We start from the raw sequence: 143,697 nt of genomic DNA on the forward strand, positions 1-143,697 counted from the left end.
AGATCCTGTCTCAAAAAACCAAAACAAGGGCTGGAGAGATGACTTAACGGTTAAGGTGTTTGCTACAAAGCCAAAGAACCAGGTTCAAGTCCTCAGGACCCATGTAAACCAGATGGACAAGAGGCACATGTGTCTCGAGTTTGTTTGCACTGGCTACAGGCCCTGGCATGCCCATTCTCTGTCTCTCTTCTCTATCTCTCTCTTTCTCTGCTTGCAAATAAATAAATTTTAAAAAACCTATCAAACAGAAGGATCAAGGCCTATGTTTATATTTATGTATTTATTATTTTAATAAAATTCAGAAGGAAACATAAAGCCATTTCATAGATATGACATCAAAAACCCAGGTATTAACAACAACAAAAAAAGAAGAAAATAGATTAGCTGGACTATGTCAAAGTTTAAAACTTGTGTGAGCTGGCAGAGAATGAAATCAGAGAACCACTCCCATTCACAATTACCTCAAAAAAACAAAAACTACCTTGTAATAAACCTAACCAAGGAAGTAAATGATCTCTACAATGAAAACTTTAAAAACACTCAAGTGAGAAGTTGTAGAAGACACTAGGAAATGGAAAGACATCCCTTGCTTTTGGGTTGGAAGAATCAATATTGTGGAAATGGCAATCTTACCAAAAGCAATTTACACATATAATGCAATTCCCATCAAAATTCCAATGGCATTCTTCACAGAAATAGAAAAAAAAAAACAATTCAAAAATTCATTTGGAAGCACAAAAAACCTCAAATATCTAAAACAATTTTAAGCAACAAAGATAAGGCTGGTAGTATCACCATACCTAATTTTAATCTATATTACAGAGCCATAGTAACCAAAACATCATGTTACTGGCACAAAAATAGACATGTTGATCAATGGAACAGAATAGAGGACCCAGATGTAAGTCCAGGTAGCTAAAGCCACCAGATCTTCAACAAAAATACCAAAAATACTCATTGGAAAAAAGACAGCCTCTTCAGCAAATGGTGCTGGGAAAACAGGATATGTATCTGTAGAAGGATGAAAATAGATCCTTATCTCTCTCCATGCACAAGAATTAAGTCCAAATGGATCAAAGACCTTAATATCAGATCTGAAACTCTGAAACTGCTAGAGGAAAAACTAGGGGAAACCCTTCAACATATTGGTCTTGGTAAAGACTTTCTGAATATAACCCCAATTGCTCAGACAATAAAGCCACAGATTAACCGCTGGGACCTCATGAAATTACAAAGCTTTTGTACAGCAAAGGACACTGTGAATAGAGCAAACAGGCAACCTACAGAATGGGAGAAAATCTGCCAGCTATACATCTGACAGAGGATTAATATCCAAAATATACAAAGAGCTCAAAAAAAACTAAATAATAAGAAATCAAGCAACGCAATAAAAAAATGGGCTATGGAACTAAATAGAAAGTTCTCAAAAGAAGAAATATGGATGGCATATAAACATCTAAAAAATGTTCTACATCTCTAGCCATCAGGGAAATGCATGTTAAAACTACATGGAGATTCCATTTCACTCCTGTCAGATTGGCTACCATCATGAAAACAAATGATCATAAATGCTGGCAGGGATGTGGAAAAAGAGGAACCCTTCTACACTGCTGGTGGAAATGCAGTCTGGTCCAGCCATTGTGGAAATCAGTGTAGAGGTTCCTGAGACAGCTAAAAATAGATCTACCATATGACCCAGCTATAGCACTCCTAGGCATATATCCCAAGGACTTGTCTCACTTCCTTAGAGATACTTGCTCAACCATGTTTATTGCCACTAAATTCACTATAGTTGGGAAATGGAATCAGCCTAGATGTCCCTCAACTGATGAGTGGATAATGAAGGTATGGAGTTCTACTCGGTGGTAAAGAAAAATGAAATTTTCAGGAAAATGGATAGATCTGGAAAGGATTATACTTAGTGAGGTAACCAAGGCCCGGAAAGCCAAATGTCACATGTTCTGTCTCATATGTGGATCCTAGCTACAAATGATTGGACTTCTATGTGAGTAGGAATAAAACTCAGTAGCAGAATCCAATAAGCTAGAAAAGAAGAGAAGGGAAGAGAAAGGAAGGGAGGGGTACTTAATAGGATGGTATTGTATATATGTAAGTAGAAGAACAGATTAATGGGGGTGAAAAGGCCTAAGTGAGGTCAGGGGAAGAGATAGAGTAAAGGAAAGGTGGAGGGAGGGCTAATCAAAATCTAAGAGGATATAAATAAGGCATATGGAAACCTACTGTTTTGAACAATGGAACACTCAGAAGCCATAGATTGTTAATAGAAAATTTTCAGTGCCAGTGATGGGATACCTTCCAGTGTGTTGCTGGTCAGGAAGGTCACTGATACCCCCAAAACATTACAGGCCATTGCTGAGGCCCTTGGTTTCCCACCAGGAATAGATGGTAAGACCCTATTGATGAAGACTCCACATACTTGGGCATCAAGGTCACTAAGAAATCCTGCTTTAACTGAGCTGAAAACCTCCTCCATGTAGACCAGCTGACAGAAAGCTAGAAAAAGCCACACTGCACAACAGTTCAATAGGAGAAAGAGAAATCACTAGTGACGATACTCAACAGTGGACATTGCAAGCCTTAAACTTGGTCAGCCAGGCCAAATGAGCCAACAGGTGCAATAGTGGCACATCTGTTATGGTGGAAACCAATGTCTCTATAATTGGAGGCCCACTCTACAGGAGGGAATATATCCCTGATACTGAAAACCTACAACAGGGGTAGTCATGAGCCCTAGGGGTGTAACATCTGCTGCTGTCTGGCTAAATGTATATACTATGCTCACCAAACTGCCCAGTAAGCACTTCTCTTAATGTTCATATCTATGTATTAGTGCTATTCTCACTTTTGGTTATAGAAGCTTCTCTTTTCAGATGGCAGTGACCTTGGGATGACTCAGAAGACACCATGGTGCTGAGAAGTGACAGAGGAGTACTCAGCACTGAAATATCTCTATCACACCTTCCAAGGCTCAGAGTCCATTGTTGAAGAGGTTGCGGAAAGAATGTAAGAGCCAAAGGAAGGGTAGGACTCCTCACAATGTGCTCCTCCAAATACAAAATGGCCTGGATATCCATGACCTCACAATGCCTGACACTACCTACACAAGACCATCATAAAAAGACAATGACATCAAAATAAAAGAGAGACTGATGGAGATGGGGAGAGGATATGATGGAGAGTGGAGTTTCAAAGGGGAATGTTGGGGGAAGAGGGGAATTACAATGGGTTATTGTCTACAATTGTGGAAGTTGTCAAAAGAAAAAAAAAAAAACTTCTGTGAACTGGGAGTGGTGGCATACACCTTTAACCCCAGCACTTGGGAGGCTTAGGTAGGAGGATGGCCATGAGTTCAAGGCCACCCTGAGAGTACATAGTGAATTCCAGGTCAGCTTGCACTAGAGTGAAATCCTACCTCTAAAAAAGAAAAATATAAACAATCAAAAAAAAATTTGTGAGTGAAGAGACACTATCAGCAGAACAAAATAAGATGATTCACAGCATATGAAGAAATATCTGTAAACCATAAAGCCAATAAGGAGTTAATCTCCAGGATATATAAGGAAGTCCTACAGCTCAACAACAGCAAAATCAACCCAACTGGAAAACTGACAAAAAAAAGCCTGGACAAATGGCTTAGTGCTTAAAGGGGCTTGGTTCCAATGCCTGGTGGCCTGGGTGCCATTCCCCAAGACCTATGTAAAGCCAGATGAACAAATATATATATAAATTTTTTTTTCTCCCCGAGGTAGGGTCTCACTCTAGCTCAGGCTGACCTGGAATTTACTATGTGGTCTCAGGGCATCCTTGAATTCACAGCAATCCTTCTACCTCTGCCTTCCCTGTGCTGGGATTAAAGGTGTGTGCCACCATGTCCGGCTCCTATTTTTTATTTTTTTGAGGCAGGGTCTCACTCTAGCTCAGGCTGACCTGGAATTCACTGTGTATTCTCAGGATGGCCTTGAACTCACGGTGATCCTCCTACCTCTGCCTCCTGAGTGCTGGGATTAAAGATATGCACAGGGCTGGAAAGATGGCTTAGTGGTTATGGCGCTTGCCTGCAAAGCCTAAGGACCCCAGTTCGATTAGCCAGGTCACGCGTAAGCCAAATGTACATGGTGGCAAATGTGCCTGGAGTTCATTTGCAGTGGCTAGAGGCCCTGACATATCCATTCTCACTCACTTTCTCTCTCTCTCCCTCTCTCTGTCTCTATTAAATAAAAATTTAAAAATATAAAACAATTAATTAAATAAATTAAAAAATACTATAAAGATATGTGCCACCATCCCTGCCAAACATAAGTTTTTAATTTAATTTAATTTACTTGAGAGAGAGAAAGAGAGAATGGGTCTATCAGGGCCTCTAGCCACTCACTGCAAATGAACTCTAGATGCATGTGCCACTTTGTGCATCTGACTTTACCTGGGTACTAGGGAATTGAACCTTAGACTTTGCAGACAGACTCCTTAACTGCTAAGCCATCTCTCCTGCCCATATATATATATATATTTTTTTTAATTTTTATTTATTTATTTACTTTTCGTTGATAATAAATTGGTTTTATTAGTAGTTTCCTTTTTTCCTTTTTAATTTTTTGATTTTTATTAACATTTTCCATGATTATAAAAAATATCCCATGGTAATTCCCTCCCTCCCCCCGCCAAATATATATTTTTTAAATTGTTTTTTGTTTTTAGAGGTAGAGTCTCACTCTAGTCCAGGCTGACCTGGAATTCACTATGTAGCCTCAGGGTGGCCTTGAACTCTCAGCGATTCTCCTTCCTCTGCCTCCCAAGTGCTGGGATTGAAGGTGTGTGCCACCATACCAAGCTTTCCCACATATATATTTTAAACACAAGGGAAACAAACAAAATAAATATTGACATGAATTCATAGAAGCTGTGAACCTTGTGCTCTGTTGACAGGGACATAAAATAGTGAAGTGACTATAGAAAACAGTGTGGCATTGCCTCTAAAAATTAAACATAGAAAAAATTACACAGAAAGAGAGAGAAATACACGGTGACTCAGCAATTCCACTTCTGAGTCTGTCCCCTAGAGACTAAAAGCAGAGCTCATGCGGATATTTGCACACCCATGTTTACAGCAGCATGATCTACAAGAGCCAAACTGTGGCTACAGCCCGTGTTCTTTGACAGATGACAGATAAGGGAAATGCAGTCTGTCCAAATGATAGAATATTATTCAATCTTGGGCTGGAGAGATTGCTCAGTGGTTAAGGCACTTACCTGAAAAGCCTCACAACCTGAGTTTGATTTCCCAGTACCCACATAAAACCAGATTCACAAAGTGGTGCATGAGTCCGGAGTTCCTTTGCAGTGGCTGGAGGCCCTGATCCCCCATTCATTTTCTCTCTTCAGGGTGTGGTGGTGTACACCTTTAATCCCAGCACTGAGGAGGATGAGGTAGGAGGATTGCCTTGAGTTTGAGGCCACCTTGAGACTTGAGACAGTGATTGCCAGGTCAACCTGGGCTAGAGAAAGACCCTATCTCAGAAAACTGGAAAAATAAAAGGTGTTTTTAAAGGCATGCACCACCATGCTCAGCCAAGAATATTATAGATTTAAAAATACATAGTATTTATTTATGAGAGAGAGGCAGATTTAGAGATAGAATGGGCATGCCAGGGCCTCTAGCCACTGCCAACAAACTCCAGACACATGTGCCACCTTGTGTATCTGGCTTACATGGGTGCTGGGGAATTGAATTTGAGTCCTTAGGCTTCTCAGGCAAGTACCTTAACCACTAAGCTATCTCTCTAACCCTCAAAAAAAATATTATTCAGTCTTAAAGAGGAAGGAAATTCTGTCATGTGATACAACATGGATGATGCTCTGGGATGTTATAATAATGAAATAAGCAAGTTACAAAAGAACAAATACAGGGTTCTACTTACAAGATATATGTGTGTGTGTGTGTGTATGTATATATATATGTATATCCATATATATATGGCACATGAAGTGGATTGGTGGATACCAGTTGCTTGGTGGGGCAGGGGGACTTCCTGTTTAATGAAGACCAAGTTGCAGTGTGGACAGTGATGACTTCACGATGATGCCACCCAGCTGCACAGTTCAAAATCGCTCAAATGTCATGTATTTTTTACCACTATCAAATTTTTAAAATTATTCATTTATTTATTTGATAGAGAAAGAAAGGAAGGAAGGAAGGATCCCAGTATGGTGGCGTATGCCTTAAATCTCAGGACTTAGGAGGCAGAGGAAGGAGGATCACTATGAGTTGGAGGCCAGCCTGGAACTATAGGGTGAATTCTAGATCAGCCTGGACTAGAGTGAGACCCTATCTCAAAAAAAAAAAAAAAAAAGAAAGAAAGAAAGAAAGAAAGAAAGAAAGAAAAAGAAAAAGAGAAAAGAAAGAAGAGACTCATCAGGACCTCTTGCCACCAAAATGCGAATTGAACACCAGATGCATGTGTCACTTTGTGTGGCTGGTCTCAAACTCACTGTAATCTTCCTACCTCTGTCTCCTGTGTACTGAGATTAAAGGTGTGCACCACCATGCTCAACCAGGTTGTTTCTGAGACAGGGTCTCACTCTGTAACCCAGGCAGGAATGTATAAAATCAAGAGATCTTAAAAAAAAAAAAAAAAAAGCCAGGCATGGTGGCACATGCACTTGGGAAGCAGAGGCAGGTGGATCTTCATGAGTTCGAGGCCACCATGACATAGTGAATTCCAGGTCAGCCTGGGTTAGAATGAGACCCTACCTCAAAAAAACAAACACAAAAAGATTATTAGGATATATATGAACATTTTCATGTTGAAAAGAAAGAACAGGGTAAGCTGGGCATGGTGGGGCATACCTTTAATCCCAACATTCGGGAGGCAGAAGTGGGAAGATCACTGCGAGCTCAAGGTCAGCCTGAGCTAGAGTGAGACTCTACCTGGAGAAACCAAAAAAGGAAAGAAAGAAAGGAAAGAAGAAAGAAAGAAAAAGGAAGGAAGGGCAGGGCTAGAGAGATTGCTCAGTGGTTAAGGCATTTGCCTGCATAGCCTAATGGCCAGGGTTTGATTCCCCAGTACCCACGTAAAGCCAGATGCACAAAGTGTAAAGAGGCGCTTGTGTCTGGAGTTCATTTGCAGTGGCTGGAGGCCGTGGCACGCCTGATCTCTCTATCTCTCTTCTAACTGCTGGCAAATAAATGAAATAAAAATACATAAAAGAGCAAAAAAAAAAAAAACACACCAAAAAAACAAAAAACAATGACAAATGTACAAAAGGCAGTTCTGACAGGAAATGCCTTACGTCTGATACACATGGAAGGACATCCACTGCCAATAATCAGAAGGACTGTGACTGGCAGGAGGAGACCATGGGGAAGTGTATAAAAGCCCTTTCAGAAAAGGTGTCATCTGAACCAACACGAAAGGGACACTTTGAGAACAGCCAGCAATTCTGTGTTCTGGAGGCAGCCAGCAGTGGAGGTTCACAAATGTAATTCCACCACCAGGAAGTTGAAACAGGATTGCCCAGAGATGGAGGCCAGCTTGGACTACATAGAAAGACTCTCTCAAAAAAAAAAAAAAAAGAAAAGAAAAAAAAGCGGGCATGGAGGCACACGCCTTTAATCCCAGTACCCAGCACTCAAGAGGCAGAGGTAGGAGGATCGTCGTGAGTTCGAGGCCACCCTGAGACTACACAGTGAATCCAGGTCAACCTGAGCTAGAGTGAGACCCTACCTCAAAAATATAAGAAAAATAAAAAATAAAAAAAGTGGATTTGAGGAGCCAGAAGTCGAAAACTGAATCGTGGAAGCGAAATGTCTGTGAAATCCCAGAGGTTAAATTTTAATGTGGGACTGGATAAGACAGAATGATTCTTTCCATAGGTCATCTTTGGCTATAGAAAGAATTATGCCTTATTTGGAATGGAAAGGAAGAGAATGTGGGAGGAAATTACATGGGTTTTTCTTTGTGTTTTTTGCCAAGGCACAAAACCTCTGTTCCCACCACTGAGGGTTTCTCTCTTTTCCTCTTCTGTTGGACAATGGAATGAAAAGCAGTTCTTCAATCCCTCCTTCCTCTGCCACCCACCCAAGCTCCGTCAGTCGATAGGTGTTATGGCTAGTTACTAGGGAACAACAAAAGTCTAACAAACCTAATGTCAAATATTAAAACATGACTCACTCAAATATGGAATGAACACACATCAAAAAATTATTCAACTTGCCGAAGAACAAACAGTAAGTTGGTGAGGCTGGTTCAAAGAGCAATTTGAGGAAGTAGGAAACGAATTAGAAATCAAACTGGCTCATCTCCTGCAGGGTAATAAAAGCCATCACCCCACTGGGTTCGGTTTTGTGTTGGAGGGAACTAGTTCAGAAATCCCCCAACCAGAATCTGACTGAGCCTTAACCCAGGCAGGGTGGTTTGTGATTATAGTCTCTGCCCTCAAGAGGAGGCAGAAGGATCACGGGTTTGAGGCCAACCTGGGCTACAGGTGAGACTCTGTCTTGAAAAAATGAGAGGAGGAAAGGAAAGAGAGAGAGAGAGAGAAAAAAAATGGATCTGAGCCTTTAAAAGTAAACAAGCACATTGCTTGGCCTCTAAATATGTGGACCAATAATCCAAATCTGTCCCACTTGCTGTGGTTTTTCATTTTTTAAATTGTTCTTTTATTTGTTTAATTTGCTTTTTATTTATTTTTATTTTTTTCTATTTTCTTTTCTTTTTTTATTTATTTATTTGAGAGAGAATGCACGAGAGAGAGAGAGAGAGGCAGAGAGAGAGGGAGAATGAGCATGCCAGGGCCTCCAGCCATTTATGTGGATCCTGGGGAATCGAACCAAGTTCCTTCGGCTTTACAGGGAAATGTCTTAACCACTAAGCCATCTCTCCAGCCCCTAGTGTTTGTTATTTTTATTATTATTTATTTATTTGAGAGAGAGGAAATGGGGGAGATAGAGAATGGGCACGCTAGGGCCTGTAGCCACTGCAAACAAACTCCAGATGCATGCACCACTTTCTGCATCTGGCTTACGTGAGTTAGGCTTCAAAGGCAAGTGCCTTAACTATTAAGCCATCTCTCCAGCCCCCCTTTTTGTGTGTGTGTGAGAAAGAGAGCAAGAGCAAGTGAGCAAGAGAGAATTGGCACACCAGGGCCTCCAGCCACTGTGACTGAACGCCAGATGCATGCTCCTCCTTGTGTATATGTGCAATTTTGGGCACGCATCACCTTGTCTGGCTTACGTGGGATCTGGGGAGTCGAGCCTGGGTCCTTAGGCTTCGCAGGCAAGTGCCTTCACTGCTAAGCCATCTCTCCAGTCCTCTTTTTGTTTGTTTATTTATTTATTATTATCATTTTTGATTTTTCGAGATAGGGTCTCACTGTAGCCCAGGCTGACCTGGAATTCACTATGTAGTCTCAGGGTGGCCTTGAACTCATGGAGCTCCTCCTACTTCTGCCTCCCAAGTGCTGGGATTAAAGATGTGCACCACCATGCCTGGCAAGGCATTTTATTTCTGAGTGAGGTTCCAAGTTAAAGCTCTGCTTCATACTAACAATACTCATGTGTTGTTTTCTTGGAAGTCTTCTTAGATTTTCTGAAGTTCTGGAGCTGCTCAGTAATCATTTGTTGAATAAACTGAGCTGATAAAAATTTTTTTTCCTTGTTCAGCCCATGTTTTGATAATAGAGGCTGCCACCTTCAGGGCAAAGGCAGAACTGCACTATTTATGCCTGGGGGGCCAGAAACTGTCAACTTCAAGATGAACTTTCTTTTCTTCCCTTTCCTTTTCTTCTCTTCTCTTTTCCTTTCCTTTCCTTTCTTTCCTTTTCCTTTCCTTGATTTTCTCCTTCCTTTCTCTCTCTCTCCTTTCCTTCCTTCTTTCTTTCTTTTTTCTTTTTTTGCTTTACATAGGCTTGATCAGCCCCATCTTGTCATTTATAGTCCAGGACCTCGGCATGCTTTCTGCAATGATGTTTTAAGCCCTTTGAGGGCTTGTTAAAGGCCTAGCACCGGGTCACCCTCTCATTTTGCAGTAGGTGCCACTATTATCCCATTTTATAGCACTCTTAGCACAGGGACCACATCCAAGGTCACCCAAACACTGTAGGTCTGGAATGTGTGTCTGAGCGGATTTCCCATGTGCCCCGAGCCATGCGTAGCCTCCCTGTTATAGAATGTTCTCTTTTTCCTGTAACACCGCTCCATGCCTGGTATGGAAAATGACTCGTAAAACACAGAACCTGGCACAAACAATGGTAAAGTAATTAAAAAAGGCCTAAACCCACAGGGAATGGGACAGCCTTAACTTGGGTACTCACTTAGAAATAAAATGCCCTTTTTGCCCAAATATGTTGTATAGAACATTATCACCATTCTTTTTTTGGGGGGGGTCCTACTTACCATTTGAAAATGGTTCACCTTGCCTGGCCTTTCTTGGCTTATTTTATTTTGGGGTTTTTTTTTTCAAAGTAGGGTCTCACTCTAGCTCAGGCTGACCTGGAACTCACTCTTTAGTCCCAGGCTGGCCTCGAATTTACAGCAATTCTCCTATCTCTGGGTCCCTAATTCTAGGATTAAACGTGTGAGCAACCACACCATATTTTTTTTTTTCTTTTTTTGTGTGTGGGGGTTGAGGTAGGGTTTTATTGTAGTCCAGGCTGACCTAGAATTCACTATGTAGTCTCAGGATGGCCTCGAACTCACAGTGATCCTCCTACCCCTGCCTCCCAAGTGCTGGGATTAAAGGTGTGCACCATGTCCGGCTCTTTTTTTTAAAATTTGTTTATTTATTTATTTATTTGAGAGAGAGAAAGGGGTATAGAGGGAGCAAATTGGCATGCCAGGGCCTCTAGCTACTGCAAACAAACTCCAAATGCATGCACTACCTTGTGCATCTGGTTTATGTAGGTACTGGGGAATCAAACCTGGGTCCTTAGGCTTCGCAGGCAAGTGCCCCAACCGCTAAGTCATCTCTCCAGCCTCAGCTTCTTTTTTTAATTATTAAAATATTTTATTTATTTGCAAGCAGGAAGGGACAAGGAGGGAAATGAAGAGAGAGAGAGATTGAGAGAGAGAGAATGAGAATGGGCACATCAGGGCCTCCTGCCACTGCAAGCAAATTCCAGACAATGTGCCACTTTTTGCATCTGGCTTCACATGGGTACTGGAGAAGCCACCCCAGGCTGTCAAGCTTTGCAAACAAGCACCTTTACGCCCCGAGCCATCTCTCCAGTCCTTGTTTGCTTTCCTTTGAGATGAGGGTCTCACTATGTAGCCTAGGTTGGCCTGAAACTCATGTGTCCTCAGTGCCTGAATTGCAGGAGTGCACCAGCTTGTCTGGCTTTCGTTGGCTTTTAATAAACTATCACTATGCAGTGGCATTTACATCACATTTTAATCTCACCATTCTTTCCAAGAAGTTTGAGTATATGAAAGGAACGTACTTTAAAACAAATTGCATCCGCAATGTCTCATTCTATGCCAGGGTGAGGTGACGCTGTCAGGAAGAAGAAAGAGGAACTACCCGCAGGTCCCAGCTACAAGGGTGAAAACATATTTACAACAAAGAAACCCAAACAGAAGTGGGTGAGAAAGAGCAACATGTCTCAGTGGGACCAAGAGGCCAGCTCACTTCATTTTCTGAGGCTCTTTGTTGTTGATCATTTTTTTTTTTTTCAGGGTAGAGTTTCTCTCTCTAGCCCAGGCTGGCCTTGAACTCACAGCAATCCTCCTACCTCTGCCTCCCAAGCGCTGGAATTAAAGGAGTAAGCTACCATGCCTGGCTTGATCATTAGTTTTTACTTTTTGTTTTGTTTATTTTCAGGTTTTTTTTTTTGAGGTAGGGTCTTACCCTAGCCCAGGATGGCCTGGAATTCACTATGTAGTTTCTGGGTAGCCTTGAACTCACAGCAATCCTCCTACCTCTGCTTCCTGTGTGCTGGAATTAAAGGTGTGCATCACCATGCATCTGGTTTTACATGAGTACTGGGGAACTGAACCCTGGTCATTAGGTTTTGCAGGCAAGTGCTTTAACTGCTGAGCCATCTCCCCAGCTCAACATTTTTTTTTTTTTTCCTGGATGTAGTGAGCTTTATTTTATGGTAGTGACATAAAAGGGCTCTTTAACCCTCCTCTTCTGACAGGGTTATCTGGGATGGAGATTGTGAAGCAGTGAGATGCTCAGTGTATTGAGGGTGGAGTTGGAGCAGGGTCTCCCCAGCAGCCAAGGTCTCTCCAGGGACCTCTCTCCCTCATGTTCTTGCTGGGGTGGGCCATCCAGTGATTCTTACTCCTTGGAGGCCACATGGACCATGAGTTCCACCACCATGTTGCTATAGTCAAATTTGTTGTTGTTAGGTTGGGACAGGCTCTCAAAATGGAGTCACCATGTGGTGAAAGAGACATAAGGAAGTAGGTTATCCACATTCCTCAAGAAACTGCCCAGCCATTATCCCTTCCTTGCCTAACAATCCCTACCCCCTGGGTCATGATTTTCTGTAAGTCACTTGGTCACTGTTCTGGTGTCACACCCTGGCTATCTTAAATCTCCCCTAAAGAAACCTTTTTTTTTTTTTCTCCTGCTTTCTTTTTAAACATTTCCCTTCCTCACCTTCCCCCAACTGAAGAGCCCTATAAAGCGCACTATCTGGAATCGCAGGTTGGCTCACTCTTGAGAGTCAGTCCTGGCAGCTCGTGCTTCTCCCGAATAGAAGTGTCTCAGAGTGGTTTCCGTGGTCTTGGTCACTCCCGAACCTTACAGTTGTCATACCAGGAGATGCACTTGACAGGGTGGTCACTGAGGGTGATGCCGGCCCAGCATCAAATGTGGAAGAGTAGGTGTCACTGTTAAAGCCTCAGGAGACAACCTGGTCCTCTGTGTCATCCAGGGTGCTCTTAAGGGGGCTATCTAATTCCTGTTTTACCACCTTTTAAAATTTATTTTTCTCAAATATATTTTATTTATTTATTTATTATATTTGAGAGAGAAAATGAGCATGCCAATGTCTCCAGTCACTGCAAATCAACTCCAGGCACATGTGCCACCTGGAGCATCTGGCTTATGTGGGTACTGGGGAACTGAACCTGGATCCTTAGGCTTTACAGGCCCCCCTATTTTTCTTTGAGGCAGTTCTTGCTCTACTGAAGGCTGACCTGAATTCACTATGTAGTCTGTCTAGCCTTGAACTCACAGTGAGCCTCCCAAGTGCTGGGATTAAAGGCATGCACCAACACACCCAGCCAGCCACCTTTTTTAAAAAAACTTTTTTTTGGATTTTTTTTTTTTTTCCGAGGTAGGGCTTCCTTGTTGTTTTTTTTTCCTTAACATTTTTATTTTTATTTATTTATTTGGCAGAGAAAGAGGGAGAGAGAGAGAAAAAATGGGCAGGCCAGGACCTCCAGTCACTGTAAACAAACTCCAGACACATGTGCCCCCTTGTGCATCTGGCTAATGTGGGTCCTGGGGAATCGAACCAAGGTCCTTTGGCTTTGCAGGCAAGTGCCTTAACCACTAAGCCACCCCTCTAGCCCAGGTTTCACTCTCTTAAAAATTTTTTTTGGAATTCTTTTTGAATATTTTTTAAAAACTTACTTATTTGCAAGAGAGAGAGACAGCGAGAGAGAAAGAGAATGGGCACACCAGGGCTTATAACCAGTGCAAACAAGCTTCAGATACACGCACCACTTTGTCCACCTAACTTTACATGGGTATTAGAGAGTCGAACTCAGGTTGTTAGGCTTTGCAGATAAGCGCCTTAATGGCTGAGCCATCGCTCCAGCTCTTCACCACTTTCTTAATGTCATCATATCCGGAAGCTTCCTCCAGACAGCAGGTCAGATCCACCAGAGACACATTGGAGATGGGCATGCGGAAGGCCATGCCAGTGAGCTTCCTCTTCAACTCTGGGATGACCTTGCCCACACCTTTGGCAGTGCCAGTAGATGCCAGGATGATGTTCATGGCAGTCACAAGGCCATCGTGCCACAGTTTCACAAAGGGGGCTTTGGGTGGCAGTGATGGCGTGGACTGTGATCATGAGTCCTTCCACATGGCGAAGTTGTCATGGATGACCTTAGCCAGAGGAGCTAAGCAGTTGTCAATGTAGGAGGCATTACTGACAATCTTGACTTGTCATACTTCTCCTGGTTCACGCCCATCACAACGCTGGGGACATCAGCAGAGGGAGCAGAGATGATGACTCGTTTGGCTCCACCCTTCAAGCGGGCCCCAGCCTTCTCCATGGTAGTGGAGACACCAGTAGACTCCACAACATACTTGGCACCAGCATCTCCCCATTTGATGTTGGCAGGGTCTTGCTCTGGAAAGATGGAGATGGCCTTCCCAATGATGACAAGCTTCCTGGTCTCAGCCTTGACTGTGCCATGGACTTGCCATGGGTGGAATCATACTGGAACATGGAGACCATGTAGTGGAGGTCAATGAAGGGGTCATTAGCGATGACAATATCCACCTTGCCAGAGTTGAGGGCAGCCCAGTCCTGCCAAATACATTCATTCCAAACTTCACCATCAGCCAGGCATGGTGGCACACGCTTTTAATCCCAGCACTCGGGAGGCAGAGGTAGGAGGATCGCCATGAGTTCAAGGCCACCCTGAGACTACATAGTGAATTCCAGGTCATCCTGAGCTAGAATGAGACACTACCTTGAAAAACAAAAACAAAACAAAACAAAAAAATTGTTTTGCATCCCAGTTGTGGTTGTATGAGTATGTTTGTTAACATTTATAAATTTATGTATAGTCAGATGCACAAAGTGGTGCATGTGTCTGCAGTTTGTTTGCAGTGGCAGGAAAGAACATGTCCATACTCTGTCTCGTTCTCTGAAATAAATAAGCATAAAAAAATCCAGACGTGGTGGTGCACACTTTTAATCTCAGAAATTGGGAGACTAAGGTAGGTGGATCACCATGAGTTCCTGGCCAGCCTGTGTTAGACCCCGCTTCTAGTGCATCTAGCTGTACGTGGATACTGGGGAATTGAACCTGGGCTGGCAGACTTTTCAAGAAAGCACCTTTAACAGCTGAGCCATCTCCCCAGCCTCCCAATTTTTTTTTAAATTGTGACTTCTATAGGTGTGGTGGTGCACACCTTTAATCCCAACACTCAGGAGGCAGAGGTAGGAGGACCACAGTGAGTTTCAGGCCAGCCTGGGACTACAGAGTGAGTTCCAGATCAGCCTGGGCTAGCTGTCAACAACAACAACAAAAAGTTATTTTTTTTTTGGTTTATTTTTATTTATTTATTTGAAAGCAACAGACAGAGAAAGAGGTAGAGAGAGAGAGAGAGAGAGAGAGAGAGAGAGAGAGAGAGAGAGAATGGGCACGCCAGGGCTTCCAGTCACTGCAGACAAATTCCAGATGCGTGCGCCCCCTTGTGCATCTGGCTAACGTGGATCCTGGAGAATCAAGCCTTGAACCGGGGTCCTTAGGCTTCACAGGCAAGCGCTTAACTGCTAAGCCATCTCTCCAGCCCCAAAAAGTTATTTTTAGGCTGTTGTTGTGGTACTTTGTAATCTCAGCACTTGAGAGGCTGAAGCGGGAGGATCATGGGTTCCAGGCTAGCCCAAGCTACTTAGTAAGACCCTGTCCCAAAAAAATGAAGAATGAGGCTGGAGAGATGGCTCAGCAGTTATGGTGCTTGCCTGCAAAACCTAACGACCCGGGGGATGATTCCCCAGTCCCCACGCAAAGCCAGATGCACAAGGTGATGCATGGATCTGTAGTCTGTTTGCAGTGGCTAAGCCCTTGTGTGCTCATTCTCTTTCCTCTCTCTCCTTGGAAATAAATAGATAAGATATTTTAAAAAATGAAGGAAAAAAGGCAAATGAATTCTGGTCAAATCGTCTTTGGCCCTAGTGTTTCAGAAAACACTTGAAAAACAAGAATGGTTCCTGGTGATTATTTAGGCATAAGTGGAGAAGAGGGAGAGGAATTTTTGAGGATTATTTTCACTGGAGTGTTGGTTTCATAGTCAATTCTTGTCCTGGTGTGTGCAGTAGAAATAGAGAAGCCAGTCGTTTGACTTTCACAACATCTTGATCTCCTTGTTGCTCTAAAGCAACCCCTCTGCAAAGCTTCTGAAATCTGTCTGCCTGTCTGTAGACCATTTGGGTCAGGTGAATCCAGAGTGGATAGACTCTGCCACTGGAAAAATAGGACACCTCATGTTCACCAGCTTAGAAGCCACAACTGTAGCAGTAATAACAGTAACAATAATTACCATGACACCTGCAACTGAACCAAGGAGTAGAACTGTGTGCTTGATGCTGCCTTGCAAAGTCAGCCTTGGCTACCTTGTCTCAATAGCCTCCAAACACAGGCACAAAATTGTGAGATGTGTATATGCATGTTTGTATACACACACACACACACACACACACACACACACACACGCAGAGAGACGGAGAGAGGTTGGTATTGAGTTTCTCCCTCCATCCTTTTTCTTTTCCTTTTTTTTTTTTTTTGTTTTTTCGAGGTAGGGTCTCATTTTGGCCCAATTTAAAAAAAGTCACAATTTTAAAAAAAATTGGGGGGCTGGGGAGATGGCTCAGCTGTTAAAGGTGCTTTCTTGAAAAGTCTGCCAGCCCAGGTTCAATTCCCCAGTATCCATGTAAAGCTAGATGCACTAGAAGCGGGGTCTAACCCAGGCTGGCCAGGAACTCATGGTGATCCACCTACCTCAGTCTCCCAATTTCTGAGATTAAAAGTGTGCACCACCACGTCTGGATTTTTTTTTTTGTTTTTGGTTTTTCAAGGTAGGGTCTCACTCTAGCTCACGCTGACCTGGAATTCACTATGGAGTCTCAGGGTGGCCTCGAACTCATGGTGATCCTCCTACCTCTGCCTCCCAAGTGCTGGGATTAAAGGCGTGTGCCACCATGCCCCACGTCTGGAATTTTTTATGCTTATTTATTTCAGAGAAAGAGACAGAGCATGGACATGTTCTTTCCTGCCACTGCAAACAAACTGCAGACACATGCACCACTTTGTGCATCTGACTATACACAAATTTATAAACGTTAACAAACATACTCATACAACAACTGGGATGCAGAACAATTTTTTTTTTTTTCAAGGTAGTGTCTCATTCTAGCTCAGGCTGAACGTGGAATTCACTATGTAATCTCAGGATGGCCTCAAACTCACAGCGATCTACCTACCTCTGTCTCATTCTAGCTCAGGCTGAACGTGGAATTCACTATGTAATCTCAGGATGGCCTCAAACTCACAGCGATCCACCTACCTCTGCCTCCCAAGTGCTGGGATTAAAGGCGTGCGTGACCACGCCTGGCTCCTTCATCCTTTTTTATCTTATTTATTGAGTCAGGATCCTCCCACTTGACCCCAGAGCTCACTGATGTGCCTAGTGTAGCTAGCAGCCTGCCCTTGGAAATCTTAGTCTCCACCTCCTGAATGCTGGGATTAAAACATGCCACCTTACCTACCCAACATTTATGTGGGTACTGGAGATTTGAACTCAGATCCTCATGTTTCTGTGACAAACAATTTATCCACTGAGTGAGCCTTCACGCCAGGCCACAGGTGGACATTTTAAATCATGAACATTTATACACAACACAAATGCTGAGGTTTTGGGCAAAACATGGAATTAAGCACCAGCTTTCCCTGGTATCTTTCCATCTTAGGGAGACCCATTGATACCACTGCAAAGGGAGAAAAGATGCTGTGGGTAGAAATGGGTTGCCTTTGAAATGGTAATTTCATCCCAGTGTCTTCAAGGCTTGCAAAATGTATGAGTTGATAAAATCTAAATTTTGACTTTGAAAGGAGTTCACTGTCCTAACAATTAGATTGGGGTCATCTACTGAGTGTCTGAAATTGGGCAAAAGTGGATAATGAGAGGATTGCCTAAACCTTGTCATATAATAAACTGGATGGAATGTTAGACTTGAGGGGGTCCTTAGAAATCACATTATCATAAGAGCAAAAATAGAGGTTGGATGTGGTGGCCCATACCTGTGATCCCAGCGCTTGGGAGGCTGAGACAAAAGAACTGCTACAAGTTGGGGGCCAGCCTGGGCTCCACAGTGGGTTTCAGGACAGTCTGGGGCTACAAAAAGTTCTATGTTCCTGTCCCCCCTCATCACAAGCACGGTGGGTAGAAGTTATCCGGTGTCTTCTTGAGATGCAGCTCAAATCAAACTGTGTCCACGGAGCCTGGGATAGAGAATTCAAGGATGGTGATGTGATTGAACTCCATGTATACAGTGAGGAGAGAGAGAGAGGAGGGGATGCTTCAAGGCTTCTTACAGCTGCAAACAAACTCCAGGTGCAGGCACCACATTGTGCATCTAGCTGTACATGAGTACTGGGGAATCAATCCCAGGTTAGTAGGGTTTGCAGGCAAGCACCTTAACCATAGAACCTTCTCTAGGTTGACACAGCTAATCTTGTTCCCCTCTACCCAATCATCCACTGGGTTAGGACATTCATTAGAAATACTGATTCTTGGGCTGGAGAGATGGCTTAGCAGTTAAGGTGTTTGCCTGCAAAGCCAAAGGATGCCATATGCACAAAGTGGTGCATGCACTTGGAGTTTGTTTGCTGTGGCTAGAGGCCATAGCACACCCATTCTCTCCATATATGTGCCTCTTTCTCTATCTCTCTCAAATAAATAAATGAAATAAAAAAAAATACATTCTGACTCTTGGGCTGGAGAGATGGTTTAGTGGTTCTAAGGACTCAGGTTCGATTCCCCAGTACCCAGGTAAGCCACATGCACAATGTAGCGCATGCGTCTGGAGTTCGTTTGCAGTGGCTGGAGGCCCTGGAACACCCATCCTGTCTCTATGTCTCTCTAATAAATAAAAATACTTTAAAAAAAAGAAATACTGATTCTTTCCGGGTGTGGTAGTGCACGCCTTTAATCTCAACACTTGGGGAGGCAGAGGTAGGAGGATGGCTGTGAGTTCGAGGCCACCCTGAGACTACCTAGTGAATTCCAGGTCAGCCTAGGCTAGAGCGAGACCCTACCTCGAAAAACCAAGAAAAAGAAAAGAAAGAAAGAAATACTGATTCCTGGACTCTGTCCTACACTGACTGTGAGGCTGTATCCGAGAATCCACGTTTTTTAAACAGCACCACAACCACACGGATACCACACAGGTTCTTTACTCGCCTGAGTCTAGCCGTGCTCCTGGAGCCCCGCCCCTAGCGGACCCGTCAGGCCCCGCCCCCGCCGTCCACGGCCAGGCCCCGCCCTCCACTCTGCCCCGCCCCCGACGCTCGTGCGCAGGCCCCGCCCTCTGTCCCAGGCTCTCTTGGCTTCGCGGACCGCTTCCCGACATGCCTCGCGCCGGGCTGTCGCGGTTGCCAGGCAACGCAGGCTCTCTGGTCCCCGGCGCGCGCGGCTCCGCTAGGCCATGGGGTCGCGGGTCCTGGCGCCGCTCCTGCTGGAGCTGCTGGGCTGCTGGGCCTCGGTGAGCGCGCAGGCCGGGGCCACCCCGGTCGTGACGGAGGGCCTCAACGCCACCGAGGCCGCCGCAGCGACTCACAAACCGTCCCCATCGCCTAGAACCCTGGGAGCCTCCAAGGCCCCGGAGCTCTCCTCTGGCCCCAGGCCCACCCCGGTGACTGACGGTGGGTACCAAATACTGACTTCTGGGTGTCCGTCCGGATCCATCATTGGACTGGGTAGGAGGACTAAGATCAATAATGAGAGTTAAGACTGGAGAGATGGCTTAGCGGCTCAGGTGCTTGCCTGAGAAGCCATAAGGACCCATGTTCGATTCCTCAGGTACCACGTAAGCCAGGTGCGCATGGTGGTGCATGCGTCGGGAGTTCCTTTGCAATGGCTAGAGGCCCTAGTGCGCCCATTCTCCCTCTATCTCACTCTTTCTCAAATAAATAAGTACATAACAAAAATATTTTAAAAAGTAATGAGAGCTAACTGTGTAGCATCACTTCATTCTGAAAGGTGGAGGTGGACTGGATCTCTATCACCCACGTGAGGAAAACACACAGGACTGTGTCACATCTGTGAAAGCTCTTGCTGGCACTGAACAAGGCTAATGCTAAAGGCAGTTATGCATGAATGAATCCTGGTAGCCCAAGGTGTACTTAAATAGAAGGCTTTGGACAGTGGAGGAAATGAATGTACTTAGGCTGTGTTTACTTTTCACTTAATGCATTTAAAATAGATGCCAGGGCTGGAGAGATGGCTTAGTGGTTAAGGCATTTGCCTGCAAAGCCAAGGGACGCAGGTTCAATTCCCTAGGACACACAAGCCAGATGCACATGGTGGCACATGCATCTGGAGTTCGTTTGCAGTGGTTGAAGGTCCTGGTGCGCCCATTCTCTCTCTCTCTGCCTTTCTCTCTGTCTCTCTCAAATAAAATAAAGTTGTTTTTTTTTTTTTTTTTAAAAAAAACCAGACACCAAAGGTATAGCTTTCTAAATGTGAATAGGTGAAGGCCCTTGTCTGTTGATTTGAATTAAAACCACAGGTTACCACCTGTGTTAGAATTGGAGGTGGGACGGTATAGGGTGAGGGAGGGGTTATGCCCACTTCTAAAGATACATGGCTAGGCAGTTAGTTTTTCTCAGTGATCTTTTAATTCCGCGATTACATTTTTAGTGAATATTTTATAATCTGATTTGACACTAGTCGTGACACTAGGAGATTGAGTGCAAAATTTTGTGACTGTGCATTTTTCTGGAGGTGAGGGTTCAGAGCAGTTGGCAGCTTGTCAATAAGATTTGTAACTTCAAAAAAGAATTTTAGGGCCGGGCATGGAGGCGCACACCTTTAATCCCAGCACTTGGGAGGCAGAGGTAGGAGGATTGCTGTGAGTTTGAGGCCAGCCTGAGACAACATAGTGAATTCCAGGTCAGCCTGGGCTACCTCGAAAAAAAATTTAAGAAAATCTTGTTTGCATTGAGAGTAACCCAGTGGCAGTGTGTGTCTGATCACTTTTTGAGAGAAAAATATATCTATGGCTGCATGTTAATGAAGAAAAGAGCCATTGTTGGTGGACACACTAAACTCTAGACTTTAGTTAATCTGGAATTTATGATAAAAAGTACAGGGGCTGCTGTGGGTGTAGTTCAATGGCACACCATTTACTTAGCATGCATGAGGACCTGGGTTCAAGCCTCAGCACCAAAGTCTAGGGATAGGGGAGGGAAGTACAGAGATATGGATTTGACACTTTTATAAACATAAGTCTGTTGACTTGATGAATAGTAGGGAAGTTATATTAGTAATAACTTATCATGCACTTTCTTCCCCAGATGAAGCTATGCCTGAACCATCATGATTAGGGCATGTGTTCCTGGTGGTTTTTCTGTAGAATGGTTGATAGATTTGTAGTTTACATTAAAAAATATTTATTTATTTGTTTATGAGAGAGAGAAATAGGAGAGAGACAGAGAGAGAGAGAGAGAGAAAGAGAGAGAGAGAAAGAAAATGGGCATGCCAGGGCCTCCAGCCATTGCATCCAGCTTTACTTTTTTTTTTCTGGTTTTTCACGGTAGGATCTCACTTTAGCTCATGATGACCTGGAATTCACTATGTAGTCTCAGGGTGGCCTAGAACTCACAGCAATTCTCCTACCTCTGCCTCCTGAGTGCTGGGATTAGAGGCATGCACCACCATGCCTGGCTAGATAAAATATTTAAAAAGTTTTTTTTTAAGATTTTATTTTTATTTATTTATTAGATAGAGAGAAAGAAAGAAAGGGCATGTTAGGGCCTCTAGCCACTACAAATGAACTCCAGATACATGTGCCACCATGTGTATCTGGCTTACGTGGGACCTGGAAAATCGAACCTGAATCCTTAGGCTTCACAGACGAGTTCCTTAACTGCTAAGCCATCCCTCCAGCCCTTAAATTTTTTTCTTTCAAAGAGAAAGAAAGAAAGGGGAATGAAGAGATGTCTCAGTAGTTAAAGGCACTTGCTTGAAGAGTCTAACAGCCCAGGTTCAATTCCCCAGTACCCATGTAAAGCCAAATGCACAAAGTGGCACATGTGCCACCATGCTCAGCTAAGTAACATATTTTATTATATTATCATTATTATTTTGTTTTTTCAAGGTAGGGTTTTACTCTAAAGCAGGCTGACCTAGATAGAATTCACTATGTAGTCTCAGGTTGGCCTTGAACTGATGGTGATCTTCCTACCACTGCCTCATGAGTGCTGGAATTAAAGGCATGCACTACCACACCTGGCTATTTTATTATTGTCTAAATATTTATTTTAATTCTATTTTTTGAGAGAGAGAGAAATAGGCATGCCAGTGCCTCTAGTGACTGCAATCCAACTGCAGACACATGCATCACTTTGTGCACATGTGTGACCTTGTATGCATGCATCCCCTGGTGCGTCTGGTTTATGTAGGTTCTAGGGAGTTGAACCTGGGTCCTTAAGCTTCACAGATAAGCACCTTAACTGTTAAGCCATCTCTCCAGCCCTAATATATTTTTTTCCTGAAAATGTCATCATTTCATTTTTCTTCACAGCTGAATAAAATTCTATTGTGTATATGTACCACATTTCCTTTATCCATTCATTTGTTGAACATCTAGGCTGGTTCCATTTTTTAAGCTATTGTTAACATTGCAGCAAAGAATATTAAAGTAAAATGCCAAGAGAACAAGTTTTTCAATTAGTAATTGGGCTCATGAATTGAATAGACAAATAAGAAACAGAATTGGCCAATAATTACTTTAAAACATGTTCAAAATCCTTGGCCATCAAGAAATGAAATTAAATTCACTTTGAAATTCCGTAATGCTCTTGCCATCCCTTTGACTATTAGACTATTGAAACAATGGTCCCCATGAGATTAGAGTTTCCCCAGTGTTAAACAGGGAGAAAGGAAAGGTTGAGGCTCTGGTGCCAGCCAGAGGGGGAATCTGTCTCCTGGAGAGATTTTACACTTAAAAACCACTTTATTTATTTAGAGAGGAGAGAGAAAGAGGCATATGTAGAGAGAATGGGTGTGCCAGGGCCTATAGCCACTGCAAAGGAACTCCCGATACATGTGCCACCTTGTGCATCTGAATTATGTGGCATTGGGAAAATGAACCTTTGTCCTTAGGTTTCACAGGCAAGTACCTTAACCCCTAAGCCATCTCTTCAGCTCTGCTTTTACAGTTTTGGTAACTTATAGACCACTTTATAGGAAACTGGAGCCCAGAAAATGGTCAGTGATGAGCAGAACCACACCTTGACTAGGACTGTCTAGTTATGCATGCCTCTTACCCTCTACTTCAACCTAAACCTCATGTCAGAACACTGACAATAGACTTGGGGGTCACTAGACCTCTTTATTTGTTCCTCATCCCAATGTGGCCACACTGAATAAATCTTTGTTCTGTTTTTCATGATTACTTGTGTCTTTCATTGGTCTGTGGAGGACTGGTGGCCAAGCCTCACTGGTCAGAGGTGCCATGGTGTAGGCTCTGATCCTAATAACTCCAGTAACAATTCTACCAGTCAGAAGGGCTTTCATGAAGAAAACATGACAAATGCTGGGAAGACTGCAGGGAAGGGCAAAACCTTATAAACTGTTGATGAGAATGTAAACAGGTACAACCAGTTATAAAAATCAGTATGGAGGTTGTTCACAAACTAAAAATAGGGGTCCAGCCCTAATATTTTATTTATTATTATTGTTAACTTGGTGTTTCGAGGTTGGGTCTCACTCTGGTCCAGGCTAACCTGGAATTAACCATGTAGTCTCAGGGTGGCCCTGAACTCATGGTGATCCTCTTACCTCTTCCTCTCCTGAGTTCTGGGATTAAAGGCATGCACCACCACGCCCAGCTTTATTTATTTATTTTTAGTTTTGGAAAGAGAGAGTGAGAACCGGTGCATCAAGGTCTCTTGTCAGTATAAATGACTTCCAGATGTATGTGTCACTTTGTGTACTTGGCTTTATGTAGGTACTGTAGAATCAAACCCAGGCCATCAAGTTTTGCAAGCAATCACCCTTAGCCATTGAGCTATCTCCCCAGCCCTAAATAACGTATTTTAAAAGAAGGAAAGGAAAGAGTGCTGGGGAGATGGTCAGCAGTTAAAGACCCTTGCTTCCAAAGTCTGCCAGTCCAGAGTCAACCCTTAGTACTCACTTAAAGCCAGATATGCAAAGAGGTGCATGTGCATGTGTCTGGAGTTCATCTCCAGTGCAAGAGCTCTGGCACACCTATTCTCTCTTTCATTTTCTTGTTTTGTTTTGTTTGTTTTTTCAAGGTAGGGTTTCACTCTAGTCCAGGCTGACCTGAAATTCACTGTGTGGTCTCAGGGGGCCTTGAACTCACAGTAATGCTCTTAAAATCTGCCTCCCAAGTGCTGGGATTAAAGGCGTGCGCCACCATGCCTGGCCCTATTCTTTCTTTCAAATAAATAAAACAGAATGATATTTAAAAAGAAAGAATGAAAGCATTTAACGGCGAACCTTCCCCTTTCCCATCACACTTCTCCAAAGTATGTTATACCATTTTTAGGGTGCTACACTTTCCTAAAACTAACTTTCTTCCCCAATTAGGTATTTTTTTTAGTTTATTTTAAAAAATATTTTTATTTATTTGCAAGGAGAGAGAACAAGACAGAGAGAGGAGAGAGAGATAGAAAATAAGTGAGAATGGGCCTACCAGAGTTTCTAGGTACTGCAAATGAACTCTGTGCATGTGCCTCTCTGTCTGTGCATGGCTGTACATGGGTTATGGGGAATTGAATTCTGGATGTCAGACCTTTAACCACTAAGCCATTTCTCCCAGCCCATAGTTTATTGTTGTTGTTGTTTTCCCCTCATGGTTTATTTTATCTTATTTAAAAATATTTTTATTTATTTGAGAGAGAGACAGTGAGAGAGAATGGGTGTACCAGGGCTTCCAGCCACTGCAAATGAACTCCAGATGCATGCACCACTTTGTACATCTGATTTACGTGGGTCCTGGGGAATGGAACCAAGGTCCTTTGGCTTTGCAGGCAAGTGCCTTAACCACTAAGCTATTTCTCTAGCCCCCATAGTTTATTTTACTTTTAATTTTTTGTTTATTTTTATTTATTTATTTGAGAGTGACAGACAAAGAGAGAAAGAGGCAGGGGAGGGGCATGCCAGGGCCTCCAACCACTGCAAATGAACTCCAGATGCATGCGCCACCTTGTGCATCTGCCTTATATGGGTCCTGGGGAATTAAGCCTTGAACTGGGGTCCTTAGGCTTCACAGTCAAGCAAGTAATCACTAAGCCATCTCTCCAGCCCCCATAGTTTATTTTTTAAAACAAGGTCTTAATCACTACCCATGCTGGCCTACTACTTGCAGTTCTTGTCTCTGCCTTCCAAGTACTGGGATTATAGGTGTGTGCCACCATGTCTGATGTCTTTAAAAACTCATTTTATTATGAAATAATTCATTCATGCAAATAGTGTTGAATGAAACTCCTATCAATATTTACCTTCAATACTTCTGTTGTTCTTTTTTTGTTTGTTTTTTTGGTGTTTTTTTTTCAAGGTATGGTTTCACTCTAGTCTAGGCTGGCCAGGAATTGACTGTGTAGTCTCAGGGTAGCCTCAAACTCACCGTGATCCTCCTAACTCTGCCTCCCGAATGCTGGGATTAAAGGTGTGCACCACCACACCTGGCTCGTTGTTCTTTTTTTTTTCCTTCCTTGAAATTATTATCCACAAAAGAAACAAAACATTATAGATAAAATCTTAGTCTTGGCCAGGCAGACATAATGATATACACCTATGATGCCAGCACTTGGCTGGTAGAGACAGGGGGATCTGAAGTTTGAGGCCAGGCTGGGCTATATGAAGCCTGTCTCAAAAAGGAGGGGAAAAAATATTGAAGCCTTGATTTTGTTCTTTCCTCCCTCTCCACAATAGTCTGTACCATAAATTCGGTGTTATTATTCTCATGCTCTGTTGGCCCTTTAAAAGTTCCCCATTTGACAGAGCATGAATTTGTAAGAAAGCTAATTTGGTGAGGAATTGAGATAGTTTAGCTGAGTATTCAGTGCCAAAAGTCTCTTGAGAATTTTGTTTTGTTTTGTTTTGTTTTCTGAGGTAGCGTTTCACTCTAGCCCAGGCTGACTTGGAATTCTGTAGTCTCAGGGTGGCCTCGAACTCACAGTGATTCTCCTACCTTTGCCTCCTGAGTGCTGGGATTAAAGGTGTGCGCCATGACGCCTGGCTTTTTGTTTGTTTTTTAAGTATTTTTAAAAATTAATTAATTTATTTATTTGAGAGAGTGAGAGGGAAAGAGGCAGACGAAGAGCGAGAGAGAGAACGGGCACGTCAGGGCCTCCAGCCACTTCAAACGAACTCCAAACACATGTGCCACCTTGTGCATCTGGCTTACGTGGATCCTGGGGAATTGAACTGGGGTCCTGTGGCTTTGTAGGCAAACTCCTTAATTGCTAAGCCATCTCTTCAGCCCTGTTTGTTTTTGTTTTTGAGGTGTGATCTTGCTCTAGCCCAGGCTGACCTGGAATTCTGTGTAGCCTCGGGACCTTGAACACACGATGGTCCACCATGCCCAGCCTTTTCTCCTGGGAAATGCTGACTCTGTGTCATCATCATCACCATCTGTCTTTGTCGGTGTCGGCGTCAGTGTCGTCATCGTCGTCTTCTTTTTAAGATAGAGCAAGAGAGGGAGGGAGGGAGAGAGAATTGGTGTCAGGGCCTTAGCCAGTGCAATTGAATGCCAGACGTTTGTGCCACCTAGTGGGCATTTTTGACTTTGTGCTTCCCTCACCTTTGTGCATCTGGCTTATGTGGGATCCAGAGAGACATTGAACATGGGTCCTTAGGCTGTGCAGGCAAGCGCCTTAACCACTAAGCAAGTTCTTCTTCTTCTTTTTTTTTTTTTTTAAGAAGAGTACCATTTATTTTATTTTATTTCTTTGAAAGCAGGGTGGGGGGAGGGAAGGAGAGAAAAAGAGAGAAAATGAGTGTGCCATGGCTTCCTGCCACTGCAAATAAACTCCAGATATGTGTACCACATTGTACATCTGGCTTTACGTGGGTACTGGGGAATTGAACCAGGGTCATCAGGCATTTCAGGCAAGCACTTTAATTGATGAGCCACCTCTCTAGTCCCTGAGGTTTTTTTTTTTTTTTTTTTTTTTTGATTTTTCATGGTAGGGTCTCACTCTAGCTCAGGCTGACCTGGAATTCACTATGTAGTCTCAGGGTGACCTCAAACTCATGGTGATCCTCCTCCCTCTGCCTCCCGAGTACTGGGATTAAAGACGTGCACCACCACAACCGGCTCTGAGTTGTCTTTTTTGCACACAAGAAGATACTGCATCTGCTAAAAATGGAGGTGATCATCATTGTTGATAATTGAAAGTTGTTATGGGGAGATCTCCACCTCCCTGCATCTTCTATTTTCATAAATTTATTGCAGTATATTGTAAATGCCACAGACGTGTTTAGGCATATAATTTTGGGGGTGTATATGTGTCTGGTGTATGCATGTATGCGGATGTGCCTGCCCCATTTGCATGTGTGGCCAGAGGAGAAAATCGGGTGTCATTCTCTATCACTCTCCTGCTTTACTTCCTTGAGACAGAGAGTCTCACTGAACCTGGAGCTGACCCCTCCCCCTTTCCACAGGACCCTAGTTCAGTTCCCCAGGATTCACATAAGCCAGATGCACAAGGTGGCACATGTGTTTGGAGTTCGTTTGAAGTGGCTGGAGGCCCTGACATGCCCATTCTCTCTCTCGCTCTCCATCTGCCTCTTTCCCTCACTCTCTCAAATAAATAAAGGAATTAATTTTTAATCTGGAATTTTGAATCTGGAATTCACTATGTAGTCTAGTCTCAGGGTGGCCTTGAACTCACAGTGATCCTTCTACCTGTACCCAGGATTATAGGTATGTGTCACCATGTCAGCTGACTTCTTTTTTTTTTATCTTTTTAATATTTTATTTTTTTATTAGAGAGTGAGGGTCCTTGCTATCCCTGGGGGTCGTTGGCCACCAACGCCCTGGGCGCAGGAGGAGCTGGGGGGAGCAGGGTGAGTGCGACGGGCAATGAGTCACCCAGGAGACTGTCTGATGGGTAGTGCTTTGTCTTAAGGTCTTCCTTGTTTCTCCTCTTGGAAAGCTCTTGTTGTATTACTTAATAGGCCATTCATATATTTAAGGTTTTTTTTTTTATCTTTGGTTATACATTTCTCTCTGATGTTTAAGACCATGCAGATAGCCAGAATTTCATTAGGGATTAATTTTGGAGGTCCCTAGTGGCTCTCCAAAGGAGACTTTAGGGACCCAGGAGTAGCCCTATAGCTTATTGGTGTTTTCTGTCTGTTAGGATGAGTCAGGGCCTTGATGGCCAAGTAGTTTTTACTTTTCTGGGAAGCCAGGAGGACTAGTTGCTCCTTGATTGTGACTCTCCTGTTTCAGACTGCACACCAATTTTGTTTGGGTCTCTGTACCCTTCCTGCTCAGGAAGACAGGTGACTTACCAGGGGCCCAGTGTAGAAGTGTACCATCATCTCCAGTGGCCTCATGACCTGGGAGCACAGGCCCAAATATTGGTGCCTTTTGTTCGATGAATGTATGCATTACTTTGGCTTCTACATAGGTGATTAACACACTTAGAAAGGAAGTTACACCAGCCTGGATATATGTACATATAGAGCACATTTGATTACTGAAGTAGATTTAGTTAAAGAATGGCTCAAAGAGCTTCTTAAAATCATTTTGTCCAACTTTTTAAATTTTTGTTGTCCTGTGGTGGCGTAAGCCATATCTGAGGCATACATGGTGCCAGCACTGCAGGTGGTGGCTGGGTGGGGCTGAGCCCTTCCTTGCACCTGGACTGTCACCTGGGGATCCGTAGGCATAGAGGGAATGGCCAAGATGACTGTCTCCTCAGTCCTCATAGGGACAGGGCCTCTAGCCACTGCAAATGAACTCTAGACACATGCACCACCTTGTGCATCTGGCTTTATGTGGGTTCTGGGGACTCAAACCTGGGTCCTTAGGCTTTGCAGGCAAGCGCCTTAACTGCTAAGCCATCTTACCAGCCCTTTATTTTATTTTTAATATTTTATTTATTTATTTGAAGGAGAGAAAGATGAAGAGTCAGATAGAGAGAAAGAGAATGGCCACACCAGAGCCTTTAGCCACTGCCAACGAACTCCAGATGCATGCACCCCTTGTACATCTGGCTTACATGGGTTCTGGGGAATCGAACTGGGGTCCTTAGGCTTCACAGGCAAACACCTTAACCACTGAGCCACTTCCCTAGTCCTTTATTTTTATTTTTATTTTATTTATTTATTTTGTTTTGTGTTTTGAGATAGGGTCTCACTCTAGCCCAGGCTGACCTGTAGTTCACAATTAGTCTCAGGGTGGCCTTGAACTATAGCAAACCCCTCCCATCACAGGGCTGGGATCAAAGGTATACACCACCATGCCTGATGACTTCTTTTGATTGTATTTCTATTAATTATTCATTTGCAAGTGGGGGCGGAGGGATGGAAGTACAAGGGCCTCTTACCACTGGAAAAGAACTTTAGATGTATGCATTACTTTGTGTATCTGGCTTTACATGGGTACTGGGTCAGCCCGGGCTAGAATAAGACCCTACCTCAGGAATTGAACCCTGGCTTGTAGGCTTTGTAAGCCAGTGTCTTCAACTGCCAAGCCAACTTCCTGGCCCTGGAGCTGACTTCCTTTTGGTTAGACTGGCTGACCTGTAGGCTCCAGTGGTTGCCATGTTTCTGTCCCCCACAGGGCTGGGTTGTCACATCTGGATTTTATTTTGATATGAGTACTAGAGATTGAGCTCAGATTTTGATGCTTGTGCAGCAAGGGCTCTTACCTTCGAAGCCATCTCCCCGGCCTCTGACAATATTTTAGGTAGCAGAGACAATCTATGTCTTGGCCAAGAGCCTGTGAATATGAGTTTAGCTTCAAAGCCACAGGTTATGTGTGAGGAGAGGGACAAGACTCAAAGCCCTGACTTGGAAGCATGTTCTCTAGAGGAAGGGCATAGGTGCTCATTTGTGCCTGGTCCCTAGCTATTGTAGGTGTGCTGCTGCTTAAGCCTGCCCACCTGCTGGCCTCTCAAAAGCAGCAGGGGTCTGGGTTTCACATGCAGTATCAGATCAGAAAGCTTGCCAAGCACGGCAGGTGACTAGCTGCTCCTTAGTGAGACCTCTGCTGAGGAGTACTCAAACTGACTACCACTTCCCAACGTTTTCCCAAAGTACTATTGGACTAGTTAAATGGACCTTTCAGACTATGTGCATTTATGGCACCCTGCCGCAGTAGGGGGCAGTCACCACCTGTTGATTGTGACACTCTGAATCCTGTCATTTCTCTAGTCGCTGCTCTGTGTGTCTGTGACCTGTCTGCAGCACAGTGTGACGTCAACTGCTGCTGTGATCCTGACTGTAGCTCTGTGGACTTCAGTGTTTTTTCTGCCTGCTCAGTTCCAGTTGTCATGTGAGTATATGTCATGGAGGCGTGGTGGCATCTAACCAGGATAATATAATTTAGAGACAGAAAGTGAAAAGTCCCCAGACTGAAAACACACAGGCAGTGTAACTATCCTTTCTTTGCATCTAGCCAGCTGTGTGGTCAAAGGAAGAGGCTGTGCAGCCTCCAAAGTGCTCTCTGGAGAGAGGACTGCACTGCACAGGTCATGTCATTGTCACAGGTGGGCATCTGTGACATATCATGAGTGCCCAGGTAAACAGTGCAGGTTAATTTCAACAGCTTTTGCTGCGGACATTAAACAGGTAGTCACAATGCTTCACGTATATCTTTCAGGTTGTAGATTGACCAGCTATTCTCACAGTTCCTAGTATATGGAATAACATTCCCATTATAAGGTAAAGAAATGGACTGTTGTGAGTGCTTTGCTCTCATATTTCAGAGCTGTTTGAAAAGCAAAGTGCCAGGCCTTTGAAAAGGTTCATGCATTTAGGATGGACCCAGTATGCTACTCCAGAGAGCTGATTTAAATTAGCCATATAGGCCGGGCATGGTGGTACATACTTTTAATCCTAACACTTGGGGATAGAGTTAGAAGTAGGAGGATTGCCATGAGTTTGAAGCCAGCCTGGGACTACAGAGTAAGATCCAGGTCAGCTTGGGCTAAAGTGAGGCCCTACATTGAAAAGAAAACAAAAATCAAATTAAATAATAATAATAATAATAATAATAAAAAATAAGCCAGATAGCACACTTCAGCAGCTGGTATTGGATAGGTTGAATCCTTTTTGGAAATACAATGAATTTTTCCCATGAGTAATGACTTTGTAGATCCAATGAAAAACTTAATCTATTTCCTTTTTTCTTTAAAATTCTTTTAAAAATTTTTATATTTAAGAAAAAAAATAAAATTTTAAAAAATATGTTTACTTATTTGAGAGAGAGAGAGAAAGGCAGATAGAGAAAATGGGCATGCCAAGGCCTTCAACCCCTGCAAATGAACTCCAGATGCATGTGCCACCTTGTGCACCTGGCTTACATGGGTCCTAGAAACGGAACCTGAGTCCTTTGGCTGTACAGGGAAGCGCCTTAACTGCCAAGCCATCTCTCCAGCCCATAAAATTCTTTCATTTATTATATATTTGCAAGCAGAGAGAGAATGAATGAATAAATGGATGTGCTAGAGCCTTCTGCCACTGCAGACAATCTCTAGACATATGTACCACTTTGTGCAGTTGGCTTTACATGGGTACTGGGGAAGAGAACCTGGGCCATTAGGCTTTGCAAACAAGTACTCTTACTGCTATGCCATCTTTTTAGTCGTCCTCCTTTTCATTCCTACCTTTTTTCTTTCTTACTTTTTTGTTTGTTTCACAGTGCTGGGATTAAAGGCGTGTGCCGTCACACCTGGCTTCCTTTTTTTTTTTTAGGTAGGGTCTCCCTTTAGCCCAGGCCATCTTGGAACTCACTCTGTAGCTCAGGCTGGCCTCAAACTCACAATAATCTTCCTACCCCAGCCTCCTTCTAGACCCTGCCTTGCAAAAAAATAAACAAAGTGTTGGTAGGGCCAGGTGTGGTGGTACACACCTTTAATCCCAGCACTCAGGAGGCAGAGGTAGGAGGTAGAGGCCAGCCTGGGGCTATAGGTTAGAGTCAGAAAAAGAAGGAGGGGGAATGTTTGGTTGCAGTGAATGGCAAGCCTGGCATGTGCACACAAATACTACACAGGAACACAGGTAAATAAATAAAAATATCAATGGGTTTCTGTTGGAGCCTCTCAATTTTACATTGATGAACAAAAGGTGCCAGTTATATGTAAATAAGCAGGTGTGACTGTGCTTTAATAAAACTTTATTGGGGGGGATAGCCAGTGGGTAAAGTGCCCAGCACTCACACAAAAGCTCAGAGTATTTGCTTGTAATCCCAGTGCTAGGGAAGTGAAGACAGGAAGTTAGTTCCCTGGGGCTTGCTGGCCAGCTTGTTTAGCAGAATTTGTAAGCTTCAGATTCAGTGAGAGACCCAGTTTCAAAAAATAATGTGGGGCTGGAGAGATGGCTTAGCAGTTAAGGCGCTTGCCTACAAAGAGCCTAAGGACCCTTGTTTGACTCCCCACATCATGCATAAGCTGGATGCACAAGGTGATGCGTGTGCAAGGTCGCACGTGTGCACAGAGTGGCACACATGTCTGGAGTTTGATTGCAGTGGCCAGAGGCCCTGGAGGGACAGGTATCTCTTGCTATGTTTCTCTCTCATAAATAAAAGGCCAGTCTGTTGGGCCTGCCCCCCCCCCCAAAAAAAAGGTGGAGGGCTGGAGAGATGGCTTAGCGGTTAAGGTGCTTGCCTGTGAAGCCTAAGAACCCAGGTTCAGTTACCCAATACCCACATAAGCCAGATGCACATGGCGGTACATGCACCTGGAGTTTGTTTGTAGTGGTTAGAGGCACTTGGCATGCCCATTCTCTATTTGCCTGTGTCTCAAATAAATAAAAATTTTAGAAATGTTATTTAAAAAGAAATAAGGTAGAAAGTGACTGAGGAAGATATCTGATGTTGACCTCTGACCTCCACATACATGTGGGGACATGCACACACACACATACACACACACACACACACACACACACATACATATGTATACACCACATACACACACACAAAGACTTTTCTGGTTTTTGAGGTAGGGTCTCACTTTAGCCTGGGCTGACCTGGAATTCACTATGTAGTCTCAGGGTAGTCTCAAATTTATAGTGATCCTCCTACCTCTGCCTCCCGAGTGCTGGGATTAAAGGCGAGTGCCACCATGCCCAGCAAAGACTTTTATTTATAAAAGCAAGCATGCAGCTGGGCTTGGTGGCACACGCCTTTAATCCCAGCACTCGGGAGGCAGAGGTAGGAAGATTGCTGTGAGTTCAATGCCAGCCTGAGACTAAAGAGTGAATTCGAGATCAGCATGGGTTAGATTGGGACCCTACCTAGAAAAACCAAAAAACAACCAACCCAGCATGGCTTGAAGGTCCCCAGTTTCAAAGTTAGGGTAAATCTGTACAGTGCTTGGGAAAGGACCTCAAAGAAATTGTGTGTGTAGTGTATAGTGTGTGTGGGGGGTGTCACCTGTGTGGGCAGGTGTTCTCACCCTGGGCAGCAGTGCGCAGAGACCACAGGAGGAGTGTCCTCCTCTATTGAGTGCTCTTCTGCTTTATCTCCCTGAGGCGAGTCTCTCACTGCCCCAGGAGCCCCTCCCATGCTGGGTTTCGGGTAGAGGCACTGAGGAGCAAGCCCACTGATCTTCCTATCTCTGTTCCCTTCAGTGATGGGTCCCGGGCATGTGTGGCCACGCCCGGCTTTTTACCCAGGTGTTGGGGATTGAACTCCGGTGCATGTGCTTGTGGAGCAAGTGCTCTTAACTAACTGAGCTGTCTCCCCAGCTCGCATTTATTTTATTTTTGTTGTTGTTGTTTTTTTCAAGGTAGGGTCTTGCTCTAGCCCAGGCTGACCTGGAATTCACTATATAATCTCAGGATGGCCTCGAAATCATGGCGATCCTCCTACCTCTGCCTCCTGAGTGCTGGGATTAAAGGTGTGCGTCACCACACCCAGTTTCTCAATTTTTTTTGTAATTTTTTTTTTTTTCCCCAGATATGAACCAACTCAAATCATTCCTTGGTATAGTCCCAGCTCCTTGGGAGGTTTAGGCAGGAGGATCACTTAAACCCTGGCATTGGTGATTGGCCAGAGTAATGTAGGAGCTTAGCTCTAAAAAAGAAAGACATGAGGAGAGGTGGCTTCGTGGTTAAGGCACTTGCCTGTGAAACCTAAGGACCTAGGTTCGATTCCCCAGTACTGATGTAAAGCCAGATCCCTTGTAAAGCCAGATGCTAGAGGCAGTAGTATACCCATTTTCTCTCTCTCTATTTGCCTCTTCTCTCTCCATCCCTCCCTTCCTCTCTCAGATAAATAAATAAAATATTAAAAGAAAGACAACAGATGATGAGCCATTATTCTAGTTAACTGAGTGTTTTCATTATATAGGTTGCAATCCATAAGGATTTGCTTCCATTTGCTAAGCTATCAACAACTAAGTCTCCTATTTAGTAACCCATCATTTAAAAGTAAGTGTACTGGATGAATGTCTATTTTCCCCACCAGATGGAAGCTTTAATGAGCAGAAGAGCATCTCATATGAGCCATCAGTGCTCAGCCAGCTCCTGCCACATGTGAGGGTCTCATTCAAATGGGTTCACTGGGGCTAGGGTTATAGGCCAGTGGTAGAGTCCCTAGGTGTGGTGGCCTCTAATACCATACCCACACAAATTAGTTAACCAAATGCATGGATTTCTAATCTGACTTCCTCAAACTCAGACGTTCCTGGCCCCTACCTCATCTTAGCCTTTTGTTTTTAGGTCCTGGGGATGGAAGTAGGGCCTGGAATATGCTAGGTAGGTGCTCCTCCAATGAGTCACACAATCCTGGCCTTACATGTCAGCAATAGACACATAAAGCTCAATTTAGCTCATGCTGCTTTCAAGAGCTTTCTGCTGAATGAGGGAGGAGGCAAGTGCTGGTAGCTTCTGCCTGGAGAACTCAGGAACGGCATCTAACTCAGACAGCTGGGCTTTCTGGAAAAGATGAGCTGTGTGGGGTTCTGAAGGACAAGGACAGGTTCTGGGGCAGGCATTCCAGGCTGTGGGAGTGGGTGAGTCTTGGAGGGACATTTCACCAGAGGCAGCTTAGCATGGATAATGAGGCTGGGCCTGAGACAGGTGGGAAGAGCATTGTGTGCTGAGGTTTGCTTTGTTCTGAAGTATCGTCTAGCTCTTTAGCAGTGGGCACAATGGGTCACAGAGTGGGAGCCAAATAAGATGCCACTACAGATAATGACCATTGGCAACCTTCTCCTTCCTACAGGCTGTCACAGTGGGACTAGCGAGTAAGCTCAGATCCCAAAGATGTGCCCAGGATAGAGGAGCTGTTAGACTCCATTCCTCCTGCACGGTAGCTCTTATGTCCATCCAGCCCCGGCCTTCCATCCTGTAAGCCCATGTCTCAACTTGTCACTCACTTGCTACACTTTCCAAAGTCCTCCTTACCCACCTGTTCTTTGAGTCTCCGTACATATTGTTTCCCTCTGCCTACCATCTCCAACCCACTTTGGTACTCTGTTTCCCCAGACCATCAGTTCATCTCCCTTCCTTGGCCAATGCTGTCACAGAACTTGGTTTAGCTTCTCTTTACCTGTGTGTCTGTCTTCATCATCATTTAAGGCCCAGGAAGTACCTGGTCTTGGCATGATCACAGGGAAACAGGCCCCTCGCTACAGTGTCGTTTCAGTGAGTTTGACTATTGTACCCTCTGGTGGGCAGTCTGCCCCTGTCCCAGAAGCCATCAGTGCACCTAATCTCTGACTCACAGTCCTACTTCAGGAATATATTCCAAGGAAATAACAAGAGAGTTATACAGATGTGTGGAGAGAGATGTCAGGATAGCTTTATATGTAATTGGGGAAAATTAGCAACAATCCAAGCCAACGGTGAAGTACAGCAAAAATGTACTGGTTGACATGGGAAACCTTAGGCCGGGTGCAGTGACGAGAAAGGCTTTAGAGCAGGAGGAGAATGTGGTGCTGTTTTGCTGTCACTCTCTCCTGCTTAACCTGGGTCTGCTCACATTGGCTGGGTTTGCCCATCTGGTTTGGTAGAGGGTCTGGCTGCACCATGGGTTTCTGATCTGTAAACCCTTCAGATAAACTCACATTTTCTCACTTTCACAGGCCTGTGAAGACAGCTTTATTTTAAAGACAAGGAATGTTGGATCTCTTCTGGGTACTTAAAAATAATCTGAGGTTCTAAAAAATTTCATAGAGTTGATGCATCAGAGTTTACAAGTTTATATTAAAACTACTCTGGTCTGTATTCCATATTTGACAGGATTTCCTAAGAGGTTATTATTCAGTTTGTCAGCTAGAAGAAAAATTCCAGTGTGAAACACTTTAACACCAAGTATATTGAAATAGATTCAGTCCTGACATTGTGCTTTCCTAAACATTCTCCTTGTAGCTGTTGACTTAGTGCAGAACAGCTCCAGCACCTTTAAAATAATCTGTCTAATGTCCTCTTGACATGAACCTACTTGGGCCATCATGACTCCACAGTAGTTACCAATATCCCCACAAGATCAGTGCTGCTCTGAACCCATAAACAGATTGACTTGGAGGACACAGGAGGACAAAAAGAATGAGACAACAAAACAGAGGAAGGACTACCTTGAAAGAGGAGGGTCTGAGCTGGGCATGGTGGGGCACGCCTTTAATCCTAGCACTAGAGAGGCTGAGGTAGGAGGACTGTAGCAGACAGCTTTCAGTTTGTGGAGATGAACTTCTAGACCAGGCATGGTGATGGAGGGAGGGATTTATTGAAGCTTACAGATCCAGGGGAAGTTCCGTAATGGCAGAAGAAGCTGGCCCCTCTCAAAGGACCAAGCAGGGAGAGAGAAGCCCCAAGCCAAAAACCCAGAAGCCACACGGCATAGAAGCACACTTAGGAATTCTTGGTGGAACTCAGGCACTGCATATTTTTAGATTGGAATTTCAAACCCACCACCACATCTTAGGGCTGGACCTAAGATCTTCCCAATGTCACCTCCTCTACCCAGATGGCTGCAGATCTAAATTACAAAGTGTAATAAAATCCTAAATATATTGGGGATCATTTATTTATACTGCCACAAGGACCATTGTGAGTTGCGGCCAGCTTGGGACTACAGAGTGAGTGAATACCAGGTCAGCCTGGGCTAGAGTGAGACCCTACCTCCAAAAAAACAACAAAAATGAAATGGCTAAGGCCATGTACTTATGCCTTAAGGTTTGACATTTTTTTCTTTAATTTTCAGGGGTGATAGCCAATTTTGTAGTCAGAAAGCAGCCATCTATTCCCTGAATTTGACAGCAGATCCGCCTCAAAGGGTATTTAAGCTTATTGACCAAATCAATCCATCCATTTTCTGCATTCACATTTCAAACTGTAAGTACTTATTTGGTATTTTTGGTGACACTCTGGAAAGTTTTTCTTTTAAACATATTTCATAGAAAATTATCTCATCCACTTCAAGTTAAGGCATCCAGTCTATGTTTTGTATATGTGAATAATCTCCTGAGACCATTTTACAGATAACTGAAAATAACTTCATAGACCTTTGGCATACACACTGTCTTTGGATGTATTTGAACTATGTCTTTTTTTTTTTTAATTTTTACACTTGATTTCAAAGGTGTTTATGTTGAATAGACATATATAAGAATCCAGGTTGCACATGTGAGCGTTACTTGATTTCCTCTTGTTGTAATGGTTGAAATCAGGCTCAAATTTAAACATTGCCCTTAGTTTCTATTTATTTTTTATTTTTTCTAGGAATATTTGCATGAAAACAGGATTTTTTTTTTTTCCATCTGAGCATTTAGTTCAGGCAAGTGTCTGGACTCAAAGTCCACATGAGCATGCAGTGTTCTCAAGATATGAAAGAGAAGGGACATGTTTTATGAGTTTATCAGCTCAACTTCATTGTCTTTTTCCAATGTCTTTACATATTTGGGGTTGTTCCCTTGTGATGAAAGACAAGTGAATACACTGTGATTTACCTGAAGCAAAAACTAATCAGTGACTACCAGCCATACTCTAAGCTGTATTAGCTCCAGAGGTGAATGTGGCAGCCTGCCTCCTCCTCCTTTTGCACACAGCACAGGACGTGGCTGGTGGCTGCATGAAAAGTAGCCAAGTCTAGCTGGCCGTGGTTATGCCCACCTTTAATCCCAGCACTTGGGAGGCTGAGGTAGGAGGGTTACTGTGAGTTCAAGGTCAGCCTGAGACTACATAGTGAATTCTAGATCAGCATGGGCTAGAGCGAGACCCTGGGGTGGGGGCGCCATGTCTAGGGATCTTGTTTATATATTGTTAATTTGTTTTTTTGAGGTAGGGTCTCACTTTAGCCCAGGCTGACCTGGAACTCACTCTGTAGTCCTAGGCTGGCCTTGAACTTTTAGCAATCCTCCTACCTCTGCCTCCCAAGTGCTGGGATTAAAGGCAGGCATGTGCTACCATGCTCTATTTATTTTTTTATTGTTGTTGTTGTTGAGACAAGGTCTTGCTGTGTAGCTCTGGCTAGTCTGGAACACACTACATAGACCAGTGTGGCCTTGAACACATGGTGATTAGAGATCCTGTTTATTTAACAAACCCCATGCAATTCTTAGAGAAATAAATAGGCAAAAAGCATATTTTTCCACATGTCAGCTTTGTGGTTATTGAAACTGATTTCCAAGCCAGCCATGGTGGCGCATGCCTTTAATCTCAGCACTTGGGAAGTAGAGGGAGGAGGATCATCATGAGTTCAAGGCCACTCTGAGACTACATAGTGAATTCTAAAATGTTATAGATGTCATTTACAGTGCACATATTTTGTTTTTGCTGATTTAAATTTCTTCTCCTGAAAATAGATAAGCCTGCATTATCCTTTACTAATCCAGAAGTGCCCAATGAAAGCAATTTTGATCAATTCATAAGAGCATCAGATGGTTTTACAGTGAACACGGACTCAGATGTTTCGTTCACAGCCACATTGGATGCTCCACATGCCGCTAGATATGAGGTGAGCCTAGATCTCAAAGGTATCTACTCATGTGTCCCAAATATCCTGTCCTAGTAAGCTATTTTCCATATTAACATACAAAGCCTGGCTTCCCTGGAGCATAGAACTGATATAGACTAGAAATGAGTGCAAGGCCTCTCAAAGATTCTGAGACTGAAAATGAGCATTTAAATTCTGAACCTCTGTGGTATGCTTGCATTTTGTTTCTGCAGAATTCTCTGTTCTCAGCCTGAGAGGGTGGAGCATAATGCTTAGGGCCCACTGCTGGGCAGAGGGACTGGAGTGCCTGCGTGCCTGGCCTCCTGTCAAGATTGTATTTAGTTGCAGACTTTAGGATGACGTGTGCTGTTTTACATCGTTCATTAGCAAACTTGTAGAATGTGACATATATATTTTTTTAAATTTTTATTTATTTATTTATTTGAGAGCGACAGACACAGAGAGAAAGACAGATAGTGGGAGAGAGAGAGAATGGGCGCACTAGGGCCTCCAGCCTCTGCAAACGAACTCCAGATGTGTGCGCCCCCTTGTGCATCTGGCTAACGTGGGACCTGGGGAACCAAGCCTCGAACCGGGGTCCTTAGGCTTCACAGGCAAGCGCTTAACCGCTAAGCCATCTCTCCAGCCCGAATGTGACATATATTGACACTGAAAAAACTTTAACTTCTTCAAAGCTGTGTGTGGTGTTATCTTGCACACATAGGTAGAAGCAGAAGAATAAGGAATTCAGGGTCATCCTTGGCTACATAGTGAGTTCAGGAACAGCCTGGGACCCTGACTCAAAACAGCAACAATTAAACCAAATTGAACCAAAACCTAACATTTTCAGAAGCATGCTTTGGAAAGGGAGGCATGAAAGCAACATGTAGCAGTGGTACGAGGAAAGGTGTAGAGGCCTCAGTGAACCGTGGAAGGCCCTTGTTGTCACTGAGCCTCCTGCGGGGCTGGAGAGGAGCGCAGCCCACTGTAGAGCTCATGCTTGGAGTGTTCCAGGCCATGCTTCATTCTTACCCCGCAAAAAGCAATTCACACTGCAAATCACTGTGAAAGATTATGTGTTCTTCCTGGTTTTAAATGCATCTCCATAGGGAACATGCACTATTAAAATAGAAGTGGGACTTACACTTATCCATATTGTGCCAGAAAACTCTTATTTATTTATTTGTTTGAGAGTGACAGAGAAAGAATGATAGAGAATGGGTGTGCCAGGGCCTCCAGCCACTGCAGATGAATTCCAGATGCATGTGCCACCTTGTGCATGTGGCTTATGTGGGTCCTGGGGAATATGAGCCTCAACTCGGGTCCTTAGACTTCACAGGCAAGCGCTTAACTGCCAAATCATCTCTCCAGCCCTGGAAAACTCTTTTTTCAATAACAAAGCTTATGTACCTTCCCATATCAATATAAAAATTACTTTTGGGGGCTGGAGAGGTGGCTCAGCAATTAAGGCACCTGCCTGCAAAGCCTAAGAACCTGGGTTTGATTCCTTAGTACCCACGTAAAGCCAGATGCACAAAATGGCTAGAGGTCCAGTGTACCCATTCCTTCTTTGTCTTCCTTCTTCCCTCTCCCTTACTCCGTCCAATAAATGAAATACTTTTTTTTTTTTTTAATTACCACTTCTTGGACATTTCCCTATGTAGAACTTCCCAGATGTTACTTCAGACAGCCTGGAATATATCATTGTCTCACTTACCTAAGCTTAGGACAGGAAAAGAACTTGTCCCATTACTGTGAGAGCATCTTTACAAAGTCTTCCTTTCTGTGCGTATATTTAAGCCGTTCACTCTTTCGTAGAGCGGGGGATGGAGCCCGTGCTAGGCAGGTGCTTTGCAACTTCATTGTATTCCCAGCCCGTCATTATACTCTTATTTAAAATCTTAGTTTTTCAAGACAGGGCCTTCCTTGCTCTGGAGCCCACATTGCATTTGAACAAATGACCCTCTTGCAACCACCTCCTAAGTGCTAAGATTGCAGATATGGGCCACCACACCCAGCCGTTATTGCACTTAAATTGTTTTTTCTTTTTTCAAGGTAGGGTTTCAGTCTAGATCAGGCTGGAATTCACTATGTAGTCTCAGGGTGGCCTCGAACTCATAGCGATCCTCCTACCCCTGTCTCCCAAGTGCTGGGATTAAAGGCATGTGCCACCACGCCCGGCAGAATTTTTTTATTATTATTATTTTGGTTTTATTGAGTGTGGTCTCACTCCAGCCTAGGCTGACCTAGAACTCACTCTGTAGCCCCAGGCTGGTCTTGAACATTTGTTTCCAGTTTTTGCTATTAGAAATAATCTTCAACACACACTCATATTTGTATCAAGTTAAATCCTTGGGATCTGTTTCTACAAATGAATCAGCTTGATGAAAATAAACACAAAGCTTCAGTATTGGTGAACAGATTGCTGTCCAGAAAGACTACAGTCATTTACACTCCAGTTGCAGGGAGCGAAAGCTCCTGTTTTTCTGTGCCCTTGACCGCACTAACGCATTTGGGTCAATTTAAATTCAAGACTATTATCTATATGTCTGTAAGTTGTGAATTTGGGTTTTTGACTAATAGGTAGGAATTCATGGGGAGGAAGAAGACACTTTCTTTTTTAATATTTTTTTTGTTTATTTTTATTTGAGAGCGACAGACAGAGAGAGAGAGAGAAAGAGAGAGAGAGAGAGAGAATGGGCATGCCAGGGCCTCCAGCCACTGCAAACAAACTCCAGATGTATGTACCACCTTATGCATCTGTTTTACGTGGGTCCTGGGGAATTGAGCCTCGAACCAGGGTCTGTAGGCTTCACAGGAAAGCGTTTAACTGCTAAGCCATCTCTCCAGCCCCAGAAGATACTTTCTTAAAACTCATTAATAAAGAATTGATTTAGAAAAGATTTTATAAGCCAGGTGTGTTGGCACATGCTTTTAATCCCAACACAGAGGCAGAGGTAGGAGTATCATTGTGAGTTTGAGGCCACCCTGAGATTACATAATGAATTCCAAGTTAGCTTGAGCTAGAGTGAGACCCTACCTCAAAAAAAAAAAAAAAAAAAAAAAGAAAGAAAGAAAAGATTTTGTATCACCTGAATGTACACTGTGACTATTTAAATAATGAGGGCTGTTGAGTAGTTTTGTTCATCCCTGTACCTAATCATCCAGTTCTTCTGCAGAGGCAAACACTATACTACCTTCTCTTATACTTTCCAGGGAATTCTATAATTAGACTGCAATACAGTGACATACACAGTCGTGCATGTCCTTCCATGAACCTGTAATCCCAGCATTGGAGTGGTAAGGCAGGAGAATCCCATGAGCTCAGGAATTCAAGACCAGCCTAGTAACATAGTGAGGCCCAATCTCAGAGAGGGAACTGGATGTGGTGGTACATGCCTTTAATCCCAGCCCTTGGAAGCAGAGATAGGAGGATTGCCATGAGTTCGAGGCCAGCCTGAGACTACTGAGTGAATTCCAGGTGAGCCTGGTGAGAGCAAGACTCTACCTCAAAAAAACAGAAAAACAAGGAGGGAGAGAGTGACAGCTAAATGTCAGCTTTATGTTGGTGGCAAGGACCACACTTAGATTTTATTCTCCACACCTGCAATGTTGTATGTCACCTAGTAGGTGCCCAGTGAATGTTGTACGAATGCATGCCTATGACACCATGACCTCTCTTGGTTTCTGTGCTTGCAGTATGGGGTCCCTCTACAGATTGCGAATGCATCTTCGGGTTTGTTTCTGAGATTCCCTTCACCCCTGACGTCATCTCTGTGCACAGACAGTAGCCCTGCGGGTAAGTAAGAGCGTGCCCACTGCTCTTGCTCTCTGTAAAGAAATGTTGCTATCGTTAACTTTTGTTCACAGTAGTTGTAGTGAAACAGGCTTTGAAACAGAAATGGAATCTTTGGGTTGAGAGGCTTCAAAGCTTATGTAGTCCCATTTGCCACTTGTGAGGCTCTTTCTGCCACAGTCAGTCTTGGCTTGAACACTTGCTGTGGTGAGCAACTCACTATCTGCAGACAGTCTGCACAGATGCTGAACACCTTTAGGGTGGGGCAGCACCACAGTGGGCCAGTGTTTGAGCATTGCATTATTTGCTGTCTTAGTGAGGAGAGTGCTTCTCCCAGTTAACCTTCACGGTGACCCTTTTCCATGTGTATGATGTGTGGTGTATGTGCATATATGTATGCATGTGTGTGTGCGCATATGCATGTGGAAGTGAGAGGACAGTCTCATCCTCATGTATACCGTCAACCTCTTTTATATGTATATATAAATTTTATTTATTTATTTGCAAGCGGAGGGGGGAGGGAGAGAATGGGCATGCCAGGACCTCCAGCCACTGCACACAAACTCCAGATGTTTGTGCTACCATGTGCATCTGGATTACGTAGGTCCTGGGGAATTGAACCTGGGTCTTTAGGCTTCACAGGCATGCGCCTTAACTGCTAAGCCATCTCTCCAGCCCCCTGTCTCTCATTGGCCTGGAGTTTACTGATTTGGCTAGACTAGCTAGCTAATGAGCCCTAGGGACCCTTCTGCTGCCACTCTCTGTGCTAAGATTATGGCAAACGCCGTGGTCACACTGGCATTTTCATGGGTCTGGGGAACCCCACCTCAGGTCCTCATACTTGTGCAGCAAGTGCTTAACTCACTGTGGTCAGATCAGTACGAAGTCTCAGGGTGGCCTTGAACTCGTGGTGATTCTCCTACCTCTGCCTCCTGAGTGCTGGGATTAAAGGTGTATGCCACCATACCCAGCTATTGTTTGTTTTTAAATGTTTTTGTTTATTTATTTGCAAATGGAAAGAGAGAGCGAGAGAGAATGAGAATGGACAAGCCAGGGCCTCTAGCCATTGCAAGTGAACTCTAGATGCATTTGTCACTTTGTGCATCTGGCTTACATGAGTTCTGGGGAATTGAACTGGGGTTCAATTAACTTATTGTGTAGTATCAGCGTAGCCTTGAACTCATGGCAATCCTTCTATCTCTGCCTCCCAAGTGCTGGGATTAAAGGCATATGTCACCATGCCTGGCTCCTTTCTAATTTTTTAGATGATGAAATGAAGAGGCATAGAGTTGTCCCCCCCCCCCTTCATTTGCTTTTTTGGACAACTTCTTGCTATATAACCCAAGCTGGCCTTGAACTTAGGATTCATGTGCCTTAGCCTCCCGAGTGCACCCCCATGCTCAGCTGCGTAAGGTTTCTTGCTTGGGCTGAGCCCACAGTGTCAGTTTGAGGACGGTTATCCTCTTCTGTGCTCCACTGTGCTCATTACCTGAGGTCAGGCCTGCTTCTCACTAGGCCCTGAGGCATTGGAAGGCAGCAGCCAGGTTCTCTGACCCTCAGCTAGCCTTGAGGTATGTCAATAATGGATGATAGGGGCGTGTGTTCTCAAGAAGATGCTTCATCCTGGAGTAGTGTGTGCTAAAGCCAAACTGAAGGCAGATGTGGCGGCATAAACTGATCCTAGCACCTGAGTGAGAGGCAGGGTGATTGCCACTGTGAGGCCAGCCTGGGCTGTATAGCCAGATGCTGTCTTAGAAAATAAACGTATGTAGCTGGGTGTGGTCATGCATGTCTTTAATCCCAGCACTGCCAGGCTAGGGTAGGAGGATCACCATGAGTTCAAGGCCAGCTTGGGCCACAGAGTGAGTTCCAGGTCAGCCTGGGTTAGAGTGAAACCCTGCCTCAGAAAAACAAAAACACTAGCCAAAATGAGAAATCATTTTCACCTAGCAGATTGACAGTGTTCAGAAAATGTGAAGCTGAGGAGAGACAAGACGCCTGCAAAGCTGGTGACTATTAATTGGTGCTGCTCCCTACCCCAGCAAAGGGCAGTGTGTGTCACAACCATAAGCAAATGTGCTCTAGATCCTGCAGAAACCATGGCCCCTAGCAAAATCCCATTGCAGCATTGTGACAGCCAAGGCAGAGACAACTGCAGTGAGTGTCCATTAGCAGGGACCCAGAGGTGCTAATTATGTCACATCCACAGAGAATGCTAATTATCCCTTCATTGCTGAGCCAGCCCATCCTCATTGTTTATGGAAAAATCAAGGGGTAGAATAGTGCATAGTACACCTCTTTCCAAAAGTGGAAAAATAATTCAAAATAAAACCTTTACATACGTGTTTCTTTTATTTGCATAGACTATTTCTGAAAGATACTTCCTGCTGGTACCTCTGGGGAAGGGACCTGGGCAGGGTGGAGAGAAGGACAGGGGTTGGAGGGAGACTTTTCTCAGTGTATTTTGAATCTAGAATTTTCTGTATGTGTTACCTAGTTAAAAATAGTTTTAGCCAGGTGTAGCGGTGCATACCTTTAATCTCAGAACTTGGGAGATGGAGGTAGGAGGATCATTGTGAGTTTGAGGCCACCCTAAGACTTAGTGAATTCCAGGTCAGCCTGGGCTAGAGTGAACCTACTTCTAATCAAAAGAGAAAAAAAAAGTTTTAAGTACTGAAGGGATGGCTGGCTTACTGGTTAAAGTGCTTGCCTGGAAAGTCAAAGGACCCAGGTTTTATTCCCCAGGACCCATGTAAATCAGAAGCACAATGTTGCACATACATCTAAAGTTTGTTTGCAGCAGCTGGATGCCCTGGTGCACCTGTTCTCTCTCTCTCTCAATCTCTCTCTTTGTGTGTGTGTGTGTGTGTGTGTCTGTCTGTCTCTTTCTCTGTCTCTCAAATCAATAAATAAAAATAGTTTTAAGCCCTAATTTAAACATATTGCATATTTTAACTTATTTTTGTAATTTTGCATATGTTACAGTTTTTCCAGTTCCCATTAGATAGTTTAAAATTTTCCTTTTGTCTTTATTTTTTTTTCTCTTGGGAATGCTATAACTTCCAGCATTCCTGGTGAGCCAGGCCGTTGAATGCAGCAGAAGGATAGACATAGAACACTGTGAGGAAATTGAAGCCCTTAGCATGGCTTATTACAGCAGCCCTGCAATTCTGAGGGTAAGAATTATTCTGATTCCTTAACTATGTTTCCTGTGCTGTGCACCCTTTCAAAATATGACACATGTCAGATCATTTAGCACACGACTGACACTGAAGTATAATTTTCTGTTTTCTAGTACTTTGGTATTAATGACTATTGAAATAATCCTTTAAATAATTTTTATTTTTATGCAGGTAGATCACATTTTGCTTTCAACTTACTTTTTATTCACCTTGATTGTGATAACGCTTGTCTCCTGGCAGTTTTTACTATATGAGAAATCACAAGGTATTTTAATGTCTATGACAAAAATAGTCATATTCGTGCAACAGAAAGCTTGCTTAGAAACAGACCAAGAAAGGAGAGCCCCTGTGTGTTGGAGGGGAAGAGGACAGTCAGGAAAGAACTGGCAGCGGGCTTTGGGGGCAGAGGGACAAGGTCCCATGCAGAGGACCCTTCTCCCTAGTGGTGGGAACTGAAGCTGAAACCCAGAAGGTGAGCAAGGCCCCAACTGGAGAGGGAGGACTGCGGAGGAGACAGTTTCAGTGGTGGAAAACCAGAGGGCTAAGCATGGTGGTGCATGCCCATATTCCCAGCACTAGGGAGGCAGCAAGTTGAAGGGCAGCCTGGTCTACATAGAAAGTTGGAGGCTAGCAGGGCTAATGTGATAGGGGCTGGAGAGATAGCTAAGTGGTAAAGCGCTTCCTGTGTAAGCATGAGGACCTGAGTCCAATCCTCAGCAGCCATGTACAATGTTGGGCATGGCTGTGTGTATCTGAAATCCCAGCCCTGGGCAGGTGTAAACAGGAGGCTCCCTAAAGCTTGCCAGCTAGGGTGGCTAGCTAAATTGATGAGCTCTGGATTCAGTGCTAGACCTGACTGAAAGGTGACAACAAAAGGGAGCCACCTGGTTATGTCCAAGGTCCTCACCTCATTGATTGATTGATTGATTTCTTTCTTTCTTTTTTTTTTTCTGGGGTAGGGGATGGTAGTACATGGTTAAAGCATTCCATGCCCTGTTATTCATCAGGAACTGCCATGTTCAGAGTTAAGTTTTTTTTTTGTTTGTTTGTTTTGTTTTGTTTTGTTTTTTGAGGTAGGGCCTCACTCTAGCCCAGGCTGACCTGGAATTCACTATGGTGTCTCAGGGTGGCCTCGAACTCACGGCGATCCTCCTACCTCTGCTTCCCAAGTGTTGGGATTAAAGGCCAGAGTTAAGTTTAACGTTGCCCTCTCTGTTCTTCTCTCAGTTGGGCCTCTAGACCTGTGAGTTCTTCCAGGGAGGCTGACTTTTTAAGTGGTCCTGAAGCCCCTGGGCATCCAGGTGCACTGCTGTACTAGCACAAGCCTCCCCGAACATGACACGCTGTTCTCTCCCCAAAATCCCCTGGCCTAACGTGTGATGGAGAAGCTCGAAGCCAAGCCCCTCAGGAGAGCCATGCTGTGTTGGCCCTGGAGCTGGGCTGACGAGGAGGCCTTTGGAGTCTCCTGGGCCAGGGATGGTGGTCTTCCACTGAGAATAGGTGCAGTGACAGTGGCCGGGAGGGCCATGAGGCAGCATGGAATACTGACCCAGAAGCATGGAGGCCTTTTGACATGGGCTAATTGATCTTATTGTACTGGTCTCTGGCATTGCTGATCAGAAGACAAGAATGTAGAAGGGAAGCATAGTGATTGTGACACATCAGCCACGTGCTGATGAGAAGCCCTGACTACATAACCTCTGCTGTCCTCCATGAATTCTTTATTTTATTTTTATTTTTAAAAATATTTTGTTTTTATTGACAACTTCCATAATTGTAGACAATAACCCATGGTAAATTCCCTCCTTCCCCCCCACTTTCCTCTTTGAAACTCCACTTTTCATCATATCCCCTCCCCTCTTAATCAGTCTCTCTTTTATTTTGATGTCATGATCTTTTCCTCCTATTATGATGGTCTTGTGTAGGTAGTGTCAGGCACTGTGAGGTCATGGATATCCAGGCCATGTTGTGTGGAGGAGCACGTTGTAAGAAGTCCTACTCTTGTTTTGGCTCTTACATTCTTTCTGCCACCTCTTCCACATGGACCCTGAGCCTTGGAAGGTGAGAAGAGATATTTCAGTGCTGAGCACTCCTCTGTCACTTCTTCTCAGCACCATGGTGATTTCTGAGTCATCCCAAGGTCACTGCCATCTGAACAGAAAAGCTTCTCTAACCAAAAGTGAGAGTAGCATTAATATACGGGTATGAACATTAAGAGAAGTGCTTACTGGGCAGTTTGGTGAGCATGTTATACACATTTAGCCAGACACCAGCAGATGTTACATCCCTAGGGCTCATGGCTACCCCTGTTGTAGGTTTTCAACATCAGGGATGTATTCCCTCCCATGGAGCAGGCCTCCAGTCCAATTAGAGAGTGGTTGGTTTCCCTCATAACAGACATGGCACTATTGCACCCACTGGCTCATTTGGCCTGGCTGGCCAAATTTAAGACTTGCAGTGTCCACTGTTGAGTATCTTCACTGGTGAGTTCTCTCTCTCCCATTGAGTGGCATGCAGTAAAGCTTCTTCCAGCTTTCTGTTAGCTGGTCTACAGGGAGGAGGTTTTCAGCTTAGCTTCAGTGGATTTCTCAGCCCAAGCATGGCTCATAATTTTTTTTTTTCTTTTTCTTTTTTTTTTTAATTTTTATTAACATTTTCCATGATTATAAAATATATCCCATGGTAATTCCCTCCCTCCCCACCCCCACACTTTCCCGTTTGAAATTCCATTCTCAATCATATTACCTCCCCATTACAATCATTGTAATTACATATATACAATATCAACCTATTAAGTATCCTCCTCCCTTCCTTTCTCCACCCTTTATGTCTCCTTTTCAACTTACTGGCCTCTGCTACTAAGTATTTTCATTCTCACACAGAAGCCCAGTCATCTGTAGCTAGGATCCCCATATGAGGGAGAACATGTGGCGCTTGGCTTTCTGGGCCTGGGTTACCTGACTTAGTATAATACTTTCCAGGTCCATCCATTTTTCTGCAAATTTCATAACTTCATTTTTCTTTACCGCTGAGTAGAACTCCATTGTATAAATGTACCACATCTTCATTATCCACTCATCTGTTGAGGGACATCTAGGCTGGTTCCATTTCCCAGCTATTATAAATTGAGCAGCAATAAACATGGTTGAGCATGTACTTCTAAGGAAATGAGATGAGTCCTTTGGATATATGCCTAGGAGTGCTATAGCTGGGTCATATGGTAGATCAATCTCTAGCTGCTTTAGGAACCTCCACACTGTTTTCCACAATGGCTGGACCAGATTGCATTCCCACCAGCAGTGCAGAAGGGTTCCTTTTTTTCCACATCCCCGCCAACATTTATGATCATTTGTTTTCATGATGGTGGCCAATCTGACAGGAGTGAGATGGAATCTCAATGTAGTTTTAATCTGCATTTCCCTGATGACTAGTGACGTAGAACATTTTTTTAGGTGCTTATATGCCATTCGTATTTCTTCCTTTGAGAACTCTCTATTTAGCTCCTTAGCCCATTTTTTGATTGGCCTGTTTGATTCCTTATTAGTTAACTTTTTGAGTTCTTTGTATATCCTAGATATTAATCCTCTATCAGATATATAGCTGGCGAAGATTTTTTCCCATTCTGTAGGTTGCCTCTTTGCTTTTTTCACTGTGTCCTTTGCGGTGCAAAATCTTTGTAATTTCATTAGGTCCCAGTGGTTAATCTGTGGTTTTATTGCCTGAGCAATTGGGGTTGTATTCAGAAAGTCTTTGCCAAGACCAATATGTTGAAGGGTTTCCCCTACTTTTTCCTCTAGCAGTTTCAAAGTTTCCGGTCTGATGTTAAGGTCTTTAATCCATTTGGACTTAATTCTTGTGCATGGCGAGAGAGAAGAATCTATTTTCATCCTTCTGCAGATATTTATCCAGTTTTCAAAACACCATTTGCTGAAGAGGCTGTCTCTTCTCCAATGAGTATTTTTGGCATTTTTATCGAATATCAGGTGGCTATAGCTACTTGGGCTTACATCTGGGTCCTCTATTCTGTTCCACTGATCTACATGTCTGTTTTTGTGCCAGTACCATGCTGTTTTTGTTACTATGGCTCTGTAGTATAGGTTAAAATCAGGTATGGTGATACCACCAGCCTCTTTTTTGTTGCTCAGTATTATTTTAGATATTCGAGGTTTTTTATGATTCCAAATGAATTTTTGGATTGTTTTTTCTATTTCCATGAAGAAAGCCTTTGGAATTTTGATAGGGATTGCATTAAATGTGTAGATTGCTTTAGGTAAGATTGCCATTTTCACGGTATTGATTCTTCCAAGCCAGGAACAAGGGATGTTTCTCCACTTTCTAGTGTCTTCTGCAATTTCTCGCTTGAGTGTCTTAAAGTTCTCATTGTATAGATTCTTTACTTCCTTAGTTAGGTTTATTCCAAGGTATTTTATTTTTTTTGATGCAATTGTGAATGGGAGTGATTCTCTGATTTCATCCTCTGTGTGTTTGTTGTTAGCATATACGAAGGCTACTGATTTCTGTGTATTTATTTTGTATCCTGCTACATTGCTGTAGGTTTTGATCAGCTCTAACAGCTTGCTAGTAGAGTCTTTAGGGTCCTTTATGTATAGAATCATGTCATCTGCAAATAATGATAACTTGATTTCTTCCTTTCCAATTTGTATCCCTTTTATGTGTGTCTCTTGCCTTATTGCTATGGCTAAGACTTCCAAAACTATATTAAATAGAAGTGGAGACAGTGGACACCCTTGTCTTGTTCCTGATTTTAGTGGAAAAGCTTCCAGTTTTTCCCCATTTAGTAATATGTTGGCTGTAGGCTTGTCATAAATAGCCTTTATTATATTGAGATATGTTCCTTCTATTCCCAGTCTCTGTAGGACTTTTATCATGAAGGGATGTTGGATTTTGTCAAATGCTTTCTCTGCATCTAATGAGATGATCATGTGATTTTTGTCCTTCAACCCATTTATGTAATGTATTACATTTATAGATTTGCGTATGTTGAACCATCCCTGCATCTCTGGGATAAAGCCTACTTGGTCAGGGTGAATGATCTTTTTGATATACTCTTGTATTCTGTTTGCCAATATTTTGTTGAGAATTCTTGCATCTATGTTCATGAGGGAGATTGGTCTGTAATTTTCTTTTTTTGTTCTATCTTTGCCTGGTTTTGGTATCAGGGTGATGCTGGCCTCATAGAAGGAGTTTGGTAGGATTCCTTCTTTTTCTATTTCCTGGAAAAGCTTAAGAAGCAATGCTGTTAGCTCTTCCTTAAAAGTCTGGTAAAATTCAGCAGTGAATCCATCCGGGCCTGGGCTTTTTTTAGTTGGGAGATTATTGATAACTGCTCGGATCTCCATGTTTGTTATAGGTCTATTTAAGTGATTAATCTCATTTTGATTTAATTTAGGTAGGTCATATAGATCAAGGAAATCATCCATTTCTTTCAGATTTTCATACTTTGTGGAGTATATGCTTTTATAGTATGTCCCTATAATTTTTTGAATTTCTCTGGAATCTGTTGTGATGTTACCTTGTTCATCTCTGATTTTATTAATTTGTGTCTCTTCTCTCTTTCTTTTGGTCAGATTTGCTAAGGGTTTATCAATCTTGTTTATCCTTTCAAAGAACCAACTCTTTGTTTCATTAATTCTTTGGATTGTTCTTTTTGTTTCTATTTCATTAATTTCTGCCCTAATCTTTATTATTTCTTCCCGTCTACTACTTTTTGGTTTGCCTTGTTCTTCTTTTTCCAAGGCTTTAAGGCGAAGCATTAGGTCGTTTACTTGCGACCTTTCTAATTTCTTAATATAGGCACTTAAGGCTATAAATTTACCTCTTAGAACTGCCTTCATTGTGTCCCAGAGATTTTGGTATGTTGTGTTCTCATTATCATTTGACTCTATAAATTTTTTGATTTCCTTTTTGATTTCTTCATTGACCCACTCATCATTTAGTAGTGTATTGTTTAGTTTCCATGATTTTGTGTATGCTCTATAGCCTTTCTTGCTACTGATTTGTAGTTTAATTCCATTGTGGTCAGATAGAATGCAAGGAATTATTTCAATTTTCCTGAATTTGTTAAGATTTGCTTTGTGTCCTAATATATGGTCTATTTTAGAGAATGTTCCATGTGCTGCTGAAAAGAATGTATATTCTGCAGCCTTTGGATGAAATGTCCTGTATATATCTGTTAGGTCCATTCCTTCTATGACCTCATTTAGTCCAGATGCCTCTCTGTTTATTCTTTCCCTGGATGACCTGTCAATTGATGAGAGTGGGGTGTTAAAGTCACCCACCACCACCGTGTTTGGTGTTATCTGTGACCTTAGTTCTAATAGTGTTTGTTTGACGAATTTGGGAGCCCCCATGTTAGGTGCATATATGTTTAGGATTGTAATGTCCTCCTGTTGGAGTGTGCCCTTAATCAATATAAAGTGACCTTCCTTATCTTTTTTGACTAACTTCGGACTAAAGTCCACCCTGTCTGATATTAGGATAGCAACCCCTGCTTGTTTTCTAGGCCCATTTGCTTGAAACACTGTCTTCCAACCTTTCACCCTAAGATAATGTCTATCCTTTGTAGAAAGGTGAGTTTCTTGAAGACAACAAATTGTAGGATCCTGCTTTTTAACCCAGTCTGCAAATCTATGTCTTTTCGTTGGGGCATTGAGACCGTTGATATTAAGAGATATTATTGAAAGGTGTGTATTTATGTTTGCCATTTGTGTGTGTGTGTGTGTTACTTGTTCTACCTGTGCTCTCTTCTGTTAACTGGTATTTGAGTATGGCTGGTTTTTTCTAGGTTCCTTATATGTGTGCTTTTCCTTTTGTTCAGCATGGAGGATTCTATCAAGTATTTTCTGTAGAGCTGGTTTTGTCTTCAGATATTCCTTTAACCTGCTTTTGTCATGGAATGTCTTTATTTCTCCATCTATTTGGATGGATAACTTTGCAGGATAAAGTAACCTTGGTTGACAGTTGTTATCTTTCAGAACTTGGAATATATCACTCCAGGCCCTTCTGGCTTTAAAAGTTTGTGTTGAATAATCTGCTGTAATCCTGATGGGCTTGCTTTTGTAGGTAACTTGATTTTTCTCTCTAACTGCTTTCAATATTTTTTCTTTGGTTTGTGTGTTTGGAAGTTTGAGTATAATGTGGCGAGGAGAGTTTCTTTCTGGGTTTTGTCTGGCTGGGGTTCTAAAGGCTTCCTGTATCTGTATTGGCACCTCTTTCCCAATTTTGGGAAAATTTTCCTCTATGATTTTGTTGAAGATGCCTACTATGCCTCTGGAGTGGAATTCTTCTCCTTCTACTATGCCCTGAATTCTTATATTGGATCTTTTCATAGTGTCCCGAATATCTTGAAATTCCCACTCATACTTTTCTATAAGTTTGTCTTTCTCTTTGTTGGACTGCATTAGGTCTGCCACCTGATCTTCTAGCTTAGATATTCTGTCCTCTCCCTCATCCATCCTACTGGTGAGATTTTCTACAGAGTTTTTTATTTCATTAACTGTGTTCTTCATTGCTAGTAATTCTGACTGGTTTTTCTTTATTATTTCTATTTCTCTATTTATGTCTTGTATTGCCTTCTTTATTTCATTAAATTGGTGTCCTGCCTCTTCTTTGATTCCTTTGATTTCCTCTTTGATTTCTTCTTTGATTGTTTTCATGTGTTCTTTGACCTCTTTGAACATATTTATAATTATTCTTTTGAACTCTTTCTCAGGCATTTCCTCTAACTCTTTCTCGCTGGAGGACATTTCTGATGCATTAATACTTTTAGGTGGATTTATATCGTCTTGCTTTTTAGTGTTTCTTGTGTTATAATGTATATATTTTTGCATCTTGGATTAAGTTAATGCTTGGATTTTCTAGCTAGCTGTGTATTCTTAGCTGTATCAATTGATTTGATGTAATATATTTTCAGGGTAGGACCTTAAGGTATTAGGTGTGGCTCTTAAGACTCTCAGAGTATCTACAAAGATGTTCTTAGGGGTTGAGTTTCCCTGCTATAGGAGTATTCAAGCAGGCTGAGTGGAATAATATACTGGTAGATTCTAAAATTTAACTAAACACTGTACCCATTCCATCAAAAACAGCCCCGAGTATGTATGCAAGAGTAGTTATTATAATGACCAGATCCTCTATCAACAAAGAGGTTTAGATTTCTGGTCTGTTGAGGTATCCAAGTCAGCTTGTGACCAAGTGAGACCCTTCCCTGGTGCAATCCCAGTTACCTTGGGTGATTGTGGTCTCAGTCAAGTTGCTGCCTGGGTCGTCGGGCTGCTGTTCTGATTTCTGGAGCTGGGCACTTGCTTTTCCTACGGGGCAAACTGAGTCGCTGCTGCCGCCTCTGCAGCTGTTGTAGCTGCCACCCCCGGAGCCCCCACCGCTGCTGAAGCTGCCGTTGCCGTGTCCACCGCTGCTGCTCACCCCGAAGCCACTGCTACGGGATCTGCCACCGCTGCCGCTCCTGGGTCCGCTGCTGCTGGGGCCGCTGGTACCGGTGCTGGAGCCGCTGAAGTTGCTGCCGAATTCTGCTCCTGCTTGGGTCCCGCCGTCAGCCCAAGTTGGCGTGGCCAGTCCCGGGCCGCTGCTGTGTTCGCTGGAGCTGGGTTCAGGCGGCGGGGGAGGGGAGGGAGCTGCGGCTGCTCTGGTTGTATCGCTTCTCCACGTGTGCTTTTACCTCGCGGTCTGCTCCTCCCTCCGTTGCTCGCTGCCGTTCTCCCCTCACGTTTCCCGAGTTGCGGAGAGCGCGGTGTGAGGGGAAAATCCCGCACCTGGCTTGTCCTGCGGCTCGAGCCGAGAGTCCGGCGGTTTTCTGCCGCTCCGCGGTTGCGGCGGGTAGCCGAGCCGCCCCGGAGCCGCTGTTCCTGCCTGTGCAGGCTCTGGATGCTCTAGAACTCTTCCACTTCTCCGCTGCCGCCTCAACTTCCTATACACCTCACTTTTTAGTAAAAGCATGTATTTTGCTGAGTTTTTTTTGGTCTTTCCCCCCCCAGGCTGCTTTGGCGTGGTACCTACGCCGCCATCTTAACCGGAAGTCCAGCTCATAATTTTTTTTTTTGTTCACTTTTATTTACTTATTATTTGAGAATGACAGAGAGAGAGAGAGAGAAAGAGAGAGAGAGAGAGAGAGAGAGAGAATGGGTGCGCCAGGGCCTCCAGCCACTGCAAATGAACTCCAGGCATGTGCACCCCCTTGTGCATCTGGCTCATGTGGGTCCTGGGGAATTGAGCCTCGAACCGGGGTCCTTAAGCTTCACAGGCAAGCGCTTAACTGTTAATCCATGTCTCCAGCCCATCATAAATTCTTTAATGGGGTAAATGTGGTCTCTAGCCAAAGTTCTGAAAAAGCTATAAAAATTCATGTTTGATATACATTGTATATAACATAATTTGTGTTTTTTTTTTAATTTTTATTAACATTTTCCATGATTATAAAATATATCCCATGGTAATTCCCTCCCTCCCCACCCCCACACTTTCCCATTTGAAATTCCATTCTCCATCATATTACCTCCCCATTACAATCATTGTAATTACATATATACAATATCAACCTATTAAGTATCATCCTCCCTTCCTTTCTCTACCCTTTATGTCTCCTTTTTAACTTACTGGCCTCTTAATTTGTGTTTTTTTAATCTAGGTGCCTAATTCGTCAACACAGGTAAGTGTTCTTTTAAATATATACTAAATATTTTTATTTTATTTGGGAGAGGGAGAGAAAGAGAGAAAAGAAAGAAAGAAAGGAAGGAAGAAAGAAAGAAAGAAAGAAAGAAAGAAAGAAAGAAAGAAAGAAGAGAATGGGTGCACCAGGGCCTCCAGCCACTGCAAACCAACTCAAGATGCATGAGCCATCATGTACATCTAGCTTACATGGGTCCTGGGGAATTGAACCTGGGTCCTTTGGCTTTGCAGGCAAGCGCCTTAAGTGCTAAGCCATCTCTGTAGCCCAATATATATTAAATACATATATTTTAAATTAAATTTAATTTTTTGTTTTCAAAGGTAGGATTTCACTCTAGCCCAGGCTGACCTGGAATTCACTCTGTGGTCTCAGGGTGGCCTCAAACTCATGGCGATCCTCCTACTTCTGCCTCCCAAGTGCTGGGATTAAAGGTATGCGCCACCACGCCCAGCTCCAACTCTTTTTTTTTTTTTTAAACTTCTTAAAAATTTATTTATTTGAGAGAGAGAGAGCGAGAGCGAAAGAGGCAGGTAGAGAAAGAAGACAGTAGATGCACCAGGGCTGCTCGCTACTGCAAATGAACTCTAGATACATGCACCACCTTGTGCATATGGCTTATGTGGTTCCTGGGGAATTGAACATGGGTCCTTTAGCTTTGCAGGCAAGCACCTTAACCACTAAGCAATCTCTTCAGCTGCTAAAAATACTTTTTATTTGCAAGCACAGAGAAAGAGGGTGGGGGAATGGGTATGCCAAGGCCTCCTGCAACCTCAAATGAACTCCAGACACATGTAGCTTTTGGTACATCTGGCTTTACATGGATACTAGGGGAATCAAACCCAGGCCATCAGACTTTGCAAACAAGTACCTTTAACCTCTGAGTCCGCAACGTGTTTCTTACTGGACAGTGAGACAGTCCATAACACACTGGCTTATGTTAGAGCGTATTGAGATGCTCACATGTATTGTGGCAAGACCATTCATGACCAGTTACAGAAACATTTCCCAGAGTGGGAAGAGTGAAATATGTTGGGGTCCACGGCTCAGATATTCAAAGTTCTTCATTTTTTTCTTAGTATTTTTGTTTGTTTTGTTTTGTTTTTATGGTTCTGGGAATTAAACTCATGCACATGCTAGGCAGGCAAGAAGTGTACACTGAATCATATCCCCAGCCCCTCCTCACTTTTTCCAGTTTAAGTGACAGAACTGGTTGACAGTGGGTACATTGGCCTCTGTCCACTCAGGGCATCCCTGCTCTCTTTTAGTGTCCTCAGGGAAGCGGCTCTGAGGAGGCTGTGCAGTGTAGAAACTTGACCACCTTGCTTGCTGTGTGCATGCCTGTGCGGGAGGCCAGAGCCTCAGTGTGCTGCTGCCACAGGGGTTGGTTTCAGGAGGAATTACAGTCAAAACTTGTCACACCTTGGTCTGGGCTGTCTGTCAGGCTATGGTCATGTCAGGGGAAGGCTGTGGATCCCCTTGCTGTCGTTCTAGAGTTTGTGTTCTTGCATTGTTCCTGCCTGTGAACAATCCTGAGGGAGACCTAAGACCATGGCCTTGTTACAGGGAACTGCCTAGGCTCAAAACTCTGTCTTGTCAGTTTTCCTGTGCCAAGAGAACAGCAAGTGTGACAGTTACTTTCTTATTGCTGGGATAAAACACCTGACCAAAAGCATCTGATGGGAGGAAAGGGTTTATTTTGGCTACAGTCTCCAGGGGTAGCTCCGTGATGGCAGGGAAAAGCATGGCATGAGCAGAGGCTGGACATCACCTCTGCCATAGCAGATGGACAACAGTACAAGAGTGAGCTGAGCTCTGGCAAGGGGAAAGCTGAGCTGTAACACCGGAAAGCCCGCCCCCAACAACACACCTCCAGCAAGGCTCCACTTCCCACATTGCCATCAGCTGGGGACCAAGCATTCCGAACACATGAGTTTGTGGGGAACAACTGATTCAAACTATCACAGCAGGTGTCTGCAGAGCCTGAGGCAGGCCAGTGGGAGAACACCTGAAGGCTGGCAGCCGCTTCACATAAGACGCCATCATGATAGGGACACTACTGAATTGGTTTCACAGTCTCCTGACATGAGGATGTGTCCAGAGAGATTTGAATGGCCTTCTGTAGACCACTGTGTTAGTGATCAGGCCTTAGCAAAGCCCAGCCTTGATACAGCATGGGTTCCATATCTGTGCCATGCCCCAAGGATCAGGGGTAGGTGTGGAAACCCCTCTTGACCCAAGCTGTCCACTGGTCCCTCTTAGGAACCCAGTATGCATGGCATGGAAAGGGTGGCCATATCCCTTGAGAGTGCTTTGATTCTTATTCTTTTTTTTTTTTTTTTTTTTTTGTTATTTGAGGGGTAGGACTCTGGCTCAGGCTGACCTGGAATTCACTATGTAGTCTCAGGCTGTCCTTGAACTCATGGTAATCCTCCTACCTCTGTCTCTTGCGTGCTGGAATTAAAGGTGTGCGCCACCATACCCGGCTAAAAGTGCTTTGATTCTTGTTCCATACTTGACTAACCTGGGGTTGGCGATCCTGTTCGCATGTCCTGGGTACATCTTTAGTTAGGGCTGCACCCAGTGTGAATGGCCCCACAATGGGTTTTGTAGTGGTTTATGCTGGGAAGGGCAGCCAGCAGGCTGGGAATGTCTGTTGTGAAAAGTAGTAAGGCTAGGGCTGGAGGGATGGCTTAGCTGTTAAGGCATTTGCCTGCAAAGCCAAAGGACTCAGGTTCGATTCCCCAGGACCCACGTTAGCCAGATGCATAAGGGGCCACATGTGTCTGGAGTTCATTTGCAGTGGCTTAGGCCCTAGCATGCCCATTCTCTCTCTCTCTCTTTCTCTGTCAAATAAATAAATAAATATAAATTATTTTTTAAAAAGTAGTAGGGCTACTGAGGCACAGAGTGGGCACCAGGCTTCGTTCTAGGTGCTGAGAATATCTGACTCCTCGGAGGCAGATCCTGAATGTCCCTGCTTGGCAGGTGAGGTGCCAAGAGAGGGATCAGCTCACCCATGGTCACTGCTGGGGCAGGAACCTAGACATCCTGACCCAGATCCTCGCACTGTATACCAATATTGGACTGCTGTAGTTTATCACAGGCCCTGTGTCACTGGCCTCGCACACACTCCCTCTTTGCACCTTGCAGCCTCAGAATGTGGCAGGCTGGGCCTTTCACCTCGGATCTGCGTCACTCCTGAGCTCCTGCTCTAAAGAACAAGCATTGAGATTTTTTTTTTTTTTTTTTTTTGCAGGGTAGGGTCTCACTGTAGCCCAGGCTGACCTGGAACTTACTATTTAGTCTCAAGAGTGGCCTTGAAGAGAATTTTTTTTTTAACCAAAAAGAAAAAGCATCATTTCCAGGGCCCCTTAGTGGGTCTAGAGTGCAGACATGGTATCCATTGTCCTGAGCCACCCATGAGCTGATGGACCTGCAAGTCAGGTGTGCTGTGACTTTACCAGTGTCTAGTCTAAGGATGGCATGTGACCCAACAGGACACTGAGGATATCCAGATAGCCCTATAATAATAATATAATAATGGAATCATTATCATGGCTGGCTGTCCCAGTGATATGCTGCAGCCAGAGCAGTCCTTGCCACCCACACTATAGCCCACTTTTTCCAAAGCTTGTTTTCCTTGCGTGGAGGCCTCTACCAAATCAGGTCTACATGTGTGCTCAGACCAGGCAACCCAGTTGTCTTGTGATGACTTCAGCAAGAGCTCCTTACGTCACACCCAGTACTCCCCACATGACTCTCCATCCCAGCAGGCAGCTAGGTGGGCATGGGCATGGTTTTGTTTCCTGACACCTTGTCCCTATTCTCTGTCCTGTGAGAGCTAGCTGGTGTTACTGAACTGTGTCATGGGATGAGTGGTTCTGTCCTGAAGAGTAGTTGCAAGTTTTCTTGTCATAGGAACAGACACATAAGGACTGCTGATTTCTCTTAAAAATGACACCTGAAGGTGGGCATGGTGGCACATATCTTTAACCCCATCACTCGGGAGGCAGAGGTAGGAGGATCACCATGAATTCCAGGTCAGCCTAGGCTAGAGAGAGACCCTACCTCGAAAACCAAAAAATCCAAAAAGCAAAAAACAAACAACAAAAACACCTTAGGTACTTACCAATGTAAACAATCAACATCTTGGCATGTAGAGGGCAAAGTTCAAGATGGTTTAAAAGAGTGAGGCATGGAAGTCAGACTCCTTTGCAGATTGGATTCAAAGCATTGAAATGTAGACTCCTGTTGACGCAGCCCAGCTGTCTCAGGGGTCTATGCAGTGCTTTGTCACTCTGCTGCTGCTGGTCACAAATGTCCTTTACTAGCATTGGGTTTATCAGGCTTCCCAGGTTTGCCTAAAAGGTTTATCTGTCTCTGTTTTGTCTTGCCATGATCTCTCCACCCACCTGCCTAGCCACTCTCTATGTGAGGTGTGTATGAAATTGGCTGTCACCTGTATGTTTAGGGAAGCTGAGGGCTTCTGACCATATACTCTGGGACTGGGGAGAGAAGTGTGGACTTCTCAATACTGTGTAGTAGAGATGAGTGTGTGCGTGTGTGTGAGCTGGGGCTATTTGAGTATGTTTGTTAAGTAATTCACATACCATAATATTAACCTTTTCTTGGTGCTGGGTTTTAAACCCAGGCCTCTCACATGCTGACCACTCACTCTGTCCAAATGTACAATTCAGTGATTTTGTCCAGTGTACAATTCAGTAGCGCATCACCAAATTGTGCAGTCATCACTGTGATCTAATACCAGAGCATTTGCATCACTCCAAAAGAAACCCTTATTTATTCTTCCTGCTCCGCCCCAGACACTGACAGTCACTTCAGTCTCTGTGGTCTTGCCTGTTGGGAAAGTTCATGTCATGGAATCCTATGACATGTGACCTTTCATGTCTGGCTTCTTTCACTTGTACCTTCTCAAGACTCAGACTCACTATGGAGGTGTCAGTCCTTCATTTATGTTTATGGGTGAGTACTATTTCTTGTGCAGGTAGACATTTGATTCATCTAGTCGTCAACTGGTGGACATTTGGGTTGTTTTCATTTCTGTCTATGATGAACAGGTAGCTGTGAGCATTGATGTACAAGTTTCTGAGTGAGCTTTTTTTTTTGCTTTTCAAGGTAGGCTCATTCTAGCCCAGGCTGATCTGGAATTCACTATATAGTCTCAGGGTGGCCTCAGACTCACAGTGATCCTCCTACCTCTGCCTCCAAAGTGCTAGGTGCCACCACACCCTGCTGTGTGCACATTTATTTATTTATTTATTGTTTTTCAAGGTAGGGTCTCACTCTAGCCCAAGCTGACCTAGAATTCATTAAGTTGTCTCAGGGTGGCCTCCAACTCAGGGTGACCCTCCTACCTCTGCCTCCCGAGTACTGGGATTAGAAGTGTGCACCACCACATCCGGCTAAGTGAGCATATTTTGACAGTTTGGGTTGTGGCATTCTCTTTGTGAATGTATGGTGTGTGTTTGGGTGGGAATGCCTGCATTTTTGCAAATGTGATCTCACAGCATGTACTGTGCTGGGCTACATGTGCCCTCACTTGGCAGTGTGTCACTAAAAGTTTATCTTAGGTTTTAGTTCATTTAAGTGGGTGACCTGTGCCACTGTGTGTGGTGTCCTTAATAATCCAGGCCATCTTTCCTGGCAGGTCCCCATCACCATCCAGTCCATTACCATTCGGTCTCTGAATAAAACACTGACCCAGCTGGAAGACCCTGACATTCTGTGGCCTGCCCTGATAGCTGCTGGGCAGGAGAGAATCTGCAACAATGTTGTTCTTGAGGTAGGAGCCCAGTATGGCTTCACTGCTCTGTGGCTGACTGTGGCTTTTTGGCTTGTGGGGGAGCTGCATGCTCTCCAGTGGGACTCTGGCCTGGCCTGTGCTGGCACTTTCCTTGGCCTGGCCTCCTGCTGCCTCTGTGCTGTGTCTGAGAACACTTCTTCCCTTGTGCCCACCAGCATAGCAACTTGCAAAAATGCATCTTCATTTTCTTGCCACTGTTGTGCTTGCCTAGACACATTTGCCCTGCAGAAATAAGCTAATCAAGCCAGGCATTGTAGTGCATGCCTTTGATTATAGCACTCAAGAGGCAGAGGTAGGGGATCACTGTGGATCTAGGCCAACCTGGGATTACATAGTGAATTCCAGCTCAGCCTGGGCTAAAGTGAGACCCTACCTAGAAAAAAAAATTAAGAACAAAAATAAATAAGCTAATCACAATGTGCTGACTTATATCCAGAAATTGGGCACATGGAGATTCAGGTATCGCCAGCTGCTGGGGTGGTGCTGAGGGCACAGCACAGGAGCCCAGGGTTGGAGACAGTAGGTGGCTGCTGCTTCCTCCTCTCCTCTCTTCTCCTTCCCTCCCTCCCCTTCGCTTTTATTTCAAGGCTCAACTCCCTATGTAGCTGGCGATGGTCTTAAACTTCTGCTCCTCCTGCCTCCACCTCTGGAGTGCTAGGATTACAGGTGGGTGCCACCACACCTGGTTTATGCAGTGCTGAGGATTAAACCCAGGACTTCCTGCAAGCTAGGCAAGCATTTACTTCCTGAAGTACATCCCCAGCCCTAAGGATGAGCATCTTGCTGGTTGTTTATCTGCTGTCAGCCCAGCCACTGAGTGGCAACAGGACAGGCATGTCTGTTGTAGGTGAGGTACGGCCTCACGTACACGGAGGCGGGTGAAATCTGGGAAGCGGGTCTGTCCCTCCTTCTGGGGGCAGTAAGCAGCACGGTGGCTCTCCTGCAGCAGAAGTTTGAGATTCACTTTATTCAGGTAAGTCTGATCAACTGTGTTCAAGTAGTTACCTGCCAAGTTAAAAACAATCCCCACTTCTACGGCAGTCAGCTTTGAAGCCTTACCACGTCTCACCCTGTGTTCTGAACCCGTGCTGGCAGGTGGGGTGATGAACCTGAATGCAGCCCCTGCATCTTTTGCAGTTAGAAGCAAGACCCCTCTGCGTTTGCTCACATTTTCACAGCATGCCCTACTCCCACACTCCAAGATCCATTTATAGTCTCGAATGGGGGAGTCTTGCACTGGGTGGTGATTCTAGGTTTGGTACTGAGCAGCTCTGCAGCCCTCCCTGCCCGTTCTCCATTAATGTGAGCACTGCTGGGGCCTGTCCACCTTGTCTTGCAGAACAACACCAAGCCTGTTCCTCTTAGTGGAAACCCTGGTTATGTGGTGGGGCTCCCCCTGGCTGCTGGGTTTCAGCCTCAGAAGGGATATCCTTTTTGGTTCTGTGGAGGCGCTTGTCTTCCCGGTGCACATGTGTGGGCCACGCTCCTCCTTGCCGCTGGAGCCTGAACTTCCTGTGAGCAGTGGCTCTGGGGGGGCTGGGGCCGAGTTGGCACTGGTACCTGGGGGAAGCCACATAGCCTTGGAAATACATCAGTGTCTTAAAACAGATACCTGAAGATAGAAAGGTTGAATGCACTCAATTTCTATTCATTCATTCATCCAGTCTGAATGAATTCATTCAGACAGTCTGTGGTGGTGGTATAGTGGTGAGCACAGCTGCCTTCCACTTTTGAGACAGTCTCAATCTCTATCCCTAGATAGTCTAACATTCACCATACAGCCCAGGCTGGTCTTGAACTCATGATCCTCCTGTCTCAGCTTCCTGAACACTAGGATTACAGACTTATGCCATTACTAGTCAGCTTCACATTTAGACAGAGACTCCTAAACAGATTTAGAGGTTTTGAAATTTTGGACTTTTTTTTGTCTTGTTTTTGTGATGCTGAAAGGGATAGAATGCAGAGCCTCATGCGTACTGCAAGCACTCTACCACTGAACTACACTCTAGCCTCTTCCCACTACTTCTTCTTCTTCTTCTTCTTCTTCTTTTTTTTTTTTTTTTTTTTTTTTGGTTTTCTGAGGTAGGATCTTGCTATAGCCCAGCCTGACCTGGAATTCACTATGTAGTCTCAGTGTGGCCTCAAACTCAGGGCAATCCTCCTACCTCTGCCTCCCAAGTGCTGGGATTAAATGTGTGCGCCACCATGCCCAGCTTACTTTTTCTTTTGAGACATTTTCCCACACTGGCCTGGAACTCACTCTATAGTCCAGGCAGACCTTGCCTCAGCCTATTGGGCAGCCGGAATTACAGGTGTGTGCCACCATGCCTGGCTGGACTTAATTTGGAAGGACCAGTTTTGGAGATGTTTTCTCCTGAGGGTGAACCATACAAGGAAAACACTTCTAACATGGTTTTGCTGTCCTGGGAAGGAACCCAGAGGGCAAGAGCAGGGAGGGGATTTGGGTCTTACTCACATCACAGTGGCGACACATCATCTTCTGGAGAGTCAGACTTCTGTTGCACTGGGCGGTTGTTCCTTAACAGACTGTGAATGTCTGGGATTATTCAGACAACAAACAGATATGGGCAGTTTACTATTCTTCAGAGCACAACGGAGCAGGACTGCTTAGCCAGCGAAGGGCCTCGAACCCCAATCTTGTTTGGCTACAATATGCAGTCTGGCTGTCGATTAAGGTGAGTATGGCTGGTGTCTACTGGAACTTGACCTGATCAACAGAGAATGCCTTCCTACCTGTCCTCTCCCTTTGCTGCTGCACTCATATGACAGCTGCCTGCACTTTATCATTAATGATAGAACAACAAAATGACAACCGGTTTTCCTACCAAATATGGCAGGAGTCTCTGTGTGTTTGGTGTGTAAAGTTGTATAGTGCTTGAATTCTGAACAGGAATTACTCCCTGAAAGGCCTTCCTATACTTCTGATTTTTGTTTGTTTTGTTTTCTGAGGTAGGGTTTCACTGTAGCCCAGGCTGACCTGGAATTCAATATGTCGTCTCAGGCTGGCCTTGAACTCACAGCAATTTTCCTACCTCTGCCTCCTGAGTGCTGGGATTAAAGATGTGTGCCACCATACCTGGCTGTTTCTGAATTTTTAATTTATACAGAGTAAGAAAACCAATGAAAGAAACCATGAATATGATGCCTTCTTTTTTTTTTTTTTTATATAGGGTCTCACTGTAGACCTGGAATTCAATGTGTAGTTTCAGGTGGCCTTGAATCTATGTGATCCTCCTACCTCAGCCTCCTGAGTGCTGGGATTAAAGGCATGCACCAACATGCTTGGCTATCTTCCATCTTTTTTTATATGGGGTCTAAATATTAAGCCCAGGTATTCAGGCTTTAGCAGCAAATACTTTACACACTGAGCCATCTCCTAGACTTCATTATGTAGTCCCAGGCTGGCTTAGAACTCATGATGATCCTCCTACCTCAGCATCTGAAGTTCTGGGATTAAAGGCATGCACCACCACATCCACCTGGCACAGAGATATTGAGAATGGGTACACCAAGGCCTCCTGCTGCAAATGAACTCCGGACACATGTGCCAACTTGTGACTTGTGCATCTGGCTTTATGTGGGTACTGGGAAGTTGAACTTGGGTTATTAGGCTTTACAGGCAAGCACCTTAACCTCTGAGCAATCCCTCCAGCCTTTTGTTTTTATTTTGAGACAAGGTCTCACAGTGTAGCCCAGACTGGCTTCAAAGTCCTAATCCTCTGCCTGTGCATCCTAAGTGTTTCTTGATGTTTGGTTTTTCACTTTCCTTTTTAAATGTGCTATTGCACTTCAGGAAGGCCTGGGGGATGTGGGGAGGCAGCATTGCTCCAGGTTCTGGCCACAGCACCCTGACTCAGGAGGAAGCTTTGGGGGAACACAGTTTGGGAAACAGTGCTTTGGATCATCTCCATAGCCACAGTTGGGGTCACTTTAGCTTGGGTCAGATGACCCCCCTTCTGAAGAGGGGGCAGGATGAAAGTCAAAGGCGTGCATGTTGTAGATCCTCTCTCAGCCTCTCTTTCTCCCCAAGGCTGACGGGTGCCATCCCATGCCAGCTCCTGGCACAGAAGGTACAGGGTTTGCTCAGGGGCCAGGGCTTCCCGGACTACGTAGCCTCGTTTGGAAACACTCGGGTCCAGGATGTGCAGGACTGGGTGCCTGTCCACTTCATCACCCACTTGTCCAACATGAAGGTAAAGGGGAAGAAGTGGAAGGCCACCTGCTGGTGTGCCAACCTCTATTAGGTGGGCTGTGGAAGGTGGGGACACGGGTGGGGGAGAGGACTGGCTCTGACAGAGCATGGGCTTTGTTAGCAGGTGGGCCTGGGCCTGAATACCAGCTTTGCTCCTCATTAGCAATGTCATCTTTGGCTAATGAATTTATGGACTTGAACATCTGCTTCTTTATCTATGAAATGGGAATGCAAATACTGACCTTCTGGGGTTTACCAAGAGGGCTAAATGAGGTCACATTTGTTTGGCCCGTGGCACTTAGTGGTCACTCCATACATTGGAAGTGCTGCTGATTACCACCCTTAGTCAGAGAATCTGAAGGCTGTCTGAGATGCTTCAAAATTTGTGGCCACCACCCAGCCTCACATGATGGTACATTCAAAACGCAGGTCCACGGAAAACTTTGTATAAAGTTACCTCCTGTTCCAGCTGTCAGAAACCTAAAACCCACACCCTTGTTGATAAATTTATTAGTGGCAACTCCGAGCAGGGTTCAGGAGTGGTGGTGGCCAAGGTACTGGGAGAGTTGTGCACACAGCCGCGGTTGGCAGGGGGTAAGGAGCAGGTAGGATGGGGACTCTGAAGTCTAGGTTGGGGAGAGAGGTGCAAGTGTAGGGAGCAAGGCAAAGGCAGATACAGGTCAGAGATGAAGAGCACTCATCTACTCACTTCACTTTAGGAAAGAGGAAGAACATGGCATCTGTGCCTTTGCTGTTGGAGAAAGGGACTGCTCTTCGTTTGTTCTCCCCCCCCACTTTTTTTTTGAGGTAGGGTCTTTCTCTAGCCCAGACTGACCTGAATTCACTGTGTAGTCCCAAGATGGCTTCAAATTCACTGAAATCCTCCTACCTCTGACTCCTGAGTGCTGGGATTAAAGTTGTGTGCCACCGTGCCCTGGCAGGACTGCCCTTCTAAAGAAGGACCTTGGGAATGGTCCTGAGGCAGTCTCAATTTCCATACTAAGTGGCAGCCAGGTGGTAGGGGAGAGAGAGGGTTAGGAAAGAACTCTGAGACTCTGAAATTGACTTGGCCAACTTCTCACTCATGTCCATACAAATATTCCAAAATCTGAAAAATCCAAAACATGGCCTTGAGAGATAGCTCAGTGGTTAAGGTGATTGCCTGCAAAGTCAAAGGACCAAGTTTGATTCCCCAGGACCCACGTGTGTTGCATATGTCTGGAGTTCATTTGCAGTAGCTGGAGGCCCTAGTGTGCCAATTCTCTCTCTGTCTCTCAAATAAATAAAAATAAAAAATAATGTTTTTAGCCAGGCATGGTGGTTCACGCCTTTAATCCCAGCACTTGGGAGGCAGAGGTAGGCGGATCACCATAAGTTCAGGCCACCCTGAGACTACATAGTGAATTCTAGGTCAGCCTGGGCTAGAGTGAGACCTTACCTTGAAAAACCATGATAAATAAAATGAAATAATAATTTTTAAAAATTCCTAAACACTTCTGGTGTTAAGCTTCTCGGATATGGGATGATCCTGACAAGGTAAGGTTAGTGCTAAGTCCCAGATGTCATGAGACGAGTGTGAGCACTGTCTCAAAGATGAGGCTTACTCCTGTCCTCAGCACAGCTTCCCATTCCATGCTGCCTGGTCTGTCACAGCAGCCCACTCGTGTTTTCAACTGCAAAGTTCCCCACAGAGTTTAATGGAAGTTGACATCCTACACATAGGTTCGGGTCACATGTGACTTTCCCACCCACCTCCAGCTTTGTCTTAGCAGTCAAGTGTGGGCTGTCCCAGCTTGTCCCTGGAGGTGTGCTCTCCATCTCCCCCTAATTGCCCCGCTTTCTCTCCAGCCTTTCATTATGCCTTTTGCATATTTATAGCACAGTACAATGGGGAGGGGAGCTCTCAAGCTCGAGTGCTTCTCCCTCCCCAGCAGCCCAGTCCCAGCACTCCCGCTTAGTCTTGGCTCAGCTCTGGGCTTATTGGTGCTGGGTGAAGACACCAGTCATTAGTGCCCATGGAAGCAGGCCCAGGAGCTGCCTAGCTAAGCTCGCACCTTCCGTCCATACCCGCTGCACCTACAGCTTGTCTTAGCCACAGGAGATTTGCTAGACAATTGAATGGCAAGGTTTCCAAAAGGCCCTCGCTACTGCAGAAATCCGGCTAATGCTTCTGGCAGATACCAATTTTGTTGGCCTTCTGGCTTTTCATGTCTTAAGACATGTATGTAGAAAAATGCTTTTTCTCTCTAATAATCATATGTTTACATTGATCATATCAGGCTTCGGGCCCTTTATGCCACCCCGCAACACAACCTTACAACTTTTTTTTTTTTTTTTTGAGATAGTGTCTCACTCTAGCCAAGGCTGACCTGGAACTTACTTTTTAGTCCCAGGCTGGCCTTAACTGCACAGCAATCCTCCTACCTGTGCTGGGATTAGAGGCGTGCACCATTACGCCCTGTTTGTATGCATATTTTGATCACAGTCCCCTCCCATTACCTTTTCTTTTTTTTTTTTTTTTTTTTTTTTTTGGTTTTTCGAGGTAGGGTCTCACTCTGGTCCAGGCTGACCTGGAATTAACTCTGTCATCTCAGGGTGGCCTTGAACTCATGGCGATCCTCCTACCTCTGCCTCTCGAGTGCTGGGATTAAAGGCATGCGCCACCACGCCCGGCCCATTACCTTTTCTTATCCCCATGTCCCTTCCATTGAACCTCTACTTTTTTCCAACTAGTCCTTTTACTTCTTTTGTTTTCTGAGGCAGGGTCTCACTCTGGCCCAGGCTGACCTGGAATTAGTCTCAGGGTGCCCTTAAACTCATGGCGACCTCCTCCCTCTGCCTCCTAAGTGCTGGAATTAAAGGTATGTACCACCATGCCCAGCTTCTTTTTTTTTTTTTTTTTAATTTGAGAGACAGAAAGAGACATATATATATATATATTGAGAGAGAATGGATGTGCCAGGGCCTGCAGACACATGCACCACCTTGTGCATCTGGCTTTACATGAGTATTGGGGAATTGAACTTGGGTCCTTAGGTTTTACAGGCAAGCACCTTAGCTGCTGATCTACCTCTCCAGCCCTGATGTCTTTGTTGTTTGAGGTAGGATTTCACTGTAGCCTAGCTTGACCTGGAATTCACTATGTAGTGTCAGGGTGGCCTTGAACTCCTGGTGATCCTCCTACTTCTGCCTCCTAAGTGCTGGGATTAAAGGTGTGCACCACCACGCCTGGCTCCCTTTTTTTCTTTAGCGTAGACCAAGCAAAGATTCTGGGACAGGCAGCATCCAGCCTGAGTTTGGGAAGTGTCATAGTGGCATCTGCTGTCAGTGAGATGAAGCATTATTATCTGACATTGTACAGATACTACCTCTGTCCCCAAATGGCCTATCTTAATTGGCAGTTGAGGAAATTAGGTAAGAGTGCTTAAACTTCCTCTCGGTACATTTTAACATAGATACAATCATACACAATTTCTGTATATCCTCTCCTCCTTCCTTTTTCCAGCCAGTCCCCAGAATCTTTGAGGTTAAATGGAGACTGGTAGAGCCCTGAAGGTCCCACAGATAGGTAAGGTAGTGGGACTGCCACAACTCCCCAATGACAGGGCTCTAAAATTGGTGGGGATGAATATTTCCCCTTGTGGTGCAGTATTTTTGGAGCACCAAGTGCTTTATGAAAACACACTTTGTCAAAGCCACTTGTACCTGAACTTCTAGTCTATTCACTCGAATGTTCAGAACATTTAGTAATAGGTGGAACATTTTATAATTAAAGCTCTCAGTGGCAGTTGAATTGGACTTGACACTGGGCAGTACTCGACTGCTTGCTGGCACTTTCTTCTGCAGGGTTCTTGCCAGCTCCCCGTGGCTCTGAGTATAGAAGTGAAGTGGACTAAGTATGGATCCCTGCTGAACCCCCAGGCCAGGATAGTGAACGTCACTGCGCAGCTCATCTCCTCCCAGGTTCCAGAGGTAGGCCTGGCCGGCTGTGGGGTCCCTGTGCAGGGTTGGGATGCAGCTCAGCCCTAAACCCACAGACAGGCAACAACACATGAAACAAGGACTAGGTTACGAGAAGTCCAGACAAAAGACAAGTGTGACAGGTAAAATTTATTACTGGGTGCAAATGATTATAAACAGTTTGGGTTAAACTTTCTTTTTTTTTCTTTTTCTTGAGACAAGGTCTTTTGAACTCATGACCTTTCTGCTTCACCTTCCCAAATGCTGGAATTATAGATGTGCTCCACGCCTGGTGGGCTTTCCCTGTCCTCTGCCTCACCTCCTGAGTGCGGTGACAGCAGGTGTGAGTCTGGCTGCAGTCTGGGTTCTTTCACGCATATTGGGACGGAGAAGCTCACGACAGCTTTATTCACAGTAGCACTTGTCTGAATTTCGTCCTTCCCATCCCCCTGAGCACTAAATTGTGGTTGGTGTTCCTGACTGGGTCAGTTAGGAAACCTGGGAAGACTTGTGCCTGGTCTCCACACCTGCTGGACTCACAGACCCACCTGAGCAAGCAAGGAAGAGGGCACAGAGGCCCCCACCGTGTCTTTCCATTACAGCCTCACCCAGGAGATGAGAGGACGATTGTCGTGTCCACCGCAGTTACCTTTGTGGACGTGTCTGCTCCTGCAGAGGCTGGCTTCAGAGCCCGGCCCTCCATCAACGCCAGGCTGCCCTTCAACTTCTTTTTCCCGTTTGTCTGATGTAAGTGGTCCCTGAAGGAATGTGACCCCACCCTGAAGTCTTCAGCTTGGGACAGTGGACATGTGGGTCCCAAGTCATTTGGGGACATTTCCCTCCTTACTCTTAACTTTTGTTGACATGTCCACACCAAGATTCTTTTCCTCCACTTCCTTCACAACTGGCTTTTTTCCTCTTGAAAATGTCACTGTTGTTTTTTGGTTTAGAAATTGGTCATTTCTAATCCCCTGAGCACAACACACAGGTCCTAGATAGAAACCAGACCCTGATGCAGTATCCTTGTGGTAGGGCTCCCTTTTAATGGGAGTAAATTTAAAAAGTGCTCATGGTCTCTAGTTCAGGTTTACTTTCAGTCTTGTTGAAGTAAGCACAAAAATAGCAAAATACCATCCTATAATCATGTGTGTAGAACACAAAGCCTCCCAAGGGATCTTCCCCCAAAGACTACACTAATTACAGGGTGACCGGGGCTCACTGCCATTTCTTTCTTTCTTTTTTTTTTTTTTTTTTTTTTTCACTGCCATTACTGCACAGGCCTTGCAGCTAGCTGGTTCTCCAACTGGTGGGCTAGTGTGGACCGGCTTGGAGGAAAGAATGCAGTAGGAGGGCCAAGCACAGCATGGTTATTTTGTACATTAATTGTTCAGGAATTGAGAGAAACGCTGGCAGGTGCAGAGGGAGGCGGAGCTGCTGGAAGCTGATGACACAGCTGAATGCCAGAGGAGAGCCCGGCAGCTTCCCGTGGGGGTACAAGAAAAGTTGTTGGGAACAGTTGGGAAATAGATTCTCTGGAATGGACTGGAAGCTAAGGTGGCTGCTTTTCCTCTTCTTTCAGAATGTGCTCCTGAAAAGATGTGCTGGTCTCAACAACTACATGCAAAGTTGGAACTGGTGTGATGAGATTCGCTTTTATCGACAGGAACAGTCTGGCTTCCCTGTTCATTGTCAAGCAAGATCCAAGTGTACAGCGTGATTCCGTTGCTTCAGATGGAAGGCATAGATGGATGGGCAGCTCTGGGTCACACCAGGGAAGCTGCTGGAAGGCTCTTAGCCTAGTTCCAGAGGTGTGGGGTGAAACAAAAAGCAGGGACTGGACCTCTCACCCTGGGCCCCAGGAAGGTCATGGCCTAGCCAGCTTCTCTGGGGTAGAATTCCTGGATGGCTAGTTGGTGTCCTCAAGAAGTCCATGCTGTCTCAATAGCTTGTTGAGCCTCTCAATTTCTTGTTCCTGTTACAAAAGCAGACAAATAGCAGAAGTGACCTTCAGTTACTCAGCGAGGCCTAGGGGCACAGACAGCTACTTTTCTTGCAAAATTCAGGTTTGGAGGAGGAGGCTGCTCCATCAGGCAGGGCCCTAAGCACAGTGGCTCTCAGGGACAAAGACAAAGGAGGCACCTTGCACAGCTCAGGAAGTGGGGGTACGGATGTGCACGGTATATGTGCTGAAGCTGAAAGGACCCAGAAGACAGCTACGGGAAGGGGTCCAGGCTGTGGCCCAGCAGAACTGAGCTGCACCATCCCCTGCATCTCACCTTCTCAGAGCAGCTGAATTCCAGGTGCTGGATCTTGGCAGCCAGCTGGATGTTCATCTGTTTTAACCTTAAGAGCTTCCGTTCTGAACGTGTTTTGACTGAGATTATTATCCCTGTAAGAGAAGCAGGGTCCTGATGACACAGGCTTCTAATTGAACCACAGGAAAAACAGATCTGTGTCTTTACCCATGGTTATAGTTGGGGCCAGAAAAATGAGACAGTTGTCACCAGGCAGGCTCAGCTAGAAGGGCAGGGTTTCCATGTCTGAGCCATGGGGTTAGGCAGTTTCCCTAGGATGACCCTTATGGGCTGAGACTACCTTAAAAAGAGTCAGTCTGAGGGTCAGCTCTGTAGCAGAGTCTTCAGGCCAGCAGCCCAGGGAGCGAGCACCAGGCTGACTGCTCCTGTCCCCTACACAGAGGCCTCCTCAGCAATGACTGAAGCACCCCTTACCTGGTCAGAGCCCAAAGTGTGGAGACAAAGGGGCCAGAAATAAAAGCAAGAACTATGGCTTAACAATAGACCCTGACTGCTTGGAGCCTCACCCAGTGACTTGTGACTCCTTGCACAAATGTTTAATGCCTACTAATGACCCATGGTGCCTGAACCCAAATGGCCAGTAAAGAGAAGCAACTGGTACTGTAAAATTTTACTACTTAACAAGATGGAGGTCAGCCTGTCCCCTCAGATATGGACCCTACACAAATGGCCCATGAGCTGGAATCAAACATGCCCCCCATCTGCTCTGAGGGGGCTTGCCGTGGCTGGCTGTACTGAAGTGTATTTAATAAACTTTTTACTTTTTGGCACATGCATTACTGACCTGTCACTGTGGTCCATGCATGACATAAAGGAATGTCTTCTTGGGTTTTCCCTCCCTCCCCAGAGCTAAGTCTGCTCATAAGCATCCCTGTGGCCATTAGGAGCCCACATCCCAAGCAGCCAGCTTTACCTCAGGTCCTATGGAGCTCAGTAGGCTATGGAGCATGAGGTCAGAAAGGACTCACGAGGTTACACCCCGATCACACTGTGCCTTCCTCATCCTTGGGTAGGCACCACCCTCATCTATCATTGCCAAGTCTGGCTAGCCCCCAGCCTGGTCTCAGCACATACCCTCTGCAGCTGACTATGCATAGGGAAAATGTCAAGGTGCCTGCTGCAGCAGGACCCGGCCAGGCCTATGAGCATCTCTGACTGGGTGAGTGACTACATGCCAACCTAACCATAGGCCATGGTCACTCAGTCCATGTGAATCTCTGTAGAACAAGGGTCTTCTGAAGGGCACCCCCCTTTCACCAGAGATAAAGCACAGCAGGACTTCCTGGGTGCCTCTCCAAAGCCCAAGTCTGGGGTGGCTTACCAGGTGTAATTTTCCCCAAAGCATCATGACAACCAATATAGGAAGATGTGGGAGGTCCCTGAGGCTGCCTTGTGCTCATGTGTGCCTGCCGTGCCTTCCTGCATCCCTTTTGGAGGGTGCCCTCTTGAGCTGGCCTGCTTCCTTGGGACTAGCTGAGGAGACCCCACACTGAAAACATGTTGTGGGGAAGAGCCCAGCTGGATGCCTTGAGGTGAGTTTCATCCTTTCCATCTTCCCATAAATGTCTCTTGTTTTGGCTTTTGAGGTAGGGTCTTGCTCAAGCCCAGGATGACCTGGAATTCACTATATAGTCTCAGGCTGATCTTGAATTCACAGCAATCATCCTCCCTTTCCCTCCTGAGTGCTGGGGTTAAAGGCATGCACCACCACACCTGGCATCCCATAAATATCTTTTGAAAAATTTATTTACGGGGGTGGGGGGATGAATGGGTGTGCTAGGGCCTCCTGCTGCTGCAAACAGTCCAGGTGCATGTGCCATTTTGTGCACCTGGATTTACATGGGTTACTGTGGGATCAAACCTGGGCCATCAGGCTTTGTGAGCAAGCACCATTAACCACTAAGCAATCTCTGTAGCCCCATGACCTTTCTCCTAGAGGCAGCTGTAACGGCCCTGTGTGTGTGTGTGTGTGCGCGTGCGCGCGTGCGCACACACGTGCACATGCACCCAGGCAGTACAACCCAGAATCCTGGGAGACAGACATACCATTGATGATCCGGGCCACCCGCCACAGCCGCAGCAGGATCAGCAAGCCAAGAGCCTCAAACTCATGCTTCTGGAACAGGAGGACAATGTCTAGGACAAACGAGATGACCACCACGATGGCATCCAGGATTTCAAACTTGTGGTGGAAGAATTCCAGGCGGAAGACAAATATTTTGAAGCAGATCTCCATCATGAAGAAGAACAGGATGGCAATGCTCATGTAGTGAAACACCTGCAGGGGACAGCAGTTGTCAGAGACTGGGCCTCTGGCCACACCTGCCTGCACCCAGAGGGACTTCACTGCCGTGCCAAGTGCCGGAGTACCTGCACCAGGCACTGTTCTGAGCACTGGAAATACAACCCAAAACACCACAGACAAGGTTTCTGCCCTGTGAGGGTGAATATACACCAGAACTCAAACACCCCTAGGCTAGGCCAGGCCTGGTGGTACAGGGCTGTCATCCCAGCTACTTGGGAGGCTGAGGCAGGAAAAGGCAAGTTTAAGACCAACCTGGGCTACAAAGCGAGACTTGTCTCAAAAAGTAAAAACAAAGGCTTCAGGGATGGCTTAATTGTTAAGGTGCTTGCTTGCAAAGCCATAGGACCCAGGTTCAGTATCCCAGTATCCATTTATGCACAAGGTGCCTCATGCACAAGGTGTGGAGGCATCTGGAGTTCATCTGCAGTGGCTAGAGGCCCTGGCATGCCCATTCTCTCCCCCCCAATAATAAAATATATTTTTAAAGTAAAAACAGGGCTGGAGAGATGGCTTAGCAGTTAAGGTGCTTGCCTGCAAAGCCTAAGGACCCAGGTTTGACTCCCCAGATCCTACATACCTTGGAAAAACTACCTCAGAAAAACGAAAGCCCACAGTCTCCTTGGGCCCAGCAATTCCATTGCTGGTTGGCATGTGTACAGAGCCACACAGTCCCTGTAGCACTGTTATAGAACCAAAGACCATGTATTGATGGGTTAATGCTTGGGTCTATTAGAGGGCACCTTCAGATAGAGGATGGCACCTCCTCTGAGCAGTCCTCGATGGCTGAGGACTAGGGCAGAGCTACCAGCGCCCCCCCCCCCCCAGTGATCATCAAAGCAGGCGGCAAGAGAGGAGGGTCCCCAGTTCTGTTCCTTACTAAGGAAACCATTCCTGGTCTATGGCAGGAAGCAAAGTAGTGCTCAAATTTGTGCCATGTCAAAAGCCAGCTTATACAGGCTCACATTGACCAAATTTGACAATGTTAACACCAAAAGAGTGAGACTAGGGGCCAGAGGGATGGCTTAGCAGTTAAGGCATTAGCCTGCAAAACCAAAGGACCCAGGTTTGATCCCCCAGGACCCACGTAAACCAGATGTACAAGGTGGCACATGTGTCTGGAGTTCGTTTGCAGTTGCTAAAGGCCCTGGCGTGCCCATTCTATCTATCTATCTGTATGTCTGTCTCTGTCTCTCTCCCCCGCCCTGTCAAAAAAATTAAATAAAAAACTATTAACAAAAAAGTGAGATTAGCCAGGTGTGGCGGCGCACGCCTTTAATCCCAGCACTCAGGAGGCAGAGGTAGGAGGATCGCCATGAGTTCAAGGCCACCCTGAGATTACATAGTGAATTCCAGGTCAGCCTGGGCTAGAGCGAGACCCTACCTTGAAAAAACAAAACAAACAAACACAAAAGATAAGTTGTAACACTGAGCCCACAGTGAGGTGTGCAGATGTGCACATGGGGAGAGGAGGCGCTGTCTGGAAGAGCAACAGCTACTGGGCGAAGGAAAGAGAACTGGAAAGTCGCACGTCCACCTGTACTGCGTTCGGTACCTCAGGCAAGGGTCTTCAGCGATGTCCCTCCCTGCAGAAGTGACTGCAGGGCCACTTTCATACCTGTGTCACATGCGTGTGGGGTTGCGTGCGTACCTTGGCTGCATACTTGTTCTGGTCTGGCTGGATGATCTTCAGGTCCAGGATGAGCTCAGCGAGTACGAGGAGGGCATCCAGGACCACCAGGCAGATGATGATAACCTGCGGGCCCCAGGGAGAAGCAAGGGGACGTAAGGCCCAGACGGGACCTCGGCAGGGACAAGGGAGAGGGCACTAATGGTGGAATGGAGGTGGCAGCATTTGCAGAGACTGTGGTGGTGGTGGTGGAGATGGCAGCAGTGGGAGGGGTCCCGGCCCCAACTTCCCCAGGGCTGGGCCTTGCTCTCACGTAAGTGCATTCTGACCACTGGAGACGGGCCTACTAAACTGGCAATCGCAGGTTAATGTTAAACACACGAGGCTCACACAAGAAGAGACCTTTCCTTCAGCTTTGAGCTGTTTCACCCTGTAGTTCATTATCTCAGTAAGTGATGGTGTGGGTTGACAGCAAGGCAAATTGCTCTGTAATGAAGTTTCACACTTTTCCAAACTCTGTAGCTTAATAAAGATTCAAGCCGCTGGTGTTTCTTTTTTGTTTTTGTTTTTTTTTTTAATCCTTGGTGTTATTTTAGAACCAAAGAGATTGGAAAGGTCACATGATTGAAAATCAAGGCTGAAACATATTGAGAACAGACTCACTATGAAGCATGGATACATGCTACTAGCGTGGAAGGAGTCAGACCCAAAGGCCATGGACCGTGACCCCTCCCAGATACCCAGAACAGGCTAATGTGGATGGGATGACAACAGTGTTTGGGGGCTACATCATAGGGTTACACAATACTGTGAATGTCATAAATACCAAGCAATACTTCCCTTAAAAATGACTGATTTTAGCCGTGCATGGCGGCGCATGCCTTTAATCCCAGCACTTGAGGCAGAGATAGGAGTGCTGTGAGTTTGAGGTCATCCCGAGACTACATAGTGAATTCCAGGTAAGCCTGGGCTAGAGTAAAACCCTACCTCAAAAAAACAAGCAAACAAACAACAAAAAAAACACCTGATTTTATATTGTGAATCTCACCAGAAATTACAAATAACAAAAACAAAAATGAGAGAAGGACTCACACCAAGAAACTACAGTTCCCAGATCACAACCCTGCCTCTGTAAATTGATCCCCAAGGTCCCAAATCTGCCCTCCACCAGGAAGATGTGTCAGAGGCAAGCCGCATCTCAGAGAAATTCAAGGGCACTGGCTACACCAACCCAAGCCTTCCATGCAGTGCCAGCTCCCATCAGCCTGCACCGGTGGAGCCTCAGTGTGGACCCCAGTAAGTACCATGTGAGGCAAGGGGAGGTCCATGGAGTGTCAGGGCTGACCTGTCCTTCATGGCTTCCCTGGAGGCCAGCTCACCCATATTCCCTCTTTTTTTTTTTTTTTTTTTTTGGTTTTCCAAGGTAGGGTCTCACTCTAGCTCAGGCTTACCTGGAATTCACTATGTAGCCTCAGGGTAGCCTCAAATTCACAGTGATCCTCCTATCTCTGCCTTCTGAGTGCTGTGATTAAAGGCATGTGCCACCCTGCCCAGCCTTCATTTCTTATATTACCAAATGCAATTCTGTTGTGTGTGTGTGTATGTGTGTGTGTGTGTGTGTGTGTGTGTGTGTGTATGTATAGTGAAGTGTTGTTTTGTTTGGTTTTGTTTGGTTTTTTGAGGTAGGGTCTCACTCTAGCTCAGGCTGACCTGGAATTCAGTATGTAGTCTCAAGGTGGCCTTGAACTCATGGTGATTCTCCTACCTCTACCTCCCAAGTCCTAGGATTAAAGGTGTGCGCCACCATGCCCGGCTATATTCCCTATTTTGATTGTGCCAAGGCATATGAGAAGTGACTGCAGTAACTCACCATGGACACCTGAAACCATGCAAGACAGTGGGTCCAGGACTTCCTGCATTCCCCCAGCGGAGAGCAGACTCCTGAACCCCTGCCTTCTACTGCATTCTGATCTAGCTTCCATCCAAGCCCCTCTACCAATTGGATCATGTCACCCCCATACAGAACCTTTGCCAGCAGTCTCTGTCTGATACCCTTCATTGACCCGGCTGCTCACTGCACACAAGACAGATGTCCCCTTCCTACATTTCTCAGGACAGTCCACACTGCTCCTCTCCTACTGGGCCCTTGACCAACATGACCCCTGCCTGAAAAGTATTCCTTCTACTCACAGGGCTTACTTCTACCCAGCCTCAGGTGTTAAATGATGTCACCTTCTCTGACTCCCAGACTCTGTCAGGATCTCTGGGACCTTTTCCTTCCCCTGTTGGGGCTTCTAGCCGCATGTAATGAGCATTTGCTAAGTGACGAGTCCATAATTCCTGTCCCTCCACAGACCATCACATTGTCCTTAGGGAGGATGAGGACTGGTTTGCTGACCATAACAGGTGCTGAGAACAGGACTGTCACATATCTTTAGGATGGTTGCCTCTTTCCATAGTAGAGCTTTGAGGGGGTCCCTTCTTAGGGAACTGTGGTGATGTGAATCGGATTCTACCCATAAACTCTTGTGTTTTGAATGCTTGGTCCCTAGCTGATGGCAGTTTGGGAGGTGGAGCCCTGCTGGAGGATGTGTGTTGCTGGGTGTGGGCTTAGGGGTGTTATAGCCAGCACCCCCTTGCCAGCGCTTAGCTCACTCTCCATTTGCTTTCTTCCACCTGCTGTGTGTGGCGGAGGTGATGTCCGGTCTCTCTGCTCTACCATCTTTTCTCATCAAGACTGTAAGCCAAAATAAACTCCCCCCCCCCCATCAGCTGCTTTTGGTTGGGTGTTTGACCTCAGCAATACGAAGGTAAGTACGACTGGAACCATCCCCGAGCCAGCCTGAGGCCCGCAGGCAGAGTGGCCCATGCATCCTTTCAGTAGGTGGGGACATCCTGAGGCGGGTGGTCCTGGACGCCCCTTGCAGCTGGCTTCTTCCTTCTGCTACTGAAATTGATGGTTTGGGATTTCAACCCCAACAACATAATACCACGTTTCCTTTCCTGTCACAGCAAGTGGGGCCGCAAGGGCTGCTGGGTTGTCTGCTTGCTCTAAGATACACCAGAGTGGGGGGTGGGGAGACCGAGATCATTTGGTATTCTATTTTAGCAGAGAACTAAGTCAGTGATGAGAGAGAGAGGCCAGGACTGCCTCTCCCTGTGCAGGGAGGGACATGGGCTCCCACAAGACAAGACCGCCTACTGCAGCGTCCCCCAAGAGTCCCCTGTGGACCTGGACTGGCCAGGAGCTGTGAGCTCTCCTGCAGTCCCTGGGTCTCTTGCATTCTCCTAGGGTCTGACATATACACTTCCCGACCGCTGCTTTCCCGCCTGGGGTGGAGGTGGACTTCATGCATTTGTCCTTCAAAATCAGAAATGCCCTTCACAGTGTGAGGGAAGATACGGACCCCACAATGCCTGGTTCCCACTGCTCCTCCCTACAATGAAGCTTTCTTCCTCTTCTGCCTGAAAGGGAGGCCGTGACACTTGTCACTCCGCAAAGGAGAGGTCTGAGGTCTCATGCCAAGGAGCCCCATGAGGATGAGGCAGGAACCCTGGTGGCCTTGTTTAGTAGTGGGTGCCCCGTGGACCGAAAGGAATGAATGCTTTTCTCTGACTCCAATGATCACCCTGCAATATACTTTGTATGTATGTATGGGTAAACTTCACATGACATAAAAATTGCCATTGTAGCCAGGCATGATAGCACACGCTTTTAATCCTAGCACTTGGGAGGCAGAGGTAGGAGGATCGCCAAGAGTTCGAGGCCACCCTGAGACTACAGAATGGATTCCAGGTCAGCCTGGGCTAGTGTGAGACCCTACCTCAAAAAACCAACACCCCCCCCCCCAAAAAAAACTGCCATTGTAAAGTAACCTTTTCCACTGGCATAAAGGTCTGTGGCAGTGGGTACATTCACAAGGCTGGATGACCATCACCACAATCAAATTCCAGAGATTTCCATAACCCTGAAAGAAAGCTGGGTGTGGTGGCGCATGCCTTTAATTCCAGCCCTCGGGAGGCAGAGGTAGGAGGATCATTCTGAGTTCGAGACCACCCTAAGACTCCATAGTGAATTCCAGGTCAGCCTGGGCTAGAGTGAGACCCTACCTCAAAAAACAAAAAAAGAAAAAAAAAAAAAAGGAAATCCAGTATCCATGAAGCAGTCACTCCTCTCCCCCTCCTTCCCCTCCCCCCACAGCAGGGCAGTCAAGAGCCTGCCTGGCACAGATACTCTGGGGCCTTCCCCATGTGGCCAGCCTCTCAGATTGTGTTTTCAATGCCACAGCATGTGTCATTCCTTCTCAGGCCCAGGCCATACCCCTCTTGGAGGGACAGGCCATGTTTTGTCCTGCCGTTCATTTACTGGGGGACCTCAATTTTTTTTCAGATTAACCCCTGATGACACGGAGTTGCCATGGCACCCCCCCTCCCCGCAATGCTGCCCTGGGTGCCTGGCACGTGTTAGGTGCCAGCCAAGCATCTGTGGAATAAACCAGAAGTAGTGGTGAGGGAGGGGTCCCACCCTGACAGCCTTGTTACACACCCCCCAACTGGCTCCTCAGGCTCCTGCCCCTCCTACCTGAAACCTGTGGGAGCTGAAGAGCTTCCTCAATACGCTCCTGAAGTCCAGACGTGGCTTGGGTACAGGGACAGAGCCAGCCTCGGTGTCTGGAGCACTGCCCTCCTCACCCATGGCTGGCGTGGGGGGTGCCTCCTCTTCTTCCTCCTCATTCTCCCACTTCTTGTAGTTGATGTTCCACGTGTGATAATCGTCCCCTACCACAGTGAAGTGCTTCAGGAATCTGCTCATCCTCTCAGCCGTGGCCACCTTGGCCCTGCGGGTGACAGCCTGGAGGGGAAGGACAGAGCAAGCACTTGAGGGCCATGAGGCTCTGACAAGGAGCAGGCCCCAGGGCACTCAGATCAGCCAAGCACAGAGCCTGAGAGGTCATGGTGGTTTCTTGGGTGTTTATTTTTGGAACCTAGTCTCAGGTCAGTGAGGCAACAGGAAACCCCAGGCCCCACCAGACCTGTGCCTGCGGTCTGGCTGGCACGAACCAACGGAATCAGTGCTATGACCTGGTCACAAAGTACCCACCCGAGGCCCAACCGTGAAATGCCAGAAGCACTGCCGCTGCTCAGGGACCTCACTGCCCGAGAACTGGAATTGAGAGAGCTGGTCACGGGAGGAGACGGCCAAAAGTAAAAGTACTTGGAGTTTCACAGAGAAGTCACGAGATCCCAAACCCTTCATGCCTCAGACCAGTCCTGGCCAGGCATTGTTGTAACTGGAGTATTTTCCAAGTTTGGCCAGTTGTTTAAAGATAGCCACCTCGCCAGGCATAGTGGCATACACTTGCCATTATAGCATGTGGGAGGTAGAGATGGGAGGATCAGGTTTTCAAGGCCAGCCTTGGCTTCACAGCAAATTTGAGGCCAGCCTGGACTACATGAGACCCTGTCTCAAAAGAAAAAAGCCTAAATAAATAAGAAATAAGGACAGTTCCTTTCAAAGCAACAGTAAATATTCTGTCCCTGAACTTTGTCTACTTACCCACCAGCTAACAGGTCTTTATTAAGCAGTCAAACAGACAGGTGTGAGTTCAGGCACTATGACCAGAGGACCAAAAGCAGAAAAAGTCCAGAGAACGTGGGAATCTGGCAATGGGGTGGTGGCAGTCCCTATCAGTGGGAACAGGCTGGAGAAGTTGCACTATCTGATTTTCCTCTAGGCAAACCAGAAATAATCCATCCCCTACCCCACACCACACACAGAATAGATTTTAAATTTCTTCACATTAATATGTACGTATTGGGCTGGACAGATGGATTAGCGGCTACAGCACTTGCCTGCAAAGCCAAAGAACCCAGGTTCAATTCCCAAGTACCTATGTAAGCCAGATGCACAAGGTGGCACATGCATCTGGAGTTCGTTTCCAGCAGCTGGAGGCCCTGGCCGGCCTATTCTTCTCTCTTTCTCTCTGCATCTTTCTTTCTCTAGCAAATAAACTTAAAAAAAAAAAATAACGTATGCTGGACGCTGCCCTGGAATTCATAATGTAGTGTCAGGCTGGCCTCGAACTCACAGCAATCCTTCTACCTCTGCCTCCCAAGTACTGGGATTAAAGGCATGGGCCACCATGCCTAGCAATAAATAATTTTTTAAAAAGATGGCAGTAAATATTTAAAACTCACTACCATGGCTTCATTCTGGCTTGTCCTGAAATTCTTTTAATATATTTTATTTATTTATTTGAGTGAAAGAGACAGAGAGAGACAGATAGAGAGAATGGGTGTGCCGGGGCCTCTAGCCATTGCAAATAAACTCCAGACGCATGTGCCACCTTGTGCAGCTGGCTTGCGTGGGTCCTGGAGAATCGAACCTGCATCCTTAGGCTTTGCAGGCAAGTGCCTTAACCACTAAGCCATCTCTCTAGGCCTGCCCTGAAAGTCTTTTCTGCAGTGCAGTCATGAATCCAGCTTTACCTGCATGGAGGTTGATGGCGAGTGAGAGGGACCTCCGCAGGCTGCTGGTGGCCAGGCTGGGCTGCCTCTCCCGGCTGCCTGCCGCCACACCTACTGCTGCTGATGTGCTTCCTCCTCCACTGGACTCTAAGCTGTGTGACAAGGACTTTCTCTTGTCACATGTGGCTGCACACTCAGTACCTGAAATAGTGCCTTGCACTTGATACACTCAGAAACACTAAGGGGCTCGTTTGGCGAGTGAGTGAACACTGAATGTGATCAGAGCTTTAAACATGTCCAGTGAGCAGGGCGTGGTGGCGCACGCCTTGAATCCCAGCACTTGGGAGGCAGAGGTAGGATGATCACCTTGAGTTCAAGGCCAGCCTGAGACTCCATAGTGAATTCCGGGTCAGTTTATACCAGAGTGGGACCCTAACCTCAAAATAATAATAATAAATAAATAAACATTTCCAGGGAATGTGCAGGGTAGCAAGGGGTATGGCTCAGTAGGATGGCATTTTCCCAGTGTGTACAAGGCCTTGGATTCCATTCCCAACACTGCAGGGGAATAAACAAAAAGTTCAGTGTGGGACTAGAGGAATGGCTTAGCAGTTAAGCCATTTGCCTGCAAAGCCAAAGGACCCAGGTTCGATTCCCCAGGACCCATGTTGGCCAGATGCACAAGGGGGCGCATGCATATGGAGTTCATCTTCAGTGGCTGGAAGCCCTAGCATGCCCATTCTGTCTATCTCCCTCTGTCTCCCTCTCTCTCTCTCCCTCTTTCTCTGTCAAATAAATAAGTAAATAAATAATAAATAATATTTTTAAAATTCAGTGTGGGGCTGGAGAGTTGGCCTGGTAACTACATAAAGACAGGTATACAAAGTGGCACACGCATCTAGATTTCCTTTGTGGTGGCAAGAGGCCCTGATCACTCTTTCACTGTCTCTCAAATAAATACGTTATTTTAAAAAATCTCAAAATAAAAGATATATAAATATAGGATTAATGTGCTGGACATGGTGGGGCACACCTTTAATACCAGCACTCAGGATCGCCATGAGTTTGAGGCCAACCTGAGACTACATAGTGAATTCCAGGTCAGCCTATACCAGAGTGGGACCCTACCTTGAAAAAAACAAACAAAAAAACATATATAGGGCTGGAGAGATGGCTTGGTGGTTAAGCGCTTTCCTGTGAAGCCTAAGAACCCGGGTTCGAGGCTCGGTTCCCCAGGACCCACGTTAGCCAGATGCACAAGAGGGCGCACACATCTGGAGTTCGTTTGCAGTGGCTGGAGGCCCTGGCACGCCCATTCTCTCCCTCTCTCTCTCTCTCTCTCTCTCTCTCTCTCTCTCTCTCTCTCTCTCTGCCTCTTTCTCTCTGTCTGTCACTCTCAAATAAATAAAATTTTTAAAAAACATATAAACATATATATATAAAATGTTACACTACTTTTTTTTTTGTTATTGTTTTGGTCTTTTGAGGTAGGGTCTTGCTTTAGTCCAGGCTGACCTGGAATTCACAATGTAGTCTCAGGGTGGCCTCCAACTCAGGGTGACCCTTGTTACAGTCAGGTTCGCAATGCTGGTAGAAATCATCCATCCAAGAGCAGCTTGTGGGAAAAAAAAAGGTTTATTTTGGCTTACAGGCTCAAGGGGGAAGCTCCACAATGGCAGGGAAAATGAGGGCATGAGCAGAGGGTGGACATCACCCCCTGGCCAACATAGCAACAGGACAGTGTGCCAAATACTGGCATGGGGAAACTGGCTATAACATCCATAAGGCCACCCCAACAATACACTGCCTCCAGGAGGGTTTAATTTCCAATTGCCATCAGCTGGGGAACCTAGCATTCAGAATACCTAAGTTTATGGGGGACACTTGAATCAAACCACCACAACCCTCCTACCTCTGCCTCCTGAGCGCTGGGATTAAAGATGTGTACCACCATGTCTGGCTAACTACTTAAGTGAAAGAAATGGAAATATGGACTGCAGAGATGGCCAGAAGATAAAGGAGCTTTTTTGCCAGGTCTGAAGACCTGGGCTCAACTTCCCATAAAGCCAGATGCACAAAATGGCACACGCCTCTGGAGTTCATTTGCAATGGCAGGAAGCCCTGGTGTGCCCATACCCTCTCTTTGTCTCTCTCAAGTATATAAATAAATGAAAATTTTTGTTGTATTTCAAGGTAGTGTTTCGGTCTGGCCCAGGTTGACCTGGAATTCACTATGTAGTCTCAGACTGGCTTTGAACTCACAGTGATCCTCCTACCACTGCCTCCCAAGTGCTGGGATTAAAGGCGTGTGCCACCATGCCTGGCCAATAAAATATCTTTTTTTTTTAATGTTTTGGTTATTCAAGGTAGGATTTCACTCTAGTTCAGGCTGACCTAGAAATCACTATGTAGTCTCAGGATGGCCTTGGACTCATGGCGATCCTCCTACTTCTGCCTCCCGAGTGCTGGGATTAAAGACGTGTGCCACCATGCCTGGAAAGTATTTTTTGTTTTCTTTTGTTTTTTCAAGGTAGGATCTCATTCTAGCCCAGGCTGACCTGGAATTCATTCTGTAGTCTCAGGAGGGCCTCAAACTCTCTGGTGATTCTCCTACCTCTGCCTCCCGAGTGCTGGGATTAAAGGCGTGTGCCACCACGCCTGGCTCAACAAATTATCTTTTAAAAAACTAAAATACATGGAAAATATATCTTTTGGAATGTATAAAGGTATAATCATACATTTCTGAAAGAATGGGATTTCTACTTCTGGCCTTGATAAAGTAACCGCTGCCAGCAGCTGACCCCTCGTGCTGAGAACTGCTGCGGAGCGGAACACAACATGGCACTTACCGTGCCCGCTCTCAGAGAGGAGAGTGCACATGCTGAGCCCCACAGCCCCCTGGCCCTCTGCATGGACAAGCAAAGTAGCCCAGGCTCAGGGAATTAAGGCCTTCTCCCTCCTTTCTCCCTCAGAAATCAGGGATCTGGGAGAGAAGGAAGCTGTGCAGCACCACAAAAACGCACTGTGGGGTGGGCAGGAAAGATGGCTTAGTGTTTAAGGCACTTGCCTGTGAAGCTTAAGGACCCAGGTTCTGCTTCCCAGATCCCATGTAAGCAGACACACAGGTAACGCATGCACAGTGGGCGCATGTGCCTGGAATTTGATTACAGTGGATCTTACTCTCTCATAAAAAAGTCACTCTTGGGCTGGAGAGATGGCTTAGCGGTTAAGCGCTTGCCTGTGAAGCCTAAGGACCCCGGTTCGAGGCTCGGTTCCCCAGGTCCCACGTTAGCCAGATGCACAAGGGGGCGCATGCGTCTGGAGTTCGTTAGCAGAGGCTGGAAGCCCTGGCGTGCCCATTCTCTCTCTCTCCCTCTATCTGTCTTTCTCTCTGTGTCTGTCGCTCTCAAATTAAAAAAAAAAAGTCACTCTTACTCTCTCTCTCAAAAAAAAAAGGCCAGTCTGGGGCTGGAGGAATGGCTTAGTGGTTAAGGTGTGGGCCTGCAAAGTCAAAGGACACAGGTTCGATTCTCTAGGATCCACGTCAGCCAGATACACAAGGGGGCGCAAGTATCTGGAGTTCATTTGCAGTGGCTGCAAGCCCTGAAGTGCCCATTCTCTCTCTCTCCCTCTTTCTCTGTAAAATAAATAAAAATAAAATATATTTTAAAAATGTCAGGGACTTCCTGTTAATAAGATGGCAGCATAGGAACCATGCCAAAGCAGTCTAGGGGAGGAAAAGGCAAAAAAAAAAAAAAAAAAAAAGCCAGCAAAATACACTCTTCTACTAAAAAGTGAGGTGTATAAGAAATTACAATGGCAGCAGAGAAGTAGGAGAGATCCAGAGCATCCAGAGCCCACACAGGCAGGAAGAAGCAGCTCCAGCAGCAGCGGCGGCCCAGGTCTGCGGGACCACAGCTGCAAGGCTCGGCTTAAACTACAGAAAAAGCAAGGTGAGGAGATTTTCCATTCACACCGGAGCTACTCGCAAACTCAAGAAACGTGAAGAGAGGACCGCAGTGAACCATGGAGGAGTGGATCACGAGCTAGAGGATCATGTGGTCCAGTGGGAGAATTAGAGCCAACGACAGCCTCCCCTCCCCCACCACAAGTTCAAGTGCCAGCAAGCACCAGAGACCAGGGGAAGGGAGATCATAGCACCCAGCACCCGCGACCAGAGCAGCGACCCAGCCAGCCTACTTGAATCCACAGAGCACCAAAGAGGGACCCAAGCAGGTGTGCATCGTAACTGAGACCAAAATCATCCCAAAAGGTAACTGGGATTACACCAGGTCAGTACCCACCAAATAAGCCTGGTATATAGGCTTGACTTGTAAGTGCTAATTGCACCTTCCATATCAGGATAAATTACATGTTAAATCTGATGGATGGTTGGATTTGCTATTATTAAATAAGCTATATTTTGGGCTTGTTATTTGTTGTTTCCTGATTTATAGTGTCTTTCTTTCCTCTTCTGTTGTTCATTAGGGAAGGGTCTCACTTGGCCACAAGCTAACTTGGAACCCTCAACAAACCAGAAATCTTAGCCTCCTAGTTGACAGGAGTAAGGGTGTGGGACAACACACACCCTAAGGGATTGAGACTTTGTTAGAGGATCTGGTTGTCATAATACCTACTCTTACATAAATACTCTGTGCTGTTTTTTTTTTTCCGAGGTAGGGTCTCACTCTGGTCCAGGCTGACCTGGAGTTAACTCTGTCGTCTCAGGGTGGCCTTGAACTCACGGCGATCCTCCTACCTCTGCCTCCTGAGTGCTGGGATTAAAGACGTGCACCACCATGCCCGGCTTCTGTGCTGTTTTTCATTGAATGTGTACATTGTTTAGTTAAATTTTAGAACCTGCTTGTATTTTGTTCCACTCAGTCTACTTGAATACTCTCAAAGCAGGCAAACCCAACATCTAGGTTCACTTTTGTAGATACTCTGAGAGTATGACATGATTCTATACATAAAGGACCCTAAAGACTCTACCAGTAAACTGTTGGAGCTGATAAACATCTACAGCCATGTAGCAGGATACAAAATAAGTACATAGATATCAGTAGCCTTCCTATATGCTAACAACACACAGAGAATGAAATCAGAGAATCACTCCCATTCACAATCATATAAAAAAAAATTTACCTTAGAATAAACCTAACTAAGGAAGTGAAGGATCTCTACAATGAAAACTTTAAAACATTCAAGTGAGAAATTGCAGAAGACACTAGAAATGGAAAGACATCCCTTGTTCCTGGATTGGAAGAATTAATATTGTAAAAATGGCAATCTTACCAAAAGCAATCTACACATTTAATGCAATCCCCATCAAAACTCCAATGGCATTCTTCACAGAAATAGAAAAAACAATCCAAAAATTCATTTGGAATCACAAAAAATCTCAAATATCTAAAATAATTTTGAGAAACAAAAATAAGGCTGGTGGTATCACCATACCTGATTTTAACCTATACTACAGAGCCATGGTAACAAAAACAGCATGGTACTGGTACAAAAGCAGACATGTAGATCAATGGAACAGAATAGAGGACGTAGATGTAAGTCCAGTAGCTATAGCCCTGATATTTGACAAAAATGCCAAAAATACTCATTGAAGAAAAGATAGCCTCTCAGCAAATGGTGTTGGGAAAACTAGATATGTATCTGTAGAAGGATGAAAGTAAATCCTTCTTTCTTTATCCATGCACAATAAAACTGCTAGAGGAAAAAGTAGGGGAAACCCTTCAACATATTGGTCTTGGCAAAGACTTTCTGAACATAACTCCAATTGCTCAGGCAATAAAGCCACAGATTAACTGCTGGGACCTCATGAAATTACAAAGGTTTTGTATGGCAAAGGACACTGTGAATAAAGCAAAGAGGCAACCTACAGGATGGGAAAAAATCTTTGCCAGCAAGCTGGGTGTGGTGGTTCAGAGCCGGCGTAGTGGCGCACACCTTTAATCCCAGCACTTGGGAGGCAGAGGTAGGAGGATTGCTGTGAGTTTGAGGCCACCCTCAGACTCCATAGTGAATTCCAGGTCAGCCTGGGCTAGAGTGAGACCCTACCTCGAAAAAAAAATTCTTTGCCAGCTATACATCTGGTTGAGGATTAATATCTAGGATATACAAAGAACTCAAAAAATTAAATAAGAAATCAAACAACCCAATTAAAAATGGGCTATAGGGGCTGGAGAGATGGTTTAATGGTTAAGCGCTTGCCTGTGAGGCCTAAGGACCCTGGTTCAAGGCTCGATTCCCCAGGACCCACATTAGCCAGATGCACAAGGGGGCACATGCGTCTGGAGTTTGTTTGCAGTGGCTGGAGTCCCTGGCGTGCCCATTCTCTCTCTCTCTCTCTCTCTCTCTCTCTCTCTCTCTCTCTCTCTCTTTCTCTGCCTGTCACTTTCAAATAAATAAATAAACATAAAAAAAAAACCAAAAAAATGGGCTATGGAACTAAATAGAGAATTCTCAAAGGAAGAAATATAGATGGCATAAAAGCATCTAAAAAAAAAATGTTCTACATCCCTAGTCATCAGGGACACGCAGGTTAAAACTACGTTGAGATTCCATCTCACTCCTGTCAGTTTGGCTACCATCATGAAAACAAATGACCATAAATGCTGGTGAGGATGCAGAAAAAGAGGAACCCTTCTACACTCTTGGGAATGCAATCTGATCCAGCTATTGTGGAAATCAGTGTGGAGGTTCCTGAGACAGCTAAAAACATATCTACCATATGACCCAGCTATAGCACTCCTAGGCATATATCCTAAGGACTCATCTCATTGCCTTAGAGATACTTGCTCAACCATGTTTATTGCTACTCTATTCACAATAGCTAGGAAATGGAACCAGCCTAGATGTCCCTCAACTGATGAGTAGATAATGAAGATATGGCACATTTATACAATGGAGTTCTACTCAGTGGTAAAGAAAAATGGAATTATGAAATTTGCAGGAAAATGGATGGACCTGGAAAGGATTATACTAAGTGAGGTAACCCAGGCCCAGAAAGCCAAGTGTCCTATGTTCTCTCTCATATGTGGATCCTAGCTTCAGATGATTGGAATGCTGTGAGAGTAGGAAGAAAACTCAGTAGCAAAGGCCAGTAAGCTAGAAAAGAGATATAAAGTGAAGAGAAAGGAAGGGAGGAGGGTACTTAATAGGATGGTATTGTATATATGTAAGTGGAAGAATAGATTAATGGGGATGAAAAAGCTCCAGTGAGGTCAGGGGAAGAGATTGAGTAAAGGAAGGTGGAGGGAGGGCTAATCCGAATCTAAGAGGATATAAATAAATCATATGGAAACCTTTTTTTTTTTTTGGACAATAGAAGACTCAGGAGCTGTAGATTGTTGTTAGAAAATTTTCAGTGCCAGGGATGGGATACCTTCCAGTGAGATGTTGCCCAGGAAGGTTCCTGATGCCCCCAAAACATTACAGGCCATTGCCGAAGCCCTTGGTTTCCCACCAGGAATAGATGGTAAGACCCTATTGCTGAAGACTCCACATACTTGGGCTTCAAGGCCACTGAGAAATCCTGCTGGAACTGAGCTGATAACCTCCTCCATGTAGACCAGCTGACAGAAAGCTGGAAGAAGCCATTCTGCATGCAGTTCAATGGGAAAGAGAGAAATCACCAGTGAAGATACTCAGCAGTGGACACTGCAAGCCTTATATTTGGCCAGCCAGGCCAAATGAGCCAATGGGTGCAATGGTGGCACGTCTGTCACGGGGGAAACTAGCTGCCCTCTAATTTGACTGGAGGCCTGCTCCATGGGAGGGACTACATCCCTGATACTAAAATCCTAAAACAGGGGTAGTCATGAGTCCTGGGGGTGTAACGTCTGCTGCTTTCTGGCTAAATGTATATACTATGCTCATCAAATTGCCCAGTAAGCACTTCTCTTAATGTTCATTCCTATATATTAATGCTATTCTTACTTTTGGTAGAGAACCTTCTCTTTCCAGATGGCAGTGACCTTGGGATGACTCAGAAGGCATCATGGTGCTGGGAAGAAGTGGCAGGAATGCTCAGTACTACAACATCTCTATCACACTTTCCAAGGCTCAGGGTACATTGTGGAAGAAGTGGCAAAAAGAATGTAAGAGCCAAAGGAAGGGTAGGACTCCTTACAACGTGCTCCTACAGACACAAAATGGCCTGGATATCCATGACCTCACAGTGCCCGACACTACCTACACAAGACCATCATAAGAGGAGGAAAAGATCATGACATCAGAATAACAGAGAAACTGATAGAGAGGAGGAGGGGATATGATGGAGAATGGAGTTTCAAAGGGGTAAGTGGGGGGAGGGAGGGCATTACCATGGGATATTGTTTATAATCATGGAATTTGTTAATAAATTTTTTTTAAACAACTAACCGCCAGGCATGGTGGTGTGCATCTTTAATTTTTATTTATTTATTTGAGAGTGACAGACACAGAGAGAAAAACAGATAGAGGGAGAGAGAGAGAATGGGCGAGCTAGGGTTTCCAGCCTCTGCAAACGAACTCCAGACGTGTGCGCCCCCTTGTGCATCTGGCTAACGTGGGACTTTGGGAACCGAGCCTCGAACCGGGGTCCTTAGGCTTCACAGGCAAGCGCTTAACCGCTAAGCCATCTCTCCAGACCAATAATTTTTTTTTAAAGGCCAGTCTATTGGGCTTGCTTAAAAAAAAAAAAAAAAATAAATAAAAATAAAAATAAAAAAATAAAACAAGAGCCAGTGCACTCCTTTAATCCCAGCACTTGGGAGGCAAAGGTAGGAAGATTGCCATGAGTTCGAGGCCACCCTGAGACTACATAGTGACCTCCAGGTCAGCCTGGGGTACAGTGAAACCCTACCTCGAAAAGAAAAAGTACTTTGGCTTGGTCCTTAAGTTAGCTTAGTTAGGTCCCAACTTCAGTGTATGCACACTCTGTGAGGCTGGGCAAAGTAAATCAAAACACCTCCTTGGGAGTCATGAGTTGAACAAGGCCCGAGACATAAGGCTGGGTGGGCAGACTTGAGTTTCCAACAGCCAGAGTAAAGATCACCTCAAACACCCCAAGCGTTCAGGGGGAATTCCAGAAAAGCATGCTTCAGTAGAATTTCCTTAGATTCGCCTCAAACAATAAAATATAATAATTAATAAATAATTTAAAAAACAAAGCTGAGGGCTGGAGAGATGGCTTAGTGGTTAAGCGCTTACCTGTGAAGCCTAAGGACCCTGGTTCGAGGCTCAATTCCCCAGGACCCAAGTTAGCCAGATGCACAAGGGGGCACATGCATCTGGTGTTCATTTGCTGTGCTGGAGGCCCTGGCGCATCCACTCTCTCTCTCTCTCTTTTTCTCTCTGTCTGTTGCTCTCAAACAAATAAAAATAAACAAAAACAAAAATTTTTTTAAAGCTGATTCCAACGAAACACCCTAATAGAGAAGGCAACATATGAATAAACGTATAGGATCCATTTTGTCCCGCTTGCAACAAAACTTCCTAGACAGAAAAATGTGGCCCCCAACCAATGAGAACTCAGCTAGTTGAGATGCAGAGTGTATCTACATACTGGAATTGGCCAACAAAGACCTGAAGTACCGGTTACAATCACATTTGAAGGGGCTGGGGATATGGCCCAGTGGATAAAGCACTCGCTGCAAAACTCTGAGTGCCTGAGTTCAGATCCCCAGGCCCCACGTAAAGTCTGGAAGTTGTGGTGGGCTTCTGTAAGCACAGTCTACCTACAGTAAGAAGGGAGGTAGAGATGGGAATTTTCCAGAAGCTCATGAAGGAACAGAGTGGTAACAGCGGAACAGCCCCTGCCCCAAACAAGGTGGAAGGCAAGGTCCAAAACCCATGCACAGCTAGCTGAGATGCGCAGATGCCCACAGTCTCACACACACACACACACACACACAAATATTAAAAAAATTAAGAAAAAAAAACAGAGAGCTGGGGAAATGGCTTAGTGATGAAGGTGTTTGCCTGCAAAGCTTAAGGACCCTGGTTCGATTCCTCAGGACTCACGTAACCCAGATGCACAAGGGTGCACATGTGTCTGGAGTTCATTTGCAGTGGCTGGAGGCCCTAGCGCACCCATTCTGTCTTTTTCTCTGCCTCTTCCTCTCTCTCAAATAAATAAATAAATAAATAATTTAATTTAATTTAATTTAAAAAAGAAAAAGGACAGAACTGTCTCAGGTGGTGGGAGCACAGACCAGAGACACAGCTCTATTCACCCACCTTCAGTAGACTGAAGAGTTCTTTAACCCCCCCCCAAAAAAACCCAGCTTGGAGCTGGAGAGATGGCTCAGTGGTTAAAGGTGCTTGCTTGCAAAGCTTGATGGCCCAGATTCAAGTTCTCAGCATATAGTCATGTACAAAATGGTGTGTCCATCTGCAATAGTAAGAAGCCCTAATGTGCCCATATATTCTCTCTCATAAATAAATAAAAAATTTTAAAACTTCATTCAATGATTTCAAGAACAGGTCAGACCTAGTGGTACAGGCCTATAATCCCAGTACTTGGGAGACTAAGGCAGGAGGATTGCAAGTTTGAGGCCAACCTGGGGTATACAGAGTGAGTTCAAGGCCAGTTTAGGCAGCATAATAAAAGACTGACTCAAAATAAAAGGTGGCAGGGCTGGGAGTGGTGGCACATGCCTTTAATTCCAGCACTGGGGAGGCTACCTCGAAAAACCAATAAAAAAATAAGAAATAAAAATAAAAGGCGTGAAGGGAAGGGAAGGTCTTAAGGGGGCGATATTGTATATATGTAAGCAGAAGAACAGATTACAGGGAGGGGAAAGGCCTAAGCGAGGTCAGGGGAAGAGATTGTATAAAAGAAAGGTGGGCGGGGGGAAGGGTCAATCAAAATTCAAGATATTCTGAGTAAAGACATATGAAAATCTACTTTCTTGAGTAATGGCACATCCAGAAGCCATAGATTGTTACTAGAAAATTTTCAGTGCCAGGGATGGGACCTTCCAGTGAGTTGTTGGCCAGGGAGGTCCCTGTTGCCTCCAAAACATTACAGGCTGTTGTCAAGGCCTTTGGTTTCCCTTGAGAAACAGATGGTAAGACTTCATTGCTGAAGACTTCACATGCTTGAGTGGCAAAGTCACTGAGAAATCAACTTGGTGCTAAGCAGAAAACCTTCTCCCTATAGACCAGCCAATTGAAAGCTGGAAATAGCTGCACTGTATGCAGCCTTATGGGAGACAGAAGTCATTAGTGGTGAAAACAGTGGACACTGTAACCCTCAAATTTGGCCAGACAGGCCAAATGACTGAACGAGTACAATAGTGGCATGTCTGCTCTGGGGGAAACCAACAGCTCTCTAATTGGACTGAAGGCCCACTCTATGGGAGGGAATACATGCCTGGTACTGAAAACCTAATCAAAAGCCTATGGCAGGGGAGGTCAGGAGCCTTAGAGGTATAAAGCTTGCTCTTCTCTGGATAAATGCATGTATTACTCTCACCAAATTGTCCTGCAAGCACTACACTTAATGTTCATACTCATATATTAAAGCTACTCTCACTTCTGGTTAGAGAAGCTTCTCTTTTAGATGGTGATGACCACTGGGATGACCCAAAAGGCAACATAGTGCTGAGAAGAAGGGACAAAGGAGTGTCCAGCACTGAAGCATCTCACAGCCTCCAAGGCTCAGGGTCCATTGCAGAAGAGGTGGTGGAAAGATTTAAGAGCCAAAGGAAGGGTACCACTCCTTACATACAACTGTCTGGACAGAATTTGGCCTGGATATCCAAGACCTCGCAGTGCCTAGCAATACCCACACAAGACCCTCATGATGGGAGAAAAAGATGATGACATCAAATTAAAAGAGAGACTAATGGAGAGAGGGAGGGGATATGATGGAGAGCAGAGTTATGAAGGGAGAGGGGGGAGGGGAGGGAAATACCATGGTTTGTTGTCTCTAAGTGTAAAAGTTGTAAATTTTAAATTTCCAGTTTAAAAAAAGTTAAAAAATTAAAAAAACTAAAAGGTCGTGAGCTGGGCGTGGTGGTGCATGCCTTTAATCCCAGAATTTGGGAGGCAGAGGCAGGAGGACTGCTGAGAGTTCCAAGCCACCCTGAGAATACATAGTGAATTCCAGGTCAGCCTGAGCTAGAGTGAGACCCTACCTTAAAAAGAAAAAAAAAAAGAAAGAAAAAAAGAAAAACAAAAAAGTAAAAAGAGGGCTTGGTGTGTAGGTCAGTGGTAGAGCACTCAGGTAACACACGCAAGGCCCGGGGTTTCACCATGAGCACTGTTTATTCTAAACAGCTTTGAGGGTTGGGGAGATGGCTTAGCAGCTAAGGTACTTGCCTGTGAAACCTAAGGACCCAGGCTGTCAAGGTGCTTGCAAAGCCTGTCAGCCCAGGGCTCAGTTCCTAAGTATTCATGTAAAGCCAAATGCACAAAGTGAGAGAGAGAGGCCCTGGCATGTCCATTCTCAACCTCTTGCTTTCATAAATCAACAAAAATATTTTAAAAACTTTTTAAAGATTCATGGAAAATATGGATTTCATGCGTGAACAAAGTAACTCAACAGAGAAATGAATACTAAAAAAACTCAAATGGATACTGTAGAACCATGAATATGTGTGTGTGTGTGTGTGTGTGTGTGTGTGTGTGTGTGTGTATAAAATAAAAAATCACTGGACAGGAGTAACAGCTGATAAGATGCTACAGAAGAAAAGATCAATGAATTTAAAGACAGAAAATATCAACTGGAGGAAAAAAATAGCTGAAAGAAAAAACCAAACAGAGCTCCAGAGACAATAACATACAGGTGTTAGCAGTACCAAAATGACATGACAAGGAAATTAAGAAAAAAGAGAATATTCAAAGAAATCATGGCTGAAAAAAATGTCCAGATTTGATGGAAAAACACAGACATGAAGATCAAAAAAGTTCAGTGGACTCCAAGTGGAAAAACACAAGAGACGGGTTGAGGCCTGGGAAGCAGCTTGGAGGCAGAGGAGCGGCCTAGCACTTTCAAGACCCTGGGTTCCATCCACAGAATTGCCTCTGTCCTGTGGCACTTTTGAGTTTCTAAGCTCCAAATTTGGCCAAAGAGAACATTTTCTTTTTACATCTCCCCACCCCCTCCACACTCGGTTTTCTAGTTAAAGTGCCTGGGGAAGTAGAGGCAAGGCTGAGGGGGGCCCGTGGAGGCAGGACTCCACAGTGCTGTGTGCAGGAAGGCAAGCATCTAGATTCCAGGCTTCCTCTTTGCCCAGCCTGCCATATGGTCTGAGTTCCTTGGCACCTCAGATTTGAGAGCTCCCAAGATGCTGGGAGGTGTAAGGACAGCTTCAAACAGGGCATAAACTCCCAAGAGCCTCACCTGATAGTGTGGTCCCATTCTTCCTAGGTATGAGTCTCCCCTTACCTCACTTCCTCCTTATCCATAGCCCCACTGTGAGCCTTTGTTCTTTTTTTTTAAGTTATTTTTAAAATATTTTTTATTTACTTGCACAGAGAATATGGGTGCACCAGGGCCTTCTGCCACTGAAACAAACTCTAGATGCATGTGCCACTTTGTGCAACTGGAATCAAACTTGAGCTAGCAGTCTTTGCAAGTAAACATCTCTAATTGCTGAATCTCCCCAGCCCTTTGAGTTCTGCTTTTTTTTTTTTTTTCTCAAGGTAGGGTCTCACTCTAGTCCAGGCCGACCCGGAATTCACTATGTAGTCTCAGAGTAGCCTCAAACTCATGGTGATCCTTCTACCTCTGCCTCCCGAGTGCTGGGATTCAAGGTGTTAGCCACCATGCCTGGCTTGAGTTCTTATTTTTACTATTAGTTTTTTTTTTAATTTATTTATTTGAGAGCGACAGACATAGAGAGAAAGACAGATAGAGGGAGAGAGAGAGAATGGGCGCTCCAGGGCTTCCAGCCTCTGCCAACGAACTCCAGACGCGTGCGCCCCCTTGTGCATCTGGCTAACGTGGGACCTGGGGAACCGAGCCTCGAACCGGGGTCCTTAGGCTTCACAGGCAAGCGCTTAACCGCTAAGCCATCTCTCCAGCCCTACTATTATTATTTTTTAAAATTTATTTTATTTATTGAAAGAGATAGAAGTAGGTAGATAGAATGGGCATGCCAGGGCCTCCAGCCTCTGTAAATAAACTCCAGACACATGTGCCACCTTGTGCATCTGGTTTATGTGGGACCCGGAGAATTGAACCTAGGTCCTTTGGCTTTGCAGGCAAATGCCTTAACCACTAAGCCATCCCTCCAGGCCCATTATTTTTATTTATATATGTGTGTATGGTATATGTCATGTGTGTGGAGATCAGAGGAATTTTCTGTATGTACTTCATATAGTTTATATTCTTTTGTTTTTTTTTAAATAGTTTTTGGTTCATTTTTATTTATTTATTTGAGAGAGAGAAAGAGAGAGAGAGAGAGAGAGAGAGAGAGAGAGAGAGAGAGAGAGAGAAAGAGGCAGATAGATAGAGAATGGGCGCGCCAGGGCTTCCAGCCACTGCAAATGAACTCCAGACGTGTGAACCTCCTTGTGCATCTGGCTAACGTGGGTCCTGGGGAATCAAGCCTTGAACCGGGGTCCTTAGGCTTCACAGGCAAGTGCTTAACCATTAAGCCATCTCTCCAGCCCTCGTTTATGTTTGTTTTTAAGGTAGGCTCTTGTTCTAGCCCAGGCTGACCTGGAATTCACTATGTAGTCCCAGGCTGGCTTTGAACTCACAAGCCTCCTACCTCTGCCTCCCGCCAAGTGCTGTGATTAAGGGCGTGCTCCACCCCGCCTGGCTCCTGCTCCATCTTCTTCGAGACACAGTCTGCATCACCGAGTTTTGTTTTCAGTGGCGCAGGAGGACCACATGGTCTCCTACTGAACTCCCGGCTCCTTACAGCACACTCTCCACCCAGCGGCCTGAGCAGGCCTTGGCTCACCTTGAGTGTCCCCCCTGCACTGTGGCTCTTCGGTGCTCCTCTAACAAAAGTCCAGGATCGCTCATGTGATGGACACGGTCCCACGTGGCCTGGCCTGCTTCCCCACAGCCCTGTCCCCAGGCTCAGCCTCCCTCCACCCCTTCAGCGCTGCGCCCTCCCAGGGGGGCCGTTCTGCAGCCTGACTGCTCCTCACCCCCCCCCCGCCCCCGTTCTGAACTGCGCTCAGTCTGACCTCTGACTCCTGTTTGAAGTCTCGGCTGAAATGCTGCTTCATCAGAGCAGTCCTTGCCCCTGCCCCCGCGGGGCCCCACATCAGATCCCCTCCTGATTCTAAAGCCCCTCATCACGTTCTTTCCTGCTCCCTCCAGAGTCCTCATCACAGCTTCCAGCTGGTAAGCGGGACACCATGTCTGTTTACACGTCCGTCCTTGGTAGACTAAACTCTGCAGGCCTGTGCACTCCAAGTCCTGCATGACATCTGACCCTGCCCGCCCAGACCCCTGCTTCCCTCCCCCAACCAGGCCACGATTTCCCTCAGGGAAACACCTCACCTGGCAGGTAAAATGCCAAGTTTCAGGGTGCTTTGCAAAAGAAAGCACCCCCCCACCACCACCACAAAAAACACACTTACACTTTTGTTTTGGTGGGGGCGGGGGTTGTTGGTTTGTTTTCAAGGTAGGGTCTTACTCTAGTCTAGGCTAACCTGAAATTTCACTGTGTAGTCCCAGGCTGGCCTTGAACTCACAACGATCCTCCAACCTCTGCCTTCTGAGTGCTGGGATGATTAAAGGAGTATCCCACCATGCCCTGCTACACTTAGGTTTTACAGGAGAGGAGAAATTTCTTTCTGAAGCTTTGTGACCAGTCAAGGAGCAACTTTAGTAATTTGGGATGAAAATACTTGTGGGCACCCAGCAGAGCAGAAAGTTCTGTGGTTTTTTAAAAAATCCTTTTTATTATTTTTTATCAGTGAGAGAGAGAGGGAATTGGTGCGTCAGGGCCTCCGGCTACTGAATTCGAACTCCAGACGCGAGCGCCACCTGGCGTGTATGTGCGGTCTTGCACACTTGCGTTACCTTGTGCATCTGGCTTACATGGGACCTGGACAGTTGGACATGAATCTTTAGGTTTCACAGTCAAGTGCCTTAACCACTAAGCCATCTCGCCAGCCCAGAAAATAATCCTGGTTTTAAGTCAAGACTCTGTGTACCAGAAACAGGAAACTTCCAAAAAGGGGCCCCTATGTCTCTCATCTGTTCCTCCATCCTGTCCCCTGCAGTTCCATGATGGATGACAGAGTCTGGGCCTCTAGCTTTGTTTTAGTCACTTGTCACTGAAGGCTCCGTAGCAGGAAAGTGGCTGGCAGGGACACCCCACAGTTCCATCTCCCTGCATGAACCCCTGCTGTCTCCACTGTATCCAACCTTGCTCCTCGCTCTGAGGTCACCTTCTCATACCAAAGCCCAGCCCACCTGACTCTTGGTGCTGACCACGTTCTGCCTGGCGGCACCCCATGTCTCTCTTCTCCCACATCAGACATCTCTGACAACCCACCCTGACCTGTTAGGCTAAGAGCCTCTCATCCTTTGGTGGTCAGTGGCTCTGAATTCTCAGTGGTGTCCACTTTCCTAGCAAAGTGTGCTGCTTGATCTGAAAGACGCTGCTGGCTGAGGAGGTTGCTGTGACCCATGCCAACTCACTTCTCCCCAAATCCACTGTTTCTAGGGCATGGTGTCACATCTGTCCCGATAGCCAAGCCAAGATCAACCCTTGGCTGTCCATAATCCCGCTCCCTCCAGGCTCGTAGATGTCACTTTCTAGCACCCGGTTGGCTCTCTGGGCTCCCCTGGCCCTGGTCTCTCCCCGCCTCTGTGGCGCTCCAGCTAGACGGCAACTTGAGGCTCCAGGCCATGCCTTTCTCTCTCTCCCCTTCTCTGTATTCTGGGACCTGCTGCAGCCTCTCTCAGGTTGGAAAAGCCTTTGCCTGTCTCACCCTATATATCCTCCAGGTCTTGGACCTGGATGTTCCCTTCCACGAGGACCAGGGGCTGTCACCTGACCTGCCCCAGTGCCATACTGGATTGTATTGTCTATCTCCGACAGGCCGTAAATGCTGATGGGGACGGGGGTGCCGGGGGACTTGGTCACTCCACCAGTCTGAGATACCACAAAAAAAATTTTTTTTTGAAGCAGGGTCTCACTGTAGCCCAGGGCTGACCTGGAATTCACTATGTCATCTTAGGGTGGCCTAGAACTCACAGCATCCTACTAACTCTTCCCCTTGAGTGCTGGGATTAAAGGCATGTGCCACCACACTGGCCTTGATAAACTTTTAATGAGCGAATTAACTATACAGCAGAATCGGGAGCAGCCCCACCAAAGCAACATCATCACATGTGACAGATGTCACACCAGACAAATGACCTCCTGGCAAAGAAGGAAAGTGAAAGAACAGACTATACACGGCAGAGAAAGGGTTCTTAAGATTGCTCATTTGCACAAGGGCCACAGCCACCATCTGCAGGAGGGGAAGTCCCTCCCACAGCCTCCAACATCGCAGAAAAAGGTACTTTTGAAGAAATTCAAGGCTCGAGAGATGGCTCAGTGATTAAAGGTGCTTGCTTGCAAAGCCTGTAGGCCCAGGTTTGATTCCTCAGCACCCACGTAAAGCCAGATGCACCAAGTGGCACATGCATCTGGAGTTCATTTGCAGGGGCTGGAGGCCCTGGCATAATGATACTCTCTGTCTGCCTCTTTCTTTGTGTGTGTGTCTCCCTCTCTCAAATAAATAAACCATATATATATATATATATATATATATATATATATATATATATTTGGTTTTTTGAGGTAAGGTCTCACTCTAGCCCAGGCTGACCTGAGATTTTTTTTTTATTTTGTTCATTTTTAATTTATTTATTTGAGAGCGGCAGACATAGAGAGAAAGACAGATAGAGGGAGAGAGAGAGAATGGGCGCGCCAGGGCTTCCAGCCACTGCAAACGAACTCCAGACGCGTGCGCCCCCTTGTGCATCTGGCTAACGTGGGACCTGGGGAACCGAGCCTTGAACCGGGGTCCTTAGGCTTCACAGGCAAGCGCTTAACCGCTAAGCCATCTCTCCAGCCCATGACCTGGGATTTAATATGTAGTCTCAGGCTGGCCGGAAACTCATAGCGCTGCTCCTACCTTGGCCTCCTGAGTGCTGTGATTAAAGGTGTGTGCCACCACACCTAGGGGAGAAAGAGAGAGAGAGAAAGAGAAAGAGGCAGATATATAGAGAGAATGGGCACACCAGGGCCTCTAGCCACTGCAAACAAACTCCAGATGGATTCATCCCCTTGTGCATCTGGCTGACGTGGGTCCTGGGGAATCAAACTGAGGTCCTTAGGCTTCTCAGGGAAATGCCTTAACCATTAAGCCATTTTCCCAGCCCCCACCCCCAAAAAATGTTTTTTAAAACTCTGTATAGAGCCTGGCATGATGCTGCCCACCTGCCTTTCCAGCACTCAGAATGCTGAGGCAGGAGGATTGGCAGCGCAGAACTAACCTGGCTTATACAACAAGAGCCTATCTCAACAAAACCAAAACCCCTGTGGCTATGGCATCTCATGGGGTTCTCTGGTCACAAACACTCTTGTGTCCTGTCACAGCTCGCTGCTGGAGGAAACAGTGTCCCATATGACACTTGGGGAAGGAGACTGTCAGCGAGCACTGGCTTCCTGTGGAATCACCCGAGCCTGCCTTCGCCCTGCACCACGCCTCTCATGCCAGCACATGTGTATGCTGGCTCCTAGGTGCCCACCCGGTGAGGTTGTACCGGTGGTGGTCTTGGTGGCCCCTGCTATAGTCCTGTATTTGAATATAGGAATTCTTCCTTGGCTTCCCATTGAATTTCTGTCTCTTGTGCATGCACATGCGTTCTTTCTCTCTCACACACACATACACACCTGGAATTAGCTATGTAGATCAGGCTGGCCTTGAACTGGTGGTGAGCTTCCTGTTGTTGCCTCCGGAGTGCTGGGATTATAGGCATGTACCACCCATTATACATATAAAACACCAAACACCTGCCTGAAGCTCACATCTGTCCTCTGCCCATCTGTCTGGCCTCATCTTCCACTTCTCACTCCTCTACAGAGTGGCCACATTCAGCCTTGTTATCAGGCAGCTTCCTTCAGCCACAGGGCCTTTGCACATGCTGCCTCCTTTGCCTGGTCTATATAACCAGCCCCCTCTTGCTTTGTCTCTAGCCTCGTTTTCAGCTTTCAGGTGCCTCCTAATATCCCAGCCCAGGGATGCTGGCCAGGCCTCTCCACTGCATATTTATGTGACCCCTGCTCCTCTCCCGTGGGGCTGTGTCCACTTATACACATGACTGGGCCTGTCATCCCATCCCTGAGTATCTCAGGGTATGGGCAGTCTCCCCCAAGGCGAGGCAGGATGATACGCAGAGAGCTCACCACCCCCCACCCCGTGTTCTGAGGAATGCCTATTTTTAAAATCAGGGAAGTCTTAAAATAAGCGTAGCAGTCTTTCCTTTTCTAGGGTGGGGAGGAAGTTTGAGGTTCACAAAAACAACCTCTGTGTGGTTCACTGGCTCAGGTGTATTGGGGGAACGAGTGGCCCAGGTCCCCCCAAAGCTGTGCTCTGCCCTCACTCTGCTCATCCTTCCCTGTAGTATCAGGCACCGACTGGAAACTGAGGGAGAGATGATGCTCACGGGAGCGGCAAGATGGAGTCTGCCACAAGGGAGCACTTCAGAAAGTGCTCCCTTAGAGCTCTGTGCAAAGCCCTTTGTAAAAGATGTAAAAAATGGAAAAGATGGCTTAGTGGTTAAGGTGTCTGCCTACAAAGCCAAAGGACCCAGGTTTGATTCCCCAGGACCGACATAAGCCAGGTGCACAAGGTGGGACATGTTTCTGGAGTTCATTTACAGCAGCTGAAGGCCCTGGCATGCCCATTCTCTCTCTATCTACCTGCTTCTCTCTTTATCTCAATAAATACAATCTAAAAATTAAAAACAACAAACAAACAATGTGTGAAGCAAGCCCACCAGATGGGGGCCTGAATTGATTCCATTTGCTCATACAGACACCTGGAACAGAAAGGTCAAGTGATTTGCCCCATGTCACACAGTCAGGGAGAAGCAGAGCTGGGACTCCAATCTAGGCTGACCAGACAGCATACCTTCTTCCTACCTGACCCTAGCAATCACAGTCCAGCCCCTGGCAGGCTCACAGCTAAAGCTCATGTTGGGTACAGTACCGGGGACAGTCGACATTGTGCTTTTCAGACCCTGCCCTAGCAACCCTGACACATACACCAGTGGCCAATGCTAGCTCCTAGAGATGAATGAGTCTTTCTACTGCCCATCTTATTCCATTCCATTTCCTACAGAGCTGAACAACCATCAGGGCTCACCAATGGGTTGGATTGAAAGACATTGGTGTGGGGAGGGACCACGCCCTCGCCGCTTCCCTAGGGGAAGCAGAAGATGACATTCAGAGGGCTGGAAGTTGGGTCCAAAGAAGGTGACATCAGCCATGTCACCTGGGGGCACACGCTGTACTATTTACAAAAGCAGAGAAAGCCAGGCATGGTGGTGCACGCCTTTAATCCTACCACTAAGAAGACTGAGGTAGGAGGATCATCATGAGTTCAAAGCTACCCTGAGACTACATGGTGAATTCCAGGTCAGCCTGGACTACGGTAAGATCCTACCTCGGAAAATAAAAAAAAGCAGAGAAACAAGGGTAGCTCTGCAGTTGGTAGCTAGGAGCTGTCACTAGTGAAATGCAGTCCCCCAGCCTGTGTCTTGGTGACACGTGCTACAAGCTGACAGGACAGCGCTCAGGCTTCCCTCTTTTCTGCGTCCTGAGGCAGGATAGAAAGATAGGGAAAATAAGCCGGGCATGGTGGTGCACACCTTTAATCCCAGCACTTGGGAGGCAGAGGTAGGAGGATCACCGTGAGTTCGAGGCCACCCTGAGACTCCTTAGTGAAATCCAGGTCAGCCTGGGCTAGAGTGAGACCCTACCTCAAAAAAACAAAAACACACACACACACACACACACACAAAAAGAAAGATGGGGAAAATGAAGGAGGCATGAGAAGGGAAAGACACCCCTAGCCTGGGACCTAGCTTGCCTTTCCTGCTGGCGTAGAGTCACGGGACTTGAACACATCTAATGAAGTGGTGATTTTGCTTAATGTGTATTTTCCTAATGATGTTAGGAAAACAAATGAGCGCTGCTTATGTAGGGCCAGGTTTGTGACACTGAGTTCCACTGAGTGAGAGCGCACCCCTCTCTCATGCCTAAATCTGTATAAGCAGTGTATCTCATAAAGCCATCTTACAATTTTACTTACTCTTTAAGATAAGAAGTACACCAGCTCACAGATTCCTACTCGATGTTTAAACTTATATATTACATCCTTTAATGAATGGTACCTTTGAAGGCCACAGGGTCATGCTGACAGCTGCTGTAAAGACTCCTGACAGTGATTCAGTCAAGAAGCACAGGCCTGGGGCTGGAGAGATGGCTTAGCAGTTAAGTTGCTTGCCTACAAAGCCTAAGGGCCCAGGTTCGATTCTCCAGATCCCATGTAAGCCATATGTACAAGGTGGCGCATGCATCTGGAATTCATTTACAGGGGCTGAAGGCCTTGGAGAGCTCATTCTCTCTCTGTTTCTGCCTCTCTCTCTCTTTCTCAAATAAATAAATAAATAAACTATTTTTTAAAAAAAGAAGCTGGGCTGGAGAGATGGTTTAGCAGTTAAGCACTTGCCTGTGAAGCCTAAGGACCCCGGCTCGAGGCTTGGTTCCCCAGGTCCCACGTTAGCCAGATGCACAAGGGGGCGCACGCGTCTGGAGTTCGTTTGCAGAGGCTGGAAGCCCTGGCGCGCCCATTCTCTCTCTCTCCCTCTATCTGTCTTTCTCTCTGTGTCTGTCGCTCTCAAATAAATAAAAAATTTAAAAAAAATAAAATAAAAAAAGAAGCACATGCCCATGTCTTGGGGGATCCTGTACTGCCCTTTTCCTTTATGATGTGTCCAGAGACTTAATAAACTCACTATTTTTTAATTTCAGGATTATTTTTATTTCTTTATTTGAGAGAGTGAGAAAGAGGAAGAGAGACAGGGAGAGAGAGAGAGAGAGAGAGAGAGAGAGAGAGAGAGAGAGAGAATGGGCACACCAGGGCATCCAGCTGCTGCAAATGAACTCCAGACACATGCACCAGTTTGTGCATCTGGCTTTACGTGGGTCCTGGGGAATCAAACCTGGGTCCTTTGGCTTTGTAGGCAAGCACCTTAACCACTAAACCATCTCTCCAGCCCAAACTCACTAGTTTTGCTTGCCTCTGGCTCATTCTGACCACCTTTCCCTTGCACAGTCATGCATCCAGATTTCCCCAAGCGGCGGTCCTGCCGAGCACCTCTTCAGGCTGCTGGTGGCAACGCTGGGCTGCAGCAGTGCCATCCACAGTTCCACGCCCTGACTATCCCAGCTGCAGGTTGGAATCACCTGGAAACATTCCGCAGAGCCCAGGGCCTCGTACCTGCTTGGCAAGTGCTCTACCACTCAGCCATGGAGCGTGTCACAACCCAACCTCACCTGGCCCCTTTCAAGAGCCTTGATGAACCCCTATCACAGACTTCCAGCTCCCGACCCCTCCGTCTGGGTGTGGTGACTGTCAACCTGAGGCTGCAAACCAGCGCCAGACAGGAGACACAGCTGTGTCTGGAGCCTCTGGAGGAAGTGAGCAAAGGGTGAGGCTGGCTTAGCACACCTGGCTCCCAGACTCTGGGTGGCATGTGCACCTGTCTTCACTGTGGCATAAAGGCAGCAGCTGTCCTCTGGTGCCCTGCTCATGTTTGCAACATGCCATCAGGCATAATCCCTGCCACACCTCTGCAGGCTAGAGTTATTGTTCCCATTTTACAGAAGCAGAAACTGAGGCACAGGGATGAAGGGCCTGGTAAGGGGCCGGCGTCCCTTGGAGCCAAGCCCATCTTATTGGAACTGGCTACTTCGAATCAGATCTGCACTGCTTCCCCCACAATACCACTGTGGAGGCCAGACAGCTGACGGACTGGGAAAGCAAAGCTCTGTGAACAAGCATTTCCAAACCCAGTGCGCTGGGTAAGGGGCAGCCACGAGGGAGGGAGCGTGTTCTGTGACCAGGAAGTGGCTCATCTGCCCCAAGGTGTCCTGGCTCAGCTTCTCAACAATGCGGACAGCCTCCAGCCCAGGCCCCCAAGATGTGTCCTGGCTTGGTTGTTGCCTTTCAAGCTCCACTTCCCCTGTAGGCCCTGTGCTCTGGTATAGGTGGTGACAAGGCGTAATCGCACCCTGAAACTGTCTGGCTTCATTCTGACTCCAGCCTCGGCTGACCCCACGGAAGGCCTTGCTGCTGACTCTCATGAGCAGGCCTTCGACTACACCTAATGACTACAATGAAAATGTGAGTGTGAGAACAATGGTCCCAACACACCGACTTCCGTCACCCGCCACTCAATGCCTCCTTGTGTCTCCAGTCCACTTATGTCTATTACAGCCATAATCAAAGGCTGTAGACAATTCCCCATCTTACTTTGTCCCTAGTTACATGTGTCAGACCTCTGTGGGTTCGTGGCCAAGAAACTTCCCATGGAGTGATGGTGTTATTGCTCTGTTCCTCACTTTCATGTATCCCCGATTCTAACACCTCGTTCTCACACTGGAATGTCTCTGAATCTGTTTGGTTTTAGCTTTTTAAAAAATATTTATTTTATTTATAGGAGAGAGAGAGAGGCAGATAGAGAATGGGCATGCCAGTCCCTTTAGCCATTGCAAACAAACTCCAGATGCATGTGCCACCACCTTATGCATGTGTGGGTTATTGGGGAATCAAACCTGGGTTCTTAGGCTCGGCAGGCAAGTTCCTTAATTGCTAAACCATCTTTCCAGACTGGTTTTGACTTTTTGAGACAGGGTCGCATGTAGCTCGGGCTGGCCTCAAACTTGTTATATAGAAGAGATTGACCTTGAACTTCTAACCTTCCTGCCTCCTTCCTGCCTCCACCTCTCAAGTGCCAGGATAATTGGCATGTGCCACCAATGCCTGGCGATGACTTCTGAACTCTGGATGTGCCTTTCAATGACTCCATTTCAGCATGTGTTAATTACGTCCCTGAAAATGGTGGCAGCAAACATTGATGCATTTGTGATCAGCAGATAACGAGCCTAGAACGTTTGATGGCCAGGTTCCTCCACCCCCTCTGCAGTAGATGACCAGGCAGCAACCTGGACTAAATAGCCACTGTCCTGTTTGACTCTGAACAGCTGCAGGGGTTGAACCATCCTGGGACGGTCACCTGAGAGCTGGCTCACGGCAGTACCTGTACAACAAGCTTTAGGTTTGCTTGACTTGACCAGGTAACTGCGAGTGAAGGATGCGTGCGCCTTGTTTCCGCCCGCCTTTCTTCCAGGCCACGCTTGAAGCTCAGGAGCGCCTCACAAGGAACCAGGAGAGACCTCACTATCACCCTACTTTCCTGCTGACCCCTGTCCCCCTCACCTCACTGCTGCCCTCTGCATCCAGCACCGCCTTAGACAGCCCATCCTGGCCAGTTGTCAGCCTTGACAACTGATGGCCCCAAACACAACCCACCCACGCTGCAGATGTCTGAGACAGAATCTACAGGCCAATGACACAGGAGTCGAAGTGTCTGCTTTGAGTCAGGCTGGACCCACGTCCCATTTCTTTTTTCTTTTTTCTTTTTTTTTTTTCAAGGTACGGTCTCACTCTAGCCCAGGTCCTGGAATTCACTATGGAGTCTCAGGGTGGCCTCGAACTCACAGTGATCTCCTACCTCTACCTCCCGAGTGCTGGGATTAAGGTGTGCGCCACCACGCCCACATCCCATTTCTGCTGCTCCCTGCTGTGTGATCCTGAGCAAGTGGCTTTCAGGCTCTGTGCTCAGGTCTTTACTGCAAATGGCATTCAGGGACTGTTGTCTTGCTGGATCCCCCCAGTAGGCTAGGTGGTTAAAAAGGCTTTTCATCATTTCCTGTATGTGGAAATAGGCGGTGGCGGAGGGGGTGCGGTGGGGGTGAGTGTCAAATGACTTGTGGTTATTTCCCTACAAAGCTGGGATTTGAACAGTGGGCTCCAGCTTTCAGGCCCCTTAACATCCTTTAAATCTCAGGCCTTTCACACACTGAGCCACCAGAGAACTTTACCTTGTCTTCACGGGAGGCCATTTTCCTGCTCTCCTGGGATCTGGAAAACAAGAGGACAGTGGTCAGCTCAGTCACCCTACTTTCACTATCGACTGGGGGCTTTGCAATCTTTTCTTCACAAAATGGTACAAAGCTCAGTGTGCATGGAAGGACACGGATCCTGGTAGACACCCCAAAGATTTGAAAACACTCTAGAAAACAGTGTCACAATGGCCAGAATGTGGAAACAACCCAGTGTCCACCAAGGAGGAGGGGACAAAGAAATGTGGGTGGCAGAGCCACACAATTGAATATGATCCAGCCACGAAAAAGCCACTAAAGTTCTACAGTGTGTATAAACCTTGAAAACACTATGCTGAAGGAAGACAGATACCACACATCACACCCTGAGGCCAGTATGTTGGCACATGCTTATGATCCAGGTACACAAGAGGCTGAGGCAGGAAGATCACAAGTTCAAGGCCAGGGGCAGGGCACATAGCCCAGCAGTTAAAGGCTCTTGCTTACAAGTTCAGGGCCAGCTTGGGCTACACAGTGAGGCCCTGTCTCAAAACAAACTGTTGGGGAAGGGAAAGATGAGGAATGGTTGGTCCATAGGAATGGGGCTTCTCCTGGGATATGAGAATATTCTGGAACTAGACACAGATGATAGCATAATAGTTGCAAAGTGTACAAAAAAATGACTCCATTTATGCCACGTGCATGTCAAGGACCACGTCAAAGGACAGACAGACATTGCACCGTGGTGTTGGGGTGGCTCTGACGAGCAGGGAGTGTTATATATGTCGTCTGTGGGGTCTGCTGGGCCATGGGATGCTTGAGCGGACCAGCAGGATGACCCAGCCATGTGAAAAAGCACACTTTTAAAGAGTAAATATAAACTTTTAAAAAGTTTATTTGAGAGAGTAGGGCAGATACAGAAAGATTGCACCATGACCTCCAGCCACTGCAAATGAACTCCAGACGCATGCACCACCTTGTGCATCTGGATTGTATGGGTACCAGGGAATGGAACCTGAGTCCTTAGGCTTTGCAGGCAAGCACTTTTAAGTGCTAAGCCGTCTCTCCAGCCTAAAAGCATTTTTAAAGTCCATGGGACAGCCCAACTCTTCTCAGGGTTATCCTTGGGAGAAAAGGAGAGATTCGGGTATGTGGGTTGATTCTCTTTGCTTCCGGAAAGTCTGAACTTTTATAATGACTATGTGTGACTTGAAAACTTATTTTTAGCATAGATGAGAGAGGCATGTAGCAGAAAATTTAAATAATACAAAAAGATACATGACGACCAGCCAACCTCCTCTACCCCTGGCCTCCTTCCCAGAAGCAGCCACTGGGACCGGAGTCTAGGCAGCTTCCGGGCTAGTCTCCGCCTTCAGAGGCGCACACAAGGACATTTCCACCCCTTCACCCTTTTTTTTTTTTCATTTTAGGTTTTCAAGGTAGGGTCTTGCTCTTGCTCTAGCCCAGGCTGACCTGGAATTCACTGTGTAGTTTCAGGTTGGCCTTGAACTCATGGCAATCCTCCTGACTTGGTCTCTTGAGTTCTGGGACTAAAGTGTGCACCACCATACCTTGCTACTCACTTTTTCCTGTTTTATTTATTTATTTGTTAGGAGAGAAAATGGGTGTGCCAGGGCCTCCAGCCACAACAAACAAACTCTAGACACATGCACCACCTTGTGCATTTGGCTTTACATGGGTACTGGAGAATCGAACCTGGGTTGTTTGGCTTTGCATGAAAGCGTCTTATCCACTAAGCCATCTCTCCAGCCCTCACTTTTTTTCTTAATCAGACTGGAGCACCATGCCTCAGCCCAACACCACTCTGAACTTTATTTCCTTTACAATGTGGCAGACACAATCATGACGCCCAGAGGTGCAATGCTCTGGTCCCTAGAACCCAGGAGACTGTCACCTTGCGCCTACACGTGTGATAAGTTTATAATCATGCAAGACGGTGGACTGCAGGGGTGGACCTGCTGTACTCAGAAGGGCCTAAGTGGAGGCATGAGGGTGGAGGAGCCTGCAGAGGCCACACCGAGGGCTTTGGAGGCACAGGGGGGTCCGACGCCCATTGTGCAGTGCCCACAGAAGCTGGAGAGGGCAAGTAGACAAGCCCACCCTTGAGGAAGGCAGTCCCTCAGTTTGGGTCTTGGAGACCAACTGTAGGCTTGTGATTCGCAGAACTGCAAGAGACACAGGGGCTGTTTCAAAGCACCAAGTTGGTGGGAGTGCTCCAGATGAAGGGTCTCTCTGTAGTGCCCAGGACTCCCCGCAGGCAGAGGAGTAGTCACCCTGGGTATGTCCCAGTCTTTTCCTGCCCCAATCCTCTAAGGAGTAACTCTACACACCTTGTGTTAGTTTTATAAATAACAAAGTAGGGGCTGGAGTGATAGCTTAGCAGTTAAGGCACTTGCCTGGGAAGCCTAAGGACCCAGGTTCGAGTCCCCAGAACACACATAAGCCAGATACACAAGGTGGTGCATGTGTCTGGAGTTCGTTTGCAGTGACTGGAGGCCCTGGCTTGCTCTCTATCGCTCTCTCTTAAACAAATAAATAAAGCGCACGCCTTTAACCCCAACACTCGGGAGGCAGAGGTAGGAGGATCGCTGTGAGTTCGAGGCCAACCTGAGACTCCATAGTGAATTCCAGGTCAGCCTGGGCCAGAGTGAGACCCTACCTCGAAAATCCAAAGCAAAAAATAAATAAAATATATTCTTTTAATCTTTCCAAAGTAAGCAGGTTGACTGACAGCAGCTTTGGCAGCCAGCAGAGTTCTGTCCTGTGTCCCCACACAGCCCGAGAGGTTTCACCCTGTCCTCAAGCAGAACCAAAGTACTGGTAAAGGGAAGAATTAAAAAGGCATGGAGAGGCTGCAGAGATGACTTAGTGGTTGAGGCTCTTGCCTACAAAGCCAAAGGACCCAGGTTTGTTTCCCCAGGACCCTTGTAGGCCAGATGCACAAGGTGGTACCTGCATCTGGAGTTCATTTTCAGTGGCTGAAGGGGCCTGGCGTGCCCATTCTCTCTCGATTGACCTCTTTCTCTCTCTTTCTCCAATAAATAAAATAAAATTTTAAAAATAATTTTAAAAATAAAAGCCCTGGGGCTGGAGAGTTGGCTTAGTGGTTAAGGCATTTGCCTGCAAAGCCAAAGGATCCTGGTTCGACTCTCCAGGACCCATGTAAGCCAGATGTACAAGGGGGCACATGCATCTGGAGTTCGTTTGCAGTGGCTGGAGGCCCTGGAGTGCCCATTCTCTCTCTCTCTCCCCCCCTTCTCTCTCTCAAATAAATAAATAAAATATAAAAAATAATAAAATAAAAGCCATGGAGATGGCCTTCCTTCTCAAGCAGGAGAAAGGCCCAGCTTCACCCCTTCAAGGGACAGTTTCACACTCCCACAAGCAAAACCATAAAACACAGTGCCTGAGGGACTGCAGAAAGTTCATCCTGCTGGGGATAAATGTTCTAAAATGACTCATAGTGGGCTGGACAGATGGCTTAGTGGTTAGGGCCATCAAAGCCAAAGGATCCAGGTTCATTTCCCCACTACCCAGTAAAGCCAGATGAACAAGGTAGTGCATGCATCTGAAGTTTGTCTGTAGTGGCTAGACGCCCTAGCATGCCCATTGTCTCTCTCTGTCTATTTGAACCTTCTCTCCAATAAATAAATAAAATATTTAAAAAGACATCTAGTAATAAGTGCCTCAAAAAGAAACTGTAATTCAAAGCACTTATTTCAACTGATATATTTCAAAGAACTCATTAGGGGCTGGAGAGATGGCTCAGCAGTTAGAGACACTTGCTTGCAAAGCCTGACAGCCAGGGTTCCATTCCCCAGCACCCACACAAGAGGCACAAAGTGGTCCATACAGCTGAAGTTCATTTGCAGTGGAAGGAGGCCCTGGCGTGCCAACACACACACACACACACACACACACACACACACACACTTCCTCCCTCTCTCTCTTAAAAATTTGTTGTTGTTGTTTTGAGGTAGGGTTTTGTGTTAGCATGGGCTGAGCTGGAATTCACTATGTAGTCTCAGAGTGGCCTTGAACTTATGACAATCCTCCTACCTCTGCTTCCCTGGGATTAAAAAAGTACATGCCACCATGCCCAACTCTTTTTGTTTGTTTGTTTGTTTTTTGAGGTAGGGTCTCACTTTAGCTCAGCTGACCTAGAATTCACCCTGTAGTCTCAGGGTGGCTTCAAACTCATGGCGATCCTCCTATCTCTGCCTCCTGAATGCCTGGCCATATTTTACACTTTTTTTTTTGCTAATATTTAAAAACATAGAGCCGGGTATGTTGCCACATGCCTTTAATCCCAGCATTCGCGAGGCAGAGGTAGGAGGATCGCCGTGAGTTCTAGGCCACCCTGAGACTAGAGTGAATTCCAGGTTAGCCTGAACTAGAGTGAGACCCTACCTTGAGAAACAAAACAAGAAAAAAAAAAGTGTACAATCTGGGCAACAATGTTTCTAGCACAGCTGGACAATATGGCTAAACCACTCTGGAAAAGCCCCACTTTGTGGGGACAGCTGCAGAGGTCAGAGGAGGAAGGACATGCTGAGGTCTCTGCAGAGCTGTAGAAAGACTGCTTTTAAGCAACCAGAAGTGAGAATTGTGGAACCCTGAGGTTGTAGATGCCATTCCTATTTGCACCAAGTTATTGAACCCTTTTCTCTGTGCCAGACAGTGTGCTGGGCTCAAGAGAACTCAAGGACACACATGAGTGGGACACACACGCACCCAGCCTGGGCTGCACCAGAACAGCAATGCAGCAAGACCAAGAGACTCCTGCCCGTGGAGTGGCCAGACTTCTCAGGAAGTGACATTTACGAGCTTTCCTGCAAGTCACAAGAAGACTGTGGGGAAGAGCATCCTTGGGAAGAGGAAAAGCATGTGCTAATAAGGCCTCTCAAGAGCCTAGAACTTGAGGAAAGAGTAGGCGGGGCCAGGGGGATGTGGGCAGGATATGACAGCCAGGGGTCTGGGCTGGTGAGAAATGCTGAGAATGTAGGGTGGGGGTACGGGGGTCAAGACATGGAGGATGGTGGCCTGGATTTGAGCCTCAGAATAGGGTTGCAGTGACAGACTCCGATGTGCTCAGGGCGGAGCTGCTGCTGGCCTAGACAGCGTGGAGGTTTGGAACAGCAAACGAAGGTCTGGTCACAGGCTGGAGTAGACCTTAGTAAGGGAAGTTTCCTTGTTGCTAAACCTGAGTCAGGGAGGGCTGGGGGAATGCCAAGCAGTTCTGGAAGTGTGCAAGACTTAGTGCTAAGATGTGCAAAATCCAATGCATACCAGCCTTTATGCCAAAGGTGACCTAGGGCCGAGTGGGTTGCTGCCCCGAGCCTTCACCTTACTCACAAAGTCTAGAGTGGCTGGTAGGACTATCTGGAAATACTGAGGACCTGGGAGAGCTCCCACCAACCTGTTAAAGGGGTCCAAGACACAAGTGCTTCTGGAAGAGGCAGGGAGGGGCAGGGATGAGCCCGGAGGAGGCAGGGCTCCATAGTGACCCTGGGCAGAAGCCGAGTTAAGCCTTTCCCCTGGTCAACTCTCTTGCTTTCCCAAGCGGTCCTGTGAGGTACGCACCATGGAGCAGACAAAGAAACTGAGGTACGGAGAGGTAGGGTCCCATAGTTATGTCAGCAAGAGCCCAGCGCCAGGGTGTAGGCACCTGCTAGGTGGAAGGCTGGGGTTCCCAAGAGGGGCCCACAGGATGAATGCGCCTTCTCTGCTCTGGAGCTCCCTGGCCCCAGCCCACTGTTCATCTCAGCACCCTAGACCAACAGGTGGGATTTTAAAGTGCTTCCAGAACACTCTCTGCTGCCTTGGATGTCCTCCTGGTGGGATGGGGGGCAGGCACCTTCCCACCTCCTCTTGGGGGTACCAATGTCACCAGTGTTGTCCCCCTTCCCTCCCGCAGGGGGTGGGGAGTACGAGGGCTTGGGGCTTCACAGACCTGTCGCGAGTTCTGGCTGCTCCTCTGCTGCCCAGCGACTGTCTTCACCTGCAGGAGAGAGACAACGGTGTCACCTCCCACACCTGTGGCTGCTGCCCGGGTGATGAGTGGGCTGGCGCTAGGGCATCTGGTCCTGCTAAGCACCAGGGAGGGACAAAACCCGGGGGGCCGAGGGTCACAGGTCCCCGCAGGCAGGCTGGGGTTCCCCCGCCCTCCCCCGCGCCCCAAGCAGCGACAGGCCGAGGGCTGCAGCGCGGGTCCCGCGGTGGCCCAGGAGGGACCGTGCGCAGGAGGGCCTGGGGCTGCACTTACCCCGAGGCCACCCCAGGGACAAAGGTCCCGCCAGGGAGCCGATCGCGACTCACGAGGATCGCTGCGGGGCGGGGAGGGAGGAGCCGGGGAAGGCCTCGCTTCCTGCCTCCGCCCAGGGCGCAGCCCCTCCGGCCTCCAGGCCTCCCCGGCCCGGGGTCCCCCGAGATGGAACGAAGGTGGGGGCAACTTTGCAGGCCTCGGGGGTTCCCAGATGGAGCTGAGGCTGGAGAGAAGAAAGAGGGGGGGGGGCGCCCTGCTCAAGGGCTGTGCTTGACCTGGACTCTAAGCCCAGTCTCTCCCCTCGGTCCTTGACCCCTGGTCCCAGACTCCTCCCTCCAACCCATCTCTCCGCTCGGGTGTGCATTTGGGGCGGTCCCAAATCCTTCCACACTGGCCAGGACCCAGTGGCCTAAGGGACATAGATTGTTTCTCGCACAGCTTAGGGGTAGGGGGCCAGCACTCTAGAGTGGCTCTTTTGGGGCATGCTGGCAGGACAGAGCGGGTGCCCTCTGTAGGCTCTCTGCCTTGTCACTGCTCTGAGATTCCTGAGCCTCTGGGCTCCCCGCTGTACCCACCCCCGCTTGGCCCTCCGCCCTCCTCCTCCCTCTGTCCGCAAAGACCCCTGTGCTTACTGGAGAGAGGTCCCTTCCCACCCTGCTTAGTTCTTCCCTGAGACTGATCCCAGAGAGATTAACAAGAGAAGCGTTGGCTTGGTAACTCTAGTCGTGCGTGAGGATCTTCTCCAGAGTAATCTTGGGAGGAATATGTCCTAAACTGGTGAAGGAATACCAGGAAAACATGACTCTGGGGGCTGTGGAGTCAACTCCAGAGATGTCAGTCTCTTTCACTGTGGGATGATGTGAAGCCCCAGGGAAGGGACTTAATGACCAGTCTCCACGCTCCCGGCCATGCCCCCAGCCTGGCACCAGAAGGAGGCCCTTCTTGCTTGCTGACAAGGGGGACACAGCCAAGTGACCTTGCTGTTACAGTTCTTCTAGTGAAGTCAGCTTCAAATCATCAATATGCAAATCTTACCTACCTTTAATGCCTTCATTTCATCAAATCCACGCGCTGGGCACAAGCCTCCCTCACGGATTCTTCACTATATGCGAATGCTCCCCTCCTCCTTTTAAGACAACAGACCCACCACAGGTACCATCTCATGGAGTGGATGCCACGGGCTTCTTTCTACCTGCTCTGCTTCTGTGCTGCTGGGAGGGGATTGCTCTCCTCAAACCGTTTTGATCTAGTCGCCTGACTTCTCACTTTGTGTGTGTGTGTGTGTGTGTGTGTGTGTGGTTTTTCCAAGGTAAGGTTTTCTAGTCCAGGTTGACCTGGAGTTCACTATGTAGTCTCAGGGTGACCTTGAACTTGCGGCGATCCTCCAACCTGTGTCTTCTCACTCATTTTTTGCTATTCCAGCCCGTAAGGTGGTCTGATCCATTTTAAAACTCAGCCCCCAGACTGGAGAGATGGCTCAGTGGTTAAAGGCACTTGCTTGCAAAGCCCGGAAGCCCAGGTTCGATTCCCTAGCACCCACATAAAGCCAGATACACAAAGCAGTGCATGTGTCTAAAGTTCGTTTGCAGTGGCAGGAAGCCCTGGTGTGCCTATTCTCTATCTTTATCCCCTCCTCTCTCAAATCTCTAAATAAAAACGTTTTAAACAATCCAAAAGAGTCAGCCATGGTGGTGCACACCTGTAATTCTAGGACTCGGGAGGCAGAGGTAGGAGGAATGCTGTGAGTTCAAGGTCATCCTGAGACTACATAGTGAATTTCAGGTCAGCCTGGGTTAGAATGAGATCTTACCTTGGAAAGCCAAAAATAAATAAAGGAAAATAAAAAATTCAGCCCCCTTATGTTTTTTGAAAATATTTTTTATTTATTTGAGAGAGACAGAATGAGAGTATACCAGGGCCTCCAGCAAACAAACTCCAGACACATACACCACCTTGCACATCTGGCTTTACGTGGGCACTGGGGAATCAAATTTGGGTTGTTGGGCTTTGCAGGCAAGTGCCTTAACCACTGAGCCATCTCTCAGTGTGTGTGTGTGTGTGTGTGTGTATATATATATATATATATATATATGTACATATATATATATATATATGTATATGTATATGTATGTATAGTTTTTCAAGGTAGAGTCTTACTCTAGCCCAGGCCGACCTGGAATTCACTATGTAGTCTCAGGGTGGCCTGGAACTCACAGTGATCCTCCTACCTCTGCCTACTGAGTGCTGGGATTTGCCACCATGCCTGACCTCTCTCTCTCTCTCTCTCTCTCTCTCTCTCTCTATATATATATATATATATATATATATATATATGTATATATATACACACACACACACACACACACACACACACACACACACAATTTATTATTTATTTATTATTTTCAAGCAGAGAGAGATAGAAGATACACAGAGAGAATGGGCATGTCAGAGGCTCCAGCTACTGCACCTCAACTGCATAAGTTAGTAAAGGAGTATTGAGCCTAGTAAGAGAGGAGTGCCTATAATGGTTGCTACTATGCAACAAAGTAAGCAAAGAAGTGCACAGATTGGAAAGGAAGAAACTATCTCTTGAAAATGAAGTGATTATTTACCTGGGAAATCCAAGAGAACAGACAGACAACTGTCTGGCCCTTTCTGGATACTGAATGAAAGACAAGGGAACAACTTTTGTTCTCATAGAACTCCCACCCCAGTTAGAGAAGTGAGGCCAATGGTTCTTAAGGCAGAGTACTCTGGGGTCCTCAGAAAAAAATCCAAAAGGGCCATAGACTTGAAGGGGAAAAGAAATCCCATTTTTACTTTCATTAACTAGTATCTGAAAGTTAGTGTTTTCTTCACTTGTGAATGTAGATAACAAACCAAAGTTGCGTTTGTAATACCAGTATTTTATCATTGATGAGATTAAGAACATTGTGAAACCGCAATAGGCAGATATTTTAAAGTATGACTTGTACGTATCACTACTTCAAAACGGTAGTAGTTATGAATCAGATGTTAGTTCCCATAAGCAATGCTCACTAGGAACTTCATGTATTTATCACAATTTAAAAAATAATTCAGGGGGCTGAAGAGATGGCTCAGCAGTTAAGGCACTTACCTGCAAAGCCTAATGATCCAGGTTCAGTTCCCTAGTACCTACATAAAAAGCCAGATGCACAAAGTGGCACATGCATCTGGAGTTCATTTGCAGTGGCTAGAGGCCCTGGTGGGCCCATTCTCTCACTCTCTCTCTGCCTCTCTTCTCTCTGCTTGTAAACAAATAAATAAAAATGTTTTATTTTTTTTTAATTTTTTTGGTTTATTTTTATTTGTTTATTTGAGAGTGACAGACAGAGAAAGAGGCAGAGAGAGAGAGAGAGAGAGAGAGAGAGAGAGAGAATGGGCACACCAGGGCTTCCAGCCACTGCAGACGATTTCCAGATGCATGCGCCCCCTTGTGCATCTGGCTAGCATGGGTCCTGGGGAAATGAGCCTTGAACCGGGGTCCTTAGGCTTCACAGGCAAGCGCTTAACTGCTAAGCCATCTCTCCAGCCCTAAAAATGTTTTAAATATAATTCAGGCCAGGGGTATAGCCCAGTGGTAGAGCACTAGTCTGTAAAAGTGACTTAGCCCAGGGAGCTGTCTCAGTGGATAGTGCTTGCTACGAAACTCTGAGTACCTGAGTTTGGATGTCAGGTAAAAGCTAGAACCTGTGATGGGTTTTGGTAATCTCAATGTGCCTATACCTAGAAGGGGGACAGGGGCAGGAGCATTTTCTAGAAGCTTGTGAATGGAGTGGTGCATAGCAACCAGAGACCAGGCCTCAAACTGAGGTGGAGGGTGAGGTCAGACCCCAATGTCCTGGCCTCCACACACACACACTGTGGCACATGCATGCTCACACTCACACGCATACCATAGCAATTAATTTAAAAAGGCAAAAAGCTGGGCAGGCACTCTGAGACTACTGAGTGAATTCCAGGTCAGCCTGGGCTAGAGTGAGACCCTACCTCAAAAAAAAAAAAAAAAAAAAAGCTGGGCACGGTGGCTCATGGGGTCATGCTTTTAATTGCAGCACTTGGGAGGCAAAGGTAGAAGGATTGCTGTGAGTTCCTGACCAGCCTGAGACTACATTGTGAATTCCAGGTCAGCCTCAAAGCCCTCCCTTCCTCAAAAGAATCCCAAGACTACTGGAGATGTAGTTGGTAAAGTGCTTGCTTAGCATACACGAAGCCCTGGGTTTTGTTTCTAGCACCACATAAGCCAGGTTTGGTGGCTCGTACCTATAATTCTAGCCGTTGGAGGTAGAAGCAGGAGAATGAGAAGTTCAAGGTCATCCATCCTCTGCTACATAAGGAATTCAAAGGACCAGATTGAGCTACATGCAACCCTGTCCAAAACCTAACATCAAAACTGTATTTCGAGCTGGAAAGATGGCTTAGCAGTTAAGGTGGTTGCCTGGGAAGCCTAAGGACCCATGTTCAGCTCCCCAGATCCCATGTAAACCAGAAACACCAGGTGACGCATGCACAGCTTGTGCACGCACACAAGATAACACACGCATCTGGAGTTCAACTGCAGTGGCTGGCAGCCCTGGTGTGCCAATTCTCTCTCTTGTTCTCTGTGTCTCTCATAAAAAAAAAAAAAAAAAAAAACTGAGCTAGAGAGATTGCTTAGTGGTTAGGGCATTTGCTTGCAAAGCCAAAGGACCCAGGCTCAATTCTCTAGGACCCGTGTAAGCCAGATGCACAAGGTGGCATATGCATCTGGAGTTTGTTTGCAGTGGCTGGAGGTCCTGGCATGCCCATTCTCTCTATATATATCTGCCTCTCTCTCAAATAAATAAATATATTAAATTGTTTTTAAAAATGTTAAAAACCTGCATTTCAAGATGTTTGATTTGTGGCATTGCTCTGAGAAGAGGCCCTGAGACTTGCTGTCTTGTCAAAGGCCCCAGGTTACAAACATTAGGAACTGAGTTAGAGGAAAGGAGTTGTGATTTGTGCAATGCCAATTTGGTTCTCTTACACAAAGGACTCCCTGCCCCTTCACACCTCTTACCAGCAGAGTGCCCAGCTTGCCTGAGTGCCAGTCACCATCCCAGGAGCTCCTTGGCCTCCTCCAGCATGCATGGAGCTTCTCAAGGAGAGCTGAGCCTGGCCCTGGTGGGTGTGGGAGGGACTGTCCCTGCTGCAGAGTTCCCGCACGGCGGGAAAGGCTGACTCTGCAGCCTTTGGTTTCTCCATGACTGAGTTGTCAGCTCAGTTGCTCGGCCACTTCCCTTCCTAGGGCACAAGCCAAGTCCTGGCTCTGGAAGAATGTAAGTAGCTATAAAGAAAGAGAGAGAAAGCAGGCCGTGGTGGCACACGCCTTTAATCCCAGCACTTGGGAGGCAGAGGTAGGAGGATTGCCGAGAGTTCAAGGCCACCCTGAGACTGCATAGTGAATTCCGGGTCAGTTTGGGCCAGAGTGAGACCCTACCTCAAAAAAACAAAAAAAAAAAAGAAAGAAAAAGAGAAAGAAAGAGAGAAGCAGATGAGATTTTTAGCCTCAAGTTATATCTGCTGTCTGGCTCAGAGGGACCCTCCCCAGCAAATGTGATTATCTACAGTAGTGACAGCCACATGACCATATCTGTATGAGGCTTGGGGACTTATGTAAACATGCTGATGCAGAGTGGCTAGAGCTGGGGGAGTGGCTCAATGGTGGAGCACTTGCCACCACGCCCAGTCCCAGTTTCTTATTTTTAAATCTTTATTTATTATTTCCAAGGAGGGAAGGAAAGAAGGAGAGTGGGAGAGAAAGAGAGAGAATGGCATGCCAGGGCTTCCTGCCACCGCAAACCAACAACGTCATGTGCTTCTTTGTGCATCTGGCTTTATGTGGGTACTGGGGAATTGAACCTAGGCCAGAAGATTTGCAAGCAAGTGCCTTTAACTGCTGAGCTATCTCCCCAGCTCCATTTTTTTTCAAGGTTCTCACTCTAGCCCAGGCTGACCTGGAATTCGCTATGTACTCTTAGGCTGGCCTTGAACTCATAGGTATCCTCCTACCTCTGCCTCCTAAACGCTGGGATTAAAGGCATGTGTCACTATGCCTGGCTTCAGCTTTTTATTATTTTTATATTTTTTATTATTATTATTTTATTTTTGTTTTTTCAAGGTAGGGTCTCACTCTAGCCCAGGCTGACCTGGAATTCACTATGTAGTCTCAGGCTGACCTCAAACTCACGGTGATCCTCCTACCTCTGCCTCACGAGTGCTGGGATTAAAGGTGTACATCACTATGCCCAGCTTAACTTTTTATTATTTTATTTAATTTTTTATTTGCAAGCAGAGCGAGATATAGAGAAGAGAGAGAGAGAATGGGCATGCTAGAGCCTCCAGCCACTGCAAATGAACTCCAGACACATGTGCCCCTTGTGCATCTAGCTTATGTGGGTCCTGGGGAAGGGAATCGAACCTGGGTCCTTTGGCTTCACATGCAAAATGCCTTAACCATTAAGCCATCTCTCCACCCCCACTTTTTAATTTTTTTATTTATTCATTTTTCACTTTTTTATTTTTATTTTTTAAAATATATTTTATTTAGGGCTAGAGAGATGGCTTAGTGGTTAAGCACTTGCCTGCGAAGCCTAAGGACCCCGGTTCAAGGCTCGATTCCCCAGGACCCACATTAGCCAGATACACGTGTCTGGAGTTCGTTTGCAGGGGCTGGAGGCCCTGGTGTGCCCATTCTCTCTCTCTCTCTCTCTCTCTCTCTCTCTCTCTCTGCCTTTCTCTATCACTCTCAAATATATTTTATTTATTTATTTATTTGAGAGAGAGAAAGAGGTAGAGAGAGAGAGAGGATGGGCACACCAGGGCCTCCAGCCACTGCAAGCAAACTCCAGATGCATGCGCCCCCTTGTGCATCTGGCTTACGTGGGTCCTGGAGAACTGAACAGGGATCCTTTGGCTTTGTAGCCAAACGCCTTAACCGCTAAGCCATCTCTCCAGCCCCACTTTTTAATTTTTTAATGTGGTACAATACACAGGACATGAGCTGGGTGTGGTGGAAGGGGGCACCCCAGCTGTGTTTGTTCAAGTCTGAGCTGTCAGTGTGTGGTAGGTTGGTCTCTCTTTCTTTCTTCCTTCTTTCCTTCCTTCTTTCTTTCCTTAAAAAAAATTATTTATTTATTTATTTGCAAACAGAGAGAGATAGAAGAGTGAATGGGCACACCAGGGCCTCTAGCTGCTGCAAATGAACTCCAGATTCATGTGCCACCATGTGCATCTAGCTTTACATGGATACTGGGGAATCAAACTAGGGCCACTGGGCTTTGCAGGCCGGCGCCTTAATCACTGAGCCATCTCTCCAGCCCTTTTTCTTTCTTTTGAGACAGGCTCCCATGTAGCCCAGGCTGGCCTTGAACTCTAGAGCAGAGAATGACCTTGAACTACTCAATCGTCTAGCCTCCACCTCCCCCAGTGTTAGGATCACAGGCGCATGTCGCCCACCTTGGGCAGTAGGTTACAGTGTGGACCTGGACACAGGTGGTGTTGAAAACCTGGGCCAGGCTGAGATCCCTCGCTGAGGCTGAGTCTGGTGGGGCAAGTGTGGGAGACGCTGTGCTGGGGCCAGTGTGGAAGGAGCAAAGCCCATAGCAGGAGGGGAGCCCTTGGGCCTGATGTACATAGTGAATTCCTTGGGGGTCAGTCCCCACTGGTCTGGGCTCTTCCTGCTTGGAAACAGCAGGGCTTCACACAGGGCGGAGTTCACACAGGCAGCCTCGGGTTCGCACTCCCCTCCACGGAGCCGGTGGCAGCACCTTGTTCCACCTGCTGGTCACTAGTGGAAATGATTCTCAACTGCTGCTTTTGGCCTGGCCTACTGATGCTCCTCCCAGTTGGGTAGTGGAGGCCCTAGGGTGACTCCCACCTTCTTTCTACCCAGAAGAGACCCAAGCCTTCCTTGGATATGCCACCAACTGTTGTAGGACGGGGCAGGTGGCTCTCTGCTCTGAGGGAGGGCTAGCCTTCACTAACGAGGGTGATTGGCTCAGCAGAGGACAGCTGGAGCTGGACAGCGCCTGGGTCCTGGGAGAGGCTCAGTCACTTCTTTGTGGCTGGCAGAGGACGTCCAGCCCTGCTGCACTTGCACCTGGGTTGGCTTTGGATCCGCTCAACGTCCACTTCACTCTCTTGCGTGTGAAACTCACCCGTGCCAGGGGTCCTGTTTGGTGAAATACTCAAGGTGTCCCCCTCTACCACCTGAGGTGGACATGGGACAGAAGGGCCATAGACGATGGAGGGCTCTGCAGATGAGGAGGTCTAAGGCCTTGCCCCTCAGGGCTGTGGACTACCCCCTCCTGCCCATCTGGTTTTCTTCCTTCCTTCATTCCTTCCTTTCCTTTTTTCTTTCTTGCTTTTCTTTCTCTTTTTTTCTTGAAGTAGGGCCTCACTTAGTCCAGGCTGACCTGGAATTCACTCTATAGTCTCAGGATGGCCTCGAACTCATGGCGATCCTCCTACCTCTGCCTCCCAAGTGCTGGGATTAAAGGTGTACACCACTGCACCCAGCTTTTTCTTTTTAACTTAAAAAATTATTTATTTATTTCTTTGAGAGAGAGAGAATGGGTGCGTCAGGGCCTCCAGCCACTGCAAACTAACTCCAGATGCATGCGCCCTCTTGTGCATCTGGCTTCTGTGGATGCTGGGGAATAGAACCAGTGTCCTTAGGCTTTGCAGGCAAATGCCTTAACCGCTAAGCCATTTCCCCAGTCCCCCATCTGATTTTCTGTGAGCCTGGAGAGGGAGGAGCCTCACCTTCAAGGGTTTGGAAGAGAGCGATGCGATCCCCACAGTCCCTGAGAGAAGAAAGGTGTTAACAGGGTGTCCCCACCATTAGGAAATACAATGTCACATCTGCCCTTTAATCCCAGCACTCGGGAGGCAGAGGTAGGAGGATCATGGTGAGTTTGAGGCCACCTTGAGACTACCTGGTGAATTCCAGGTCAGTCTGGGGGGTGGGGTGGGGGGAGACGTCACATCTTCTCATCCACAGGAAAGAAGGAGAACCAGCTAGCTCAGTGTAGCACGTGGACCACAAGACCACGTCCCCCTTGCGTGACACACTCCACCAGCAAGGCTCCACAGCCTTCCCGAACAGCCCCATCAGCTGGGGATTTAAGCATCCAAACAGACAAGGCTGCGGGGTATTTTACATTCAAACCACCACACCATACTGATGTCCTAGACGTGGTGCTCAAGCTGGGCCTGTGATGATGCAATGCTGCCTGACCCACACCCCCACCATCTCCTGAAGGCAAGATCAACCCAAGGCTCCTTGGCCCGAAGATTGTACTTCACTTGGAGCATGCTCACCCTGGCTTAGTTCTGGAAAGTAACAAATACACTTCCTCCTTACATAGGTCGGTCTGACCGGTGTTTTCTGTTTCTGAGTTTACAACCCCAAATGAGCTTCTCCTTAGAATGGCCTGGACCTCCTGTTAAACCAGTGTGTCATTCAAGGACATGTGCCTCAAGGGCACCTCAGCCTTCCTTTGGAAAAGCCCCTGGGGACAGCCCCTTCTCCCTCCCCCCCCCCCCCAGCAGACAGTGTAGTTATGGGGAGCATTCTAAAGCACAGCCCCTCCCTCCTCCTCCAGCTGCCAGAATTAACTAGCAGAGGCGTTAAATTCTCACAAATCCCTCCTGAGCAACAGCAGTTAACAGCCTGCAGCTGGGATGAGAAGAGCTGACATCACTGGCCAGGGCCCAAGAAAAGACCTATATATATGATGGTCAGGCTCATGTCCTATTTGGTGCAAAATTCAGCAGGCCCCATAGCTGGCCTCCCAGCTCATCACCTCCATGTGCCTGGAACACCTGGCACCAGCTTAGCCCATCCTCCAGGACACAGAGGCAGTCTGGTCCCTGTTACACTGGAGGAGGGGTCTGTCCATTCTAAGGGCAAGAGGTGCATTCCTGAAACCCTGCTCGCCTGGCACATGGTAGGGAGTCAATTAGTGTCAAGCAAATGGACATCACATGCACGGCTTTCTCCACCTCATTATCTCTCTTGCTCTCTCTCTCAGATAAATAAATTAATAAAATATTTAAAAAAACACTAAAAAGCAGGGTGTGATGGCACGCGCCTTTAATCCCAGCACTCGGGAGGCAGAGGTAGGAGGATCACCATGAGTTCAAGGCCACCCTGAGACTACACAGTGAATTCCAGGTCAGCCTGGGCTAGAGTGAGACCCTACCTTGAACCCCCCCCAGAAAAAAATGTTTGTGAGGGAAGAACCTGGGGCCATGCTTTTTAAATTAGAAGACCCTTATTAGCGTGTCCTCAACACATCTCAACATGCACACAGAGATATACAAACATGGACGCAAATACATGAGAACACCGGGAATGGAAGACTCCAGAGTCTTAGTCTGGAAATGGCCAGCCTCCCACCGTCCCTGGCTGGACCTGCTCGATGTGGCCCGGAGTCCACCCTGCCTGAGCCCAGGTCTTCAACGAGCCATCAGAGGGCCGGTGAGCCCAGCCGATGGCTCCGTGGTTGAGCACTGGAAACGGGTGGTGCTCTCAGAAGGGCAAGCTGCTCCAAACTAACAAGATGAGATGCCGTGACCCTGTGACCAGCCAGCAGCTCGATGGGCCTGTCCCAAAGACACCAGGCCTGTTACAGGATAGGTTGTACCTGCAGGTTGCTCACCCTGGCCTTCTCGTGAGGTCACAGGCCAGAACCTGCCCCATGTCCACCAGCTGAAAATTAGAGAATAAACAATCACACCCTTGTCCCGATGACCAGAGGCTGGCAGAGGGCAGGACGGCCAACCCTGATATGGAGCAGCCTCCAAAATGAACCACGAAGCTTGGATGTGAGGCGGAGTGAGATGTCTGTATCCTGTTCTTCCCGTGGGGGGGCAGGTGGGGGGTCTCAGTGGTAGAGCTTTTGCCTACCTTACTTAAGGCCTTGTGTTCCAGCCCCAGCACTGTCCCTCGCTCTAGCTGGAGAAATTGCTTAGTGGTTAAGGCACTTGCCTACAAAGCCAAAGGACCCAGGTTTGAGTCCCCAGGACCCATGTAAGCCAAATAGATGCACAAAGGGGTACAGGCATCTGGAGTTCATTTACAGAGGCTGGAGGCCCTGGCACACCCATCCTTTCTCTCTCTCTCTCTCTCAATCTCAAATAAATAAATAAAGAAAAAAAATGGATCCAAAACAAACCAATTGCGGTAAGGAGTTGAAAAGTACTTATGTGGGCATATTTCTGAGGGAAAGCCCAAATATGTCCTCTTGCTGTATGGCCATCTATCATTTGCTCTTTGTTTAGTTTTGAGGCAGGGTCTCATGTAGCCCAGGCTAACCTTGAACTCCTGATCTCTCATTTCTGCCTCCTAAGTGCCAGGATGACAGGGGTGTACCACCAAGCCTGGCTTTGATCCCTGCCTCTTGACTTTAAAAATGAGGCTGAAGAGCTGGCTTAGCAGTTAAGGCACTTGCCTGTGAAGTCTAAGGACCCATGTTTGATTCCCCAGATCCCATGTAAGCCAGACACACAAGGTGATGCATGCGTAAAGTTGCACATACACACAAGATGTCACATGTATCTGGAGTTCGATTACAGTGGCTGGAGGCCCCAGCCCACCAATTCTCTCTCTCTCTTTCTCTCTCTCTCACATGTGCTCTTGCTCTTGTTTTTGCTCTCTCTCATTTAAAAAAAAAAAATGAATTGAGGCTGGATATGGTGGCTCATGCCTTTAATCCCAGCACTCGGGAGGCAGAGGTAGGAGGATTGCTGCGAGTTCAAGGCCACCCTGAGACTCCATAGTGAATTCCAGGTCAGCCTGGGCTAGAGTGAGACCCTACATTGAAAAACCAAAAAACAAAACAAAAAAAAATCACTCACACAGGCTGGGCTTGGTGGTTATGACTTTAATCCTAGCACTCAGGGGGGCAGGGTAGGAGGATTGCTATGAGTTCAAGGCCAACCTGGGGCTACAGAGTGAGATTCAGGTCAGCCTGGACTAGAGTGAGGCTCTACCTCGTAAAACAACAACAAAAATCACTCATAGCCCTGAGCTGTACTTGGTCGGCCACAGCCCTGCTCTAATGGACATCTCTGAGGTGTGGGTCACATGATAGGTTGCCTAGGCCACTTGCCAGTGACTTGAAGGCCAATTTTTGTCAGATCCACTGACTCTTCACTTGAGCTCATGCAGGTGTCTGACAAATAAACTTTGGACATCAGGAAGCCAAAACCCTCCCTCAGGTACGAACGTGGCCACTGTCTGAACATTTGTTTCCCAAAGAGCCGGGAAGATGGAAGATACCTGTGCTGACCACTGATCACCTCACCTCCACATGCCCTGCACCTTAGCTCATCCATCCACTCCTGAATTCACCCCGCTTCTTTTCTCCTCTGTCCTCCGGAAGGAGAGCTGTGGACTTGAGTCCTTGTCTCCTCACAGCTGGTAACCTGGCAATGAATCCCTCTGCAAAACCGCTCATGTTGGTGATTGGCATCCCACACGTGGGCAAAGCAGGCGTGGTTCTCACGTATATACAGGAGGACGGGTGCAGAGGGCAGGGTAGACGTCAGCTGGACTTCTCTAAGTATCCCCCGGTGTTTTGTCCACTGCTGACGTTAAAACCAGGTGAATGTTTTAAATGTGAGCATAAAATCAAAATTAAGGTAGTTTAAGAAGCAGGATGAAGCCAGTGAGCCTGGTTGCTTTGGCATAATCTTTCCACCAAAATATATATATATTATAACACAAGAAACACCAAAAATCAAGACAGTATAAATCCACCAAAAAGTATTAATGCATCAGAAATGACCTCCACTGAGAATGAGTTAGAGGAAATGCCTTAGAAAGATTTCAAAAGCATGATTATAAATATGTTCAAAGAACTAAAAGAAGAAATCAAAGGAAGCAAAGAAGACACAGGATGCCAATTTAATGAAATAAAGAGGTCAATACTAGACATAAATAAGGAAATAGAAATAATAAAGAAAAACCAGTTAGAATTACTAGCAATAAAGAACACAGTTAATGAAATTAAAAATAAAATAAAATAAAAAACTCTGTAGAAAATCTCACCAGTAGAATAGGTGAAGGAGAGGACAGAATATCTAAGCTAGAAGACCAGGTGGTAGATCTAATACAGTCCAACAAAGAGAAAGACAAACTTATAGAAAAGTATGAGTGGGAATTTCAAGATATTTGGGACACTATGAAAATATCAAGTATAAGAATTCAGGGCATAGTAGAAGGAGAAGAATATCACTCCAAAGGCATAGTTGGCATCCTCAACAAAATCATAGAAGAAAACTTCCCCAAATTGGGAAAGAGGTGCCAATGCAGATACAGGAATCCTTTAGAACACCAGCCAGACAAACCATGGAAAGAACCTCTCCTCGCCATATTATAATCAAGCTACCAAACATACAAACCAAAGAAAAAATATTGAAAGCAGTCAGAGAGAAAAATCAAGTTACATACAAAGGCAAGCCTATCAGGATTACAGCAGATTACTCAACACAAACTCTAAAAGCCAGAAGGGTGTGGAGTGATGTATTCCAAGTTCTGAAAGATAACAACTGTCAACCAAGGTTACTTTATCCTACACAACTATCCACTCAAATAGACGGAGAAATAAGGACATTCCATGACAAAAGCAGGCTAAAGGACTATTTGAAGACAAAACCAGCTCTACAGAAAATACTTAAAAGAATCCTCCATGCTGAGGAAAAAGAAAAGCACACATATAAGGAACCAGGAAAAAATAAACAATACTCAAATACTAGTTAACACAAGAGAGCAAAGGTAAAACCGGAAGAACTACAAAAAAATTAGCAAAAGTGAATACACATCTTTCAATAATATCTCTTAATATCAACGGCCTCAATGCCCCAACCAAAAGACATAGGTTTTCAGACTGGGTTAAAAAGCAGGATCCTGGCTGGAGTGATGGCTTAGCTGTTAAGCACTTGCCTGTGAAGCCTAAGGACCCTGGTTTGAGGCTCGATGCTCCAGGACCCACATTAGTCAGATGCACAACGGGGCGCATGAGTCTGGAATTCATTTGCAGTGGCTGGACGTCCTGGCATACCCATTCTCTCTCTCTCTCTCTCTATCTGCCTCTTTCTCTCTCTCTCAAATAAATAAATAAAAATGAACAACAACAACAAAAAAGTAGGATCCTTCTATTTGTTGCCTCCAAGAAACCCACCTTTCTACAAAGGATGGACACTATCTTAGGGTGAAAGGTTGGAAAACAGTGTTCCAAGCAAATGGACCTAGAAAACAAGCAAGAGTTGCTATCCTAATATTTGACAAGGTAGACTTCAGTCCAACATTAGTTAAGAAAGATAAGAAAGGCCACTTTATATTGATTAAAGGCACACTACAACAGGAGGACATTACAATCCTAATCATATATGCACCTAACATGGGGGACCCCAAGTTTATCAAACAAACACTATTAGAACTAAGGTCACAGATAACACCAAACACAGTGGTAGTGGGTGACTTCAACACCCCACTCTTATCAATTGACAGGTCATCCCGGGAAAAAAATAAACAAGAGGCATCTGGATTAAATGAGGTCATAGAAGGAATGGACCTAACAGATATATACAGGACATTTCATCCAAATGCTGCAAAATATACATTATTTTCAGCAGCACATGGAACATTCTCTAAAATAGATCATATATTGGGACACAAAGCAAATCTTAACAAATTCAGGAAAATTAAAATAATTCCTTGCATTCTATGGAATCAATGGAATCAAACTAAAAATCAATAGTAAGAAAGGCTATAGGCATACACAAAATAATGGAAATTAAACAACACGTTACTAAATGATGAATGTGTTAATGAAGAAATCAAGAGGGAAATCAAAAAATTTTAGAGTTAAACGATAATAAGAATACAACATACCAAAATCTCTGGGACACAATAAAGGCAGTTCTAAGAGGTAAATTTATAGCTTTAAGTGCCTATAATAAGAAATTAGAAAGGTTACAAGCAAATGAGCTAATGCTTCACCTTAAAGCCTTGGAAAAAGAAGAACAAGGCAAACCCAAAATCAGCAGATGGGAAGAAATAATAAAGATTGGGGCAGAAATTAATGAAATAGAAACTAAAAAAAAAAAACAACTCAAAGAATCAATGAAACAAAGAGTTGGTTCTTTGAAAGGATAAACAAGATTGATAAACCCTTAGCAAATTTGACCAAAAGAAAGAGAGAAGAGATACAAATTAATAAAATTAGAGATGAAAAAGGTAACATCACAACATATGCCAGAGAAATTCAAAAAATCAAAGGGACATATTATAAAAGCATATACTCCACAAAGTATAAAAATCTGAAAGAAATGGATGATTTCCTTGATTTATATGACCTACCTAAATTAAATCAAGATGAGATTAATTGCTTAAATAGACTATAACCAGCATGGAGATCCAAACAGTTATCAAAAATCTCCCAACTAAAAAAAGCCCAGGCCCTGATGGATTCACTGCTGAATTTTACCAGACCTTTAGGGAAGAGCTAACACCATTGCTTCTGAAGCTTTTCCATAAAATAGAAAAAGAAGGAATTCTACCAAACTCCATCTATGAAGCCAGCATCACCCTGATACCAAAACCAAGCAAAGATAGAACAAAAAAAGAAAATTACAGACCAATCTCCCTCATGAACATACATGCAAAAATTCTCAAAATATTGGCAAACAGAATACAAGAATATATCAGAAAGATCATTCACCCTGACCAAGTAGGCTTTATCCCAGAGATGCAGGAATGGTTCAATATACGCAAATCAATAAATGTAATACATTATATAAATGGATTGAAGGACAAAAATCACATGATCATCTCATTAGATGCAGAGAAAGCGTTTGACAAAATCCAACATCCCTTCATGATAAAAGTCCTACAGAGACTGGGAATAGAAGGAACATATCTCAATATAATAAAAGCTATTTATGACAAGCCTACAGACAACATATTACTAAATGGGGAAAAACTAGAAGCTTTCCCACTAAATTCAGGAACAAAACAAGGGTGTCCACTGTCCCCACTGTTATTTAATGTAGTACTGGAAGTCTTAGACATAGCAATAAGGCAAAAGACACACATAAAAGGGATACAAATTGGAAAGGAAGAGATCAAGTTATCATTATTTGCAGATGTCATGATTCTATATATAAAGGACCCTAAAGACTCTACTAGCAAACTGTTAGAGCTGATAAAAACCTACAGCCATGTGGCAGGATACAAAATAAATACACAGAAATCAGTAGCATTCCTATAGGCTAACAACAAACACACAGAGGATGAAATCAGAGAATCACTCCCATTCACAATTGCATCAAAGAAAATAAAGTACCTTGTAATAAACCTAACCAAGGTAGTAAAGGATCTCTATAAGGAAAACTATAAAACACTCAAACAAGAAATTGCAGAAGACACTTAGAAGTGGAAAAACATCCCTTGTTCCTGGATGGGAAGAATCAATATTGTGAAAATGTCTGTCTTACTAAAAGCAATCTACACATTTAATTCAATCCCCATCAAAATTCCAAAGCATTCTTCATGGAAATAGAAAAAAACAATCCAAAAATTCATTTGGAATCACAAAAAACCTCGAACATTTAAAATAATACTGAGCAATAGAAGTAAGGTGGGAGGTATCACCATACCTGATTTTAACCTATACTACAGAGCCATAGTAACAAAAACAGCATGGTACTGGCACAAAAGCAGACATATAGATCAATGGAATAGAACAGAGGACCCAGATGTAAGTCCAGGTAGCCACCTGATATTTGATGAAAATGCCAAAAATACTCATTGGAGAAAAGACAGCCTCTTCAGCAAATGGTGTTGGGAAAACTGGATATGTATCTGTAGAAGGATGAAAATAGATTCTTCTTTCTCTCTTCATGCACAAGAATTAAGTCCAAATAGATTAAAGACCTTAACATCAGACAGGAAACTCTAAAACTGCTAGAGGAAAAAGTAGGGGAAACCCTTCAATATATTGGTCCTGACAAAGACTTTCTAAATACAACCCCAATTGCTCAAGCAATAAAACCACTGGGATCTCATGAAATTACAAAGATTTTGTACTGCAAAGGACACTGTGAAAAAAGCAAAGAGGCAACCTACAGAATGGGAAAAAAATCTTCGCCAACTATATATCTGATAGAGGATTAATATCTAGGATATACAAAGAACTCAACAAGTTAAATAATAAGAAATCAAACAAGCCAATTAAAAAATGGGCTATGGAGCTAAATAGAGAGTTCTCAAAGGAAGCAATACAGATGGCATATAAGCATCTAAAAAAATGTTCTATGTCCCTAGTCATCAGGGAAACGCAGACTAAAACTACATTGAGATTCCATCTCACTCCTGTTGGATTGGCTACCATCATGAAAACAAATGATTATAAATGCTGGTGGGGATGTGGAAAAAGAGGAACCCTTCTACACTGTTGGTGGGAATGCAATCTGGTCCAGCCATTGTAGAAATCAGTGTGGAGGTTCCTAAAACAACTAAAGATTGATCTACCATATGACCCAGCTATAGCACTCCTAGGCATATATCCCAAGGACTCATCTTATTTCCTTAGAAGTACGTGCTCAACCATGTTTATTGCTGTGCAATTTATAATAGCTGGGAAATGGAACCAGCCTAGATGTCCCTCAACTGATGAGTGGATAATGAAGATGTGGCACATTTATACAATGGAGTTCTAATCAGCGGTAAAGAAAAATGAAGTTATGAAATTTTCAGAAAAATGGATGGATCTGGAAAGGATTATACTAAGTGCGGTAACCCAGGCCCAGAAAGCCAAGCACCGCATGTTCTCTCTCATATGTGGATCCTAGCTACAGATGATTGGGCTTCTGTGTGAAAAGGAATAAACTCAGTAGCAGAGGCCAGTAAGCTAAAAAAAGAGATACAAAGGGAAGAGAAAGGAAGGGAGGAGGGTACTTAATAGGTTGGTTTTGTATATATGTGAGTAGAACAGATTAACGGAAGTGAAAAGGCCCAATATATGGTCAGGGGAGGAGATTGAGTAATGAAAAGGTGGAGAGAGGGCTAATCAAAATCTAAGAGGATATAAATAAATCATATGGAATCCTCCGGTTATGAACAATGGAACACTCAGGAGCTGTAGATCGTTGCTAGAAAATTTTCAGTGCCAGGGATGGGATACCTTCAGTAAGTTGTTGGCCAGGGAGTTATATTTTTATTTATATTTTTTATTTATATTTTATATATTATAGGCCATTGCCGAGGCCCTTGGTTTCCCTCTTGGAATCAATGCTAAGACCCTATTGCTGAAGACTCCACATACTTGGGCTGCAAGGCCACTGAGAAATCCTGTTGGAACTGAGCTGATAACCTCCTCCATGTAGACCAGCTGACAGAAAGCTGGAAGAAGCCATTCTATATGCAGTTCAATGGGAGAAAGAGAAATCACCAGTAAAGATACTCAACAGTGGACACTGCAAGCCTTATAATTGGCCAGCCAGGCCAAATGAGCCAACAGGTGCAATAGTGGCACATCTGTCATGGTGGAAACCAACTGCCCTCCAATTGGACTGGAGGCCCACTCCATGGGAGAGAATACATCACTGATACTAAAAACTTAAAACAGGGCTAGTCATGAGCCCTAGGGGTATAACATCTGCTGATGTCTGGATAAGTGTATATACTATGCTCATCAAACTGCCCAGTAAACACTTCTCTTAATGTTCATACCCTTATATTAATGCTACTTTCACTTTGTGTAGAGACTCTTATCTTTTCAGATGGCAGTGACCTTGGGACAACTCAGAAGGTATCATGGTGCTGGAAAGAAGTGACCAGAGTACCAAGTAACATCTCGATCACACCTTCTAAGGCTCAGGGTCTAATATGGAAGAGGTGGCAGAAAGAATGTAAGAGCCAAAGGAAGGGTAGGGCTCCTTACAACGTGCTCCCTCCAGACATAAAATGGCCTGGATATCTATGACCTCATAGTGCCTGACACTACCTACACAAGACCATCATAAAGGGAGGGAAAGATCATGACATCAAAATAAAAGGGAAACTTACTGAGATGGGGAGGGGATATGATGGAGAATAGAATTTCAAAGGGGAAAAGGGGGGTGGGAGGGCATTACCATGGTATATTTTTTATAATCATGGAAAATGTTTTAAAAAATTGAGAAAAAATTAAATTTAATTTAATTTAAGAAAAAGAAAAGTGCAGAGCTGAGAGCCAAACAAGCAGGGTAGGGCTCTCCATGTCCACATATAGATACCAAAACACAGAGTACTTACATCCACTACTCATAACTTGCCTTGAAATGGAGGCTTTGAAATTCTAATCTGCTCCTTTCTTATTTTGTATTTCTTTAGAGAACATGAGTATAAACCATTGTTCGTATGTATCCATGTGCACAATACCATCATTTATATTTTATGGTTATAGCAAATATAATTTATAGTTAATGTTTTTTGGTTTAAATAAATGTATGAATTAATAGGAAAAAAATTATTTTGAAAGACTGTCTCGGACTGGAGAGATGGCTTAGTGGTTAAAGCACCTGCCTGAAAAGCCTAAAGACCCAGGTTCAATTCCCCAGGACCCACTAAGTCAGATGCACAAGATGGTGCATACATCTTTCTCTCAAATAAATAAATTAAATAATAAAGACTGTCTCAAGGCAACATGTAGCTGAGCAAAACACGAAACCTGACTTCCTCTGGCCTGTACATGTGTGTGTTCAAAGCACATACACATGCATACGCCACACACATCATGCCATATATCACATATACTACATGCATACTCACACACACTCCAGTGATAAGAGATGGACATAAAAGGTTAAAATGATTAATTTTTTAAAATGTTTTTACAGCAGGGTGTGGTGGTGCACACCTTTGATCCCAGCACTCGGGAGGCAGAGGTAGGAGGATCACCATGAGTTCGAGGCCACCCTGAGACTACATAGTGAATTCTGGGTCAGCCTGAGCTAGAGTGAGAGCCTACCTCAGAAAACTAAAAAAAAAAAAAAAAAAAAAAAAAAAAGTGTTTTTACTTTATTTGAGAGAAAGCAGCAAGAGGCAGACAGAATGAGAGAATGGGTGTGCCAGGGCCTCCTGATACTGCAACAAACTCCAGACACATGCCCCTGGCTTTATGTGGGCATTGGGGGTTTGAACCTGGGCCATCAGGCTTTGTGAGCAAGCTCCTTTAACCGCGGAGCCACCTCTACAGCCCAACTCACTCCTTTTACACAAAACATTGAAATACAAGGATGTGCAAGTGCAAGGTTTATTTTTAAATGGCCCTCTGTCTTTCTTTCTTTTGTTTTTTTGAGGTAGGGTCTCACTCTAGCCCAGGCTGACCTGGAATTTACTATGTAGTCTCAGGGTGGCCTCAAACTCATGGTGATCCTCCTACCTCTGCCTCCTGAGTGCTGGGATTAAAGGCATGTGCCACTACACCTGGCAGGAAATGATTAATTCAAGTTTATTTAAGGTAGTGGTTAGCTCTGGGGGGAGAGCTTTTAATAGTCCGGTAATTAGATTCTATTTCTTACCTCAGGTTGATGGGCATGTGGATGTTTATGTTATGTATTAAGATCCTTCAAAGGGGCTGGGAAGATGGCTCAGGGGTTAAAAGCCACCATGCCAGCACTTGAGAAGCAGAGGTAGGAGGATCACTGTGAATTTGAGGCCACCCTGAGACTCCATAGTGAATTCCAGGTCAGCTTGGGCTAGAGTGAAACCCTACCTCGAAAAAACAAACAAACAAACAAACAAACAAACAAAAAAAGCCACCACATACCCAGTAAAGGCCAGCCAGTATTCATAGAAAGCCAATTGCACAAAGTAGCACATGCATCTGGAGTTTGTTTTATAGTGGCCCAAGGCCCTGGCATACCACCTCTCCCTTACTCTCTGCTTGCAAATAAATGAAACATTTATTTTACAAAATATCCTTTATAAATCAGGCGTGGTGGTGCACACCTTTAATCCCAGCACTTGGGAGGCAAAGGTAGGATGATCGCCGAGAGTTCAAGGCTACCCTGAGACTACATAGTGAATTCCAGGTCAGCCTGAGCTACAATGAGACCTTACCTCAGAACCCCCCCAAATATATATATATCCTTTATACATATGTGTATATTGAAAGATATACATGCAAAGCAAAGATGAACAAAACTGGGGCTCACTCCATGCAAAGGCCTGGTCCCCCAAAGGATGTTTGTCTCATCTGCAGAATGTTCTCTGGATCTACTGAACCATTTGATAAAATGCTAAGAGATGAAAACCAGCCAAGCACCCTGAAAGTGACTGACCCACAGGACACTTGGCTTGGATTTCTGAGCGCTTGGATCTCGGACCGGGATCAGAATTGGGAAGCCTCCTGACTGGGGAACTGATCTCATTTCACTGCTTCTCTGTGGAAATCGGCCTGAAAGCAACCCTTGGATGTGGAAGATGGTGGGGCCAGCTGGCCTCCCAGCCCTGGCTTCTAACAGAGCCATTCTATTTTGTTTGTTTTAAATATAAAGCCTTTGTGAATTTTATCTGAAGGGCTCCACCTGGCAGGCAAGCCTGGACAGCATTGTCCTGGAGTTTTCTGGCATGCAGCCAGTGCAGATCATGGCCCTCAATCCTCCTGTTCTATAAATACAAAAGCAGAGATGGAGATTATACATTAAATGATTCACACTTAGATGTGGACCGTGTGTGTTCCACAATCAACCTGCCAGGCAAGCTGTGTTCACTGGTGTCATAGCGGCATGGCTGTTATGGGGGGGGGGGTAGCTGTGCAGTTATCTTTGTGTTGTTGGCACACAGCATCTGACCAAAAGTAGCTTGTGGAAGGAAAGAGTTTATTTTTGCTTACAGACTTGAGGAGGAAGCTGCATGATGTCAGCTGGTCCCCAGTATTCACATACATGAACATGTAGCATGAGCCGAGGATGGACATCACCTCCTGGCCAACATCAGTTAGGCAATAGTCACAGGATAGTGTCCCCATCACTGGCAAGGGGAAACGCTATAATACCCATAAGCCTGCCCCCAACAATATACTGCCTCCAGAAGGCTTTGAATCCCAAATTGCCACTAGCTGGGGACTCAGCATTCAGAACCCATGGGTATATAGGGGCCACCTGAATCAAACTACCACAGTGACCAATTGCTTTCTGGTTGGATTTGAAGCCTACTCCACAGGAGGAAATTCATGTCTGTACTGTACTGGACACCTGTAAACCTTTGACCAGGTACTCCAAACCTGGTCATAAGCTTGTGGCTGGGGAAGTCATAGGGGAAAGGTTAATAGCTGTCCCTGAAAACTAAAGGGAACTAAAGAGTTAATAACTGTCTCTAAAGCTTACAAGCAATAAAGAAGCAACAGAGGCATTCAGCCTCATTAAGTTTGACACCTTCCCTGATTGATGTACTCTCCTTAGATGGCCTTGAAGGACCAGAGACCATCTGAGTATCCTCCCTTAGACAATTCTGGCTAAAGAAGCCTATTCTGAACAAGGACACAAACAGCTACAAGTTGCTTATCTACTGCACCTGGTCCAGTCTCTTTTTCTTAGGATCCTGCTTATAAGTTTGAACTCCAGCCTGGCTTAGGGCTTCAGTCTTATCCCACAGGAAGGCTGCTGCCCCTCACTGTTTCTCTCAATAAACTGTCTGTAGAGATCAAGTAGATCTGTAGAGATCTTTTGCTTTTCCCTTACACTTTCCTTACATTCTGGTGCCATGTCTCAGATCAGAACCCTCTGGGGCTTTTGGTCACACCCTCCCTTTCTCTTTCTCTCTCCTACCTCCCTGCCAATGTTTCACCCCCTCAGGGCCACAAAAACTCACTGTGCTCACTACTCTGAACTAAACAGCCACCTGTGACCTGAAACTTCCAGTCTTTCCGGCTTGATTCCTGGGGGCTTCTTCCTTTTCTTTTTTCACCCTCTCCCACCAGACTTTTGAACTCCAGACTAGAGGCCTCTCACCATGTGATCTGTTACATCCACACCCTCATCAAATTACAACCTCAGGACCAGGTATTTGTTCTCAGTCTGTGGTGGAGGTGTCCCACCTCAGACCTTAGAAACTCCAGGAGTTTCTCACTTTTTGGCCCATGGATGATCAGAGACTCCAGGAGGCTCCCATGTATCATTCCACAGGACACCCCAAGAAGTATGAGTGTGGGGATGTTTCCTCCTAAACCTTGGGTTTCGTTTGCCCTCCCTAGGCCTGGGGAAAGTCCCTGGTGGCAGGATTGGCCACTGTAGTCCTTGTCCTCCAAAATGGGCTCTAAATTATCTGCTCCAAAAGACACTCCAGTAACATGTCTTGAGGCTAATTAAAAGGAACTCGAACTTCCTGAGCTCCTGCCTGCCAAATAACTTCGACTCTCTGTTCAAATTTGACCACAATATTCCTTAGATAATGGCCACTGCTGACCTGAATTTGGTACTTTTGATTTTGATATTCTTATTGATCTTGATAACTTCCTCAGAAGACATGGCACATGGTCGGAGGTTTCTTACCTTCAGGGCTTCTTTGTCCTCAGTTCCCACCCTTCCCTTTGTACTTCTTCCTTCCTTCCGTTCTTTCTTTCTTTCTTCCTTCTTTCCTTCCTTCCTTTCTTCAAGAGTGACAGAGAGAGAAAGAGGCAAATAGAGAGAGAGAGAGAGAGAGGGAGAAGGAGAATGGGCGTGCCAGGGCTTCCAGCCAGTGCAAAGGAACTCCAGATGCGTACGCCCCCTTGTGCATCTGGCTAACGTGGTTCCTGGGGAAATCGAGCCTCGAACTGGGGTCCTTAGGCTTCACAGGCAAGTGCTTAACCGCTAAGCCATCTCTCCAGGCCCCCTTTGTACTTCTTTTTTTTTTTTTAAATATTTTATTTGTATTTATTTGAGAGAGTGGAAGAGGCAGAGTGGGGGGGGGAGAGACAGAGAGAGAGAGAGAAAGGGGGAGGGAGGGAGGGAGAATGGGCACAGCAGGGCTTCCAGTCACTGCAAACGAACACCAGATGCATGTGCCACCTTGTGCAGCTGGCTTACGTGGGTCCTGGGGAATCGAACTGAGGTCCTTTGGCTTTGCAGCAAGTGCCTTAACCGCTAAGCCATCTCTCCAGCCCCCCTTTGTCCTTCTTGATCTACCTGCCAAATTCTCCTCTGCCACCAGAAACCCTCTAAAATCCCGCCCCTTCTAAAACTCTCTCACACACAGTTCCACCATCTGGCTATGACTTTCCAGGGTCTCTCCCTCTCACTCCAAATTCAAGCCATCTCACTAAATCAAATACAAACTCTGCCCTTTAAAGAAACTCCTGTCTTTACTGGACCTCTTTAACTTCGTCTACTTATGGATATCTAATTTTTCTCTCTTTGCTAAGTTAAAATCACCATATAGCTTCTAGGGTTTTGCCTTTCTTTTCCCTTCCCTCCTTCTTTTCATTACAAGCTACCAAAGAAAAAATGTCAACTTAAAATTCAAACCACTGGCTGTTGCCCTGTTAAGATTAAATCCTTGGGCTGGAGGGATGGCTTAGCTGTTAAGGTGTTTGCCTGCAAAGCCAAAGGACCCAGGTTTAATTCCCCAGGACTCACGTTAGCCAGATGCACAAGGGAACACACGTGTCTGGAGTTCGTTTGCAACAGCTGGAGGCCCTGGCATGCCCATTCTCTCTCCTCTCTCTCCCTTTCTCTGTCAAATTAATAAATAAATAAAAATAAATTAAAAAAAGATTAAATCCTCACCAATTTAAAACATAACTAAAATCTTAAAAGGATGTCTCCTTATGTTTCATGTGGTCATGCCTAATGTTGGCCAGCCATGTCATGTCATGTGTTCTATGTGGCATGTAGTCTGCCCTTATGTATGACTAAATTTATGGTTATTAATTGTTCCAATGCTTATGGCCATTAAATGGTCTAATGTTCATATAATTTAAGATGATGTTAAATTATTAAAACCAGGTTTACAATATATTTAAAATAATTAACCTCTGTTTTTGACAACATGTTTGTTCATGCTTACTATAATAATAGACACATTTGTATACCAAATTCTCATCTTGCTTCTACAGAAAGAGATGTGTTTTTTGATCAGAAAATACCTTATTAGGTAAAAGATTGTTGTAAGGTATGTTGTTAAAAGGATATGAAAATGATATGGAAAAGTTATGGGACTTAAACTGAAGAAGGTTTGGGTTGCCTGTGGTAAAATGGGTTAATTTAAAAGTTTTCATTCTTCATATTTTTTTCTCACCTTAATTGTTCATATAGTTCAGACTTAACTCTTTGTAATAAATTGATAAATTTATTTACATTGTCATGCTTCAAATCAACATTAAATTGAGCTATACCTATATTTCCTACTGTTAAACTTTGTCTACTGAAAAAAAACTCAGTGTTTAACAAAATCAAGATTTATTTTTAACAAGTTTTGTTTATTTAAACCTTATCTAAATATAAAATTTATAATTTCATATAAAATATGAAATTAATATAACTGACTTTCTAAATATTAAAAAATATATACAAAGAATGTTAACATAGTTTGTGTAGGCTTCGTATATTCTACCATTTGTAAATATTGCCTTATGTTAAACTTAAAAATCATTCAATGATTAAAGGTAGTTGAAGAAATTGCTTTATGTCTATCATAATGTCTCTAATATATGTTAAAAATCAGGCGAATTTAGCTCAACAGTGACCAGCTTTGGCTTTATTTTTAAGCTATGTATGTTCAGTCTCAATCAGAGTTTTACTTAAGTGATTGTCTCATTTCTTGTATCTTAAGTTCATTGCTTATAGACATATTGATACTTAAGACATGCTCCCTGCTCTAGAAAAATGATCTTAAATGCTGCTGTTCTGCTTCCAGTTTGTGGGGTAATTGGTTCCCACACAGGCATCTAAACTAATCAAAGATGTTACCAAATACAAATGCCAAAACTGTATGCTGCCTAACTTGAGATATTCTGCCTGTACTTATAACTATTACATATTTAAAAAATAAGATGTGCCTGCCCTCTGAAAGGCTTATTCTCTGTATTTCTCTTGCCTTAATTGTTTACATAGTCAATACAATTCTCTATAATAAAGTAATGAATTTATTTATAATGCCATACCTCATATTATGATAAAAGAAAAGTTAAAGGCCTCTGGCCCAAAGTTTTGTCGTGTACTGTAACAAACTTTTATGCTGATTATGTCCAGACTACATGGTGTTTTGTACTGACACAGTAGTTTTTGTCCTGTTTCAAGGCCACAGTTTGTACTACAGCTTCTGGCCAGTACTAAAGTTACCTTGCATTTCTTCTTAACTCCACAACACAGCTAGAGATATCTTTCTACTAATTAGCTTCTGGCCAGTACTAAAATTATCTTGTGTTTCTTCTTAACTCCATAACACAGCTACAAGATATCTCTCTACTAATTAACCATTTTTTCAGGCTTTGGAAGAGATTTTCCCTGGACTCACGCTGATGTAAAAATAGACTGATTCTCTACTCTGTCTCTGGTGCCAATTCTGTAAGCCTTAGTTTCCCATGTCAATATCAAGGTTAACAAGATCAAGATATTTTAACTAGTCTTGTCTATTTATGTAAAGTCTATCTGAATGTGACATAAGAATAAAAACTAAGCCTTCATTTTGTTGCAAAGGACACCTGTTTACAACTGTAGGGTTCTTACATGTTTTCCTATTGGGTAAGACTTATTTATTTGCTATAAACTTATTCTAATAAATAAAACTGGGCCTCATTATATAATATATTTAATTGTGTTGTACAACCAATATAATTATATAAAATGTAATTTTACGATGTTTATAAAATATATAATAAATTAACAAGACTAATAAAAGTTTTAGCCTTTCAGCCTAACATACCTTCATTAGTCCTCCTAAAGATAAGACTTTTTGATCTTTGAATCAAATAAGTAAAGACCATGAACCTTCAATATTAAAGATACAAAAAGAAACTTTTAAACCTAAATTTCAAGATTAATTAACTTCTTAACCTCTATCATATTTAAATTTAAAATAATTTAAGATATTTCAAATATTGCCTCAATACTAATCTCTTATATTTCCTACCTTACCCAAACCAAATCTTTATATTTCCACAAATTCCAATTAACCTGCCATCCAAGTTAACAACTCCTTCCTTACCCACCTCCTATATTATTATTTTTCTACCTTAAATATAATGTTCATGTTGCCTGCAAATGTCATGTCATTGTAAGCAAACTCATACATGGATAATAACCAGGTCATACTGGCTAATAGATTTGACGTGATCTAGGCATTTCTTTCCCAATGGCTCTGGTAACTGTCACTCTCCTGAAGAACCGCCTTCTTGCCTGTTCATAAGATCAACGTGGGATCATAGCCTGCTATGTACGCAAAGTGCACAATGAAGTTTGGCAAATGGGAAACTAAAAGCTGAAACTCCCCAAAGCCACACCTATGTGGCTAAGACTTCAATGATGGACGACAATGATTGTGGAGACATAAATGTTACCAATCTACAGCCAATAATATTTGGGGCTGTAGTAACCTTTTTAATGGCCAATAACATTATTTCTCTACATGTGACCTGACATCTCTCTGTGACCAACTAAGATATCTAGTGCTACAAGTTAAGAAATCTTACAGCTCTACTTCCTTCAAGTTAAACCTATCCTGTCTCTGACATGTACTTTATTATGATAATGTTAATGACAATGTTCACCCTGTCTTTTGGGCCTTGCATACTTAGCTGCCTCACTGAATTCCTCCTGGACAGAATACATGCCTTCACTTCACAGAAAGTCACTGAATTCTTCATGACCACTGAATATCAGCCCCTGAACATCCTACCTCCACAGGACTGTGTGGGGCACCCTGAGAGATCTACTGCCCCCACCCAGCAGGAAACAGTAGAAGAGTTCGCCACCCTTGTTCTGGCCCATGCAGTCCTCCCCAAATGTTCCACTCATCCCCGATTCTCCCCAATTTCTTTTATCCTTCCAGAGTCTAAACTGAAGGGTTAATATCCTTCCCTGAAAACTAAAGGGAACAAAAGAGTTAAAAACGCCGGGCATGGTGGCACATGCCTTTAATCCCAGCAGTCGGGAGGCAGAGGTAGGAAGATCGCTGAGAGTTCGAGGCCACCCTGAGACTACATAGTGAATTCCAGGTAAGCCTGAGCCAGAGTGAGACCCTACCTTGAAAAAACAAAAAAAAGAGTTAAAAACTATCCCTAAAGCTCACAGACAATAAAGAAGCAACAGAGGCATTAGCCTCATTAAGTTTGACACCTTCCCTGATTGATGTACTTCCCTTAGCCTACATGGCCTCGAAGGACCAGGGACCATGTGAGTATCCTCCCTTAGACAATTCTGGCTGAAGAAGCCTTTTCTGAACAAGGACAGCTACAAGTTCCTTATCTACTGCACCTGGTCCAGTCTATTTTTCTTAGGATCCTCCTTATAAGTTTGAAACCCAGCCTGGCTCAGAGCTTCAGCCTTCACCCCACGGGAAGGCTGCTGTCCCTGGCTGTTTCTCTCAATAAACAGTCTGTCTGTAGAGATCAAGTCTGGTGTTCTCTTTTGCTTTTCTCTTACACTTTCCTTACAATAGGCCCTAAAGGGAAAACCTGCTACTGTTGTTATTGTAAATGGACAGGTTGTCAAACTGCCTTCTAAACATTTATGTTTAGGAATCAGTGCTGCTTTCAGCCTCAACCACAAGCAGCTTCCTTTCACAGTGGGCAGAGGTCAATGCAGAGACACAGTTGACAAAACTCTGTGGTGGCGCACGCCTTTAATCCCAGCACTCGGGAGGCAGAGGTAGGAGGATGGCTGTGAGTTCAAGGCCACCATGAGGCTCCATAGTGAATTCCAGGTCATCCTTGGCTAGAGTGAGACCCTACCTCAAAGAAACAAAACAAAACTGCTGAGAATAGATGACTAGTGTATTCTCAGCCCTAAACCAGACATTGGATATTATGAGGAAAGTGAAAGAGAAAAGCAAAGGAAAACGCCGGACTTGAGCTCAACATGCAGAGATTGTTTATCGAAGCGCAGCGAGGGGCTGCAGCCTTCCTGTGAGATGCAGGCTGAAACACTGAGCTAGGCTGGGGTACAAGCTTATAAGGAGGATCCTACAAAACAGACTGGACCAGGTGCAGGTCCAAGGGAAGTAGATAAGGAATTTGTAGCTGTTTGTGACCTTGTGCAGAATAGGATTTTTTTTTTTTTTAGCAAAGTTTGACCAAGGGAGAGTGTCTCAGATGGTTTCTATTCCTTCAAGGCCTTCTGAGCTAAGGGAAGCTCATCCATCAGGAGTTACCAGGCTTGTCTGGGACTGACTGCTTCAGATGTTTCTTCCAGGCCTTTTAGTCTTAGGGATAGTCATGAATTCTTTAGTTCCCTCTAGTTTTCAGTGAGAGCTATTAACCCTTCAGGTAGCACTGCCTCCAAGGCTCAGGGACCATCACAGAAGAAGGACTGGGAGAGTTGGAGGCTGAGGAGTGCTGTGGAAGGCTGTCATCTGGACACGTGGCCATCAACACTCACGGACTCATACCAGCTGTGGCTTCCTCACAAGACTGAGCCTGTCTGCACCGCATCATGGATGGGGGCTCATGAGACCCCACTCCTCCTAGTGGAGGAGCTGGCAGTTAAGGGCTGCGGGGGGAGGAGTCATGCTCTCCAGTGGTACAGGGGCTGCTGCACTGTCCACACTCCAGTAAGTACCACTC

At 45.5% G+C, this 143,697-nt stretch overlaps 2 protein-coding genes and 1 pseudogene across 5 annotated transcripts; 1 reads left to right on the plus strand and 2 right to left on the minus strand.

Annotated features, from left to right (window-relative positions):
* Nucleotides 1-12,296: 12,296 nt before the first annotated feature.
* LOC101609352 lies at nt 12,297-14,540 on the minus strand (annotated as a pseudogene).
* A 4,857-nt stretch (nt 14,541-19,397) lies between these two features.
* Nucleotides 19,398-72,841, plus strand: Tctn1 (tectonic family member 1). Of its 3 annotated transcripts, none has more exons than XM_045132181.1 (15): nt 19,399-19,630; nt 30,348-30,468; nt 37,345-37,475; nt 38,945-39,096; nt 42,775-42,874; nt 45,938-46,047; nt 55,712-55,732; nt 61,422-61,556; nt 62,425-62,550; nt 62,917-63,002; nt 64,133-64,273; nt 65,629-65,791; nt 69,637-69,762; nt 70,353-70,497; nt 71,330-72,841. In XM_045132181.1, the coding sequence occupies exons 1-14, from the start codon at nt 19,414-19,416 to the stop codon at nt 70,494-70,496; spliced, it is 1,773 nt and encodes a 590-aa protein (XP_044988116.1). In that variant the 5' UTR covers nt 19,399-19,413; the 3' UTR covers nt 70,497; nt 71,330-72,841. The 3 variants fall into 3 exon arrangements, with proteins under 3 accessions (XP_044988117.1, XP_044988116.1, XP_044988118.1); XM_045132183.1 differs by lacking the exon at nt 19,399-19,630 and adding an exon at nt 35,365-35,489; XM_045132182.1 differs by lacking the exon at nt 62,425-62,550 and having other exon boundaries at nt 19,398-19,630.
* On the minus strand, nt 69,881-114,278 carry Hvcn1 (hydrogen voltage gated channel 1). Of its 2 annotated transcripts, XM_045132184.1 has the most exons (8): nt 113,894-114,278; nt 113,582-113,629; nt 107,608-107,647; nt 80,580-80,849; nt 76,019-76,123; nt 74,112-74,343; nt 72,027-72,139; nt 69,881-71,722 (listed from the first exon to the last, which is right to left on the minus strand). In XM_045132184.1, the coding sequence occupies exons 3-8, from the start codon at nt 107,626-107,628 to the stop codon at nt 71,657-71,659; spliced, it is 807 nt and encodes a 268-aa protein (XP_044988119.1). In that variant the 5' UTR covers nt 107,629-107,647; nt 113,582-113,629; nt 113,894-114,278; the 3' UTR covers nt 69,881-71,656. The 2 variants fall into 2 exon arrangements, with proteins under 2 accessions (XP_044988119.1, XP_044988120.1); XM_045132185.1 differs by lacking the exons at nt 107,608-107,647; nt 113,582-113,629; nt 113,894-114,278 and adding an exon at nt 97,381-97,448.
* Between the last annotated feature and the right edge of the window lie 29,419 nt (nt 114,279-143,697).

This window comes from Jaculus jaculus, chromosome 13 (genome assembly GCF_020740685.1).
Source record: "Jaculus jaculus isolate mJacJac1 chromosome 13, mJacJac1.mat.Y.cur, whole genome shotgun sequence".
Lineage (NCBI taxonomy): Eukaryota > Metazoa > Chordata > Mammalia > Rodentia > Dipodidae > Jaculus > Jaculus jaculus.

Coding starts and splice junctions, on each gene's coding strand:
- Hvcn1 (XM_045132184.1), bottom strand. CDS start 107,628: ATGGCCTCCCGTGAAGACAAG. Junction 74,344..76,018: donor AGAACAAGTATGCAGCCAAG/GTACGCACGCAA, acceptor TGTCCCCTGCAG/GTGTTTCACTACATGAGCAT. Junction 72,140..74,111: donor GGTGGCCCGGATCATCAATG/GTATGTCTGTCT, acceptor CTTCTCTTACAG/GGATAATAATCTCAGTCAAA.
- Tctn1 (XM_045132181.1), top strand. CDS start 19,414: ATGGGGTCGCGGGTCCTGGCGCCGCTCCTGCTGGAGCTGCTGGGCTGC. Junction 62,551..62,916: donor TTGAGATTCACTTTATTCAG/GTAAGTCTGATC, acceptor CTTGTCTTGCAG/AACAACACCAAGCCTGTTCC. Junction 69,763..70,352: donor TCTCCTCCCAGGTTCCAGAG/GTAGGCCTGGCC, acceptor TTTCCATTACAG/CCTCACCCAGGAGATGAGAG.